The sequence below is a fragment of the Mobula hypostoma genome, unplaced genomic scaffold, assembly GCF_963921235.1.
Source record: "Mobula hypostoma unplaced genomic scaffold, sMobHyp1.1 scaffold_166, whole genome shotgun sequence".
Classification (NCBI taxonomy): Eukaryota; Metazoa; Chordata; class Chondrichthyes; order Myliobatiformes; family Myliobatidae; genus Mobula; species Mobula hypostoma.
In genome coordinates this window covers 1986-143715 of record NW_026948218.1, presented here as the reverse complement: position 1 = coordinate 143715, position 141730 = coordinate 1986, and the positions used below count along the sequence as shown (strand labels likewise).

General features: G+C 54.3%; 3 protein-coding genes across 3 annotated transcripts in view; 1 reads left to right on the top strand and 2 right to left on the bottom strand.

Annotated features, from left to right (window-relative positions):
* LOC134341914 (E3 ubiquitin-protein ligase BRE1A-like) overlaps positions 1 to 15346 on the top strand; it is a 23858-nt gene extending 8512 nt beyond the window's left edge. Inside the window, exons 3-5 of the mRNA XM_063039845.1 lie at positions 13177 to 13317; positions 14435 to 14536; positions 14679 to 15346. Coding sequence (XP_062895915.1) covers positions 13177 to 13317; positions 14435 to 14536; positions 14679 to 14855 — 420 coding nt within the window. The 3' untranslated portion in view covers positions 14856 to 15346. The remainder of the gene's footprint in view (positions 1 to 13176; positions 13318 to 14434; positions 14537 to 14678) is intronic.
* A 14089-nt stretch (positions 15347 to 29435) lies between these two features.
* mrpl18 (mitochondrial ribosomal protein L18) lies at positions 29436 to 41117 on the bottom strand. Its single transcript, XM_063039847.1, has 4 exons — positions 40963 to 41117; positions 37515 to 37695; positions 30759 to 30990; positions 29436 to 29760 (listed from the first exon to the last, which is right to left on the bottom strand). The coding sequence occupies exons 1-4, from the start codon at positions 41009 to 41011 to the stop codon at positions 29683 to 29685; spliced, it is 540 nt and encodes a 179-aa protein (XP_062895917.1). The 5' UTR covers positions 41012 to 41117; the 3' UTR covers positions 29436 to 29682.
* Positions 41118 to 51378: 10261 nt separating this feature from the next.
* Positions 51379 to 98559, bottom strand: ndufv1 (NADH:ubiquinone oxidoreductase core subunit V1). The gene is made up of 11 exons (XM_063039846.1): positions 98504 to 98559; positions 90643 to 90744; positions 72689 to 72771; positions 70141 to 70311; positions 68028 to 68211; positions 65409 to 65598; positions 65080 to 65292; positions 57014 to 57180; positions 53781 to 53862; positions 52573 to 52718; positions 51379 to 51693 (listed from the first exon to the last, which is right to left on the bottom strand). Exons 2-11 carry the CDS (start codon positions 90742 to 90744, stop codon positions 51610 to 51612), a joined length of 1422 nt encoding a protein of 473 aa, XP_062895916.1. The 5' UTR covers positions 98504 to 98559; the 3' UTR covers positions 51379 to 51609.
* Positions 98560 to 141730: the final 43171 nt, after the last annotated feature.

Here is a 141730-nt window from a genome sequence, read left to right as displayed (position 1 = left end):
CTCTAAACCTTCCCTATCCGTGTCCCTGTCCGAGTGTCGTCAATGTACCTGCCTCGGCCACTTCCCCTGGCAGCTCGTCCCACAGACGGACCACCCGTATCCCTCTGAACCTTCCCTATCCGTATCCCTGTCCCAGTGTCGTCAATGTACCTGCCCCGACTACTTCCCCTGGCAGCTCGTTCCATCGACAGACCACCCGTATCCCTCTGAACCTTCCCTATCCGTATCCCTGTCCCAGTGTTGTCAATGTACCTGCCCCGACTACTTCCTCTGGCAGCTCGTCCCATAGACAGACCACCCGTATCCCTCTAAACCTTCCCTATCCGTGTCCCTGTCCGAGTGTCGTCAATGTACCTGCCTCGGCCACTTCCCCTGGCAGCTCGTCCCACAGACAGACCACCCGTATCCCTCTAAACCTTCCCTATCCGTGTCCCTGTCCCAGTGTCGTTAATGTACCTGTCCCGACCACTTCCCCTGGCAGCTCGTCCCATAGACAGACCACCCGTATCCCTCTAAACCTTCCCTATCCGTGTCCCTGTCCGAGTGTCGTTAATGTACCTGCCCTGACCACTCCCTCTGGCAGCTCGTCCCACAGACAGACCACCCGTCTCCCTCTAAACCTTCCGTATCCGTGTCCCTGTCCCAGTGTCGTTAATGTACCTGCCCCGACCACTCCCTCTGGCAGCTCGTCCCGTAGACAGACCACCCGTATCCCTCTAAACCTTCCCTATCCGTGTCCCTGTCCCAGTGTCGTTAATGTACCTGCCCCGACCACTCCCTCTGGCAGCTCGTCCCACAGACAGACCACCCGTATCCCTCTAAACCTTCCCTATCCGTGTCCCTGTCCCAGTGTCGTCAATGTACCTGCCTCGGCCACTTCCCCTGGCAGCTCGTCCCACAGACAGACCACCCGTATCCCTCTAAACCTTCCCTATCCGTGTCCCTGTCCGAGTGTCGTTAATGTACCTGCCCCGACCACTTCCCCTGGCAGCTCATCCCGTAGACAGACCACCCGTATCCCTCTAAACCTTCCCTATCCGTGTCCCTGTCCCAGTGTCGTTAATGTACCTGCCCCGACCACTTCCCCTGGCAGCTCGTTCCACAGACAGACCACCCGTATCCCTCTAAACCTTCCCTATCCGTGTCCCTGTCCCAGTGTCGTTAATGTACCTGCCCCGCCCACTTCCCCTGGCAGCGCGTCCCGTAGACAGACCACCCGTATCCCTCTAAACCTTCCCTATCCGTGTCCCTGTCCCAGTGTCGTTAATGTACCTGCCCCGACCACTTCCCCTGGCAGCTCGTCCCACAGACAGTCCACCCGTATCCCTCTAAACCTTCCCTATCCGTGTCCCTGTCCCAGTGTCGTCAATGTACCTGCCTCGGCCACTTCCCCTGGCAGCTCGTCCCACAGACAGACCACCCGTATCCCTCTAAACCTTCCCTATCCGTGTCCCTGTCCGAGTGTCGTCAATGTACCTGCCTCGGCCACTTCCCCTGGCACCTCGTTCCATCGACAGACCACCCGTATCCCTCTAAACCTTCCCTATCCGTGTCCCTGTCCCAGTGTCGTCAATGTACCTGCCCCGACCACTTCCCCTGGCAGCTCGTCCCACAGACAGACCACCCGTATCCCTCTAAACCTTCCCTATCCGTGTCCCTGTCCCAGTGTCGTTAATGTACCTGCCCCGACCACTTCCCCTGGCAGCTCGTCCCACAGACAGACCACCCGTATCCCTCTAAACCCTCCCTATCCGTGTCCCTGTCCCAGTGTCGTTAATGTACCTGCCCCGACCACTTCCCCTGGCAGCTCGTTCCACAGACGGACCACCCGTATCCCTCTAAACCTTCCCTATCCGTGTCCCTGTCCGAGTGTCGTCAATGTACCTGCCCTGACCACTCCCTCTGGCAGCTCGTCCCACAGACGGACCACCCGTATCCCTCTAAACCTTCCCTATCCGTGTCCCTGTCCCAGTGTCGTCAATGTACCTGCCCCGACCACTTCCCCTGGCAGCTCGTCCCACAGACAGACCACCCGTATCCCTCTAAACCTTCCCTATCCGTGTTCCTGTCCCAGTGTCGTCAATGTACCTGCCCCGACCACTTCCTCTGGCAGCTCGTCCCACAGACAGACCACCCGTATCCCTCTAAACCTTCCCTATCCGTGTCCCTGTCCCAGTGTCGTTAATGTACCTGCCCCGGCCACTTCCCCTGGCATCTTGTCCCATAGACAGACCACCCGTATCCCTCTAAACCTTCCCTATCCGTGTCCCTGTCCCAGTGTCGTCAATGTACCTGCCCCGGCCACTTCCCCTGGCATCTTGTCCCATAGACAGACCACCCGTATCCCTCTAAACCTTCCCTATCCGTGTCCCTGTCCCAGTGTCGTTAATGTACCTGCCCCGACCACTTCCCCTGGCAGCTCGTCCCATAGACAGACCACCCGTATCCCTCTAAACCTTCCCTATCCGTGTCCCTGTCCCAGTGTCGTTAATGTACCTGCCCCGACCACTTCCCCTGGCAGCTCATCCCACAGACAGACCACCCGTATCCCTCTAAACCTTCCCTATCCGTGTCCCTGTCCCAGTGTCGTTAATGTACCTGCCTCGACCACTTCCCCTGGCAGCTCGGACCACAGACAGACCACCCGTATCCCTCTAAACCTTCCCTATCCGTGTCCCTGTCCCAGTGTCGTTAATGTACCTGCCCCGACCACTTCCCCTGGCAGCTCGTCCCATAGACAGACCACCCGTATCCCTCTAAACCTTCCCTATCCGTGTCCCTGTCCCAGTGTCGTTAATGTACCTGCCCTGACCACTTCCCCTGGCAGCTCGTCCCATAGACAGACCACCCGTATCCCTCTAAACCTTCCCTATCCGTGTCCCTGTCCCAGTGTCGTCAATGTACCTGCCCTGACCACTTCCCCTGGCAGCTCGTTCCACAGACAGACCACCCGTATCCCTCTAAACCTTCCCTATCCGTGACTGAGACTGACAGAGAGAGAGAGACTGACAGAGAGAGAGAGACTGACAGAGAGAGAGACTGACAGAGAGAGAGAGAGACTGACAGAGAGAGAGAGACTGACAGAGAGAGAGACTGACAGAGAGAGAGAGACTGACAGAGAGAGAGAGAGACTGACAGAGAGAGAGAGACTGACAGACAGAGAGAGACTGACAGAGAGAGACTGACAGAGAGAGAGAGAGACTGACAGAGAGAGAGACTGACAGAGAGAGACAGAAAGAGAGAGGGACTGACAGACAGAGAGAGAGACTGACAGAGAGAGAGAGACTGACAGAGAGAGAGAGAGACTGACAGAGAGAGGGACTGACAGAGAGAGAGACTGACAGAGAGAGAGAGAGAGACTGACAGAGAGAGAGACTGACAGAGAGAGAGAGAGACTGACTGAGAGAGAGACTGACAGAGAGAGAGAGAGACTGACAGAGAGAGAGAGAGACTGACTGAGAGAAGGGGGGAGACAGAGAGAGACTGACAGACAGAGAGAGAGAGACTGAGAGAGAGAGAGAGACTGACAGAGAGAGAGACTGACAGAGAGAGAGAGACTGACAGAGAGAGAGAGACTGACAGAGGGAGAGACTGACACAGAGAGAGAGACTGACAGAGAGAGAGACTGACAGAGAGAGAGAGAGACTGACAGAGAGAGAGAGACTGACAGAGAGACAGAGACTGACAGAGAGAGACTGACAGAGAGAGAGAGACTGACAGAGAGAGAGGGACTCCCTCTAAACCTTTCCTATCCATGTCCCTGTCCCAGTGTCGTTAATGTACCTGCCTCGGCCACTCCCTCTGGCAGCTCATCCCACAGACAGACCACCCGTATCCCTCTAAACCTTCCCTATCCGTGTCCCTGTCCCAGTGTCGTCAATGTACCTGCCTCGACCACTTCCCCTGGCAGCTCGTCCCACAGACAGACCACCCGTATCCCTCTAAACCTTCCCTATCCGTGTCCCTGTCCCAGTGTCGTTAATGTACCTGCCCCGACCACTTCCCCTGGCAACTCAGACCATAGACGGACCACCCGTATCCCTCTAAACCTTCCCTATCCGTGTCCCTGTCCCAGTGTCGTCAATGTACCTGCCCCGACCACTTCCCCTGGCAGCTCGTCCCACAGACAGACCACCCGTATCCCTCTAAACCTTCCCTATCCGTGTCCCTGTCCCAGTGTCGTTAATGTACCTGCCCCGACCACTTCCTCTGGCAGCTCGTCCCATAGACAGACCACCCGTCTCCCTCTAAACCTTCCCTATCCGTGTCCCTGTCCCAGTGTCGTTAATGTACCTGCCCCGACCACTTCCTCTGGCAGCTCGTCCCACAGACAGACCACCCGTATCCCTCTAAACCTTCCCTATCCGTGTCCCTGTCCCAGTGTCGTCAATGTACCTGCCCCGACCACTTCCCCTGGCAGCTCGTCCCATAGACAGACCACCCGTCTCCCTCTAAACCTTCCCTATCCGTGTCCCTGTCCCAGTGTCGTTAATGTACCTGCCCCGACCACTTCCTCTGGCAGCTCGTCCCATAGACAGACCACCCGTATCCCTCTAAACCTTCCCTATCCGTATCCCTGTCCGAGTGTCGTTAATGTACCTGCCCCGACCACTTCCCCTGGCAGCTCGTCCCACAGACAGACCACCCGTATCCCTCTAAACCTTCCCTATCCGTGTCCCTGTCCCAGTGTCGTCAATGTACCTGCCCCGACCACTTCCTCTGGCAGCTCGTTCCGCAGACAGACCACCCGTATCCCTCTAAACCTTCCCTATCCGTGTCCCTGTCCCAGTGTCGTCAATGTACCTGCCCTGACCACTTCCCCTGGCAGCTCGTCCCACAGACAGACCACCCGTATCCCTCTAAACCTTCCCTATCCGTGTCCCTGTCCCAGTGTCGTCAATGTACCTGCCCCGACCACTTCCTCTGGCAGCTCGTCCCATAGACAGACCACCCGTATCCCTCTAAACCTTCCCTATCCGTGTCCCTGTCCCAGTGTCGTCAATGTACCTGCCCCGACCACTTCCCCTGGCAGCTCGTCCCACAGACAGACCACCCGTATCCCTCTAAACCTTCCCTATCCGTGTCCCTGTCCCAGTGTCGTTAATGTACCTGCCCCGACCACTTCCCCTGGCAGCTCGTCCCATAGACAGACCACCCGTATCCCTCTAAACCTTCCCTATCCGTGTCCCTGTCCCAGTGTCGTCAATGTACCTGCCCCGACCACTTCCCCTGGCAGCTCGTCCCATAGACAGACCACCCGTATCCCTCTAAACCTTCCCTATCCGTGTCCCTGTCCCAGTGTCGTTAATGTACCTGTCCCGACCACTCCCTCTGGCAGCTCGTCCCACAGACAGACCACCCGTATCCCTCTAAACCTTCCCTATCCGTGTCCCTGTCCCAGTGTCGTTAATGTACCTGCCCCGACCACTTCCCCTGGCAGCTCGGACCACAGACAGACCACCCGTATCCCTCTAAACCTTCCCTATCCGTGTCCCTGTCCCAGTGTCGTCAATGTACCTGCCCTGACCACTTCCCCTGGCAGCTCGTCCCACAGACAGACCACCCGTATCCCTCTAAACCTTCCCTATCCGTATCCCTGTCCCAGTGTCGTTAATGTACCTGTCCCGACCACTTCCCCTGGCAGCTCGGACCATAGACGGACCACCCGTATCCCTCTAAACCTTCCCTATCCGTGTCCCTGTCCCAGTGTCGTTAATGTACCTGCCTCGACCACTTCCCCTGGCAGCTCGGACCACAGACAGACCACCCGTATCCCTCTAAACCTTCCCTATCCGTGTCCCTGTCCCAGTGTCGTTAATGTACCTGCCCCGACCACTTCCCCTGGCAGCTCGTCCCATAGACAGACCACCCGTATCCCTCTAAACCTTCCCTACCCGTGTCCCTGTCCCAGTGTCGTCAATGTACCTGCCCTGACCACTCCCTCTGGACCACCTTCTGGGTGAAAAAGTGTCCCCTATTAAATCTCTTTTCCCCCCTCTCACCCTAAACCTGTGCCCTCCGGTTCTCGATTCCCCGACCCTGGGGGAAAAAGTCTGTGCACGTTCACCCTATCTGTGCCCCCTGGTGGTTTAACACCCCCCCCGTAAGGTCACCGCGACGCTCCAGGGAATAAAGTCACAACCTGCCCGACCTCTCTCCGTAACTCAGTCCCGGCGACATCCTCCTAAATCCCCCTCGGCACTCTTCCCGGCTTGACGGCGTCTTTCCCACAGCAGGGCGACCAAGATCGAACACCGTACCCCAAGTGCGGCCTCACCGACGTCCCGTGCGACCGAGACGCGACCTCCCGCCTCCTGCTCTCGGTGCCCTGGCCGACCAAGGCCGGCCCGACACACCCTTCCTTCTCCCCCTGTCTACCTTTGTCGGGGAACCCTGTACCCCTGGGTCTCTGTTCTGGAACGGGGGCCCCCTGCTGTTCACTGCGAAATCCTGCCCTGGGTTAACTCCCCAGAGTCCGTCACTGCCCCGTCTCCCTGTGACTTGGCTTTCAGGGTCCCGCCTCCCTGCACCCCGAGGTCCCCCCTGCTCTACCACGCTCCCCCCCCCACCCCGCCCCACCCGGCCGTTCGCAGCAGTTCTCCCTCGCTCCGACTTCCCAAAACGCAACAGCTCGCCCCGATCCGAATTAAACTGCGTTTGCTGCACCTCGGCCCAGGCTGCGGTCGGCCCCCCTCCCCCCCCCCGGTCCCGTGCCCCAGGTGGGGCCGCGCTTCCCGAGGTCCGGTGAACGGCTGTCGACATGGGTCGCCGTGCATTGCTGCCCGACGGGAGAGAGGGGTGAGAGGGTGTTGCAGGGTGGGGTGGGGTGGGGGCCCTTCGAGGATACCGGCGGCGGGACGTGGAGGCAGAGTCAGATCGGGATGAGATTACGGAGTACCTGGAGACACATGACAGGATAGAACATAGAGTACAGCACAGCACAGTACAGGCCCTTCAGCCCACAACGTTGTGCTGACCCTCAAACCCTGCCTCCCATATAAGCCCCCACCTTAGATTCCTCCATATACCTGTCTAGTCGTCTCTTAAACTTCACCAGTGTATCTGACTCAGGCAGTGCATTCCACGCACCGACCACTCTCTGAGTAAAAAACCTTCCTCTAATATCCCCCTTGAACTTCCCACCCCTTACCTTAAAGCCATGTCCTCTTGTATTGAGCAGTGGTGCCCTGGGGAAGAGACGCTGGCTATCCACTCTATCTATTCCTCTTATTATCTTGTACACCTCTATCATGTCTCCTCTCATCCTCCTTCTCTCCAAAGTGTAAAGCCCTCGCTCCCTTAATCTCTGATCATAATGCATACTCTCTGAACCAGGCAGCATCCTGGTAAATCTCCTCTGTACCCTTTCCAATGCTTCCATATCCTTCCTATAGTGAGGAGACCAGAACTGGACACAGTACTCCAAGTGTGGCCTAACCAGAGTTTTACAGAGCTGCATCATTACATCGCGACTCTTAAATGCGTCCGGGCGGGACGCTTTCTGTAAAGACTGGTGAGGGTTGACGGGCTTGCTGGCCTTCATAACAAGGGGAATTGAGTATCAGAGCAAAGAGGTCCTTCTGCAGCTGTACAGGGCCCTGGTGAGACCACACCTGGAGTACTGTGCGCAGTTTTGGTCTCCAAATTCAAGGAAGGACATTCTTGCTATTGAGGGAGTGCAGCGTAGGTTCACCAGGTTAATTCCCGGGATGGCGGGACTGTCATATGTGGAAAGATTGGAGCGACTGGGCTTGTATACTCTGGAATTTAGAAGGATGAGAGGGGATCTTATTGAAACATTAAGGGATTGGACACGCTGGAGGCAGGAAACATGTTCCCGCTGATGGGTGAGTCCAGAACCAGAGGCCACAGTTTAAGAATAAGGGGTAGGCCATTTAGAAACAGAAAATAGGTGCAGGAGTAGGCCATTCGGCCCTTCGAGCCTGCCCCGCCATTCAGTATGATCCCGGCTGATCATCCAACTCAGAACCCCGCACCAGCCTTCCCTCCATACCCCCTGATCCCCGTAGCCACAAGGGCCGTATCTAACTCCCTCTTAAACAGAGCCAATGAACTGGCCTCAACTGTTTCCTGTGGCAGAGAATTCCACAGATTCACCACTCTCTGTGTGAAGAAGTTTTTCCTCATCTCGGTCCTAAAAGGCTTCCCCTTTATCCTCAAACTGTGACCCCTCGTTCTGGACTTCCCCAACATCGGGAACAATCTTCCTGCATCTAGCCTGTCCAATCCCTTTAGGATCTTATACGTTTCAATCAGACCCCCCCCTCAATCTTCTAAATTGCAGAGAGTAGAACGGAGTTGAGGGAAAACTTTTTCACCCAGAGAGTGGCGGAGATGTGGAATGCTCTGCCCCAGAAGGCAGTGGAGGCCAAGTCTCCGGATGCTTTCAAGAAAGAGATGGACACAGCTCTTAAAGATAGCGGAGTGAAGGGATAAGGGGATAAGGCAGGAACTGGATACTGATTGTGGATGATCGGCCATGATCATTGTGAATGGCGGTGCTGGCTCGAAGGGCTGAATGGCCCACTCCTGCTTCTATTGTCTATTGACAGGCCGGATTTCTTCAGCCCCCCCCCCCCCGAAGAGGCGCAGTGTCTCGGCCAGCGGTTTGGACCACTGCAGGCCTCCGTGAAAATGGGGAGAAACCCCTGGGGGAGGGGGGTGGTGTGAGGCTGTCTGCGACTCCGGTAATCGGACCAACCTCCGTCCGATCTCCCCCTCAGTCTCCGACGCGCCGCAGGAAACGACCGGAGTCTGCCCGAGCTCCCCGCCCTCTGCGATCCAGGCAGCGTCCTGGCGGACCCCCGTCGCCTTTGCAAAACCCGAGTCTGTCTCGGCTCTGTGCGCTGTCTGAGATCCCGGCAGACAGCGAGAGGCCAAAACACGGTGCATTCCGCGACAGCGGGAGAGATGGAGGGACTCCCAATAACTTTAACTTGCTTTTCTCGTCCTCCTCTGCTTCTCTCTCTCCGCCCGCCCCCTCTGGTTTCTCTACCCCTCCGTGTCTCTCCTCTCCCTTCCCCGTCTCTCTCTCCCTTCTCCATCTCCCTCTCCCTTCCCCGTCTCTCTCTCCCTTCCCCGTCTCTCTCTCCCCTCCCCGTCTCTCTCTCTCTCCATTCCTTCCCGTTTCTCTCTCCCCTCCCCGTCTCTCTCTCTCCCTTCCCCGTCTCTCTCTCCCTTCCACGTCTCTTTCTCTCCATTCCTTCCCGTCTCTCTCCCCTCCCCGTCTCTCTCTCTCTCTCCTCCCCGTCTCTCTCTCCCTTCCCGTCTCTCTCTCCCTTCCCTGTCTGTCTCTCCCTTCTCCGTCTCCCTCTCCCTTCCCCGTCTCTCTCTCTCCATTCCTTCCCGTCTCTCTCTCTCTCCCCTCCCCTCCTCTCTCTCTCCCCTCCCCGTCTCTCTCTCCCCTCCCCGTCTCTCTCTCCCTTCCCCGTCTCTCTCTCCCTTCCCTGTCTCTCTCTCCCTTCCCTGTCTCTCTCTCCCCTCCCCGTCTCTCTCTCCCCTCCCCGTCTCTCTCTCCCTTCCCCGTCTCTCTCTCCCCTCCCCGTCTCTCTCTCCCCTCCCTGTCTCTCTCTCCCCTCCCTGTCTCTCTCTCCCCTCCCTGTCTCTCTCTCCCTTCCCTGTCTCTCTCTCCCCTCCCCGTCTCTCTCTCCCCTCCCTGTCTCTCTCTCTCCCTTCCCCGTCTCTCTCTACTCCCCTCCCTGTCTCTCTCTCCCCTCCCCGTCTCTCTCTCCCCTCCCTGTCTCTCTCTCCCTTCCCCGTCTCTCTCTCCCTTCCCCGTCTCTCTCTCCCTTCCCCGTCTCTCTCTCCCTTCCCCGTCTCTCTCTCCCTTCCCTGTCTCTCTCTCCTCCCCGTCTCTCTCTCCCTTCCCTGTCTCTCTCTCCCCTCCCCGTCTCTCTCTCTCCCCTCCCCGTCTCTCTCTCTCTCTCCCTTCCCTGTCTCTCTCTCCCCTCCCCGTCTCTCTCTCCCCTCCCTGTCTCTCTCTCCCTTCCCCGTCTCTCTCTCCCCTCCCCGTCTCTCTCTCCCCTCCCTGTCTCTCTCTCCCCTCCCTGTCTCTCTCTCCCCTCCCTGTCTCTCTCTCCCTTCCCTGTCTCTCTCTCCCCTCCCCGTCTCTCTCTCCCCTCCCTGTCTCTCTCTCTCCCTTCCCCGTCTCTCTCTACTCCCCTCCCCGTCTCTCTCTCCCCTCCCCGTCTCTCTCTCCCCTCCCCGTCTCTCTCTCCCTTCCCCGTCTCTCTCTCCCTTCCCCGTCTCTCTCTCCCTTCCCCGTCTCTCTCTCCCTTCCCTGTCTCTCTCTCCTCCCCGTCTCTCTCTCCCTTCCCTGTCTCTCTCTCCCCTCCCCGTCTCTCTCTCTCCCCTCCCCGTCTCTCTCTCCCTTCTCCGTCTCTCTCTCCTCCCCGTCTCTCTCTCCTCCCCGTCTCCCTCTCCCTTCCCGTCTCTCTCTCCCTTCCCCGTCTCTCTCTCCCTTCCCCGTCTCTCTCTCCTCCCCGTCTCTCTCCCCTCCCCGTCTCTCTCTCCCTTCCCTGTCTCTCTCTCCCTTCCCGTCTCTCTCTCCCTTCCCTGTCTGTCTCTCCCTTCTCCGTCTCCCTCTCCCTTCCCCGTCTCTCTCTCTCCATTCCTTCCCGTCTCTCTCTCTCTCCCCTCCCCGCCTCTCTCTCTCCCCTCCCCGTCTCTCTCTCCCCTCCCCGTCTCTCTCTCCCTTCCCCGTCTCTCTCTCCCTTCCCTGTCTCTCTCTCCCTTCCCTGTCTCTCTCTCCCCTCCCCGTCTCTCTCTCCCCTCCCTGTCTCTCTCTCCCTTCCCCGTCTCTCTCTCCCCTCCCCGTCTCTCTCTCCCCTCCCTGTCTCTCTCTCCCCTCCCTGTCTCTCTCTCCCTTCCCTGTCTCTCTCTCCCCTCCCCGTCTCTCTCTCCCCTCCCTGTCTCTCTCTCTCCCTTCCCCGTCTCTCTCTACTCCCCTCCCTGTCTCTCTCTCCCCTCCCTGTCTCTCTCTCCCCTCCCCGTCTCTCTCTCCCCTCCCTGTCTCTCTCTCCCTTCCCGGTCTCTCTCTCCCTTCCCCGTCTCTCTCTCCCTTCCCCGTCTCTCTCTCCCTTCCCTGTCTCTCTCTCCTCCCCGTCTCTCTCTCTCCCCTCCCCGTCTCTCTCTCTCCCCTCCCCGTCTCTCTCTCTCCCCTCCCCGTCTCTCTCTCCCTTCCCCGTCTCTCTCTCCTCCCCGTCTCTCTCTCCTCCCCGTCTCCCTCTCCCTTCCCCGTCTCCCTCTCCCTTCCCCGTCTCCCTCTCCCTTCCCCGTCTCTCTCTCTCCATTCCTTCCCGTCTCTCTCTCCCTTCCCCGTCTCCCTCTCCCCTCCCCGTCTCTCTCTCTCCCTCCCCGTCTCTCTCTCCCCTCCCCGTCTCTCTCTCTCTCCCCTCCCCGTCTCTCTCTCTCCCTTCCCCGTCTCTCTCTCTCTCCCTCCCCGTCTCTCTCTCCCCTCCCCGTCTCTCTCTCTCCCCTCCCCGTCTCTCTCTCTCCCCTCCCCGTCTCTCTCTCTCCCCTCCCCGTCTCTCTCTCCCTTCCCCGTCTCTCTCTCCTCCCCGTCTCTCTCTCCTCCCCGTCTCCCTCTCCCTTCCCCGTCTCCCTCTCCCTTCCCCGTCTCTCTCTCTCCATTCCTTCCCGTCTCTCTCTCCCTTCCCCGTCTCCCTCTCCCCTCCCCGTCTCTCTCTCTCCCTCCCCGTCTCTCTCTCCCCTCCCCGTCTCTCTCTCTCTCCCCTCCCCGTCTCTCTCTCTCCACTCCCCGTCTCTCTCTCCCCTCCCCGTCTCTCTCTCTCTCTCCCCTCCCCGTCTCTCTCTCCCCTCCCCGTCTCTCTCTCTCCTCCCTGTCTCTCTCTCTCCCCTCCCCATCTCTCTCTCCCCTCCCCATCTCTCTCTGTCTCCCCTCCCTGTCTCTCTCTCTCTCCCCTCCCCGTCTCTCTCTCTCTCCCCTCCCTGTCTCTCTCTCCCCTCCCCGTCTCTCTCTCCCCTCCCCGTCTCTCTCTCCCCTCCCCGTCTCTCTCTCTCCCCTCCCCGTCTCTCTCTCTCTCCCTCCCCGTCTCTCTCTCTCCCTCCCCGTCTCTCTCTCTCTCCCCTCCCCGTCTCTCTCTCTCTCCCCTCCCCGTCTCTCTCTCTCCCCTCCCCGTCTCTCTCTCTCCTCCCCGTCTCTCTCTCTCCCTCCCCGTCTCTCTCTCCCCTCCCCGTCTCTCTCTCTCTCCCTCCCCGTCTCTCTCTCTCTCCCTCTCCCCGTCTCTCTCTCTCTCCCCTCCCCGTCTCTCTCTCCCCTCCCCGTCTCTCTCTCTCCCTCCCCGTCTCTCTCTCTCTCTCCCCTCCCCGTCTCTCTCTCCCCTCCCCGTCTCTCTCTCTCTCTCCCCTCCCCGTCTCTCTCTCTCTCCCCTCCCCGTCTCTCTCTCTCTCTCCCCTCCCCGTCTCTCTCTCCCCTCCCCGTCTCTCTCTCTCTCTCCCCTCCCCGTCTCTCTCTCTCTCCCCTCCCCGTCTCTCTCTCTCTCTCCCCTCCCCGTCTCTCTCTCCCCTCCCCGTCTCTCTCTCTCTCCCCTCCCCGTCTCTCTCTCTCTCCCCTCCCCATCTCTCTCTCCCCTCCCCGTCTCTCTCTCTCTCCCCTCCCCGTCTCTCTCTCCCTCTCCCCGTCTCTCTCTCTCTCCCCTCCCCGTCTCTCTCTCTCTCTCCCCTCCCCGTCTCTCTCTCTCTCCCCTCCCCGTCTCTCTCTCTCTCTCCCCTCCCCGTCTCTCTCTCCCCTCCCCGTCTCTCTCTCTCTCCCCTCCCCATCTCTCTCTCCCCTCCCCGTCTCTCTCTCTCTCCCCTCCCCGTCTCTCTCTCCCCTCCCCGTCTCTCTCTCTCTCCCCTCCCCGTCTCTCTCTCTCTCTCCCCTCCCCGTCTCTCTCTCTCTCTCCCCTCCCCGTCTCTCTCTCTCTCCCTCCCAGTCTCTCTCTCTCTCTCCCCTCCCCGTCTCTCTCTTTCTCTCCCCTCCCCGTCTCTCTCTCTCTCCCTCCCAGTCTCTCTCTCTCTCTCCCCTCCCCGTCTCTCTCTTTCTCTCCCCTCCCCGTCTCTCTCTCTCTCCCTCCCAGTCTCTCTCTCTCCCCTCCCGGTCTCTCTCTCTCCCCTCCCTCGCTCTCTCCCCACCCCCATGCTCTCTCTGTCCAGGCTGTGGAGGCGGCCCAGGTTGCAGAGGAACTGAAAGTTCAGCTGGAGGCCGTTCAGTCCCGGTTGGCTGACGTTCAGGATGAAATTATCGAAAGCAGCGTCGCCAGAGAGAAGGATGCCTTTAACTACAACAGAGCGCAGGTAGGCAGAGAGTGAATCTCCCTCCGCACCGCCCCATCACACACTCCCAGGGTCAGACACAGAGTGAATCTCCCCCCGCACCGTCCCATCACACACTCCCGGGGTCAGACACAGAGTGAATCTCCCTCCGCACCGTCCCATCACACACCCCCGGGGTCAGACACAGAGTGAATCTCCCTCCGCACCGTCCCATCACACACCCCCGGGGTCAGACACAGAGCGAATCTCCCTCCGCACCGTCCCATCACACACTCCCGGGGTCAGACAGAGTGAATCTCCCTCCGCACCGTCCCATCACACACTCCCGGGGTCGGACACAGAGTGAATCTCCCTCCGCACCGTCCCATCACACACTCCCGGGGTCAGACAGAGTGAATCTCCCTCCACACCGTCCCATCACACACTCCCAGGGTCAGACACAGAGCGAATCTCCCTCCGCACCGCCCCATCACACACTCCCGGGGTCAGACACGGAGTGAATCTCCCTCTGCACCGTCCCATCACACACTCCCGGGGTCAGACAGAGTGAATCTCCCTCCGCACCGTCCCATCACACTCTCCCGGGGTCAGACAGAGCGAATCTCCCTCCGCACCGCCCCATCACACACTCCCAGGGTCAGACACAGAGTGAATCTCCCTCCGCACCGTCCCATCACACACCCCCGGGGTCAGACACAGAGTGAATCTCCCTCCGCACCGTCCCATCACACACCCCCGGGGTCAGACACAGTGAATCTCCCTCCGCACCGTCCCATCACACACTCCCGGGGTCAGACACAGAGTGAATCTCCCTCCACACCGTCCCATCACATACTCCCGGGGTCAGGCACACAGAGTGAATCTCCCTCCGCACCGTCCCATCACACACTCCCGGGGTCAGACACAGAGTGAATCTCCCTCCGCACCGTCCCATCACACACTCCCGGGGTCAGACACAGAGTGAATCTCCCTCCACACCGTCCCATCACACACTCCCCGGGGGTCAGACACAGAGCGAATCTCCCTCCGCACCGTTCCATCACACACTCCCGGGGTCAGACACAGGCCGTAGCTCCCCTCAGCCCTCCGGGACGTGGTAGGCTTGACGGTCTGCGTGTGGGACTCTCCCGTGACACAGGAGGACATTTCGAAACTGCGTCGGAAAGTGGAGCGTCAGAAGAAGCCGGATTTGTACACCAACTGTGACGAGATCCTGATGGAGGAGATCAAAGATTACAAGGTGAGGGGTCTCCCCGCGGAGGAGGAGGAGGGTGGAGGGGAGCGGACGGGAGGCGCTGGGAGGGGAATTGGAGTACCGGGATGTAGGGGAAGGGATTTACAGTCAAACAATTGACAGTCTCCTCTCTCTCCCCCCTCTCCAGTCGAAGCTGACGTGCCCGTGCTGTAACGCGCGCAAGAAAGACGCCGTGCTGACCAAGTGTTTCCACGTCTTCTGCTCCGAGTGCGTGAAGACCCGTTACGACACCCGCCAACGCAAATGCCCGAAATGTAACGCGCCGTTCGGGGCCAACGACTTCCATCGAATCTACATCGGCTGAGAAGGAGGGAGAGATGGTGGTTCCTCATGGCGTACCCTCCCCGTCCCGCGCACCTGCCCGCGTTCTCCCTCCCCGTCCCGCGCACCTGCTCGCGTACCCTTCCCCGTCCCGCGCACCTGCTCGCGTACCCTCCCCCCGTCCCGCGCACCTGCCCGCGTTCTCCCTCCCCTGTCCCGCGCACCAGCTCGCGTTCTCCCTCCCCGTCCCGCGCACCTGCTCGCGTACCCTCCCCCGTCCCGCGCACCTGCTCGCGTACCCTCCCCCCGTCCCGCGCAACTGCCCGCGTTCTCCCTCCCCTGTCCCGCGCACCAGCTCGCGTTCTCCCTCCCTGTCATGTGCATGTGCTCACGTTCTCCCTCCCCGTCCCGTGCACCAGCTCGCTTACTTTCTCCCCGTCCCGCGCACCAGCCCGCGTTCTCCCTCCCCTGTCCCGCGCACCAGCTCGCGTTCTCCCTCCCCGTCCCGCGCACCTGCTCGCGTACCCTCCCCCGTCCCGCCGCGTACCCTCCCCCGTCCCACGCACCTGCTCGCGTACCCTCCCCCCGTCCCGCGCACCTGCTCGCGTACCCTCCCCCCGTCCCGCGCACCTGCCCGCGTTCTCCCTCCCCTGTCCCGCGCACCAGCTCGCGTTCTCCCTCCCTGTCATGTGCATGTGCTCACGTTCTCCCTCCCCGTCCCGCGCACCAGCTCGCTTACTTTCTCCCCGTCCCGCGCACCAGCTCGCGTTCTCCCTCCCCGTCCCACGCACCAGCTCGCGTTCTCCCTCCCCGTCCCACGCACCAGCCCGCGTTCTCCCTCCCCGTCCCGCGCACCAGCTCGCGTTCTCCCTCCCCGTCCCGCGCACCAGCTCGCGTTCTCCCTCCCCGTCCCGTGCACCAGCTCGCGTTCTCCCTCCCCATCCCGCGTTCTCCCTCCCTGTTCTGTACACAAACTAGCCCACACTCTCCCCTTTCTCCTCCTCCTGTCCCTCCCGTGGAGTTAGCCGTGTCCCAGTCCTGCTTCCGGTCTGCGGGACCTCTCTACCCCTACGCTTCCCCCGTCCTGGGATATTTCTGTCCAGTCTCTCTCTCTCTCTCTGTCAGCCCCAAGTCTCTCTCTGTCTCCGTCCCTCACTCCCTCCTGCGTCTCCCCGTCATCCCCCGTGTAACCACGTAGTCCAGGTCACAGAATAAAACTGTTCGTGCTTTCCTTTGCTGAGTTTCCCTCATCTTCTGGGATTTGGGAGGGTTTCTTTATCAGGGTTGACAGAGGAATTGTGCGGAGAGGAATTTCACACGGGCTTTAATTTGGCGAAGTGCGTTTTGGGACGTCAGATCGGGGGGTGGTTTCACAGGCCCCTGGAGTGTGTGTTGTCGATCGGAGGGACCTCGGGGCGCAGGGTCCCGGTTCTCTGAAAGTGGGGTCGCAGGTAGATGGGGCGGCGAACGAGGCGTTTGGCCCTCATTGGGGCAGGTCACCGAGTGCAGTCGGGACGTCCTGCCTGCGTTTTTGCGCGCGGCGGAGGTCTTTGCCGGGGCTGAGGGGGGGGGGATCTTGGTCAGCTGGGCGGGTGGGCCGAGGTGTGGCAGGCGCAGTTTAATTCCAGACGGGGGCGAGGAGTCGTGGTTCGGGAAGGACTCCCGCGGCGAACGGCAGGGCCCCGGGGGTGAGAGGGGGGTTGGCGTCGCAGAACAGAGGGTTCCGAAAAAGTGGGGAGCTCACGGGTAGACGGGCAGGGCACCGAGAGGTCACGCCGCGGTTGTACGAGATGTCGGCGAGGCCGCACTCGCGGGAGAGTGGGTGAGCCGCGCCACGTTCCTGGCCGCCCAGCGTCTGCGAGGACCCGACCCCGGGCCCGAGACGCAGATGCAATTCGAAGAGGGCTGCATTTCGTTCGAACGTGTGCGGTGGAGAGGATACCGACCGGCCGCATCACAGCCTGAGGAGGGAACGCCAACGTCCTCGAACGGAAAAACCCTACAAAAAGTCGTGGGTACAGCCCAGCCCGTCACGGGTAAAGCCCTCCCCACCATTGAGCACGTCTGCACGGTGCGTTGTCGCAGGAAAGCAGCATCCACCATCAGGGACCCCCACCACCCAGGACGTGCTCTCTTCTCACTGCTGCCGTCAGGAAGGAGGGACAGGAGCCTCAGGACCCACACCACCAGGTTCAGGGACAGTTATCACCCCTCAACCATCAGGAAGGAGGTACAGGAGCCTCAGGACCCACATCACCAGGTTCAGGGACAGTTATCACCCCTCAACCATCAGGAAGGAGGTACAGGAGCCTCAGGACCCACACCACCAGGTTCAGGGACAGTTATTACCCCTCAACCATCAGGAAGGAGGTACAGGAGCCTCAGGACCCACACCACCGGGTTCAGGGACAGTTATCACCCCTCAACCATCAGGAAGGAGGGACAGGAGCCTCAGGACCCACACCACCAGGTTCAGGGACAGTTATTACCCCTCAACCATCAGGAAGGAGGTACAGGAGCCTCAGGACCCACAGCATCAGGTTCAGGGACAGTTATTACCCCTCAACCATCAGGAAGGAGGTACAGGAGTCTCAGGACCCACACCACCAGGTTCAGGGACAGTTATCACCCCTCAACCATCAGGAAGGAGGGACAGGAGCCTCAGGACCCACACCACCAGGTTCAGGGACAGTTATTACCCCTCAACCATCAGGAAGGAGGTACAGGAGCCTCAGGACCCACAGCATCAGGTTCAGGGACAGTTATTACCCCTCAACCATCAGGAAGGAGGTACAGGAGCCTCAGGACCCACACCACCAGGTTCAGGGACAGTTATTACCCCTCAACCATCAGGAAGGAGGTACAGGAGCCTCAGGACCCACAGCATCAGGTTCAGGGACAGTTATCACCCCTCAACCATCAGGAAGGAGGTACAGGAGCCTCAGGACCCACACTACCGGGTTCACGGACAGTTATCACCCCTCGACCATCAGGAAGGAGGTACAGGAGCCTCAGGACCCACAGCATCAGGTTCAGGGACAGTTATCACCCCTCAACCATCAGGAAGGAGGTACAGGAGCCTCAGGACCCACACCACCAGGTTCACGGACAGTTATCACCCCTCAACCATCAGGAAGGAGGTACAGAAGCCTCAGGACCCACAGCATCAGGTTCAGGGACAGTTATCACCCCTCAACCATCAGGAAGGAGGTACAGGAGCCTCAGGACCCACACCACCAGGTTCAGGAACAGTTATTACCCCTCAACCATCAGGAAGGAGGTACAGGAGCCTCAGGACCCACACCACCAGGTTCAGGAACAGTTATTACCCCTCAACCATCAGGAAGGAGGTACAGGAGCCTCAGGACCCACACCACCAGGTTCAGGAACAGTTATTACCCCTCAACCATCAGGAAGGAGGTACAGGAGCCTCAGGACCCACACCACCAGGTTCAGGGACAGTTATCACCCCTCAACCATCAGGAAGGAGGTACAGGAGCCTCAGGACCCACACCACCAGGTTCAGGAACAGTTATTACCCCTCAACCATCAGGAAGGAGGTACAGGAGCCTCAGGACCCACACCACCAGGTTCAGGGACAGTTATTACCCCTCAACCATCAGGAAGGAGGTACAGGAGCCTCAGGACCCACACCACCAGGTTCAGGGACATTTATCACCCCTCAACCATCAGGAAGGAGGTACAGGAGCCTCAGGACCCACACCACCAGGTTCAGGAACAGTTATTACCCCTCAACCATCAGGAAGGAGGTACAGGAGCCTCAGGACCCACACCACCAGGTTCAGGGACAGTTATTACCCCTCAACCATCAGGAAGGAGGTACAGGAGCCTCAGGACCCACACCACCAGGTTCAGGAACAGTTATTACCCCTCAACCATCAGGAAGGAGGTACAGGAGCCTCAGGACCCACACCACCAGGTTCAGGGACAGTTATTACCCCTCAACCATCAGGAAGGAGGTACAGGAGCCTCAGGACCCACACCACCAGGTTCAGGGACAGTTATCACCCCTCAACCATCAGGAAGGAGGGACAGGAGCCTCAGGACCCACACCACCAGGTTCAGGGACAGTTATCACCCCTCAACCATCAGGAAGGAGGTACAGGAGCCTCAGGACCCACACCACCAGGTTCAGGGACAGTTATTACCCCTCAACCATCAGGAAGGAGGTACAGGAGCCTCAGGACCCACAGCATCAGGTTCAGGGACAGTTATCACCCCTCAACCATCAGGAAGGAGGTACAGGAGCCTCAGGACCCACACCACCAGGTTCAGGGACAGTTATCACCCCTCAACCATCAGGAAGGAGGTACAGGAGCCTCAGGACCCACACCACCAGGTTCAGGGACAGTTATCACCCCTCAACCATCAGGAAGGAGGTACAGGAGCCTCAGGACCCACACCACCAGGTTCAGGGACAGTTATCACCCCTCAACCATCAGGAAGGAGGTACAGGAGCCTCAGGACCCACACCACCAGGTTCAGGAACAGTTATTACCACTCAACCATCAGGAAGGAGGTACAGGAGCCTCAGGACCCACACCACCAGATTCAGGGACAGTTATTACCCCTTAAGCATCAGGAAGGAGGTACAGGAGCCTCAGGACCCACACCACCAGGTTCAGGGACAGTTATCACCCCTCAACCATCAGGCTCTTGAACCAGAGGGGATAACTTCACTCACCCCATCAGTGAAACGTTCCCACAACCTGTGGACTCACTTTCAAGGACTGTTCATCTCACGTTCTCAATATTTATTTATTCATTATTATTATTTCTTCCTTTTTGTGTTCGCGCAGTTTGCTGTCTTTTGCTCACTGCTTGAAAACCCGAGTTGGTGTGGTGTCTCATTGATTCTATAGAGGGTTTACTGGGTATGCCCGCAACAAAATGAATCCCAGGGTGGTATGGGGTGACGGATATGTACTTTGATAATAAATATACTTTTGTCTATAAGGAGACCTGGTAGAGTACAGTGCGAAAGTCTTACCACACATGTATGTGGGTAGGGTCATATCGTCTTAGAAGAACAGCAGAGAAACATGCCCTTCGGCCCATCTAGTCTGTGCTGGTGCCATTTAAACTGCCGGCTCCCGTCGACCCGCGCCGGGACCACAGCCCTCCCGTCCAGACTTCTCTTCGACGTCGGAATCGAGCTGGCGTTCACCACTCGGGCTGGCAGTCCTCGCCTCCCTCTGAGTGAAGAAGTTTCCCCTCCACGTTCCCCTCAAACCTCTCGCCTTTCACCCCTTAACCCCCTGACCTCCGGCTGTCGTCCCCACCCAACCTCGGTGGGGAAAGCCTGCTTGAGTTTACCCTGTCGATACCCCTCAGAATTTTGTACACCTCCATCAAATCTCCTCTGGATCTTCTGCATTCCCAGGTATAAAGTCCCAAACTGTTCAATCTTTCCTGATAACTCAGGCACGACAGCGCCTCTTTCACCTCAGATGGTTGAGGAAGTTTGGTATGGACCCGCAAATCCTAGGAACTTTCTACAGGGGCACAATTGAGAGCATCCTGACTGGCTGCATCAGTGCCTGGTATGGGAACTGTACTCCCCTCAATCGCAGGACTCTGCGGAGAGTGGTGTGGACAGCCCAGCATATCTGTAGATGTGATCTTCCCATGATTCAGGGCATTTACAAAAGGTAGGTGTGATTAGGAAAAGGGGAGGTGCGACGAGACCTGGGTGTCATTATACACCAGTCATTGAAAGTGGGCATGCAGGTACAGCAGGCGGTGAAAAAGGCGAACGGTATGCTGGCATTTATAGCGAGAGGATTCGAGTACAGGAGCAGGGAGGTACTACTGCAGTTGTACAAGGCCTTGGTGAGACCACACCTGGAGTATTGTGTGCAGTTTTGGTCCCCTAATCTGAGGAAAGACATCTTTGCCATAGAGGGAGTACAAAGAAGGTTCACCAGATTGATTCCTGGGATGGCAGGACTTTCATATGAAGAAAGACTGGATGAACTGGGCTTGTACTCGTTGGAATTTAGAAGATTGAGGGGGGATCTGATTGAAACGTATAAAATCCTAAAGGGATTGGACAGGCTAGATGCAGGAAGATTGTTCCCGATGTTGGGGAAGTCCAGAACGAGGGGTCACAGTTTGAGGATAAAGTGGAAGCCTTTTAGGACCGAGATGAGGAAGAACTTCTTCACACAGAGAGTGGTGAATCTGTGGAATTCTCTGCCACAGGAAACAGTTGAGGCCAGTTCATTGGCTATATTTAAGAGGGAGTTAGATATGGCCCTTGTGGCTACGGGGATCAGTGGGTATGGAGGGAAGGCTGGTGCAGGGTTCTGAGTTGGATGATCAGCCATGATCATACTGAATGGCGGTGCAGGCTCGAAGGGCCGAATGGCCTACTCCTGCACCTATTTTCTATGTTTCTATGTCCCTCTCAGTACACCCCTTCCCCATCCTCTGGTTCTCCCCCCCCACACCTTTTCCTTCTCCCTGGGCCTCCTGTCCCATGACCCTCTCGTATCCCTTTTGCCAATCACCTGTCCAGCTCTTGGCTCCATCCCTCCCCCTCCAGTCTTCTCCGATCATTTCGAATCTCCCCCTTGCCCTCCCACTCTCAAATCTCTCACTAACTCTTCCTTCAGTTAGTCCTGACGAAGGGTCTTGGCCTGAAACGTCGACTGTACCTCTTCCTAGAGATGCTGCCTGGCCTGCTGCGTTCACCAGCGACTTTGATGTGTGTTGCTTGAATTTCCAAGGGTTCACAATGTCTATTCAGAAATCGGACGGCAGAGGGGAAGAAGCTGTTCCTGAATCGCTGAGTGTCTGCCTTCAGGCTCCTGTACCTCTTCCCTGACGGTACCGATGAGAAGAGGGCACGTCCCGGGAGATGGGGGTCCTTCATGATGCTGTAAGATATCTCACCTTGTTGAGATATCATTTTTTTAAAGTACAAAGTAAATGGCAGGATACTTGGTAGTATGGAAGAGCAGAGGGATCTGGGGGTACATGTCCACAGATCCCTGAAAGTTGCCTCACAGGTGGATAGGGTAGTTAAGAAAGCTTATGGGGTGTTAGCTTTCAGAAGTCGAGGGATAGAGTTTAAGAGTCGCGATGTAATGATGCAGCTCTATAAAACTCTGGTTAGGCCACACTTGGAGTATTGTGTCCAGTTCTGGTCACCTCACTACAGGAAGGATGTGGAAGCATTGGAAAGGGTACAGAGGAGATTTACCAGGATGCTGCCTGGTTTAGAGAGTATGCATTATGATCAGAGATTAAGGGAGCTGGGGCTTTACTCTTTGGAGAGAAGGAGGATGAGAGGAGACATGATAGAGGTGTACAAGATAATAAGAGGAATAGATAGAGTGGATAGCCAGCGCCTCTTCCCCAGGGCTCCACTGCTCAATACAAGAGGACATGGCTTTAAGGTAAGGGGTGGGAAGTTCAAGGGGGATATTAGAGGAAGGTTTTTTACTCAGAGAGTGGTCGGTGCGTGGAATGCACTGCCTGAGTCAGATACACTGGTGAAGTTTAAGAGACTACTAGACAGGGATATGGAGCAATCTCAGGTGGGGGGTTATATGGGAGGCAGGGTTTGAGGGTCAGCACAACATTGTGGGCCGAAGGGCCTGTACTGTGCTGTACTATTCTACATTTTCTCTATATGTCCGTGATGGATCAGGCCGGGTTTGCAGCTCTCGCAGATCCCCATTGTCGCAAAAACAAAGGAGCTGGTTGTGGGCGACGGGAGGTGATGGAGATGGACTAACCCCTATTGACATCAATGGATCTGGGGTTGAGAGGGTGAACAGCTTTAAGCTCCTCGGCATAAACATCACTGAGGATCTCACAGGGTCTGTACATACCGGCTGTGTTGTGAAAAGAGCACAACAGTGACTCTTTCACCTCAGACAGTTGAAGAGGTTCAGGATGAGCCCCCAAATCCTAAGAACTTTCCTCAGGGACACAACTGAGAGCATCCTGACCGGCTGCATTACCGCCTGGTATGGGAACTGTACTTCCCTTAATCACAGGAACCTGCAGAGAGTGGTGCAGACAGCCCAGCGCATCTGTAGACGTGAACTTCCCACTATTCAGGACATTTACAGAGACAGGGGTGTAAAACGGGCCCGAAGGATCATTGGGGACCCGAGTCGCCCCAACCACAACCTGTTCCAGCTGCCGCCATCCGGGAAACGGTACCACAGCGTAAAAGCCAGGACCAACAGGCTCCGGGACAGCTTCTTCCACCAGGCTCCTCAGACGGATTAACTCGCGCTGGTATGATTATATCGACTGTCCCTCCCAACCTCCCCTCCTGTCCATCTCTCTCCTCGCCCCTTGTCTCTCTCCCTGTCAGAAGCACCCTCTCCACGTCCACTCTGACGAGGACCTTTGGTGCTTTCGGTGAGATCTTTCTCTCTCCCCCCCAACTCGTGTGGACCAGCCAGGAACCGAACACCCTCCGCTTTAAATAACCCGCTAATCACTTGCCCCTCCAGGGTTGTCTGTGGAGGGAGCATTACGAAGGGAGCGGGGCCGCGGCAAAGAGCTGGGTGGGTGGGGGGAGGTTTGCAGACTCGGCCCCCGGGACACCCTCAGAAAGGACCCGTGGGTTCAACCGGTATCAAGTAGTTTTACTGTTGAACTGCGGATTGCCCCGCACCGGGACCACATCTCACCACACCCCTCCCGTCCGTGTACCCGTCCAAACTTCCCTTCAATGTCGGAATCGAGCTGGCGTTCACCACTCGGGCTGGCAGCTCGTCCCGCACCCTCTCACCTCCCTCCGGGTGAAGAAGTTTCCCCTCCACGTCCCCGTTAAACCTCTCGCCTTTCACCCTTAACCCCCCCCCCGACCTCTGGCTGTCGTCCCACCCAACCTCAGTGGGAAAAGCTGCTTGCATTAACCCTATCTATACCCTCATAATTTTGTATACCTCCATCAAATCTCCCCTCAATCTCCTACATTCCCAACACACTTCTCGTCCCCCTTCCCTCCGGGAGAAGGCTCAGGAGTTTGAAGACTCGTACGGCCAGATTTGGGAACAGCTTCTTTCCACCTGTGATAAGACTGCTGAACGGATCCTGACCCGGATCTGGGCCGCGCCCTCCAAATATCCGGACCTGCCTCTCGGTTCTTTTTTTGCACTACCTTACTTCCCATTTTTCTATTTGTGATTTATAATTTAAATTTTTAATATTTACTATTTTTAATGTTTAATATTTGTAATCCAGGGAGCGGGAAGCGCAGAATCAAATATCGCTGTGATGATTGTACATTCCAGACCCGGTATCATCCTTGTAAATTTTCTCTGCCCTCTTTCGACCTCGTCGACGTCTTTCCTGCGGGTAGGTGACCGAACTTGCACGATTGGCCCTCAACAGCATCTGATACAACTTCAACATAACGTCCTGATGTCTCCTGTGCTCAGAATACTCTGATCTGTGAAGGCCGAAAGCTTTCTTTACGACCCGATCTCCCCGTGACACCACTTTCCACGAACCAGGGACCTGTGTTCCCTGACCCCTTTGCTCCTGCACAGCGCTGTAGTAATTTTACGTATTGCACTGTACTGCTGTTGCAAAAAGAAAACACAAACTTCAAGACGTGTGAGCGACGATAATCCTGATTCTGATGTGGACTGAGAGTGGGAAGGGGGGCAGGGAGAGGGGAGTCGTGGTTGGGAAAAGGGGAAGGGAGAGGGGAGGCGTCAGAGAGACGTTCGGTAATGACCAACGAACCAGTTGTTCGGAATCAATAGACAATAGGTGCAGGAGTAGGCCATTCGGCCCCTTCGAGCCAGCACCGCCATTCACTGATCACCCACAATCAGTATCCAGTTCCTGCCTTATCCCCATAACCTTTGATTCCACTATCTTTAAGAGCTCTGTCCATCTCTTTCTTGAAAGCATCCAGAGACTTGGCCTCCACTGCCTTCTGGGGCAGAGCATTCCACATCTCCGCCACTCTCTGGGTGAAAAAGTTTTCCCTCAGCTGTGTTCTACTCTCTGCAATTTAGAAGATTGAGGGGGGGGTCTGATTGAAACGTATAAGATCCTAAAGGGATTGGACAGGCTAGACGCAGGAAGATTGTTCCCGATGTTGGGGAAGTCCAGAACGAGGGGTCACAGTTTGAGGATAGAGGGGAAGCCTTTTAGGACCGAGATGAGGAAAAACTTCTTCACACAGAGAGTGGTGAATCTGTGTAATTCTCTGCCACAGGAAACTGTTGAGGCCAGGTCATTGGCTATATTTAAGAGGGAGTTAGATATGGCCCTTGTGGCTACGGGGATCAGGGGGTATGGAGGGAAGGCTGGTGCGGGGTTCTGAGTTGGATGATCAGCCATGATCATAATAAATGCCGGTGCAGGCTCGAAGGGCCGAATGGCCTACTCCTGCACCTATTTTCTATGTTTCTAAATGGCCGACCCCTTATTCTTAAACTGTGGCCTCTGGTTCTGGACTCACCCATCAGCGGGAACGTGCTTCCTGCCTCCAGCGTGTCCAATCCCTTAATGTTTCAATAAGATCCCCTCTCAGCCTTCTAAATTCCAGAGTATACAAGCCCAGTCGCTCCAATCTTTCGACATATGACAGTCCCGCCATCCCGGGAATTAACCTTGTGAACCTACGCTGCACTCCCTCAATAGCAAGAATGCCCTTCCTCAAATTTGGAGACCAAAACTGCACACAGTACTCCAGGTGTGGTCTCACCAGGGCCCTGTACAGCTGCAGAAGGACCTCTTTGCTCTTATACTCATTTCCCCTTGTTATGAAGGCCAGCACGCCATTAGCTTTCTTCACTGCCTGCTGTACCTGCATGCTTGCTTTCAGTAACTGATGTACAAGAACACCTGGATCTCGTTGTGCTTCCCCTTTTCCTAACTTGACTCCATTTAGATAATAATCTGCCTTCCCGTTCTTACCACCAAAGTGGATAACCTCACATTTATCGAGTGACCTTGCCTGGATGTGTCTGCACCCTCCCGTCCCATCCCAGGCGCCCCCCCTCTCTGCCACCCCGTCCCGCGGCGTTCCACCCTCACCATTCCCAACGTCCTCAGCTCCCGCCAGATTTTACAGACTGGCTCTCTGCCCCACGTTGACAAATACAGAGCTGTGCAAAAGTCTTAGGTACCCTAGCAATATCTATATATATCTATATCTCTATATATATATATATATATATGTGTGTGTGTGTGTGAGAGACCTTTGCACAGGCTTGTATACCGTGAAATAAAGTTGCGTGAAGTTATCCCCTCTAGTTCAAGAGCCTGACGGTTGAGGGGTAATAACTGTTCCTGAACCTGGTGGTGTGGGTCCTGAGGCTCCTGTACCTCCTTCCTGATGGTTGAGGGGTGATAACTGTCCCTGAACCTGGTGGAGTGGGTCCTGAGGCTCCTGTACCTCCTTCCTGATGGTTGAGGGGGTAATAACTGTCCCTGAACCTGGTGGTGTGGGTCCTGAGGCTCCTGTACCTCCTTCCTGATGGTTGAGGGGTGATAACTGTCCCTGAACCTGGTGGTGTGGGTCCTGAGGCTCCTGTATCTCCTTCCTGATGGTTGAGGGGTGATAACTGTCCCTGAACCTGGTGGTGTGGGTCCTGGGGCTCCTGTATCTCCTTCCTGATGGTTGAGGGGTGATAACTGTCCCTGAACCTGGTGGTGTGGGTCCTGAGGCTCCTGTACCTCCTTCCTGATGGTTGAGGGGGTAATAACTGTCCCTGAACCTGGTGGTGTGGGTCCTGAGGCTCCTGTACCTCCTTCCTGATGGTTGAGGGGTGATAACTGTCCCTGAACCTGGTGGTGTGGGTCCTGAGGCTCCTGTACCTCCTTCCTGATGGTTGAGGGGTGATAACTGTCCCTGAACCTGGTGGTGTGGGTCCTGAGGCTCCTGTACCTCCTTCCTGATGGTTGAGGGGTAATAACTGTTCCTGAACCTGGTGGTGTGGGTCCTGAGGCTCCTGTACCTCCTTCCTGATGGTTGAGGGGGTAATAACTGTCCCTGAACCTGGTGGTGTGGGTCCTGAGGCTCCTGTACCTCCTTCCTGATGGTTGAGGGGTGATAACTGTCCCTGAACCTGGTGGTGTGGGTCCTGAGGCTCCTGTACCTCCTTCCTGATGGTTGAGGGGGTAATAACTGTCCCTGAACCTGGTGGTGTGGGTCCTGAGGCTCCTGTACCTCCTTCCTGATGGTTGAGGGGTGATAACTGTCCCTGAACCTGGTGGTGTGGGTCCTGAGGCTCCTGTACCTCCTTCCTGATGGTTGAGGGGTAATAACTGTCCCTGAACCTGGTGGTGTGGGTCCTGAGGCTCCTGTACCTCCTTCCTGATGGTTGAGGGGTAATAACTGTCCCTGAACCTGGTGATGTGGGTCCTGAGGCTCCTGTACCTCCTTCCTGATGTTTGAGGGGTGATAACTGTCCCTGAACCTGGTGGTGTGGGTCCTGAGGCTCCTGTACCTCCTTCCTGATGGTTGAGGGGTGATAACTGTCCCTGAACCTGGTGGTGTTGGTCCTGAGGCTCCTGTACCTCCTTCCTGATGGTTGAGGGGTGATAACTGTCCCTGAACCTGGTGGTGTGGGTCCTGAGACTCCTGTACCTCCTTCCTGATGGTTGAGGGGTGATAACTGTCCCTGAACCTGGTGGTGTGGGTCCTGAGGCTCCTGTACCTCCTTCCTGATGGTTGAGGGGTAATAACTGTCCCTGAACCTGGTGGTGTGGGTCCTGAGGCTCCTGTACCTCCTTCCTGATGGTTGAGGGGTAATAACTGTCCCTGAACCTGGTGGTGTGGGTCCTGAGGCTCCCGTACCTCCTTCCTGATGGTTGAGGGGTAATAACTGTCCCTGAACCTGGTGGTGTGGGTCCTGAGGCTCCCGTACCTCCTTCCTGATGGTTGAGGGGTAATAACTGTCCCTGAACCTGGTGGTGTGGGTCCTGAGGCTCCCGTACATCCTTCCTGATGGTTGAGGGGTAATAACTGTCCCTGAACCTGGTGGTGTGGGTCCTGAGGCTCCTGTACCTCCTTCCTGATGGTTGAGGGGTGATAACTGTCCCTGAACCTGGTGGTGTGGGTCCTGAGGCTCCTGTATCTCCTTCCTGATGGTTGAGGGGTGATAACTGTCCCTGAACCTGGTGGTGTGGGTCCTGAGGCTCCTGTACATCCTTCCTGATGGTTGAGGGGTAATAACTGTCCCTGAACCTGGTGGTGTGGGTCCTGAGGCTCCTGTACCTCCTTCCTGATGGTTGAGGGGTAACAACTGTTCCTGAACCTGGTGGTGTGGGTCCTGAGGCTCCTGTACCTCCTTCCTGATGGTTGAGGGGTAACAACTGTCCCTGAAGGACACCCATCACCCGGGACTTAAGACCATAAGACAAAGGGGCAGAAGTCGGCCATTCGGCCCATCGAGTCTACTCCGCCATTTTATCATGAGCTGATCCAATCTCCCATTCAGTCCCACTCCCCCGCCTTCTCACCGTAACCTTTGATGCCCTGGCTACTCAGATACCTATCAATCTCTGCCTTAAATACACCCAATGACTTGGCCTCCACTGTTACCCGTGGCAACAAATTCCATAGATTCACCAACCTCTGACTAAAAAAATTTTTTCGCATTTCTGTTCTGAATGGGCGCCCTTCAATCCTTAAGTCATGCCCTCTCGTACTAGACTCCCCCACCATGGGAAACAACTTTGCCACATCCACTCTGTCCATGCCTTTCAACATTCGAAATGTTTCTATGAGGTCCCCCCTCATTCTTCTAAACTCCAAGGAATACAGTCCAAGAGCGGACAAACGTTCCTCATATGTTAACCCTCTCATTCCCGGAATCATGCTAGTGAATCTTCTCTGTACCCTCTCCAACGTCAGCACATCCTTTCTTAAATAAGGAGACCAAAACTGCCCACAGTACTCCAAGTGAGGTCTCACCAGCGCCTTATAGAGCCTCAACATCACATCCCTGCTCCTATACTCTATTCCTCTAGAAATGAATGCCAACATTGCATTCGCCTTCTTCACCACCGACTCAACCTGGAGGTTAACTTTAAGGGTATCCTGTACGCGGACTCCCAAGTCCCGTTGCATCTCAGAACTTTGAATTCTTTCCCCATTTAAACAATAGTCTGCTCGTTTATTTCTTCTGCCAAAGTGCATAACCATACACTTTCCAACATTGTATTTCATTTGGCACTTCTCTGCCCATTCTTCCAATCTATCCAAGTCTCTCTGCAGACTCCCCGTTTCCTCAACACAACAGTCCCCTCCACTTATTTTCGTATCGTCAGCAAACTTAGCCACAAAGCCATCTATTCCATAATCCAAATCGTAGATGTACAACATAAAAAGGGTTTCCTGTACAAGTCCCGTTGCATCTCCGAACTTTGAATTCTCTCCCCGTTTAAATAATAGAGAAGAGTTGCCCCCTTCTCACTGCTACCGTCAGGGAGGAGGTACAGGAGCCTGAAGGCACTCGCTCAACGATTCGGGAATAACTTCTTCCCCTACGCCGTCCGATTTCCGAACGGTGGGGGGGTGGGGGGGTGGATTCGCGCCTCGATCTCTCGTGCTCGGCGGGGGCCAGAGACCGTCTCCCCCCTGGACTTACGACGGGACTAGAGCGTTTCATGCCGAGTTTAATTCCACACGTACACACTCATTGTAAGTTACAGATTCATTTCCAGGTACGGCTGCCGCAAGTTCGACGGATTTCCCGCTGCGCGCGATTCAGTTGCCTACCCCCCCCAGCCCCGGCGGGGGGGGAGGGGAGATGCTGGGATCTTGCTGTGCACGTCCGGCACCAGACCCCTCCCGAGGTGAGTCTTCCCCGCGATCCGTCGGCCCGGTCTCTCTCTCCAACCCCCCCGCCGCCTCACTGCTTCCCGCGCACGCGGCGGGGTTCGCTCAGGATCACGCCGGCCTCCTTCATGGCCGCGCAGAACAGCTGCATCTGCCGGAGGAGGAGGGAGAGGTAGTGAGCGAGGGAGAGGGGTGAGGCGTGGCCCGCTAACCTCCCCGGGCTTGCCGTGACACCCCCGGACTGACGGGGGGAAGCCGCGGCCCACGGCGACCCGTGACACCCAATCCCCGGCGGTGGGGGGCGGCGGGGAGGGAGAATTCGGAGCAGGAGGCCTTAACTACAAGGTATCCCTCGCCATGGCAACTGACGCCCAATCACTGGAGGGTGGGGGGGAGTTCTTGCCATAGCAACCAAGGCCAGAAGGCCTTAACTACAAGGTATCCCTCGCCATGGCAACTGAGGCTCATGACGCCCAATCACTGGGGGGGGGGGAGTTCTTGCTATAGCAACCAAGGCCAGAAGGCCTTAACTACAAGGTGACTGTTGCCATGGCAACTGAGGCCCATGAGGCCCAATCACTGGGGGAGTAATTCTTGCCATGGCAACCAAGGCCAGAAGGCCTTAACTACAAGGTGACTGTTGCCATGGCAACTGAGGCCCATGATGCCCAATCACTGGGGGGGGGAATTCTTGCCATGGCAACTAAGGCTGGGAGACCTTAACTACAAGGTATCCCTCGCCATGGCAACTGAGGCTCATGACGCCCAATCACTGGGGGGGGGGGGGGAGTTCTTGCCATAGCAACCAAGGCCAGAAGGCCTTAACTACAAGGTGACTGTTGCCATGGCAACTGAGGCCCATGACGCCCAATCACTCGGGGAGTAATTCTTGCCATGGCAACCAAGGCCAAAAGGCCTTATCTACAAGGTGACTGTTGCCATGGCAACTGAGGCCCATGACGCCCAATCACTGGGGGGGAATTCTTGCCATGGCAACCAAGGCTGGGAAGCCTCAACTACAAGATATCCCTCGCCACGGCAACCGAGGCCTCGTCGCGCTGGCGACCAGGGAAACAGTTGCCGTGGCAATGCAGGCCAAGGGCGACCGTTGCTGCGGCAACCACCACCCTCCCCCGCAGCCCTCCTCACCGTCTCGTTGCGCATCTGGCCGGGGAGAGCGTGGAAGGAGAGGTAGCCCAGGCCGGCCCGCAGGCACCGCTGGCCCAGCACCCGGCCCACATTCCGGGCGGCCGCCCCACCCCGGGGGGAGGCCAGGTGCTGCTTCAGAGCCCACTCGCCGCTGGAGGCCGAGATCACCGTCCGCCCGTCGGGAGCGTCCACTCCGGCCGAGACGTAGTGCTGGCTCCGGCGGAACCACAGCCTGCGGGAGGGAGGGGACAACGTCTGAACGGCCACCATAACCCAGGCCCTCCACACTCGTACCCCGAGTCCCCCCGTCCCTCGACACTCCCCTCCGCTCAGTGTCCCACCCTCGTACCCCGAGTCCCCCCGTCCCTCGACACTCGTACCCCGAGTCCCCCCGTCCCTCGACACTCCCCTCCGCTCAGTGTCCCACCCTCGTACCCCAAGTCCCCCCGTCCCTCGACACTCGTACCCCGAGTCCCCCCGTCCCTCGACACTCCCCTCCGCTCAGTGTCCCACCCTCGTACCCCGAGTCCCCCCGTCCCTCGACACTCGTACCCCGAGTCCCCCCGTCCCTCGACACTCCCCTCCGCTCAGTGTCCCACCCTCGTACCCCAAGTCCCCCCGTCCCTCGACACTCGTACCCCGAGTCCCCCGTCCCTCGACACTCCCCTCCGCTCAGTGTCCCACCCTCGTACCCCGAGTCCCCCCGTCCCTCGACACTCGTACCCCGAGTCCCCCCGTCCCTCGACACTCGTACCCCGAGTCCCCCCGTCCCTCGACACTCCCCTCCGTTCAGTGTCCCACCCTCGTACCCCGAGTCCCCCGTCCCTCGACACTCCCCTCCGTTCAGTGTCCTACCCTCGTACCCCGAGTCCCCCGTCCCTCAACACTCCCCTCCGTTCAGTGTCCCACCCTCGTACCCCGAGTCCCCCCATCCCTCGACACTCTCCTCCGTTCAGTGTCCTACCCTCGTACCCCGAGTCCCCCGTCCCTCGACACTCCCCTCCATTCAGTGTCCTACCCTCGTACCCCGAGTCCCCCCATCCCTCGACACTCCCCTCAGTTCAGTGTCCCACCCTCGTACCCCGAGTCCCCCCGTCCCTCGAAACTCCCCTCCGTTCAGTGTCCCACCCTCGTACCCCGAGTCCCCCCGTCCCTCGACACTCCCCTCCGCTCAGTGTCCCACCCTCGTACTCCGAGTCCCCCCGTCCCTCGACACTCCCCTCCATTCAGTGTCCCACCCTCGTACCCTGAGTCCCCGTCCCTCGACACTCCCCTCCGTTCAGTGTCCTACCCTCGTACTCCGAGTCCCCCCGTCCCTCGACACTCCCCTCCATTCAGTGTCCCACCCTCGTACCCCGAGTCCCCCCGTCCCTCAACACTCCCCTCCGTTCAGTGTCCTACCCTTGTACCCCGAGTCCCCCGTCCCTCGACACTCCCCTCCGTTCAGTGTCCCACCCTCGTACCCCGAGTCCCCCCGTCCCTCAACACTCCCCTCCGTTCAGTGTCCTACCCTCGTACCCCGAGTCCCCCCGTCCCTCGACACTCCCCTCCGTTCAGTGTCCTACCCTCGTACCCCGAGTCCCCCCGTCCCTCGACACTCTCCTCCGTTCAGTGTCCTACCCTCGTACCCCGAGTCCCCCGTCCCTCGACACTCCCCTCCGTTCAGTGTCCTACCCTCGTACCCCGAGTCCCCCGTCCCTCGACACTCCCCACCGTTCAGTGTCCTACCCTCGTACCCCGAGTCCCCCGTCCCTCGACACTCCCCTCCATTCAGTGTCCTACCCTCGTACCCCGAGTCCCCCCATCCCTCGACACTCCCCTCAGTTCAGTGTCCCACCCTCGTACCCCGAGTCCCCCGTCCCTCGACACTCCCCACCGTTCAGTGTCCTACCCTCGTACCCCGAGTCCCCCGTCCCTCGACACTCCCCTCCGTTCAGTGTCCTACCCTCGTACCCCGAGTCCCCCTGTCCCTCAACACTCCCCGTTCAGTGTCCCACCCTCGTACCCCGAGTCCCCCCGTCCCTCGACACTCCCCTCCGCTCAGTGTCCCACCCTCGTACTCCGAGTCCCCCCGTCCCTCGACACTCCCCTCCATTCAGTGTCCCACCCTCGTACCCTGAGTCCCCGTCCCTCGACACTCCCCTCCGTTCAGTGTCCTACCCTCGTACCCCGAGTCCCCCTGTCCCTCGACACTCCCCTCCGTTCAGTGTCCTACCCTCGTACCCCGAGTCCCCCGTCCCTCGACACTCCCCTCCGTTCAGTGTCCTACCCTCGTACCCCGAGTCCCCCCGTCCCTCGACACTCCCCTCCGTTCAGTGTCCCACCCTCGTACCCCGAGTCCCCCCGTCCCTCAACACTCCCCTCCGTTCAGTGTCCCACCCTCGTACCCCGAGTCCCCCGTCCCTCGACACTCCCCACCGTTCAGTGTCCTACCCTCGTACCCCGAGTCCCCCGTCCCTCGACACTCCCCTCCGTTCAGTGTCCTACCCTCGTACCCCGAGTCCCCCCGTCCCTCGACACTCCCCTCCGTTCAGTGTCCCACCCTCGTACCCCGAGTCCCCCGTCCCTCGACACTCCCCACCGTTCAGTGTCCTACCCTCGTACCGCGAGTCCCCCTGTCCCTCGACACTCCCCTCCGCTCAGGTCCTACCCTCGTACCCCGAGGTCCCCTGTCCCTCGACAGTCCCCTCCATTCAGTGTCCTACCCTCGTACCCCGAGTCCCCCCATCCCTCGACACTCCCCTCCGTTCAGTGTCCCACCCTCGTACGCCGAGTCCCCCTGTCCCTCGACACTCCCCTCCGTTCAGTGTCCTACCCTCGTACCCCGAGTCCCCCCATCCCTCGACACTCCCCTCCGTTCAGTGTCCCACCCTCTCGCCTCCGTTCAGTGTCCCACCCTCGTACCCCGAGTCCCCCGTCCCTCGACACTCCCCACCGTTCAGTGTCCTACCCTCGTACCCCGAGGTCCCCTGTTCCTACCCTCGTACCCCGAGTCCCCCCGTCCCTCGACACTCCCCTCCATTCAGTGTCCTACCCTCGTACCCCGAGTCCCCCCATCCCTCGACACTCCCCTCCGTTCAGTGTCCCACCCTCGTACGCCGAGTCCCCCTGTCCCTCGACACTCCCCTCCGTTCAGTGTCCTACCCTCGTACCCCGAGTCCCCCCATCCCTCAACACTCCCCTCCGTTCAGTGTCCCACCCTCGTACCCCGAGTCCCCCGTCCCTCGACACTCGCCTCCGTTCAGTGTCCCACCCTCGTACCCCGAGTCCCCCGTCCCTCGACACTCCCCACCGTTCAGTGTCCTACCCTCGTACCCCGAGGTCCCCTGTCCCTCGACAGTCCCCTCCATTCAGTGTCCTACCCTCGTACCCCGAGTCCCCCATCCCTCGACACTCCCCTCCGTTCAGTGTCCTACCGTCGTACCCCGAGTCCCCCCATCCCTCGACACTCCCCTCCGTTCAGTGTCCTACCCTCGTACCTCGAGTCCCCCCGTCCCTCGACACTCCCCTCCGTTCAGTGTCCCACCCTCGTACCCCGAGGTCCCCCGTCCCTCAACACTCCCCTCCGTTCAGTGTCCTACCCTCGTACCCCGAGTCCCCCCGTCCCTCGACACTCCCCTCCGTTCAGTGTCCCACCCTCGTACCCCGAGTCCCCCGTCCCTCAACACTCCCCTCCGTTCAGTGTCCCACCCTCGTACCCCGAGTCCCCCTGTCCCTCGACACTCCCCTCCGTTCAGTGTCCTACCCTCGTACCCCGAGTACCCCCGTCCCTCGACACTCCCCACCGTTCAGTTTCCCACCCTCGTACCCCGAGTCCCCCTGTCCCTCGACACTCCCCTCCGTTCAGTGTCCTACCCTCGTACCCCGAGTTCCCCCGTCCCTCGACACTCCCCTCTGCTCAGTGTCCTACCCTCGTACCCCGAGATCCCCCCGTCCCTCCACACTCCCCTCCGTTCAGTGTCCTACCCTTGTACCCCGAGTCCCCCGTCCCTCGACACTCCCCTCCGTTCAGTGTCCTACCCTTGTACCCCGAGTCCCCCGTCCCTCGACACTCCCCTCCGCTCAGTGTCCTACCCTCGTACCCCGAGTCCCCCCGTCCCTCGACACTCCCCTCCGCTCAGTGTCCTACCCTCGTACCCCGAGTCCCCCCGACCCTCGACACTCCCCACCGTTCAGTGTCCTACCCTCGTACCCCGAGTCCCCCCGTCCCTCGACACTCCCCTCCGTTCAGTGTCCCACCCTCGTACCCCGAGTCCCCCCGTCCCTCGACACTCCCCACCGTTCAGTGTCCCACCCTCGTACCCCGAGTCCCGCGTCCCTCGACACTCCCCTCCGCTCAGTGTCCTACCCTCGTACCCCGAGTCCCCCCGTCCCTCGACACTCCCCTCCGCTCAGTGTCCTACCCTCGTACCCCGAGTCCCCCCGTCCCTCGACACTCCCCTCCGCTCAGTGTCCTACCCTCGTACCCCGAGTCCCCCCGTCCCTCGACACTCCCCTCCGTTCAGTGTCCTACCATCATACCCCGAGTCCCCCTGTCCCTCGACACTCCCCTCCGTTCAGTGTCCTACCATCATACCCCGAGTCCCCCGTCCCTCGACACTCCCCACCGTTCAGTGTCCTACACTCGTACGCGAGGTCCTCCCATCCCTCGACACTCCCCTCCGTTCAGTTTCCCACCCTCGTACCCCGAGTCCCCCGTCCCTCGACACTCCCCACCGTTCAGTGTCCTACCCTCGTACCCCGAGTCCCCCGTCCCTCGACACTCCCCTCCGTTCAGTGTCCCACCCTCGTACCCCGAGTCCCCCGACCCTCGACACTCCCCTCCGCTCAGTGTCCTACCCTCGTACCCCGAGTCCCCCATCTCTCGACACTCCCCACCGTTCAGTGTCCTAGCCTCGTACCCCGAGTCCCCGACCCTCGACACTCCCCTCCGTTCTGTGCCCTACCCTCGTACCCCGAGTCCCCGTCCCTCGACACTCCCCTCCGTTCAGTGTCCTACCCTCGTACCCCGAGTCCCCCGTCCCTCGACACTCCCCACCGTTCAATGTCCTACCCTCGTACCCCGAGTCCCCATCCCTCGACACTCCCCTCCGTTCAGTGTCCTACACTCGTACCCCGAGTCCCCCGTCCCTCGACACTCCCCTCCGTTCAGTGTCCTACCCTCGTACCCCGAGTCCCCCCGTCCCTCGACACTCCCCACCGTTCAGTGTCCCACCCTCGTACCCCAAGTCCCCCGTCCCTCGACACTCCCCACCGTTCAATGTCCTACCCTCGTACCCCGAGTCCCCCATCCCTCGACACTCCCCTCCGTTCAGTGTCCTACCCTCGTACCCCGAGTCCCCCGTCCCTCGACACTCCCCTCCGTTCAGTGTCCTACCCTCGTACCCCGAGTCCCCCCGTCCCTCGACACTCCCCACCGTTCAGTGTCCTACCCTCGTACCCCGAGTCCCCCGTCCCTCGACACCCCCCTCCGTTCAGTGTCCTACCCTCGTACCCCGAGTCCCCGGTCCCTCGACACTCCCCTCCGTTCAGTGTCCTACCCTCGTACCCCGAGTCCCCCGGTCCCTCGACACTCCCCACCGTTCAGTGTCCCACCCTCGTACCCCAAGTCCCCCGTCCCTCGACACTCCCCACCGTTCAATGTCCTACCCTCGTACCCCGAGTCCCCCATCCCTCGACACTCCCCTCCGTTCAGTGTCCTACCCTCGTACCCCGAGTCCCCCGTCCCTCGACACTCCCCTCCGTTCAGTGTCCTACCCTCGTACCCCGAGTCCCCCCGTCCCTCGACACTCCCCACCGTTCAGTGTCCTACCCTCGTACCCCGAGTCCCCCGTCCCTCGACACCCCCCACCGTTCAGTGTCCTACCCTCGTACCCCGAGTCCCCGTCCCTCGACACTCCCCTCTGTTCAGTGTCCTACCCTCGTACCCCGAGTCCCCCGTCCCTCGACACTCCCCACCGTTCAATGTCCTACCCTCGTACCCCGAGTCCCCCCGTCCCTCGACACTCCCCACCGTTCAGTGTCCTACCCTCGTACACTGAGTCCCCCCGTCCCTCAACACTCTCCTCCGTTCAGTGTCCTACCCTCGTACCCCGAGTCCCCCCGTCCCTCGACACTCCCCACCGTTCAGTGTCCTACCCTCGTACACTGAGTCCCCCCGTCCCTCGACACTCCCCACCGTTCAGTGTCCTACCCTCGTACCCCGAGTCCCCCGTCCCTCGACACTCCCCTCCGCTCAGTGTCCTACCCTCGTACCCCAAGTCCCCCCGTCCCTCGACACTCCCCACCGTTCAGTGTCCTACCCTCGTACCCCGAGTCCCCCCGTCCCTCGACACTCCCCTCCGTTCAGTGTCCTACCCTCGTACCCCGAGGTCCCCCCGTCCCTCGACACTCCCCACCGTTCAGTGTCCTACCCTCGTACCTCGAGTCCCCCGTCCCTCGACACTCCCCTCCGTTCAGTGTCCCACCCTCGTACCCCGAGATCCCCCTGTCCCTCCACACTCCCCACCGCTCAGTGTCCCACCCTCGTACCCCGAGTCCCCCTGTCCCTCGACACTCCCCACCATTCACGATGCGTGTCCCACCCTTGTACCCCGAGTCCCCCTGTCCCTCGACACTCCCCACCATTCACGATGCGTGTCCCACCCTCGTACCCCGAGTCCCCCCGTCCCTCGACACTCCCCACCGTTCACGGTGCGTGTCCCACCCTCGCCCAGGAGCCCCATTGCCCCGCGCCCACTCGGCCCGTCAAATTACCGGTGCCAGAAGTCCCTCCTGGGCCAGGTGGTCTGCCAGCCCCTGTCCTTCCGCGCCAGGGCGAGGCGTTCAAGGTTGCGTGGGTTACGGTTCAGGAAGCGAGGGCCCACGATCGCGTTGTCCTCGGTGTCGGCGCCCCGGGGCGGGCGGCTCGTCTGGACCAGGGTGCGGACGCCTGTCGCTGGGAGAGGGGAGAAGGTCAGGGTGGGTCGAGAAAGAAGCCAGAGATGGGGGATGAGGGATCGCATACAATCGATATCTCGGGCCCAGTGTGGAGATTCGACTGGTCAATGCACCAGTCAGAGCCAATTAGAAACATGGAAGACCCAGAGCACAGTACAGGCCCTTCGGCCCACAATGTTGTGCTGACCCTCAAACTCTGCCTCCCATATAACCCCCCCAGCTTAAATTCCTCCATATACCTGTCTAGTCGTCTCTTAAACTTCACTAGTGTATCTGACTCAGGCAGTGCATTCCACGCACCAATCACTCTCTGAGTAAAAAACCTTCCTCTAATATCCCCCTTGAACTTCCCACCCCTTACCTTAAAGCCATGTCCTCTTGTATTGAGCAGTGGTGCCCTGGGGAAGAGGCGCTGGCTGTCCACTCTATTCCTCTTATTATCTTGTACACCTCTATCATGTCTCCTCTCATCCTCCTTCTCTCCAAAGAGTAAAGCCCTCGCTCCCTTAATCTCTGATCATAATGCATACTCTCTAAACCAGGCAGTATCCTGGTAAATCTCCTCTGTACCCTTTCCAATGCTTCCACATCCTTCCTATAGTGAGGTGACCAGAACTGGACACAGTACACCAAGTGTGGCCTAACCAGAGTTTTATAGAGCTGCATCATTACATCGCGACTCTTAAACTCCAACACCTCCTCTCCCTTAATATCAACATGCTCCAGAACATCAACTTCACTCATATTGTCCTCACCATCATCAAGTTCCCTCTCATTGGTGAATAGCGAAGAGAAGTATTCATTGAGGACCTCGCTCACTTCCACAGCCTCCAGGCACATCTTCCCACCTTTATCTCTAATCGGTCCCACCTTCACTCCTGTAATCCTTTTTTCCCTCAGATAATCGAAGAATGCCTTGGGGTTTTCCTTAACCCTACTCGCCAAGGCCTTCTCATGCCCCCTTCTTGCTCTTCTCAGCCCCTTCTTAAGCTCCTTTCTTGCTTCCCTATATTCCTCAATAGACCCATCTGATCCTTGCTTCCTAAACCTCATGTACGCTGCCTTCTTCCACCTGACTAGATTTTCCATCTCACTTGTCACCCATGGTTCCTTCACCCGACCACTCTTTATCTTCCTCACCAGGACAAATTTATCCCTAACATCCCACAAGAGATCTCTAAACATCGACCACGTGTCCATAGTACATTTCCCTGCAAAAACATCATCCCAATTCACACCCGCAAGTTCTAGCCTCATAATTTGCCCTTCCCCAATTAAAAATTTTCCTGTCCTCTGATTCTATCCTTTTCCATGATAATGCTGAGGGCCAGGGAGCGGTGGTCACTGTCCCCCTGATGCTCACCCACTGAGAGATCGGTTCGTTACCTAGTACTAGATCTAGTATGGCATTCTCCCTAGTCGGCCTGTCCACGTACTGTGACAGGAATCCCTCCTGGACACACTTAACAAACTCTGCCCCATCTAAACCCCTGGAACTAATCAGGTGCCAATCAATATTAGGGAAGTTAAAGGCACCCATGATAACAACCCTGTTATTGTTGCATTTTTCCAAAATCTGCCTCTCAATCTGCTCCTCTGTATCTCTGCTGCTATCAGGGGGCCTATAGAATACCCCCAATAGAGTAACTGCTCCCTTCCTGTTCTCTCGCCTCGTGGAGCAGCCTGGGGAATATACCTTCAGGCCCCGGGGACTTATCTGTCCTAATGTATTTTAACAACTCCAACACCTCCTCTCCCTTAATATCAACATGCTCCAGAACATAAACTTCACTCATATTGTCCTCACCATCATCAAGTTCCCTGTCATTGGTGAATACCGAAGAGAAGTATTCATTGAGGACCTCACTCACTTCCACAGCCTCCAGGCACATCTTCCCACCTTTATCTCTAATCGGTCCTACCTTCACTCCTGTCATCCTTTTGTTCTTCACATAATTGAAGAATGCCTTGGGGTTTTCCTTTACCCTACTCGCCAAGGCCTTCTCATGCCCCCTTCTTGCTCTTCTCAGCCCCTTCTTAAGCTCCTTTCTTGCTTCCCTATATTCCTCAATAGACTCATCTGATCCTTGCTTCCTAAACCTCATGTATGCTGCCTTCTTCCTCCTGACTAGATTTTCCACCTCACTTGTCACCCATGGTTCCTTCACCCTACCATTCTTTATCTTCCTCACCGGGACAAATTTATCCCTTACATCCCACAAGAGATCTCTAAACATCGACCACGTGTCCATAGTACATTTCCCTGCAAAAACATCATTCCAATTCACACCCGCAAGTTCTGGCCTTATAGCCTCACAATTTGCCTTTCCCCAATTAAACACACTCCTGTCCTCGGCGACCTGACCCTCTGGTATTTGCCTCCATTGGAGTTATTTAGAGACTCAACTGGTCAACTGGCCAATCAGAGGCCAGCTTGGGTGCTCAACTGGTCAACCGGCCAATCAGAGGCCAGCTTGGGCGCTCAACTGGTCAACCGGCCAATCAGAGGCAGTCTGGAGACCTAATTAATCTACCAGCCAATCAATGGCCAGCTCGGAGGCTCAAACTGGTCAACCAACCAATCCCAGCCTACGCCGGAGACTCAATGGGTCAACTGGCCAATGGGATGCCGGTCTGCAACTCCAAATGGGCAACCGGCCAATTGGAGCCCCAGGTGAAGCTCCAACCGGTCAGTCAGCCACTCGGAGGCCTCGCCTCAGGAACTGGCGAATTGGAAGCCAGCGCAGAGACCCATCCGGTGGAAATGGCCAATGGGACACCTGAACTCTACTGCAGCCAACCAGAGGTGAGCCAACACCCTACCTGGTCAGCAACCAATCAGGAACAAGGGTGGACCCTCAGTAGGGGCAATTGACCAATCCGAGGGTACGCTGATGATCTAACCAGTCAGGTTCACCTTGATCAGCGACCAATCAACAAACACTTGCTCATCAAACAGCCAATCGGAGGCCACTGGCAGGATCAATCCCGCTCAATGAGCCAATCAGCGGCCGGGCTGAAGCCGCGCCGTGACCGCCCACCAATCAGGTTGCGGCGTGCTGTTCTCCCCGCAGATCAGCCAGCCAATCAGATTGAACCCCTAACCCTCCCCACGTGACCCTCACCCGGGTGCCTAACCAGCCATTCAGCGAACACTGCGGAGCTCGCCCCCCCCCCTCGGCCCTTTGTCCCTCAGCCAATCAGAAGCCAGGACCCCCGCCAGCCAGCAACGACCGACCCCCCCCCACCCCGCGCCCGCCGTTACCTGGGGCGCCCGCTCGCGCCGCCAGCCCGCCGCGCAGCGCCGCCGCCATTGTCCGCCTGACGTCACCGCGCACGAACCCCGCCCCGGCTCCTACTACGTGGTTGCGTCACTGGCTCCGCCCCAGAAGGTCCAAGGAGGCGGCGGCTCTTAAAGGGGCCACGACCCCCGATCTCAGGTGTGTGGGGGGGGGGGGTGGGGAGACAAAACTTCCAGGTAAGTTGGCAGCAAAGCATCAACAACCGTGCAACTGGTCATGTTGGGGCGGTAGGGGGTGATTAGTGTGGATGAGGGCAAGATGTAAAGGCTGGCAGTCACACAAAGTTGCAATGCAGGTTAACAGCCAGCTCAGAAAAATAGAAATACTCCTCAGTGCTAAAGCACTTTGCAAAATGCAAGCAGAAGGTCTTTTTATAACCCGTTGCAGGGGCCAAGTCCCTTTCTCTTTCCAACAGCACACATCACCTGACCCCAGCTCTGATCTGTCACACACAATTCTTGGGCCAGTGGGGGACTCCACACCTCGGACTTCAACCACTGCTCAGAGTCTTGTCATCTTCAGAAGTTTTCGGATGACTCTGCCATAGTTGGATGCATCAGCAAGGGAGATGAGGCTGAGTCCAGGGCTACGGTAGGAAACTTTGTCACATGGTGTGAGCAGAATTATCTGCAGCTTAATGTGAAAAAGACTAAGGAGCTGGTGGTAGACCTGAGGAGAGCTAAGGTACCGGTGACCCCTGTTTCCATCCAGGGGGTCAGTGTGGACATGGTGGAGGATTACAAATACCTGGGGATACGAATTGACAATAAACTGGACTGGTCAAAGAACACTGAGGCTGTCTACAAGAAGGGTCAGAGCCGTCTCTATTTTCTGAGGAGACTGAGGTCCTTCAACATCTGCCGGATGATGCTGAGGATGTTCTACGAGTCTGTGGTGGCCAGTGCGATCATGTTTGCTGTTGTGTGCTGGGGCAGCAGGCTGAGGGTATCAGACACCAACAGAATCAACAAACTCATTCGTAAGGCCAGTGATGTTGTGGGGATGGAACTGGACTCTCTGACGGTGGGGTCTGAAAAGAGGATGCTGTCCAAGTTACATGCCATCTTGGACAATGTCTCCCATCCACTACATAATGTACCGGTTGGGCACAGGAGTACATTCAGCCAGAGACTCATTCCACCGAGATGCAACACGGAGCGTCATAGGAAGCCATTCCTGCCTGTGGCCATCAAACTTTACAACTCCTTCCTTGGAGGGTCAGACACCCTGAGCCAATAGGCTGGTCCTGGACTTATTTCCTGGCATAATTTACATATTACTATTTATTTATGGTTTTATTACCATTAATGGTGCAACTGTAACGAAAACCAGTTTCCCCCAGGATCAATAAAGTATGACTATGAATAATGTACGTTCCCATGTTTATCTTTGGTGTCTGAATTTTAACGGTTTCCATCTGCACACAGTTCACGGAAAATGCGGGACCCAAACGTTTTCTCTCAAAAAGTAATAACGTGCATTACGAGGATATAGGTTGTGAAAGAACTCTGAAGCTCCTGGGGCAGACTGGGTGGTGCAGGCCAACAGGAGGGACGGAGAGGGAGAGAGGTGACAAGGAGGACTCGTAGAAAGAGAGGAGGGTGAGGTAATGAGAGAAAGAAAATAGAGACAGAAAGCGAGAAAAACAGACTGATAGAGATAGAGATGGAGAGGGAGGATTTATAGAACGAGGAGGGCGAGGAAGGGAGGAGAGACTGGGAGGGAGGGAAAGAGAAAGGGAGAAAAGCAGACAAAAAAAAAGATAGACGGGAGAGGGAGGATTTAAAGGGAGAGAGGAGGGCGAGGACATGAGAGAAAGGGAGAAGAGACTTGGAGAAAAAGAGATAGGGTGGAAGGGAGGGAGACAGATGGAATAGGAGGGAGAAAACCAGAGACGAAGAGACCATAAGACGCAGGAACGGAATCGGGCCATTCGGCCCATCGAGTCTGGGATGTCCGCCATTCCATCACGGCGGATCCATTTTGTTCTTCCTTGAAGAGATTTCACCGGCACGCCGTCTGGTTTGGAGGGCGTGTGCCTTCCTACGGGAGGCTGGATAAACTTGGGTCGCTTTCTCCAGAGAGCCGGAGGCCGAGGGGAGATCTGGGAGAGGTTCAGAAGATTATGAGAGGCACGGAAAGAGAGAGATAGACACAGATAGAGTGGATGTGGACAGGATGTTTCCTGTAGTGGGGGAGTCTGGGACCAGAGGACACAGATAGAGTGGATGTGGAGAGGATGTTTCCTGTAGTGGGGGAGTCTGGGACCAGAGGACACAGATAGAGTGGATGTGGAGAGGATGTTTCCTGTAGTGGGGGAGTCTAGGACCAGAGGACACAGATAGAGTGGATGTGGACAGGATGTTTCCTATCGTGGGGGAGTCTAGGACCAGAGGACACAGGTAGAGTGGATGTGGAGAGGATGTTTCCTGTCGTGGGGGAGTCTAGGACCAGAGGACACAGATAGAGTGGATGTGGAGAGGATGTTTCCTGTAGTGGGGGGAGTCTAGGACTGGAGGACACAGATAGAGTTGATGTGGAGAGGATGTTTCCTGTAGTGGGGGGAGTCTAGGACCAGAGGACACAGATAGAGTGGATGTGGAGAGGATGTTTCCTGTAGTGGGGGAGTCTAGGACTGGAGGACACAGATAGAGTGGATGTGGAGGGGATGTTTCCTGTAGAGGGGGAGTCTAGGACCAGAGGACACAGCCTCAGAAGAGAGTGGTGTCCATTTAGAACGCAGATGAGGAGGAATTTCTCTGGCCAGAGAGTGGTGAACCTGTGGCAAATTGCCTAATTCTGCTCCTATATGTTACAGCCTTACAGCCTAATCAGGGTCAGTTCAATCTCACTGGCATTTGCCGTGAAACCTGTTGTCTCGTGTCAAAATGTTTGCTGTGACGCGTCTGGTGTGGTCGTGCTGGTCACCGTCACTTTCAGCTCCCACCGCTGCCCCTCAGTCTCGAGAAAAGGAAGAGCTGAATGTACAAGTCTGCCCCTGCCAGCACACAGCCTCTCCGACAGCAAGCAAGCCCCCCGTCGCGGCTCCCCGCACGGAAACCGAACTTCCTCCGGACTCGGGCCGAACGACAGGGGACGGGGAGGAGGTCCGGCCCCCACACACAGGCCCACCGGTGTGTGGAGACGCCCCGGTGCTCGCGAACCAGATCCCCAGCTGTGGGTAACCAGCCTTATTGGCAGCCTCCGGAGAGACGGAGGCTACGGGAGTAAACCCAGACAGCAAATCTGGAGTGGATGAATTCACTGAACGTCCTTTTTGTCAGCTCCTGCTGCCAAACCTATTGCTTCATAAGCTTTCCTTTGGACTACGCCGGTGAGGCCGAGAGGGATTTCTTCCTAACTGGGCATCTCAGCATCTCCACACCTTCTGTCCGGGCTTGTGATGGGCTTCGAGACAGGCGGACGCCAACCAGGTCGCGTCCGCCTCTTCTGTATTCTGTGGCTATCTGGAGAAGACGGATCTCGGAGACGTGTCGGCACACTTCCTGTTGATTGTAAAAGGAATCTCTGAAGGGCTGGGGTTTTGGACTCGTTTCTTTTGTGCTGGACGCTAGATCGACGTCTCTTCCTGTTGCTTGCATGGTTGGGACGAGGGGCAACGCTTCTGCCACTGGCTGTGTGACGTTACTCTCGCTCATCGTTTCGCTCTCAACAACATCTCCAACAGCACAATTGCGCCTGGACGACAGACTGGAGTGGAGGGCCAACACACGGAGGCTGTGGACAAGAAGGGCCAGAGTGGCCTCTACTTCCTGAGGAGACCCAAGTCTTTTGGAGTGGGCAGACCTCTCCTTCACCCGTTCTACCAGTCTGTTTGTCGCCAGTTCATTGGCGTGCTGGGGCAACGGAATCAACACGGGCGATGCCAAACGGGGTCAATAACCATGTAATAATTACAGAACGGAAACAGGCCCTCCTAGTCCGTGCCGAACGCTTACTCTCACCTAGTCCCACCGACCCGCACTCAGCCCATAACCCTCCATTCCTTTCCTGTCCATATATCTATCCAATTTAACTTTAAACAACAACATCGAACCTGCCCCAACCACTTCTGCTGGAAGCTCGTTCCACACAGCCACCACTCTCTGAGTAAAGAAGTTCCCCCTAAACTTTTGCCCCTTAACTCTCAACTCATGTCCTCTTGCTTGAATCTCCCCCACTCTCAATGGAAAAAGCCTATCCACGTCAACTCTATCAACCCCCCTCATCATTTTAAACACCTCTATCAAGTCCCCCCTCAACCTTCTACGCTCCAAAGAATAAAGACCCAACTTGTTCAACCTTTCTCTGTAACTTTGGTGCTGAATCCCAGGCAACATTTTACTCAATCTCCTCCGTACTCTCTCAATTTTGTCGACATCTTTCCTATAATTCGGTGACCAGAACCGTACACAATACTCCAAATTTGGCCTCACCAATGCCTTGTCCAATTTCGACATCACATCCCAGCTCCTATACTCAAATAAACCGATCAGGAAGGCGGGCTCCGTTACAGGAGTCAACACTGGACACACTGGAGGCCGCGGCAGAACAAAGGAGCCTCCGGAAAATCCCGGCAAATTTTGGGCAATGTTTCCCACCCGCTGCTTGTCACTTGGCTTCTAGTACGAGACCAAGACAACCGCGCTGTTCCAAAGAGTGCTATGTGAGGTCATTCTTACCTTGGGCCATTAGGCTCTGTAATGAGTCAATCTATAGCCGGAGAAATGATTACCCCCTCCTCTTAGACTGTTTGTGGTAACTTATTCTTTCTTACTTCTCAGGGAAAGGGGAGGTGCGACGAGACCTGGGTGTCATTATACACCAGTCATTGAAAGTGGGCATGCAGGTACAGCAGGCGGTGAAAAAGGCGAACGGTATGCTGGCATTTATAGCGAGAGGATTGGAGTACAGGAGCAGGGAGGTACTACTGCAGTTGTACAAGGCCTTGGTGAGACCACACCTGGAGTATTGTGTGCAGTTTTGGTCCCCTAATCTGAGGAAAGACATCTTTGCCATAGAGGGAGTACAAAGAAGGTTCACCAGATTGATTCCTGGGATGGCAGGTCTTTCATATGAAGAAAGACTGGATCGACTAGGCTGGAATTTAGAAGATTGAGCGGGGATCTTATTGAAACATATGAAATCCTAAGGGGATTGGACAGGCTAGACGCAGGAAGATTGTTCCCGACGTTGGGGAAGTCCAGAACGAGGGGGTCACAGTTTGGGGATAAAGGGGAAGCCACCTAGGACCGAGATGAGGAAAAACTTCTTCACACAGAGAGTGGTGAATCTGTGGAATTCTCTGCCACAGGAAACAGTTGAGGCCAGTTCATTGGCGATATTTAAGAGGGAGTTAGATATGGCCCTTGTGGCTACGGGGGACACGGGGTATGGAGGGAAGGCTGGTACAGGGTTCTGAGTTTGATTCCTGAGGAGTTTTGCGAAGATTCGGCAAGACGTCTAAAACTTTGACAAACTTCTGGAGATGTGCGGTGGAGAGGATATCGACCGGCTGCATCACAGCCTCGGATGGGAACACCAACGCCCTTGAATGGAAAAATCCTACAAAAAGTAGTGGATACGGCCCAGCCCGTCACGGGTAAAGCCCTCCCCACCATTGAGCACGTCTGTACGGAGCGTTGTCGCAGGAAAGCAGCATCCACCATCAGGGACCCCCACCACCCAGGACGTGCTCTCTTCTCACTGCTGCCATCAGGAAGGAGGTACGGGAGCCTCAGGACCCAGACCCCCAGGTTCAGGGACAGTTATCACCCCTCAACCATCAGGAAGGAGGTACAGGAGTCTCAGGACCCACACCACCAGGTTCAGGGACAGTTATCACCCCTCAACCATCAGGAAGGAGGTACAGGAGCCTCAGGACCCACACCACCAGGTTCAGGGACAGTTATCACCCCCCGACCATCAGGAAGAAGGTACAGGAGCCTCAGGACCCACACCACCAGGTTCAGGGACAGTTATCACCCCTCAACCATCAGGCTCTTGAACCAGAGGGGATAACTTCCCTCGCCCCATCACTGAAATGTTCGCCCAACCTACGGACTCACTTTCACGGACTCTTCAGCCCGTGTTCTCGATATTTATTTTTCATTATTATTTTTCGTTTTGCATTTGTGCAGTCTGTTGTGTTTTGCAAACTGGTTGGTGCGGCCTTTCGTTGACTGAGTATGCCCGCAAGAAAATGAATCTCACGTTTGTATGGAGCGACGTACATCTACTTTGATAATAAAACTTATTTTGAACTCTGGCCTGTAGAAACTTATATTGGAGAGCACAAAAAAATCCTTTTGAAGTGAGGGACCCGAAAGGTGGATTTTTCGCCCAGAGGGTGGCCCGTCTAGGGAACGAGCTGCCAGGGGAAGTGGTCGGGGCAGGTACATTAACGACACTGGGACAGGGACACGGATAGGGAAGGTTTAGAGGGATACGGGTGGTCTGTCTGTGGGACGAGCTGCCAGGGGAAGTGATCGGGGCAGGTACATTAACGACACTGGGACAGGGACACGGATAGGAAAGGTTTAGAGGGATACGGGTGGCCCGTCTAGGGAACGAGCTGCCAGGGGAAGTGGTCGGGGCAGGTACATTAACGACACTGGGACAGGGACACGGATAGGAAAGGTTTAGAGGGATACGGGTGGCCCGTCTAGGGAACGAGCTGCCAGAGGGAGTGGTCGGGGCAGGTACATTAACGACACTGGGACAGGGACACGGATAGGAAAGGTTTAGAGGGATACGGGTGGCCCGTCTAGGGAACGAGCTGCCAGAGGGAGTGGTCGGGGCAGGTACATTAACGACACTGGGACAGGGACACGGATAGGAAAGGTTTAGAGGGATACGGGTGGCCCGTCTAGGGAACGAGCTGCCAGAGGGAGTGGTCGGGGCAGGTACATTAACGACACTGGGACAGGGACACGGATAGGAAAGGTTTAGAGGGATACGGGTGGCCCGTCTAGGGAACGAGCTGCCAGGGGAAGTGGTCGGGGCAGGTACATTAACGACACTGGGACAGGGACACGGATAGGAAAGGTTTGGAGGGAGACGGGTGGTCCGTCTATGGGACGAGCTGCCAGGGGAAGTGGTCGGGCAGGTACATTAACGACACTGGGACAGGGACACGGATAGGGAAGGTTTGGAGGGAGACGGGTGGTCCGTCTGTGGGACGAGCTGCCAGAGGGAGTGGTCGGGGCAGGTACATTAACGACACTGGGACAGGGACACGGATAGGGAAGGTTTAGAGGGATACGGGTGGTCTGTCTGTGGTCCGAGCTGCCAGGGGAAGTGGTCGAGGCAGGTACATTAACGACACTGGGACAGGGACACGGATAGGGAAGGTTTAGAGGGATACGGGTGGTCTGTCTGTGGGATGAGCTGCCAGGGGAAGTGGTCGGGGCAGGTACATTAACGACACTGGGACAGGGACACGGATAGGGAAGGTTTAGAGGGATACGGGTGGTCTGTCTGTAGGACGAGCTGCCAGGGGAAGTGGTCGGGGCAGGTACATTAACGACACTCGGACAGGGACACGGATAGGGAAGGTTTAGAGGGATACGGGTGGTCTGTCTGTGGGACGAGCTGCCAGGGGAAGTGGTCGAGGCAGGTACATTGACGACACTGGGACAGGGACACGGATAGGGAAGGTTTAGAGGGATACGGGTGGTCTGTCTGTGGGACGAGCTGCCAGAGGGAGTGGTCGGGGCAGGTACATTAACGACACTGGGACAGGGACACGGATAGGGAAGGTTTAGAGGGATACGGGTGGTCTGTCTACGGGACGAGCTGCCAGAGGGAGTGGTCGGGGCAGGTACATTAACGACACTGGGACAGGGACACGGATAGGGAAGGTTTAGAGGGATACGGGTGGTCTGTCTTTGGGACGAGCTGCCAGGGGAAGTGGTCGAGGCAGGTACATTAACGACACTGGGACAAGGACACGGATAGGGAAGGTTTAGAGGGATACGGGTGGTCTGTCTATGGGACAAGATGCCAGGGGAAGTGGCCGGGGCAGGTACATTAACGACACTGGGACAGGGATACGGATAGGGAAGGTTTAGAGGGATACGGGTGGTCTGTCTATGGGACGAGCTGCCAGGGGAAGTGGTCGGGGCAGGTACATTAACGACACTGGGACAGGGACACGGATAGGGAAGGTTTAGAGGGATACGGGTGGTCTGTCTGTGGGACGAGCTGCCAGGGGAAGTGATCGGGGCAGGTACATTAACGACACTGGGACAGGGACACGGATAGGGAAGGTTTAGAGGGAGACGGGTGGTCTGTCTGTGGGACGAGCTGCCAGGGGAAGTGATCGGGGCAGGTACATTAACGACACTGGGACGGGGACACGGATAGGGAAGGTTTAGAGGGATACGGGTGGTCTGTCTACGGGACGAGCTGCCAGGGGAAGTGGTCGAGGCAGGTACATTAACGACACTGGGACAGGGACACGGATAGGGAAGGTTTAGAGGGATACGGGTGGTCCGTCTATGGGACGAGCTGCCAGAGGAAGTGGTCGGGGCAGGTACATTAACGACACTGGGACAGGGACACGGATAGGGAAGGTTTAGAGGGATACGGGTGGTCTGTCTGTGGGACGAGCTGCCAGGGGAAGTGGTCGGGCAGGTACATTAACGACACTGGGACAGGGACACGGGTAGGGAAGGTTTAGAGGGATACGGGTGGCCTGTCTATGGGACGAGCTGCCAGGGGAAGTGATCGGGGCAGGTACATTAACGACACTCGGACAGGGACACGGATAGGGAAGGTTTAGAGGGATACGGGTGGTCTGTCTATGGGACGAGCTGCCAGGGGAAGTGGTCGGGGCAGGTACATTAACGACACTGGGACAGGGACACGGATAGGGAAGGTTTAGAGGGATACGGGTGGTCTGTCTGTGGTCCGAGCTGCCAGGGGAAGTGGTCGAGGCAGGTACATTAACGACACTGGGACAGGGACACGGATAGGGAAGGTTTAGAGGGATACGGGTGGTCTGTCTGTGGGATGAGCTGCCAGGGGAAGTGGTCGGGGCAGGTACATTAACGACACTGGGACAGGGACACGGATAGGGAAGGTTTAGAGGGATACGGGTGGTCTGTCTGTGGGACGAGCTGCCAGGGGAAGTGGTCGGGGCAGGTACATTAACGACACTCGGACAGGGACACGGATAGGGAAGGTTTAGAGGGATACGGGTGGTCTGTCTGTGGTCCGAGCTGCCAGGGGAAGTGGTCGGGACAGGTACATTAACGACTCTGGGACGGGGACACGGATAGGGAAGGTTTAGAGGGATACGGGTGGTCTGTCTGTGGGACGAGCTGCCGGGGGAAGTGGTCGGGGCAGGTACATTAACGACACTGGGACGGGGACACGGATAGGGAAGGTTTAGAGGGATACGGGTGGTCTGTCTACGGGACGAGCTGCCAGGGGAAGTGGTCGAGGCAGGTACATTAACGACACTGGGACAGGGACACGGATAGGGAAGGTTTAGAGGGATACGGGTGGTCCGTCTATGGGACGAGCTGCCAGAGGAAGTGGTCGGGGCAGGTACATTAACGACACTGGGACAGGGACACGGATAGGGAAGGTTTGGAGGGATACGGGTGGTCTGTCTATGGGACGAGCTGCCAGGGGAAGTGGTCGGGGCAGGTACATTAACGACACTGGGACAGGGACACGGATAGGGAAGGTTTAGAGGGATACGGGTGGTCTGTCTGTGGTCCGAGCTGCCAGGGGAAGTGGTCGAGGCAGGTACATTAACGACACTGGGACAGGGACACGGATAGGGAAGGTTTAGAGGGATACGGGTGGTCTGTCTGTGGGATGAGCTGCCAGGGGAAGTGGTCGGGGCAGGTACATTAACGACACTGGGACAGGGACACGGATAGGGAAGGTTTAGAGGGATACGGGTGGTCTGTCTGTGGGACGAGCTGCCAGGGGAAGTGGTCGGGGCAGGTACATTAACGACACTCGGACAGGGACACGGATAGGGAAGGTTTAGAGGGATACGGGTGGTCTGTCTGTGGGACGAGCTGCCGGGGGAAGTGGTCGGGGCAGGTACATTAACGACACTGGGACAGGGACACGGATAGGGAAGGTTTAGAGGGATACGGGTGGTCTGTCTACAGGACGAGCTGCCAGAGGAAGTGGTTGAGGCCACCCTCGATTCGAACGGGCCTCTCTCCCTTGAGCACCGTCCAGTGTGTGCGCCCTGACCGCCTGGGTCTGGCTTCCACGCACCACCGGACCGCGGTCCGCGCCCGGAAGACGTCGGCCGGCCGGCCCCATCGCTCCTCGCAAACCGCCCGCACCTCGAGACCGAGGCACGGACCCGCAACCCTCAGATTCCAGAAACCGCCGGCGAGACGACCTTCTCGCTCTGCGACATTTATTTCAGCTTACTTGATCAGCGATTTACAGAAAAGTCTTCCCCCCGCCCCCCCCCCCCCACCAGGCTCTGAGCCGGTCCCCCACCCCTCCCGGCTTCCCGTGAACGGCGGGGGAGCGGAGAGGGGGAGGCGGGGAGGTGGCAGTCGGACGCACAACACTAGCCGGGTTTCGGGGGCGGGGGGATGGAGCAGACGGCGGTCCGCCCCAGGCCGTCAGGCGGCAGCGCGCGAGGCGGCCGGCTCTTGGAAGGCTCGAATCCTGCTCTCCATCTCCGGGCGGAAGTGGCGGATGAGACCCTGCGGAGGGGGGGGGGGGGAGAAGAACAGTTAGGGAGACGGGAGAGAGACAGAGAGATTAAAGAGATGGAGCAAGAGAACGGGACGGAGAGATGGAGGGGAGCGAGACGGAACGAGGAGAGGCGTCGGACCAGGTGGCCGATTAGGAAAAGGGGAGGTGCGACGAGACCTGGGTGTCATTATACACCAGTCATTGAAAGTGGGCATGCAGGTACAGCAGGCGGTGAAAAAGGCGAACGGTATGCTGGCATTCATAGAGAGAGGATTGGAGTACAGGAGCAGGGAGGTACTACTGCAGTTGTACAAGGCCTTGGTGAGACCACACCTGGAGTATTGTGTGCAGTTTTGTTCCCCTAATCTGAGGAAAGACATCTTTGCCATAGAGGGAGTACAAAGAAGGTTCACCAGATTGATTCCTGGGATGGCAGGACTTTCATATGAAGAAAGACTGGATCGACGAGGCTTATACTCTCTGGAATTTAGAAGATTGAGGGGGGATCTGATTGAAACGTATAAAATCCTAAAGGGATTGGACAGGCTAGATGCAGGAAGATTGTTCCCGATGTTGGGGAAGTCCAGAACGAGGGGTCACAGTTTGAGGATAGAGGGGAAGCCTTTTAGGACCGAGATGAGGAAAAACTTCTTCACACAGAGAGTGGTGAATCTGTGGAATTCTCTGCCACAGGAAACTGTTGAGGCCAGTTCATTGGCTATATTTAAGAGGGAGTTAGATATGGCCCTTGTGGCTACGGGGATCAGGGGGTATGGAGGGAAGGCTGGTGCGGGGTTCTGAGTTGGATGATCAGCCATGATCATAATAAATGGCGGTGCAGGCTCGAAGGGCCGAATGGCCTCCTCCTGCACCTATTTTCTACGTACCTGCACGGGCCAGGCCGCGCCATCCCCGAGCGCACAGATGGTGTGCCCCTCCACCTGCTTGCTGACCTCCCACAGCATGTCGATCTCCGCCTCGCGTGCGTTCCCCTTCACGAAACGCCACATCATCTGGTTCATCCAGTCCACCCCTGAGGGAGGCAGCAAGAAGAGGGGTAGGGAATGTCGAAGGACAGGGGGACCTCGGCGTACCAGGGTGGGACACGCAGCGTGAACGGTGGGGAGTGTCGAGGGACGGGGGGACCTCGGCGTACGAGGGTGGGACACGCACCGTGAACGGTGGGGAGTGTCGAGGGACGGGGGGACTCGGGGTACGAGGGTGGGACAAGCACCGTGAACGGTGGGGAGTGTCGAGGGACAGGGGGACCTCGGCGTACCAGGGTCGGACACGCACCGTGAACGGTGGGGAGTGTCGAGGGACAGGGGACTCGGGGTACGAGGGTGGGACACACACCATGAACGGTGGGGAGTGTCGAGGGACGGGGGGACTCGGGGTACGAGGGTGGGACAAGCACCGTGAACGGTGGGGAGTGTCGAGGGACGGGGGGACTCGGGGTACGAGGGTGGGACACGCACCGTGAACGGTGGGGAGTGTCGAGGGACTGGGGGACTCGGTGTACACGGGTGGGACACGCACCGTGAACGGTGGGGAGTGTCGAGGGACAGGGGGGTCTCGGGGTACGAGGGTGGGACACACACCGTCAACGGTGGGGAGTGTCGAGGGACGGGGGGGACCTCGGCGTACGAGGGTGGGACACGCACCGTGATCGGTGGGGAGCGTCGAGGGACAGGGGGGACTCGGGGTACGAGGGTGGGACACGCACCGTGAACCGTGGGGAGTGTCGAGGGACAGGGGGGTCTCGGGGTACGAGGGTGGGACACGCACCGTCAACGGTGGGGAGTGTCGAGGGACGGGGGGGACCTCCGCGTACAAAGGTGGGACACGCACCGTGAACTGTGGGGAGCGTCGAGGAACGGGGGACCTCGGCGTACGAGGGTGAGACACTCACCGTGAACGGCGGGGAGAGTCGAGGGACGGGGGGGGGACCTTGGCGTACGAGGGTGGGACACGCACCGTGAACGGTGGGGAGTGTCGAGGGACAGGGGGACCTCGGCGTACGAGGGTGAGACACTCACCGTGAACGGTGAGGAGTGTCGAGGGACGGGGGGACTCTGCGTACGAGTTGCCTCACCTTCTCGACAGGGCGTGCACTGTCCACAACTTTCGTGTTTATAAAATTCCAGTAATCGGGCAATACAACAAATAACATCTGACTGGAGAGGGGAGATAGAAAAAGGAGACAGATTCAGAATATAATTCAGGTACAAGGTGAAACTCCCTCCTTGTCCCACCACACACTCCCTGGATCAGACACAGAGTGAAACTCCCTCCGCACCGACCCATCACACACTCCCCCGGGTCAGACACAGAGTGAATCTCCCTCCACACCGTCCCATCACACACTCCCGGGGTCAGACACAGAGTGAATCTCCCTCCACACCGTCCCATCACACACTCCCGGGGTCAGACACAGAGCGAATCTCCCTCCGCACCGTCCCATCACACACTCCCGGGATCAGACACAGAGTGAAACTCCCTCCGCACCGTCCCATCACACACTCCCCCGGGTCAGACACAGAGTGAATCTCCCTCCGCACCGTCCCATCACACACTCCCCCGGGTCAGACACAGAGTGAATCTCCCTCCGCACCATCCTGTCACACACTCCCCCGGGTCAGACACAGAGTGAATCTCCCTCCACACCGTCCCATCACACACTCCCCTGGGTCAGACACAGAGTGAATCTCCCTCCGCACCATCCCGTCACACACTCCCCCGGGTCAGACACAGAGTGAATCTCCCTCCACACCGTCCCATCACACACTCCCCCGGGTCAGACACAGAGTGAATCTCCCTCCGCACCGTCCCATCACACACTCCCGGAGTCAGACACAGAGTGAATCTCCCTCCGCACCGTCCCATCACACACTCCCCCGGGTCAGACACAGAGCGAATCTCCCTTCACACACTCCCGGAGTCAGACACAGAGTGAATCTCCCTCCGCACCGTCCCATCACACACTCCCGGGGTCAGACACGGGGTGAATCTCCCTCCGCACCATCCCATCACACACTCCCGGGGTCAGACACAGAGTGAATCTCCCTCCGCACCGTCTCATCACACACTCCCCCGGGTCAGACACGGGGTGAATCTCCCTCCGCACCATCCCATCACACACCCCGAGGTCAGACACAGAGTGAAACTCCCCCCACACCGTCCCATCACACACTCCCGGGGTCAGACACAGAGTGAATCTCCCTCCGCACCGTCCCATCACACACTCCCGGGGTCAGACACGGGGTGAATCTCCCTCCGCACCATCCCATCACACACTCCCGAGGTCAGACACAGAGTTAAACTCCCTCCACACCGTCCCATCACACACTCCCGGGGTCAGACACAGAGTGAATCTCCCTCCGCACCGTCCCATCACACACTCCCGGGGTCAGACACGGGGTGAATCTCCCTCCGCACCGTCCCATCACACACTCCCGGGGTCAGACACAGAGTGAATCTCCCTCCACACCGTCCCATCACACACTCCCGGGGTCAGACACAGAGTGAATCTCCCTCCACACCGTCCCATCACACACTCCCGGGGTCAGACACAGAGTGAATCTCCCTCCACACCGTCCCATCACACACTCCCGGGGTCAGACACAGAGTGAATCTCCCTCCACACCGTCCCATCACACACTCCCGGGGTCAGACACGGGGTGAATCTCCCTCCGCACCGTCCCATCACACACTCCCGGGGTCAGACACAGAGTGAATCTCCCTCCACACCGTCCCATCACACACTCCCGGGGTCAGACACAGAGTGAATCTCCCTCCGCACCGTCCCATCACACACTTCCGGGGTCAGACAGAGAGTGAATCTCCCTCCACACCGTCCCATAACACCCTCCCGGGGTCAGACACAGAGTGAATCTCCCTCCACACCGTCCCATCACACACTCCCGGGGTCAGACACAGAGTGAATCCCCCTCCACACTGTCCCATCACACACTCCCGGGGTCAGACACAGAGTGAATCTCCCTCCGCACCGTCCCATCACACAATATCGGGGTCAGACGCAGAGTGAATCTCCCTCCGCACCATCCCATCACACACTCCCGGGGTCAGATACAGAGCGAATCTCCCTCCACACCGTCCCTTCACACACTCCCGGGGTCAGACACGGGGTTAATCTCCCTCCACACCGTCCCATCACACCCTCCCGGTGTCAGACACAGAGTGAATCTCCCTCCGCACCGTCCCATCACACACTCCCGGGGTCAGACACAGAGTGAATCTCCCTCCGCACCGTCCCGTCACACACTCCCGGGGTCAGACACAGAGTGAATCTCCCTCCACACCGTCCCATCACACACTCTCGGGGTCAGACACAGAGTGAATCTCCCTCCGCACCGTCCCATCACACACTCCCGGGGTCAGACACAGAGTGAATCTCCCTCCGCACCGTCCCGTCACACACTCCCGGGGTCAGACACAGAGTGAATCTCCCTCCACACCGTCCCATCACACACTCTCGGGGTCAGACACAGAGTGAATCTCCCTCCGCACCGTCCCATCACACACTCCCGGGGTCAGACACAGAGTGAATCTCCCTCCACACCGTCCCATCACACACTCCCGGAGTCAGACACAGAGTAAATCTCCCTCCGCACCGTCCCATCACACACTCCCAGGGTCAGACACAGAGTGAATCTCCTTCCGCACCGTCCCATCACACACTCCCGGGGTGAGACACAGAGTGAATCTCCCTCCACACCATCCCATCACACACTCCCGGGGTCAGACACAGAGTGAAACTCCCTCCACACCGTCCCATCACACACTCCCGGGGTCAGACACCGACTGAATCTCCCTCCGCACCGTCCCATCACACACTCCCCCGGGGTCAGACACAGAGAGTGAATCTCCCTCCACACCGTCCCATCACACACTGCCGGGGTCGGACACAGAGTGAATCTCCCTCCGCACCGTCCCATCACACACTCTCGGGGTCAGACACAGAGTGAATCTCCCTCCGCACCGTCCCATCACACACTCCCGGGGTCAGACACGGAGTGAATCTCCCTCCGCACCGTCCCATCACACACTCCCGGGGTCAGACACGGGGTGAATCTCCTTGCGCACCGTCCCATCACACACTCCCGGGGTCAGACACAGAGTGAATCTCCCTCCATACCGTCCCATCACAGACTCCCAGGGTCAGACGCAGAGTGAATCCCCCTCCGCACCGTCCCATCACACACTCCCGGGGTCAGACACGGGGTGAATCTCCCTCCGCACCGTCCCATCACACACTCCCGGGGTCAGACACGGGGTGAATCTCCCTCGCGCCCCGTCTGCACTCACCGATTTGTCCATGACGATCACAGCGGCCGTCCCCAGGCCGGTCTGCGCCTGGATCAGGGCGTCGAAGTCCATCATGACGTCTTCGCAGACGGATTTCGGGATGAGCGGGGTGGAGGAGCCGCCGGGAATGACGGCCAGCAGGTTGTCCCAGCCCCCGGTCACCCCGCCTGCGGGCCGAGGGAGAGAGCCGGCGGTGAAAAATCCCTCTGCGGCGGTCAACCCACTCCCCGAGACCCTCCCACCGCGACCCACTCTGAACTGGGCACGAAGGTGAAGATCCCTACGCACGTCCACCGCCAAACGAGACGACGTAGAACTCAATTGTGTAACACACAGAGGAAGCCCTCTCACCGGAAATATGTTTCGGGAGAAGTTTTGGGCCCTGTATCTGAGAAAGGATCGGCTGACGATGGAGGGGTTGACAGGAATGATTGCGGGATTGAAAGGGGTCGTCGTACGAGGAGCGTTTGATGGCTCCGTGCCTGAACTCGCTGGAGATTGGAAGAATGAGGAGAGGGATCTCATTTAAACCAATCAAACGATAAAAGGCCTCGAAAGAGTGGATGTGGAGAGGATGTTTCTTTTGTGGGGGAGTCTAGGACCAGAGGACACAGATAGAGTGGATGTGGAGAGGATGTTTCCCATAATGAGGGAGTCTAGGACCAGAGGACACAGATAGAGTGGATGTGGACAGGATGTTTCCTGTAGTGGGGGAGTCTAGGACCAGAGGACACAGATAGAGTGGATGTGGAGAGGATGTTTCCTGTAGTGGGGGAGTCTAGGACCAGAGGACACAGATAGAGTGGATGTGGAGAGGATGTTTCCTATAGTGGGGGAGTCTAGGACCAGAGGACACAGATAGAGTGGATGTGGAGAGGATGTTTCCTATAGTGGGGGAGTCTGGGACCAGAGGACACAGATAGAGTGGATGTGGAGAGGATGTTTCCTATAGTGGGGGAGTCTAGGACCAGAGGACACAGATAGAGTGGATGTGGAGAGGATGTTTCCTATAATGAGGGGAGTCTAGGACCAGAGGACACAGATGGAGTGGATGTGGAGAGGATGTTTCCTGTAGTGGGGGAGTCTAGGACCAGAGGACACAGATAGAGTGGATGTGGAGAGGATGTTTCCTGTAGTGAGGGAGTCTAGGACCAGAGGGCACAGATGGAGTGGATGTGGAGAGGATGTTTCCTGTAGTGGGGGAGTCTAGGACCAGAGGACACAGATAGAGTGGATGTGGAGAGGATGTTTCCTGTAGTGGCGGAGTCTAGGACCAGAGGACACAGATAGAGTGGATGTGGAGAGGATGTTTTCTGCAGTGGGGGAGTCTGGGACCAGAGGACACAAATAGAGTGGATGTGGAGAGGATGTTTCCTGTAGTGAGGGAGTCTAGGACCAGAGGGCACAGATAGAGTGGATGTGGAGAGGATGTTTCCTGTAGTGGGGGAGTCTAGGACCAGAGGACACAGATAGAGTGGATGTGGAGAGGATTTTTCCTATAGTGGGGAAGTCTAGGACCAGAGGACACAGATAGAGTGGATGTGGAGAGGATGTTTCCTGTAGTGAGGGAGTCTAGGACCAGAGGACACAGATAGAGTGGATGTGGAGAGGATGTTTCCTGTAGTCGGGGAGTCTGGGACCGGAAGACACAGATAGAGTGGATGTGGAGAGGATGTTTCCTGTAGTGGGGAAGTCTAGGACCAGAGGACACAGATAGAGTGGATGTGGAGAGGATGTTTCCTGTAGTGGAGAAGTCTAGGACCAGAGGACACAGATAGAGGGGATGTGGAGAGGATGTTTCCTGTAGTGGGGGAGTCTAGGACCAGAGGACACAGATAGAGTGGATGTGGAGAGGATGTTTCCTGTAGTGCGGGAGTCTATGACCAGAGGACACAGATAGAGTGGATGTGGAGAGGATGTTTCCTATAGTGAGGGAGGGAGTCTAGGACCAGAGGACACAGATAGAGTGGACGTGGAGAGGATGTTTCCTGTCGTGCGGGAGTCTGGGACCAGAGGACACAGATAGAGTGGATGTGGAGAGGATGTTTCCTGTAGTGGGACGAGTCTAGGACCAGAGGACACAGACAGAGTGGATGTGGAGAGGATGTTTCCTTAGTGGGGGAGTCTAGGACCAGAGGACACAGATAGAGTGGATGTGGAGAGGATGTTTCCTGTAGTGGGGCGAGTCTAGGACCAGAGGACACAAATAGAGTGGATGTGGAGAGGATGTTTCCTGTAGTGGGGGAGTCTAGGACCAGAGGACACAGATAGAGTGCATGTGGAGAGGATGTTTCCTATGGTGGGGGAGTCTCGGACCAGAGGACACAGATAGAATTGATGTGGAGAGGATGTTTCCTGTATTGGGGGAGTCTAGGACCAGAGGACATAGATAGAGTGCATGTGGAGAGGATGTTTCCTATGGTGGTGGAGTCTATGACCAGAGGACACAGATAGAGTGGATGTGGAGAGGATGTTTCCTGTAGTGGGCGAGTCTGGGACCAGAGGACACAGATAGAGTGGATGTGGAGAGGATGTTTCCTGCAGTGGGGGAGTCTCGGACCAGAGGACACAGATACAGTAGATGTGGAGTGGATGTTTCCTATAGTGGGGGAGTCTGGGACCAGAGGACACAGATAGAGTGGATGTGGAGAGGATGTTTCCTGCAGTGGGGGAGTCTCGGACCAGAGGACACAGATAGAGTGGATGTGGAGAGGATGTTTCCTGTAGTGGGGGAGTCTCGGACCAGAGGACACAGATAGAGTGGACGTGGAGAGGATGTTTCCTGTAGTGGGGGAGTCTAGGACCAGAGGACACAGATAGAGTGGATGTGGAGTGGATGTTTCCTATAGTGGGGGAGTCTAGGACCAGAGGACACAGATAGAGTGGATGTGGAGAGGATGTTTCCTGTCGTGCGGGAGTCTATGACCAGAGGACACAGATAGAGTGGATGTGGAGAGGATGTTTCCTATAGTGGGGGAGTCTAGGACCAGAGGACACAGATAGAGTGGATGTGTAGAGGATGTTTCCTGCAGTGGGGGGGGAGTCCAGGACCAGAGGGCACAGATAGAGTGGATATGGAGAGATGTTTCCTGTAGTGTGGGAGTCTAGGACCAGAGGGCACAGATGGAGTGGATGTGGAGAGGATGTTTCCTATCGTGGGGGAGTCTAGGACCAGAGGACACAGATAGAGTGGATGTGGAGAGGATGTTTCCTATATTGGGGGAGTCTGGGACCAGAGGACACAGATAGAGTGGATGTGGAGAGGATGTTTCCTGTAGTGAGGGAGTCTAGGACCAGAGGACACAGATAGAGTGGATGTGGAGAGGATGTTTCCTGTTGTGGGGAAGTGTAGGACCAGAGGACACAGATAGTGTGGATGTGGAGAGGATGTTTCCTGTAGTGAGGGAGTCTAGGACCAGAGGACACAGATAGAGTGGATGTGGAGAGGATGTTTCCTGTAGTCGGGGAGTCTGGGACCGGAGGACACAGATAGAGTGGATGTGGAGAGGATGTTTCCTGTAGTGGAGAAGTCTAGGACCAGAGGACACAGATAGAGTGGATGTGGAGAGGATGTTTCCTGTAGTGGGGGAGTCTAGGACCAGAGGACACAGATAGAGTGGATGTGGAGAGGATGTTTCCTACGTGGAATTCGTTGCCACAGGCAGCTTTGGAGGCAAAATCATTAGGTATATTTAAGGCAGAGGCTGACAGATTTTTGATCGGTCGGGGCATGAAGGGATACGGGGGAGAAGACGGGAGATTGAGGGCCGAGGGGGACAATGGATCAGTCGTGATGAAATGGCGGAGGAAATGTCGATGGGCTGAGTGGTCTAACTCTGCTCCTGTATCTTATAGTCTTACCCTAGCCTCATTGCGGGACAGTTTCCATAGACCGATTAACCCACTGACTGGTCTGTCGCTGGACTGTCGGCGGAGAGTGGAGATGCCGGAGGGGGCCGACTCTGTCCTGGGGGGCGGGGAGAGAGAGAAGCGGATAGACTTCTCCTGGGATGGGGTCAGATGTAGGGGGAACGGACGCCTCCCTCCCCTCAACCTCCTCAGGAGAGGGAGCTGTCGCCTCTGGGCCCCCCTGAGCAAAGAGGCGCAGCCTGCGCCCGGCTTTTCCCCGACCGTGGGCTCGGCAGGGAGATTCCGCACCCCTGGCCCAACCCAGCTCCCCGCGTTCGACTCGCATCCCGATCAGTATCCGTGTCCCCGTCCGAGTGTCGTTAATGTACCTGCCTCTGGCAGCTCGCTCCACAGACGGAGCGCCCGTATCCCTCTAAACCTTCCCGATCTCCGTCCCTGTGCGAGGGTCGTTAATGTACCTGCCTCGGCCACTTCCCCTGGCAGCTCGTTCCCCGTCTCTCACTCTCGCCCCAGTCTCTCTCTCTCCCCCAGTCTCCCACTCTCTGTCCCCAGTCTCTCACTCTGTCCCCGTCTCTCACACTCCCAGTCTCTCTCTCTCTCACCCCCAGTCTCTCTCTCTCTCCCCCAGTCTCTCACTCTCCCCCAGTCTCTCTTTCTCTCCCCCCAGTCTCCCACTCTCTGTCCCCAGTCTCTCTCACTCTCCCCCCAGTCTCTCTCTCACCCCCAGTCTTTCTCTCTCTCTGTCCCCGTCTCTCTCTCTCACCCCAGTCTCTCTCTCTCACACTCCCCCAGTCTCTCTGTCTTCACCCCCAGTCTCTCTCTCTCACCCCCAGTCTCTCTCTCTGTCCCCGTCTCTCACACTCCCAGTCTCTCTCTCTCACCCCCAGTCTCTCTCTCACCCCCAGTCTCTCTCTCACCCCCAGTCTCTCTCTCTCTGTCCCCAGTCTCTCTCTCTCTCACCCCCAGTCTGTCTCTCTCTCCCCAGTCTCTCTCTCTCTCACCCCCAGTCTCTCTCTCTCTGTCCCCAGTCTCTCTCTCTCTCACCCCCAGTCTGTCTCTCTCCCCCCAGTCTCTCTCTCCCCAGTCTCTCTCACTCTCCCCCCAGTCTCCCACTCTGTCCCCAGTCTCTCTTTCTCCCCAGTCTCTCTCTCTCCCCCAGTCTCTCTCTCTGTCCCCGTCTCTCACACTCCCAGTCTCTCTCTCTCTCCCCCAGTCTCTCTCACCCCCAGTCTCTCTCTCTCTGTCCCCAGTCTCTCTCTCTGTCCCCACTCTCTCTCTCTTCACCCCCACTCTATCTCTCTTCACCCCCAGTCTCTCTCTCTCTTCACCCCCAGTCTCTCTCTCACCCCCAGTCTCTCTCTCCCCAGTCTCTCTCACTCTCCCCCCAGTCTCCCACTCTGTCCCCAGTCTCTCTCACTCTCCCCCCAGTCTTCCACTCTCTGTCCCCCAGTCTCTCTCTCTCTCCCCCCAGTCTCCCACTCTCTGACCCCAGTCTCTCTCTCTCTCCCCCCAGTCTCTCTCTCCCCCCAGTCTCTCTCTCTCTCACCCCCAGTCTCTCTCTCTCACCCCCAGTCTCTCTCTCTCTCCCCCCAGTCTCTCTCTCCCCCCAGTCTCTCTCTCTCTCCCCCCAGTCTCTCTCTCTCTCACCCCCAGTCTCTCTCTCTCACCCCCAGTCTCTCTCTCTCTCTCACCCCCAGTCTCTCTCTCTCTCTCTGTCCCCAGTCTCTCTCTCTCACACCCCCAGTCTCTCTCTCTCTCCCCCAGTCTCTCTCTCCCCCAGTCTCTCTCTCCCCCAGTCTCTCTCTCCCCCCCAGTCTCTCTCTCTCTCACCCCCAGTCTCTCTCTCTCTCTCTCCCCGTCTCTCTCTCCCTCCGTCTCTCTCACACCCCCAGTCTCTCTCTCTCTCTCCCCCCGTCTCTCTCTCTCTGTCCCCAGTCTCTCTCTCTGACCCCCAGTCTCTCTCTCTCTGTCCCCCAGTCTCTCTCTCTCTCTGTCCCCCAGTCTCTCTCTCTCTGTCCCCAGTCTCTCTCTCTCTCACCCCCAGTCTCTCTCTCTCTCACCCCCAGTCTCTCTCTCTCTCCCCCCAGTCTCTCTCTCTCCCCCCCCAGTCTCTCTCTCTCCCCCCAGTCTCTCTCTCTCCCCCCCCAGTCTCTCTCTCACCCCCAGTCTCTCTCTCTCTCTGTCCCCAGTCTCTCTCTCTCTCCCCCCAGTCTCTCTCTCTCTCACCCCCAGTCTCTCTCTCTCTCCCCCCAGTCTCTCTCTCCCCCCCCCAGTCTCTCTCTCACCCCCAGTCTCTCTCTCTCTCCCCCCAGTCTCTCTCTCTCCCCCCCCCAGTCTCTCTCTCACCCTCAGTCTCTCTCTCTCTCTGTCCCCAGTCTCTCTCTCTCTCACCCCCAGTCTCTCTCTCTCTCACCCCCAGTCTCTCTCTCTCTCCCCCCAGTCTCTCTCTCTCCCCCCCCCAGTCTCTCTCTCACCCCCAGTCTCTCTCTCTCCCCCCGTCTCTCTCTCTCTCCCCCCAGTCTCTCTCTCTCTCTCTCTCTCTCACCCCCAGTCTCTCTCTCTCTCCCCCCCAGTCTCTCTCTCTCCCCCCCAGTCTCTCTCTCTCTCACCCCCAGTCTCTCTCTCTCCCCCCCAGTCTCTCTCTCCCCCCCAGTCTCTCTCTCTTCACCTCAGTCTCTCTCTCTCTCACCCCCAGTCTCTCTCTCTCACCCCCAGTCTCTCTCTCTCTCACCCCCAGTCTCTCTCTCTCTCACCCCCAGTCTCTCTCTCCCCCCCAGTCTCTCTCTCTCCCCCCCAGTCTCTCTCTCTCTCACCCCCAGTCTCTCTCTCCCCCCCAGTCTCTCTCTCTCCCCCCCAGTCTCTCTCTCTCTCCCCCCCAGTCTCTCTCTCCCCCCCAGTCTCTCTCTCTTCACCTCAGTCTCTCTCTCTCTCTCTCTCTCACCCCCAGTCTCTCTCTCTCTCTGTCCCCAGCCAGTCTCTCTCTCTGACCCCCCAGTCTCTCTCTCTCTCACCCCCAGTCTCTCTCTCTCTCCCCCGTCTCTCTCTCTTCACCCCCAGTCTCTCTCTCTCTCACCCCCAGTCTCTCTCTCTCTTCACCCCCAGTCTCTCTCTTCACCCCCAGTCTCTCTCTCTCTCCCCCGTCTCTCTCTCTTCACCCCCAGTCTCTCTCTCTCTCACCCCCAGTCTCTCTCTCTCTCCCCCGTCTCTCTCTCTTCACCCCCAGTCTCTCTCTCTCTCCCCCGTCTCTCTCTCTTCACCCCCAGTCTCTCTCTCTTCACCCCCAGTCTCTCTCTCTCTCACCCCCAGTCTCTCTCTCTCACCCCCAGTCTCTCTCTCTTCACCCCCAGTCTCTCTCTCTCTCACCCCCAGTCTCTCTCTCTCTCACCCCCAGTCTCTCTCTCTCTTCACCCCCAGTCTCTCTCTCTCACCCCCAGTCTCTCTCTCTCTTCACCCCCAGTCTCTCTCTCTCACCCCCAGTCTCTCTCTCTCTGTCCCCAGTCTCTCTCTCTGTCCCCAGTCTCTCTCTCTCTCTCACCCCCAGTCTCTCTCTCTCTCCCCCCCAGTCTCTCTCTCTCTCACCCCCAGTCTCTCTCTGTCTCCCCCCCAGTCTCTCTCTCTCACACCCCCAGTCTCTCTCTCTCACACCCCCAGTCTCTCTCTCTCACCCCCAGTCTCTCTCTCACACCCCCAGTCTCTCTCTCTGTCCCCAGTCTCTCTCTCTCTCTCACCCCCAGTCTCTCTCTCTCCCCCCCAGTCTCTCTCTCTCTCACCCCCAGTCTCTCTCTCTCTCTCACCCCCAGTCTCTCTCTCTCCCCCCCAGTCTCTCTCTCTCACACTCCCCCAGTCTCTCTCTCTCACCCCCAGTCTCTCTCTCTCACCCCCAGTCTCTCTCTCTCTGACCCCAGTCTCTCTCTCTCTGTCCCCAGTCTCTCTCTCTCTCACCCCCAGTCTCTCTCTCTGTCCCGGTCTCTCTCTCCCCCATCTCTCTTCACCCCAGGTCTCTCTCTCTTTCTGCCCCCAGTCTCTCGCTCTCCCCCCCAGTCTCTCTCTCTTCACCTCAGTCTCTCTCTCTCTCACCCCCAGTCTCTCTCTCTCTCTCTGTCCCCAGCCAGTCTCTCTCTCTGACCCCCAGTCTCTCTGAATCTCTCTCCCCCGCCACCCCCCGTCACCCCGCGGGGCTGCCGACAGCCGCTCACCAGCGTGCCTCTCGATCAGCTCCCGCAGGGGGACGGACATCTCCTCCTCCACGGTGCAGGGGTTGTTGACGTGGCCCGAGATGTTGAAGAGCTTGGTGCCCGAGTTCCTCTCGCGCCCGAGGCCGTGGAACCAGGCGCCGCCCCGCCGGCAGATGCTCGGGGACACCGCCACCGTCTCCACGTTGGCCACCGTGGTGGGACAGCCGAACACCCCTGGGGGAGAGAGAGGTGAGAGCGTGAGGGGGGTGGCGGTGAGGGGATCGTCCGCGATAATTAACCCAGCACCGCCTCCGCTGCTGCCCCTCCCTCCCTCACCCCCCAGGCCTTACCCACGTCGGCAGGGAAGGGGGGCTTCAGCCTGGGCTTGCCCTGCTTGCCCTCCATGGACTCGATCAGGGCCGTCTCCTCGCCACAGATGTAGGCCCCCGCCCCGCGGAAGACGAAGACGTCGAAGTCGTAGCCGGAGCCGCAGGCGTCCCGGCCGATCAGGCCGGCCTTGTAGGCCTCTCCGATGGCCACCTGTCCGCAGGGGGAGGGGAGGGGAGGGGGTCAGACTCCCGGCGAGACTCTCAGATCCTCACCCCCCCCTCCCCCACCTCCGCCAGCCTGCCGAGGCTGGGCGGGACGACGATCCCGGGGGGGGGGGTCACGGGTCGGAGGGTGGAAGGTCAGAGGTTCGAAGGCGGGAGGGTGAAGGGAAAGTTCTTCACTCAGAGGGAAGGGAGGGTGTTAGGCCCTCTGGTCCTAGACTCCCCCACTACAGGAAACATCCTCTCCACATCCACTCTATCTGTGTCCTCTGGTCCTAGACTCCCCCACTACAGGAAACATCCTCTCCACATCCACTCTATCTGTGTCCTCTGGTCACAGACTCCCCCACTACAGGAAACATCCTCTCTACATTCACTCTATCTGTGTCCTCTGGTCCTAGACTCCCCCACTATAGGAAACATCCTCTCCACATCCACTCTATCTGTGTCCTCTGGTCCTAGACTCCCCCACTATAGGAAACATCCTCTCCACATCCACTCTATCTGTGTCCTCTGGTCCTAGACTCCCCCACTACAGGAAACATCCTCTCCACATCCACTCTATCTGTGTCCTCTGGTCCGAGACTCCCCCACTACAGGAAATATCCTCTCCACATCCACTCTATCTGTGTCCTCTGGTCCTAGACTCCCCCACTACAGGAAATATCCTCTCCACATCCACTCTATCTGTGTCCTCTGGTCCGAGACTCCCCCACTATAGGAAACATCCTCTCCACATCCACTCTATCTGTGTCCTCTGGTCCTAGACTCCCCCACTACAGGAAATATCCTCTGCACATCCACTCGATCTGTGTCCTCTGGTCCGAGACTCCCCCACTATAGGAAACATCCTCTCCACATCCACTCTATCTGTGTCCTCTGGTTCTAGACTCCCCCACTACAGGAAACATCCTCTCCACATCCACTCTATCTGTGTCCTCTGGTCCTAGAATCTCCCACGACAGGAAACATCCTCTCCACATCCACTCTATCTGTGTCCTCTGGTCCGAGACTCCCCCACTATAGGAAACATCCTCTCCACATCCACTCTATCCGTGTTCTCCGTTCCTAGACTCCCCCACTATAGGAAACATCCTCTCCACATCCATTCCATCTGTGTCCTCTGGTCCCAGACTCCCCCACTGCAGGAAACATCCTCTCCACATCCACTCTATCTGTGTCCTCTGGTCCTAGACTCCCCCACTATAGGAAACATCCTCTCCACATCCACTCTATCTGTGTCCTCTGGTCCTAGACTCCCCCACTACAGGAAATATCCTCTCCACATCCACTCTATCTGTGTCCTCTGGTCCGAGACTCCCCCACTATAGGAAACATCCTCTCCACATCCACTCTATCTGTGTCCTCTGGTTCTAGACTCCCCCACTACAGGAAACATCCTCTCCACATCCACTCTATCTGTGTCCTCTGGTCCTAGAATCTCCCACGACAGGAAACATCCTCTCCACATCCACTCTATCTGTGTCCTCTGGTCCGAGACTCCCCCACTACAGGAAACATCCTCTCCACATCCACTCTATGAGTCCTCTGGTCCTCGACTGTGTCCTCCCTCCCGAGCACACCAAACTCCCCTCTCACCCCCCTCTCCATCCTATCTCGCCGCACTATTTCTCCCTCAGCTGTCCCGCTCACTCCCTCTCGCACCACATACTGTCCCGGTCTCCCTCCCAACTCGTCCCTTCGGCACTGCCCTGTCCGAGAGACTTCATTGGGGACCCTGAGGGGCAGGTTTTTCACCCAGAGGGTGGTCCGTCTATGGAACGAGCTGCCGGAGAAGTGGTCGAGGCAGGTCAGGTCACGACACTCGGACTGGGACACGGATAGGGAAGGTTTCGAGGGATACGGCTGGTCTGTCCATGGGGCTAACAGAGAAGGGGCAAGGGGTTGAGGAGGGAGGTGACGGAGACGGGGAGGGGTGTAGGGGAGGGAGGGGGTGACGGAGACGGGGAGGGGTGTAGGGGAGGGAGGGGGTGACGGAGACGGGGAGGGGTGTAGGGGAGGGAGGGGGTGACGGAGACGGGGAGGTGTGTAGGGGAGGGAGGGGTTGACGGAGACGGGGAGGGGTGTAGGGGAGGGAGCGGGTGACGGAGACGGGGAGGGGTGTAGGGGAGGGAGGGGGTGACGGAGACGGGGAGGGGTGTAGGGGAGGGAGAGGGTGACGGAGACGGGGAGGGGTGTAGGGGAGGGAGGGGTTGACGGAGACGGGGAGGGGTGTAGGGGAGGGAGGGGGTGACGGAGACGGGGAGGGGTGTAGGGGAGGGAGGGGGTGACGGAGACGGGGAGGGGTGTAGGGGAGGGAGGGGGTGACGGAGACGGGGAGGTGTGTAGGGGAGGGAGGGGGTGACGGAGACATGATGGCTGGAGATGATGCGGGGAACCCTGGACCGACAGACTCGCCTGAAGGTTTGAAGCCTCGTTGTAGAACTCCCCACGGATGTAGATATAGGCTGCTCGGGCGCCCATAGACCGCCCCGCAACGAGGCAACCCTCGATCAACTTGTGGGGGTCGTGCCTGATAATCTCACGGTCCTTGCAGGTGCCCGGCTCTCCCTCGTCTGCATTCACCACCAGGTACTTGGGTCTGCGGCAGGAAACGACGGGAGTCAGACACAGAGAGTGAATCTCCCTCCACACCATCCCATCACACACTCCCGGGGTCGGACACAGAGTGAATCTCCCTCCACACCGTCCCGTCACACACTCCCGGGGTCAGACACACAGAGTGAATCTCCCTCCGCACCGTCCCATCACACACTCCCGGGGTCGGACACAGAGTGAATCTCCCTCCACACTGTCCCATCACACACTCCCGGGGTCAGACACAGAGTGAATCTCCCTCCACACCGTCCCATCACACTCTCCCGGAGTCAGACACACAGAGTGAATCTCCCTCCACACCGTCCCATCACACACTCCCGGGGTCAGACACAGAGTGAATCTCCCTCCACACCGTCCCATCACACACTCCCGGGGTCAGACACAGAGTGAATCTCCCTCCACACCGTCCCATCACACACTCCCGGGGTCAGACACAGAGTGAATCTCCCTCCATACCATCCCATCACACACTTGCGGGTTCAGACAGAGAGTGAATCTCCCTCCGCACCGTCCCATCACATACTCCCGGGGTCAGAGACAGAGTGAATCTCCCTCCCCACCGTCCCGTCACACACCCCCGGGGTCAGACACAGAGTGAATCTCCCTCCGCACCGTCCCATCACACACTCCCGGGGTCAGACACAGAGTGAAGCTCCCTCCACACCGTCCCATCACACACTCCCGGGGTCAGACACAGAGTGAATCTCTTTCCACACCGTCCTATCACACACCCCCGGGGTCAGACACAGAGTGAATCTCCCTCCACACCGTCCCATCACACACTCCCGGGGTCAGAGACAGAGTGAATCTCTTTCCACACCGTCCCATCACACACTCCCGGGGTCAGACACAGAGTGAATCTCCCTCCACACCGTCCCATCACACACTCCCGGGGTCAGACACAGAGTGAATCTCCCTCCGCACCGTCCCGTCACACACTCCCGGGGTCAGACACAGAGTGAATCTCCCTTCACACCGTCCCATCACACACTCCCGGGGTCAGACACAGAGTGAATCTCCCTCCGCACCGTCCCCTCTCACACTCCCGGGGTCAGACACAGAGTGAATCTCCCTCCACACCGTCCTATCACACACTCCTGGGGTCAGACACATGGTGAATCTCCCTCCGCACCGTCCCATCACACACTCCCGGGGTCAGACACAGAGTGAATCTCCCTCCGCACCATCCCATCACACACTCCCGGGGTCAGACACAGAGTGAATCTCCCTCCACACTGTCCCATCACACACTCCTGGGGTCAGACACAGAGTGAATCTCCCTCCACACCGTCCCATCACACACTCCCGGGGTCAGACACAGAGTGAATCTCCCTCCGCACCGTCCCATCACACACCCCCGGGGTCAGACACAGAGTGAATCTCCCTCCACACCGTCCTATCACACACTCCTGGGGTCAGACACATGGTGAATCTCCCTCCGCACCGTCCCATCACACACTCCCGGGGTCAGACACAGAGTGAATCTCCCTCCGCACCATCCCATCACACACTCCCGGGGTCAGACACAGAGTGAATCTCCCTCCACACTGTCCCATCACACACTCCTGGGGTCAGACACAGAGTGAATCTCCCTCCACACCGTCCCATCACACACTCCCGGGGTCGGACACAGAGTGAATCTCCCTCCACACCGTCCCATCACACACTCACGGGGTCAGACACAGAGTGAATCTCCCTCCGCACCGTCCCATCACACTCTCCCGGAGTCAGACACAGAGTGAATCTCCCTCCGCACCGTCCCATCACACACTCCCGGGGTCAGACACAGAGTGAATCTCCCTCCACACCGTCCCATCACACACTCCCGGGGTCAGACACAAAGTGAATCTCCCTCCACACCGTCCCATCACACACTCCCGGGGTCAGACACAGGGTGAAGCTGTCTCCTCACCTGCCGTCTGAAGGCTTGTTCATGAAGCCCCACTTCATGCCGGTGGGAAATCCGGCCCCTCCCCGACCCCTCAGGCCGGACGTCTTCACCTCGCCGAGGATCCAGTCCGCCCCCTTTAGAAGGATCTCCTTCGTCTTGTACCAGTCTCCCCGCTTTAGCGCCCCCTTCAGCCTGGGAGGACGAGAGCGGAGGAGAGTGTGAAGAGAGAGAGACGGGGAGAGGGGAAAGAGTTACGCACTGTCATAGCCCCACAGCGAGGGAGTGCCCCCCATTCCGCTGTGAGTAAGGGAGCATCTGAGTTTTCCCTCACAGGGAGTGCTTTATGTTCACCTCCTGCAATTCATAACCCTTCGCCCTGGGGGCCTTGAACAAGACACCCCTTCCCGTGAAGTAAGGGAGCATCACAAGTCCCCCCAGCCCTGAAAAAGTGAACACCTAGGATCCATCACTCAAAACAGGGGACGTCCACAAATACCCCAACCCCTGAGTGAGGGAGCGTCCACAAATACCCCAACCCCTGAGTGAGGGAGCGTCCACAAATACCCCAACCCCTGAGTGAGGGAGCATCCACAAACTACCCAAATGTTCTATTAGGGAACACCTACAAATTCTCCAGCCCCTGAATGAGGGAACAGTCCAGGAATTCGCCAATGCCTCACTCAGGGGACGTCCACAAATACCCCAACCCCTGAGTGAGGGAACGTCCACAAATTACCCAAATGCTTTATTAGGGAACGTCCACAAGTTCCCCAACTGCTCTCTGAGGGAACGCCCACAAAATACCCCAACCCCTGAATTAGGGAATGTCCGCAAATTGCCCAAATGATCTATTAGGAAACGTCCACAAATTCTCCAGCCCCTGAATGAGGGAACAGTCCAGGAATTCGCCAATGCCTCACTCAGGGGACGTCCACAAATACCCCAACCCCTGAGTGAGGGAACGTCCACAAATTACCCAAATGCTTTATTAGGGAACGTCCACAAGTTCCCCAACTGCTCTCTGAGGGAACGCCCACAAAATACCCCAACCCCTGAATTAGGGAATGTCCGCAAATTGCCCAAATGATCTATTAGGAAACGTCCACAAATTCTCCAGCCCCTGAATGAGGGAACAGTCCAGGAATTCGCCAATGCCTCACTCAGGGGACGTCCACAAATACCCCAACCCCTGAGTGAGGGAACGTCCACAAATTACCCAAATGCTTTATTAGGGAACGTCCACAAGTTCCCCAACTGCTCTCTGAGGGAACGCCCACAAAATACCCCAACCCCTGAATTAGGGAATGTCCGCAAATTGCCCAAATGATCTATTAGGAAACGTCCACAAATTCTCCAGCCCCTGAATGAGGGAACGTCAACAAATAACCTAATGCATGAACTATGGAACGTCCACAAATTGCCTAACTCTTTTAGGGAACGTCCACAAATACCCCAACCTCTGAGTGAGGGAACATCCACAAAAACCCCAACCCTTGAATTAGGGTATGTCCACAAATTTCCCAAATGCCCTATTAGGGAGCATCCACAAATTCACCAACCCCTCTCTGAGGGAACGTCCACAAATACCCTAACTCATGAATTAGGGAATGCCAACAAATAACCTGATGGATGAATTAGGTTACATCCACAAATTCTCCATCCCTTCTCTGAGGGAATATCCACAAATTCCCAAAACCCTGAATTAGGGAAGATCCACAAATTCCCGTACATCGAATTAGGGAACTTTCACAAATTCCCCTACTTCTCTATTAGGAGACGTCCACAAATACCCTAACCCATTAATTAGGGAGCATCCACAAATTCACCAACCCCTCTCTGAGGGAACGTCCACAAATTCCCCTACTCTATTAGGGGACGTCCACAAATACCCTAACCCAGGAATTAGGGAATGCCAACAAATAACCTGACGCATGAATTAGGTTACGTCCACAAATTCTCCATCCCTTCTGTGAGGGAACATCCACAAATTCCCAAAACCCTGAATTAGGGAACGTCCGCGAACTTACGAACTCCTCTATTAGTGGACGTCCACAAATACCTCAGCCCCTGAATTAGGGAACATCTACAAATTCCCGTACATTGAATTAGGGAACATCACAAATTCACCCTCCTTTCTCTGAGGGAACGTCCACAAATTCCCCTACTTCTCTATTAGAGGACGTCCACAAATACCTCAACCCCTGAATTAAGGAACGTCAACAAATAACCCAACACCGGGTTTAGAGAACGTCCACAAATTCGCCATCCCTTCTCTGAGGGAACGTCTACAAGTGCCCCAACTCTATCAGGGGGCGTCCACAAATACCCCAACCCCTAAATTAGGTAATGTCTACAAATACCCCAACACCAAATTAGGGAATGTCCACAAATTCCCTCCCCCCGCAGTGGAGTGCCTGCCATTTTCCCTTCCACTGTTTGGAAGCATCACTGTGATGTTATCCACGTTAGAGAGCGTCCCCCATTTTCCTCCTCTCGCAGTGAGAGAACATCTCCCTCCCTGAGCATGTGACCATCTCCCCTCTCGCCTCAGTCAGGGAGCGTCTCTCACCTCCAGTCGTGCCTGCCATACAGGTTGGTGAAGATACGGTCCTCGTCCGCAAGCGGGCCGTATTTGGTCTTGGCGGGAGCCTCCTGTGACGGGAAGGGAGGGGCACAGTCGTCAGTGAGATCCCACGCAGACTCCGACAACCCATAGGGAGGGAGAGAACAGTGAATGGCGGGGCGGGGGGGGAGTGTCGAGGGAGAGAGGGATCTTGGTGTATGAGGGTAGGACACGCACCATGAACAGAGGGGAGTGTCGAGGGACGGGGGGGACCTCGGCGTACGAGGGTGGGACAGGCACACTGAACGGTGGGGAGGGTCGAGGGACGGGGGGACCTCGGCGTATGAGGGTGGGACACACACCGTGAACGGTGGGGAGTGTCGAGGGACGGGGGAACTCGGGGTACGAGAGTGGGACACGCACACTGAACGGTGGGGAGTGTCGAGGGACAGGGGGACCTCGGCGTACGAGGGTAGGACACGCACCGTGAACGGTGGGGAGTGTCGAGGGACAGGGGGACCTCGGGGTACGAGGGTGGGACACGCACCGTGATCGGTGGGGAGTGTTGAGGGACGGGGGAACTCGGGGTACGAGGGTGGGACACGCACCGTGAACGGTGGGGAGAGTCGAGGGTCAGGGGGACTAGGGGTACGAGGGTGGGACACACACCGTGAACGGTGGGGAGTGTCGAGGGACGGGGGAACTCGGGGTACGAGGGTGGGACACGCACCGTGAATGGTGGGGAGTGTCGAGGGACAGGGGGGACCTCGGGGTATGAGAGTGGGACACGCACCGTGAACAGTGGGGAGTGTCGAGGAACAGGGGGACCTCGGCGTACGAGGGTAGGACACGCACCGTGAACGGTGGGGAGTGTCGAGGGACAGGGGGACCTCGGCGTACGAGGGTGGGACACGCACCGTGAATGGCGGGGAGTGTCGAGGGACGGGGAAAGTCCCCGAACTGAGGTGAATCGGTGGGCGGGGTCCTGGAGGACTGGCGAGCGGGCGAACACTGATTCACCGGTGAAAAAGGGGACCCGGATCACTCTGGGGACGAGAGAGTGGCGACTCTCCCGCCGGCAGTCCGGAAGTTACCGGAGAGAATTCTCAGCGTCAGGACTGAGGGGCATTTGGAAAACCACTGGCCTAATCAGGGGCAGCCAGCTCGGCCCTGTGCGGAGCCAGTCGGGAACTCGATTCCGGGATTGTGACGAATCGCAAAAGGGTGCCTTGCAGGCTATCGAGAAGGGAGACGGGACGTTGGCCTTCATTGCCAGAGGGATTGAATTCAAGAACAGGGAGGTCATGCTGTCACTATACAGGATACTGGTGAGGCCAGGTCTGGTCTCCATACTTGAGGAAGGATATACTAACTTTGGAGGTGATGCAGAGGAGGTTCACCAGGTTGATTCCAGAGATGAGGGGGTTAAGCTGTGAGGAGAGATTCAGTCGCCTGGGACTGGACTCGCTGGAATTCAGAATGGGGGGCGGGGGGGTGAGATCTCATTGAAATCTATCGAATGATGAAAGGCCTCGATAGAGTGGATGTGGAGAGGATGTTTCCTATAGTGGGGAAGTCTCGGACCAGAGGACACAGATAGAGTGGATGTGGAGAGGATGTTTCCTGTAGTGGGGGAGTCTAGGACCAGAGGACACAGATAGAGTGGATGTGGAGAGAATGTTTCCTATAGTGGGGAAGTCTCGGACCAGAGGACACAGATAGAGTGGATGTGGAGAGGATGTTTCCTGTAGTGGGGGAGTCTAGGACCAGAGGACACAGATAGAGTGGATGTGGAGAGGATGTTTCCTATAGTGGGGGAGTCTGGGACCACAGGACACAGATAGAGTGGATGTGGAGAGGATGTTTCCTGTAGTGGGGGGAGTCTAGGACCAGAGGACACAGATAGAGTGGATGTGGAGAGGATGTTTCCTATAGTGGGGGAGTCTGTGACCAGAGGACACAGATAGAGTGGATGTGGAGAGGATGTTTCCTGTAGTGGGGGAGTCTCGGACCAGAGGACACAGATAGAGTGGATGTGGAGAGGATGTTTCCTGTGGTGGGGGAGTCTCGGACCAGAGGACACAGATAGAGTGGATGTGGAGAGGATGTTTCCTGTAGTGGGGGAGTCTAGGACCAGAGGACACAGATAGAGTGGATGTGGAGAGGATGTTTCCTATAGTGGGGGAGTCTGGGACCACAGGACACAGATAGAGTGGATGTGGAGAGGATGTTTCCTGTAGTGGGGGGAGTCTAGGACCAGAGGACACAGATAGAGTGGATGTGGAGAGGATGTTTCCTATAGTGGGGAAGTCTCGGACCAGAGGACACAGATAGAGTGGATGTGGAGAGGATGTTTCCTGTAGTGGGGGAGTCTAGGACCAGAGGACACAGATAGAGTGGATGTGGAGAGGATGTTTCCTATAGTGGGGAAGTCTCGGACCAGAGGACACAGATAGAGTGGATGTGGAGAGGATGTTTCCTGTAGTGGGGGAGTCTAGGACCAGAGGACACAGATAGAGTGGATGTGGAGAGGATGTTTCCTATAGTGGGGGAGTCTGGGACCACAGGACACAGATAGAGTGGATGTGGAGAGGATGTTTCCTGTAGCGGGGGGAGTCTAGGACCAGAGGACACAGATAGAGTGGATGTGGAGAGGATGTTTCCTATAGTGGGGGAGTCTGTGACCAGAGGACACAGATAGAGTGGATGTGGAGAGGATGTTTCCTATAGTGGGGGAGTCTAGGACCAGAGGACACAGATAGAGTGGATGTGGAGAGATGTTTCCTGTAGTGGGGGAGTCTAGGACCAGGGGACACAGATAGAGTGGATGTGGAGAGGATGTTTCCTGTGGTGGGGGAGTCTCGGACCAGAGGACACAGATAGAGTGGATGTGGAGAGGATGTTTCCTGTAGTGGGGGAGTCTAGGACCAGAGGACACAGATAGAGTGGATGTGGAGAGGATGTTTCCTATAGTGGGGGAGTCTGGGACCACAGGACACAGATAGAGTGGATGTGGAGAGGATGTTTCCTGTAGTGGGGGGAGTCTAGGACCAGAGGACACAGATAGAGTGGATGTGGAGAGGATGTTTCCTATAGTGGGGGAGTCTGTGACCAGAGGACACAGATAGAGTGGACGTGGAGAGGATGTTTCCTGTAGTGGGGGAGTCTAGGACCAGGGGACACAGATAGAGTGGATGTGGAGAGGATGTTTCCTGTAGTGGGGGAGTCTAGGACCAGAGGACACAGATAGAGTGGATGTGGAGAGATGTTTCCTGTAGTGGGGGAGTCTAGGACCAGAGGACACAGATAGAGTGGATGTGGAGAGGATGTTTCCTGTAGTGGGGGAGTCTAGGACCAGAGGACACAGATAGAGTGGATGTGGAGAGATGTTTCCTGTAGTGCGGGAGTCTCGGACCAGAGGACACAGATAGAGTGGATGTGGAGAGGATGTTTCCAGTAGTGGGGGAGTCTAGGACCAGAGGACACAGATAGAGTGGATGTGGAGAGGATGTTTCCTGTAGTGGGGGAGTCTAGGACCAGAGGACACAGATAGAGTGGATGTGGAGAGGATGTTTCCTATAGTGGGGAAGTCTCGGACCAGAGGACACAGATAGAGTGGATGTGGAGAGGATGTTTCCTGTAGTGGGGGAGTCTAGGACCAGAGGACACAAATAGAGTGGATGTGGAGAGGATGTTTCCTATAGTGGGGAAGTCTCGGACCAGAGGACACAGATAGAGTGGATGTGGAGAGGATGTTTCCTGTAGTGGGGGAGTCTAGGACCAGAGGACACAGATAGAGTGGATGTGGAGAGGATGTTTCCTATAGTGGGGAAGTCTCGGACCAGAGGACACAGATAGAGTGGATGTGGAGAGGATGTTTCCTGTAGTGGGGGAGTCTAGGACCAGAGGACACAGATAGAGTGGATGTGGAGAGGATGTTTCCTATAGTGGGGGAGTCTGGGACCACAGGACACAGATAGAGTGGATGTGGAGAGGATGTTTCCTGTAGCGGGGGGAGTCTAGGACCAGAGGACACAAAAAGAGTGGATGTGGAGAGGATGTTTCCTATAGTGGGGGAGTCTAGGACCAGAGGACACAGATAGAGTGGATGTGGAGAGATGTTTCCTGTAGTGGGGGAGTCTAGGACCAGGGGACACAGATAGAGTGGATGTGGAGAGGATGTTTCCTGTAGTGGGGGAGTCTCGGACCAGAGGACACATATAGAGTGGATGTGGAGAGGATGTTTCCTGTGGTGGGGGAGTCTCGGACCAGAGGACACAGATAGAGTGGATGTGGAGAGGATGTTTCCTGTAGTGGGGGAGTCTAGGACCAGAGGACACAGATAGAGTGGATGTGGAGAGGATGTTTCCTATAGTGGGGGAGTCTGGGACCACAGGACACAGATAGAGTGGATGTGGAGAGGATGTTTCCTGTAGTGGGGGGAGTCTAGGACCAGAGGACACAGATAGAGTGGATGTGGAGAGAATGTTTCCTATAGTGGGGTTGTCTGTGACCAGAGGACACAGATAGAGTGGACGTGGCGAGGATGTTTCCTGTAGTGGGGGAGTCTAGGACCAGGGGACACAGATAGAGTAGATGTGGAGAGGATGTTTCCTGTAGTGGGGGAGTCTAGGACCAGAGGACACAGATAGAGTGGATGTGGAGAGATGTTTCCTGTAGTGGGGGAGTCTAGGACCAGGGGACACAGATAGAGTGGATGTGGAGAGGATGTTTCCTGTAGTGGGGGAGTCTAGGACCAGAGGACACAGATAAGAGTGGATGTGGAGAGGATGTTTCCTGTAGTGGGGGAGTCTAGGACCAGAGGACACAGATAAGAGTGGATGTGGAGAGGATGTTTCCTATAGTGGGGAAGTCTCGGACCAGAGGACACAGATAGAGTGGATGTGGAGAGGATGTTTCCTGTAGTGGGGGAGTCTAGGACCAGAGGACACAGATAGAGTGGATGTGGAGAGGATGTTTCCTATAGTGGGGAAGTCTCGGACCAGAGGACACAGATAGAGTGGATGTGGAGAGGATGTTTCCTGTAGTGGGGGAGTCTAGGACCAGAGGACACAGATAGAGTGGATGTGGAGAGGATGTTTCCTATAGTGGGGAAGTCTCGGACCAGAGGACACAGATAGAGTGGATGTGGAGAGGATGTTTCCTGTAGTGGGGGAGTCTAGGACCAGAGGACACAGATAGAGTGGATGTGGAGAGGATGTTTCCTATAGTGGGGAAGTCTCGGACCAGAGGACACAGATAGAGTGGATGTGGAGAGGATGTTTCCTGTAGTGGGGGAGTCTAGGACCAGAGGACACAGATAGAGTGGATGTGGAGAGGATGTTTCCTATAGTGGGGGAGTCTGGGACCACAGGACACAGATAGAGTGGATGTGGAGAGGATGTTTCCTGTAGCGGGGGGAGTCTAGGACCAGAGGACACAAAAAGAGTGGATGTGGAGAGGATGTTTCCTATAGTGGGGGAGTCTGTGACCAGAGGACACAGATAGAGTGGATGTGGAGAGGATGTTTCCTATAGTGGGGGAGTCTAGGACCAGAGGACACAGATAGAGTGGATGTGGAGAGATGTTTCCTGTAGTGGGGGAGTCTAGGACCAGGGGACACAGATAGAGTGGATGTGGAGAGGATGTTTCCTGTAGTGGGGGAGTCTCGGACCAGAGGACACATATAGAGTGGATGTGGAGAGGATGTTTCCTGTGGTGGGGGAGTCTCGGACCAGAGGACACAGATAGAGTGGATGTGGAGAGGATGTTTCCTGTAGTGGGGGAGTCTAGGACCAGAGGACACAGATAGAGTGGATGTGGAGAGGATGTTTCCTATAGTGGGGGAGTCTGGGACCACAGGACACAGATAGAGTGGATGTGGAGAGGATGTTTCCTGTAGTGGGGGGAGTCTAGGACCAGAGGACACAGATAGAGTGGATGTGGAGAGAATGTTTCCTATAGTGGGGTTGTCTGTGACCAGAGGACACAGATAGAGTGGACGTGGCGAGGATGTTTCCTGTAGTGGGGGAGTCTAGGACCAGGGGACACAGATAGAGTAGATGTGGAGAGGATGTTTCCTGTAGTGGGGGAGTCTAGGACCAGAGGACACAGATAGAGTGGATGTGGAGAGATGTTTCCTGTAGTGGGGGAGTCTAGGACCAGGGGACACAGATAGAGTGGATGTGGAGAGGATGTTTCCTGTAGTGGGGGAGTCTAGGACCAGAGGACACAGATAGAGTGGATGTGGAGAGGATGTTTCCTGTAGTGGGGGAGTCTAGGACCAGAGGACACAGATAAGAGTGGATGTGGAGAGGATGTTTCCTATAGTGGGGAAGTCTCGGACCAGAGGACACAGATAGAGTGGATGTGGAGAGGATGTTTCCTGTAGTGGGGGAGTCTAGGACCAGAGGACACAGATAGAGTGGATGTGGAGAGGATGTTTCCTATAGTGGGGAAGTCTCCGACCAGAGGACACAGATAGAGTGGATGTGGAGAGGATGTTTCCTGTAGTGGGGGAGTCTAGGACCAGAGGACACAGATAGAGTGGATGTGGAGAGGATGTTTCCTGTAGTGGGGGAGTCTAGGACCAGAGGACACAGATAGAGTGGATGTGGAGAGGATGTTTCCTATAGTGGGGAAGTCTCGGACCAGAGGACACAGATAGAGTGGATGTGGAGAGGATGTTTCCTATAGTGGGGGAATCTAGGACCAGAGGACACAGATAGAGTGGATGTGGAGAGGATGTTTCCTATAGTGGGGAAGTCTCGGACCAGAGGACACAGATAGAGTGGATGTGGAGAGGATGTTTCCTGTAGTGGGGGAGTCTAGGACCAGAGGACACAGATAGAGTGGATGTGGAGAGGATGTTTCCTATAGTGGGGAAGTCTCGGACCAGAGGACACAGATAGAGTGGATGTGGAGAGGATGTTTCCTGTAGTGGGGGAGTCTAGGACCAGAGGACACAGATAGAGTGGATGTGGAGAGGATGTTTCCTATAGTGGGGAAGTCTCGGACCAGAGGACACAGATAGAGTGGATGTGGAGAGGATGTTTCCTGTAGTGGGGGAGTCTAGGACCAGAGGACACAGATAGAGTGGATGTGGAGAGGATGTTTCCTATAGTGGGGAAGTCTCGGACCAGAGGACACAGATAGAGTGGATGTGGAGAGGATGTTTCCTGTAGTGGGGGAGTCTAGGACCAGAGGACACAGATAGAGTGGATGTGGAGAGGATGTTTCCTATAGTGGGGGAGTCTGTGACCAGAGGACACAGATAGAGTGGATGTGGAGAGGATGTTTCCTATAGTGGGGGAGTCTAGGACCAGAGGACACAGATAGAGTGGATGTGGAGAGATGTTTCCTGTAGTGGGGGAGTCTAGGACCAGGGGACACAGATAGAGTGGATGTGGAGAGGATGTTTCCTGTAGTGGGGGAGTCTCGGACCAGAGGACACATATAGAGTGGATGTGGAGAGGATGTTTCCTGTGGTGGGGGAGTCTCGGACCAGAGGACACAGATAGAGTGGATGTGGAGAGGATGTTTCCTGTAGTGGGGGAGTCTAGGACCAGAGGACACAGATAGAGTGGATGTGGAGAGGATGTTTCCTATAGTGGGGGAGTCTGGGACCACAGGACACAGATAGAGTGGATGTGGAGAGGATGTTTCCTGTAGTGGGGGGAGTCTAGGACCAGAGGACACAGATAGAGTGGATGTGGAGAGAATGTTTCCTATAGTGGGGTTGTCTGTGACCAGAGGACACAGATAGAGTGGACGTGGCGAGGATGTTTCCTGTAGTGGGGGAGTCTAGGACCAGGGGACACAGATAGAGTAGATGTGGAGAGGATGTTTCCTGTAGTGGGGGAGTCTAGGACCAGAGGACACAGATAGAGTGGATGTGGAGAGATGTTTCCTGTAGTGGGGGAGTCTAGGACCAGGGGACACAGATAGAGTGGATGTGGAGAGGATGTTTCCTGTAGTGGGGGAGTCTAGGACCAGAGGACACAGATAAGAGTGGATGTGGAGAGGATGTTTCCTGTAGTGGGGGAGTCTAGGACCAGAGGACACAGATAAGAGTGGATGTGGAGAGGATGTTTCCTATAGTGGGGAAGTCTCGGACCAGAGGACACAGATAGAGTGGATGTGGAGAGGATGTTTCCTGTAGTGGGGGAGTCTAGGACCAGAGGACACAGATAGAGTGGATGTGGAGAGGATGTTTCCTATAGTGGGGAAGTCTCGGACCAGAGGACACAGATAGAGTGGATGTGGAGAGGATGTTTCCTGTAGTGGGGGAGTCTAGGACCAGAGGACACAGATAGAGTGGATGTGGAGAGGATGTTTCCTATAGTGGGGAAGTCTCGGACCAGAGGACACAGATAGAGTGGATGTGGAGAGGATGTTTCCTGTAGTGGGGGAGTCTAGGACCAGAGGACACAGATAGAGTGGATGTGGAGAGGATGTTTCCTATAGTGGGGAAGTCTCGGACCAGAGGACACAGATAGAGTGGATGTGGAGAGGATGTTTCCTGTAGTGGGGGAGTCTAGGACCAGAGGACACAGATAGAGTGGATGTGGAGAGGATGTTTCCTATAGTGGGGGAGTCTGGGACCACAGGACACAGATAGAGTGGATGTGGAGAGGATGTTTCCTGTAGCGGGGGGAGTCTAGGACCAGAGGACACAAAAAGAGTGGATGTGGAGAGGATGTTTCCTATAGTGGGGGAGTCTGTGACCAGAGGACACAGATAGAGTGGATGTGGAGAGGATGTTTCCTATAGTGGGGGAGTCTAGGACCAGAGGACACAGATAGAGTGGATGTGGAGAGATGTTTCCTGTAGTGGGGGAGTCTAGGACCAGGGGACACAGATAGAGTGGATGTGGAGAGGATGTTTCCTGTAGTGGGGGAGTCTCGGACCAGAGGACACATATAGAGTGGATGTGGAGAGGATGTTTCCTGTGGTGGGGGAGTCTAGGACCAGAGGACACAGATAGAGTGGATGTGGAGAGGATGTTTCCTATAGTGGGGGAGTCTGGGACCACAGGACACAGATAGAGTGGATGTGGAGAGGATGTTTCCTGTAGTGGGGGGAGTCTAGGACCAGAGGACACAGATAGAGTGGATGTGGAGAGAATGTTTCCTATAGTGGGGTTGTCTGTGACCAGAGGACACAGATAGAGTGGATGTGGAGAGGATGTTTCCTGTAGTGGGGGAGTCTGGGACCAGAGGACACAGATAGAGTGGATGTGGAGAGGATGTTTCCTGTAGTGGGGGAGTCTAGGACCAGAGGACACAGATAGAGTGGATGTGGAGAGGATGTTTCCTATAGTGGGGGAGTCTGGGACCACAGGACACAGATAGAGTGGATGTGGAGAGAATGTTTCCTATAGTGGGGTTGTCTGTGACCAGAGGACACAGATAGAGTGGACGTGGCGAGGATGTTTCCTGTAGTGGGGGAGTCTAGGACCAGGGGACACAGATAGAGTAGATGTGGAGAGGATGTTTCCTGTAGTGGGGGAGTCTAGGACCAGAGGACACAGATAGAGTGGATGTGGAGAGATGTTTCCTGTAGTGGGGGAGTCTAGGACCAGAGGACACAGATAGAGTGGATGTGGAGAGGATGTTTCCTGTAGTGGGGGAGTCTAGGACCAGAGGACACAGATAGAGTGGATGTGGAGAGGATGTTTCCTGTAGTGGGGGAGTCTAGGACCAGAGGACACAGATAAGAGTGGATGTGGAGAGGATGTTTCCTATAGTGGGGAAGTCTCGGACCAGAGGACACAGATAGAGTGGATGTGGAGAGGATGTTTCCTGTAGTGGGGGAGTCTAGGACCAGAGGACACAGATAGAGTGGATGTGGAGAGGATGTTTCCTATAGTGGGGAAGTCTCGGACCAGAGGACACAGATAGAGTGGATGTGGAGAGGATGTTTCCTGTAGTGGGGGAGTCTAGGACCAGAGGACACAGATAGAGTGGATGTGGAGAGGATGTTTCCTATAGTGGGGGAGTCTGTGACCAGAGGACACAGATAGAGTGGATGTGGAGAGGATGTTTCCTATAGTGGGGGAGTCTAGGACCAGAGGACACAGATAGAGTGGATGTGGAGAGGATGTTTCCTGTAGTGGGGGAGTCTCGGACCAGAGGACACAGATAGAGTGGATGTGGAGAGGATGTTTCCTGTGGTGGGGTGTCTCCGACCAGAGGACACAGATAGAGTGGATGTGGAGAGGATGTTTCCTGTAGTGGGGGAGTCTAGGACCAGAGGACACAGATAGAGTGGATGTGGAGAGGATGTTTCCTCTAGTGGGGGAATCTGGGACCAGAGGACACAGATAGAGTGGATGTGGAGAGGATGTTTCCTGTAGTGGGGGAGTCTAGGACCAGAGGACACAGATAGAGTGGATGTGGAGAGGATGTTTCCTATAGTGGGGAAGTCTCGGACCAGAGGACACAGATAGAGTGGATGTGGAGAGGATGTTTCCTGTAGTGGGGGAGTCTAGGACCAGAGGACACAGATAGAGTGGATGTGGAGAGGATGTTTCCTATAGTGGGGGAGTCTGGGACCACAGGACACAGATAGAGTGGATGTGGAGAGGATGTTTCCTGTAGCGGGGGGAGTCTAGGACCAGAGGACACAGATAGAGTGGATGTGGAGAGGATGTTTCCTATAGTGGGGGAGTCTGTGACCAGAGGACACAGATAGAGTGGATGTGGAGAGGATGTTTCCTATAGTGGGGGAGTCTAGGACCAGAGGACACAGATAGAGTGGATGTGGAGAGATGTTTCCTGTAGTGGGGGAGTCTAGGACCAGAGGACACAGATAGAGTGGATGTGGAGAGGATGTTTCCTGTAGTGGGGGAGTCTCGGACCAGAGGACACAGATAGAGTGGATGTGGAGAGGATGTTTCCTGTGGTGGGGGAGTCTCGGACCAGAGGACACAGATAGAGTGGATGTGGAGAGGATGTTTCCTGTAGTGGGGGAGTCTAGGACCAGAGGACACAGATAGAGTGGATGTGGAGAGGATGTTTCCTATAGTGGGGGAGTCTGGGACCACAGGACACAGATAGAGTGGATGTGGAGAGGATGTTTCCTGTAGTGGGGGGAGTCTAGGACCAGAGGACACAGATAGAGTGGATGTGGAGAGGATGTTTCCTATAGTGGGGGAGTCTGTGACCAGAGGACACAGATAGAGTGGACGTGGAGAGGATGTTTCCTGTAGTGGGGGAGTCTAGGACCAGGGGACACAGATAGAGTGGATGTGGAGAGGATGTTTCCTGTAGTGGGGGAGTCTAGGACCAGAGGACACAGATAAGAGTGGATGTGGAGAGATGTTTCCTGTAGTGGGGGAGTCTCGGACCAGAGGACACAGATAGAGTGGATGTGGAGAGGATGTTTCCTGTAGTGGGGGAGTCTAGGACCAGAGGACACAGATAGAGTGGATGTGGAGAGGATGTTTCCTGTAGTGGGGGAGTCTAGGACCAGAGGACACAGATAGAGTGGATGTGGAGAGGATGTTTCCTATAGTGGGGAAGTCTCGGACCAGAGGACACAGATAGAGTGGATGTGGAGAGGATGTTTCCTGTAGTGGGGGAGTCTAGGACCAGAGGACACAGATAGAGTGGATGTGGAGAGGATGTTTCCTATAGTGGGGAAGTCTCGGACCAGAGGACACAGATAGAGTGGATGTGGAGAGGATGTTTCCTGTAGTGGGGGAGTCTAGGACCAGAGGACACAGATAGAGTGGATGTGGAGAGGATGTTTCCTATAGTGGGGAAGTCTCGGACCAGAGGACACAGATAGAGTGGATGTGGAGAGGATGTTTCCTATAGTGGGGGAGTCTGGGACCACAGGACACAGATAGAGTGGATGTGGAGAGGATGTTTCCTGTAGCGGGGGGAGTCTAGGACCAGAGGACACAGATAGAGTGGATGTGGAGAGGATGTTTCCTATAGTGGGGGAGTCTGTGACCAGAGGACACAGATAGAGTGGATGTGGAGAGGATGTTTCCTATAGTGGGGGAGTCTAGGACCAGAGGACACAGATAGAGTGGATGTGGAGAGATGTTTCCTGTAGTGGGGGAGTCTAGGACCAGGGGACACAGAGAGAGTGGATGTGGAGAGGATGTTTCCTGTAGTGGGGGAGTCTCGGACCAGAGGACACAGATAGAGTGGATGTGGAGAGATGTTTCCTGTAGTGGGGGAGTCTAGGACCAGGGGACACAGAGAGAGTGGATGTGGAGAGGATGTTTCCTGTAGTGGGGGAGTCTCGGACCAGAGGACACAGATAGAGTGGATGTGGAGAGGATGTTTCCTGTGGTGGGGGAGTCTCGGACCAGAGGACACAGATAGAGTGGATGTGGAGAGGATGTTTCCTGTAGTGGGGGAGTCTAGGACCAGAGGACACAGATAGAGTGGATGTGGAGAGGATGTTTCCTATAGTGGGGGAGTCTGGGACCACAGGACACAGATAGAGTGGATGTGGAGAGGATGTTTCCTGTAGTGGGGGGAGTCTAGGACCAGAGGACACAGATAGAGTGGATGTGGAGAGGATGTTTCCTGTAGCGGGGGGAGTCTAGGACCAGAGGACACAGATAGAGTGGATGTGGAGAGGATGTTTCCTATAGTGGGGGAGTCTGTGACCAGAGGACACAGATAGAGTGGACGTGGAGAGGATGTTTCCTGTAGTGGGGGAGTCTAGGACCAGGGGACACAGATAGAGTGGATGTGGAGAGGATGTTTCCTGTAGTGGGGGAGTCTAGGACCAGAGGACACAGATAAGAGTGGATGTGGAGAGATGTTTCCTGTAGTGGGGGAGTCTCGGACCAGAGGACACAGATAGAGTGGATGTGGAGAGGATGTTTCCTGTAGTGGGGGAGTCTAGGACCAGAGGACACAGATAGAGTGGATGTGGAGAGGATGTTTCCTGTAGTGGGGGAGTCTAGGACCAGAGGACACAGATAGAGTGGATGTGGAGAGGATGTTTCCTATAGTGGGGAAGTCTCGGACCAGAGGACACAGATAGAGTGGATGTGGAGAGGATGTTTCCTGTAGTGGGGGAGTCTAGGACCAGAGGACACAGATAGAGTGGATGTGGAGAGGATGTTTCCTATAGTGGGGAAGTCTCGGACCAGAGGACACAGATAGAGTGGATGTGGAGAGGATGTTTCCTGTAGTGGGGGAGTCTAGGACCAGAGGACACAGATAGAGTGGATGTGGAGAGGATGTTTCCTATAGTGGGGAAGTCTCGGACCAGAGGACACAGATAGAGTGGATGTGGAGAGGATGTTTCCTATAGTGGGGGAGTCTGGGACCACAGGACACAGATAGAGTGGATGTGGAGAGGATGTTTCCTGTAGCGGGGGGAGTCTAGGACCAGAGGACACAGATAGAGTGGATGTGGAGAGGATGTTTCCTATAGTGGGGGAGTCTGTGACCAGAGGACACAGATAGAGTGGATGTGGAGAGGATGTTTCCTATAGTGGGGGAGTCTGGGACCACAGGACACAGATAGAGTGGATGTGGAGAGGATGTTTCCTGTAGTGGGGGGAGTCTAGGACCAGAGGACACAGATAGAGTGGATGTGGAGAGGATGTTTCCTGTAGCGGGGGGAGTCTAGGACCAGAGGACACAGATAGAGTGGATGTGGAGAGGATGTTTCCTATAGTGGGGGAGTCTGTGACCAGAGGACACAGATAGAGTGGATGTGGAGAGGATGTTTCCTATAGTGGGGGAGTCTGTGACCAGAGGACACAGATAGAGTGGACGTGGAGAGGATGTTTCCTGTAGTGGGGGAGTCTAGGACCAGGGGACACAGATAGAGTGGATGTGGAGAGGATGTTTCCTGTAGTGGGGGAGTCTAGGACCAGAGGACACAGATAGAGTGGATGTGGAGAGATGTTTCCTGTAGTGGGGGAGTCTAGGACCAGAGGACACAGATAGAGTGGATGTGGAGAGGATGTTTCCTGTAGTGGGGGAGTCTAGGACCAGAGGACACAGATAGAGTGGATGTGGAGAGGATGTTTCCTGTAGTGGGGGAGTCTAGGACCAGAGGACACAGATAAGAGTGGATGTGGAGAGATGTTTCCTGTAGTGGGGGAGTCTCGGACCAGAGGACACAGATAGAGTGGATGTGGAGAGGATGTTTCCTGTAGTGGGGGAGTCTAGGACCAGAGGACACAGATAGAGTGGATGTGGAGAGGATGTTTCCTGTAGTGGGGGAGTCTAGGACCAGAGGACACAGATAGAGTGGATGTGGAGAGGATGTTTCCTATAGTGGGGGGAGTCTAGGACCAGAGGACACAGATAGAGTGGATGTGGAGAGGATGTTTCCTGTAGTGGGGGGAGTCTAGGACCAGAGGACACAGCCTCAGAATACACCCTCCAGAAGGGGCTAAGACGAGGGAACACTCACCAATCCTCACCGGGGGATCAGAAGTGGAGGGAGCGAGCAATCGCAAGCGCCTGGGTGTCAACATCTCCGAGGACCTAACCTGGGCCCGACATGTCGATGTGGTTTCAAAGGAGGTTGTATCTCATTAGGAGCTCGAGGAGATTCGCCTTGTCAGCCAAAGCACTTGGAAACCTCTCCAGATGTCTGAGAAGAGCATTCTGACAGGCTGCATTACTGTCTGCTATAGGGTGGGTGGCTACTGCACAGGACCGAAAGATACTGCAGAAAAGTTGTGAACTTAGTTAACTCTGCCATGGGCAGCAGCCTCGCCCAGCACAGTCCCGCTTCTCAGTGCTACTGTTACCCACCTCAAGGTGGTCTTGTGTCTTTCTTGTGAGAATGATGTAACGGTCTTTTGGAGGTCACCTGATGTGACTTCCCCGCCCATGTGAGGTCACGTGATGACACGCTCCCCACGGGTATAAAAGGGAAGACCCCCGGTGACGCAGTTCTTTCCCCCCCCCACCCCCCACCCACAGCTAGAACGTTCGTCCGCGTCGCTTAACTTCCGGTTAAGGTCTCCGTTTGTGTTTTGTCGGAGGTGTTGGAGAAGGCGGTTCTCCAGGATCCGCGCATCACGCTGAAGGGGCCAGGACCTCCAGGCAGTCGGCAACTTCACCCACCTGGGCAGCGTACTCTCTCGCGCAGTGAACATGGACGCTGAGGTCAGCAGCAGGATTGCCAAAGCCAGCCTTTGGGAGAGTCCGGGAGAACGCCTGGGAGCGGAGAGGGCTCAGCCTTACCGCCAAGCTGAAGGTCTGCTGTGCAGTGGTCCGTACCACCCTCCGTTACGCCAGCCAGACCTGGACTGTCTACAGCGGACACGCCAAACAGCTCAACCACTTTCACCTGAGCTGTCTCCGCAGACTCCTCCACATCAGGTGGCAGGACAAAGTCCCCGACACGGAAATCCTGGAACGAGCCGGGCTCTGCAGCGTCTACACCCTCCTGCTGAAAGCCCCAGCCAGGCGGGCTGGACGTGTGGTCAGAATTGCAGACAGCCGATTGCCTGAGCAGCTGCTGTACGGAGAACTGCGTCAGGGCAAGCGCTCAGACGGGGTGGCAGAAGAAACGTTACAAAGACTGCCTCAAAGCGTCCCTCAAAGGCCTGGGTGTCGACACCAACACGTGGGAGACGCTTGCCCTCGACCGTCCAGCTTGGCGGGGCAAGATCACCACAGGAGCCCGTGCAGCTGAGGTCAGGCGCAACGAAAGCGTGCTGCGCGCAAGGCCCGAGCAGCGCCCACCCACTTGTGTCCCACACGTCAGGGCCAGGAGACCTCCGGACCCACGGCCACCAGTCTCCCGTTCGCCTTTGAAGCCGCGGTCACCTTCGACTACGAAGGACAAACAACGGCAACATCCGTGTTCAATAAAGGTTTGGTTGTTTTTTACATAACCTGACTTGATTGCGGCCGGTTACGTAACACCACCGTCAGGGAGGAGGGACAGGAGCCTGGAGGCACACACTCCACGGTTCAGGGACAGCTTCCTCCCCTCCGCCGTCCGATCACTGCACACGTGAACACTCCCCCACCACTCTTTCATTTCTTGCTTTTGCAATACTTACTTAACAGACACACAAAGTATTCACCCCACCCCTTCGGAAGTTGCCACGTCTTGTTGTTTAACAACACTGAATCACCGCGGATTTAATTTGGCTGCTTCGACACCGATCAACGGAAAAAGACGTCAAGGTGAAAAAGCAGATCTCCGCGAGGTGATTTGTCGTCTATATCAATGATCTGGATGATAATGTGGTAAATTGGGTCAGCAGGTTTGCTGATGATACAAAGATTGGAGGTGTAGTGGACAGTGAGGAAGGTTTTCAGAGCCTGCAGCGGGACTTGGACCAGCTGGAAAAATGGGCTGAAAAATGGCAGATGGAGTTTAATACAGACAAGTGTGAGGTATTGCATGTTGGAAGGACGAACCAAGGTAGAACATACAGGGTTAATGGTAAGGCACTGAGGAGTGCATTGGAACAGAGGGATCTGGGAATACAGATACACAATTCCCTAAAAGTGGCGTCACAGGTAGATAGGGTCGTAAAGAGAGCTTTCGGTACATGGTCCTTTATTAATCAAAGTATTGAGTATAAGAGCTGGATTGTTATGATGAGGTTGTATAAGGCGTTGGTGAGGCCGAATCTGGAGTTTTGTGTTCAGTTTTGGTCACCAAATTACAGGAAGGATATAAATAAGGTTGAAAGAGTGCAGAGAAGGTTTACAAGAATGTTGCCGGGACTTGAGAAACTCAGTTACAGAGAAAGGTTGAATAGGTTAGGACTTTATTCCCTGGAGCGTAGAAGAATGAGGGGAGATTTGATAGAGGTATATGAAATTATGATGGGTATAGATAGAGGGAATGCAAGCAGGCTTTTTCCACTGAGGCAAGGGGAGAAAAAAACCAGAGGACATGGGTTAAGGGTGAGGGGGGAAAAGTTTAAAGGGAACATTAGTGGGGCTTCTTCACACAGAGAGTGGTGGGAGTATGGAATGAGCTGCCAGACGAGGTGGTAACTGCGGGTTCTTTTTTAACATTTAAGAATATATTGGACAAACACATGGATGGGATGTTTATGGAGTGATATGGTCCGTGTGCAGGTCAGTGGGACTAGGCAGACAATGGTTCGGCACAGCCAAGAAGGGCCAAAAAGCTTGTTTCTGTGCTGTAGTTTCTATGAATTAATAACAAATATAAAGCACAAAATAATTGATAGAAGTATTCACCACCGCCCCCCCCCCCCACCATAACACGACACACCAAATCAGCACTGTTGCAGCCAATTGGTTTTAGAAGTCAGATAATTAGTGAAACGGAGATGGCCGGGTGCAGTCAAGGTATCTCAATTGATCTGGAGTGCAAAATAGACCTGTATCGGGAAGGTCCAACTGCTGGTTGAGTCAGTACCCCGGCGAAAACTACGCCGTGAAGGCAAACGAGCGCTCCAAGCAACTCCGCGAGAAGGTTATTGAAAGGCGCAAGTCAGGAGATGGACAAAAGAACATTTCCAAGTCTCTGAGCGTCCCTTGGCATACAGTGAAGTCAACCATCAGGAAATGGGAAGACTAAGGCACAGCTGTAAATCTGCTCAGAGCAGGCCGTCCGAACGCTTACTCTGACCCTGCTGATGCACAACATCAGCTTTCGATCTCCGGCCTCCCTGGGACGAGACGTTTCGAACGGGACACGCCTCTCGCAATCCTGTAAACCTCTCTCGGATCTCCCCTCGCTCCGGAGGTAGCAACCCGGGCTTGTCCAGCCTCTGGCGAGAGCGCGCGCGCCCTCCGGACCGGGCGCCCCCCCCCGGCGAACCTCTTCTGCCCCCTCTCCGAAGCCTCGACGTCCTTCCTGTAGCGGGGGCCACCGGAACTGGACGCAGTACCCCTGGTACGGGGCCCGACCGGAGTTTGATAAAGCTGAGGCCGGACACTCCCGAACTCTGAGAAGAGTGGTGGGGGGGGGAGGGGGGCGCTCGGGGTTGGAAAGGGACAGGGGGGGGGCCGAAGACTGACCTGCTGGGGGGCCGAGGTGAGGTGGCGCACCGCGCGGGAGGCGGGCGACGGGGAGACGAGGGGAGGGCGGAAACAGCCCCACAGCCGAGTCACCGACAGCATCTGGAGGGGGGAGAGAGAGAGAGGGAGAGGAGGCCATTTGCCTCTTAAGTCGAAAATGGAAACAACCCAGCCCCTCCACCCGTATCGAGCCCTTGACGTGATTCGAGCCCCTTGTGCTTCCATAACCCCCCCAGTGTCCTAGGGAAACCCTCCCCCTGTGCTTAGAACATAGAAAAGTACAGCACAGTACAGGCCCTTCGGCCCACAACGTTGCGCTGACCCTCAAACCCTGCCTCCCATATAACCCCCCCACCTTAGATTCCTCCATATACCTGTCTAGTAGTCTCTTAAACTTCACTAGTGTATCTGCCTCCACCACTGACTCAGGCAGTGCCTTCCACGCACCAACCACTCTCTGAGTAAAAAACCTTCCTCTAATATCCCCCTTGAACATCCCACCCCTTACCTTAAAGCCATGTCCTCTTGTATTGAGCAGTGGTGCCCTGGGGAAGAAGCGCTGGCTGTCCACTCTATCTATTCCTCTTATTATCTTGTACACCTCTATCATGTCTCCTCTCATCCTCCTTCTCTCCAAAGAGTAAAGCCCTAGCTCCCTTAATCTCTGATCATAATCCACACCCTCACTCCTTCCCCCTCTCCCTCACTCACTCCCCCTCCCTCCCTCACATTCCCTCCTCTCCCTCTCCCTCCCCCTCTCCCTCCCTCCCCCTCTCCCTCCCTCCCCCTCTCCCTCCCTCACTCCCCCTCCCTGACTCCCTCTCCCTCCCCCTCTCCCTCCCTGACTCCCTCTCCCTCCCTGACTCCCTCTCCCTCTCTCACTCTCTCTCTCTCCCTCACTCTCTCCCTCCCCCTCACTCACTCTCTCCCTCTCCCTCACTCCCTCCCTCTCTCTCCCTCACTCCCCCTCCCTGACTCCCTCTCCCTCCCCCTCTCCCTCCCTGACTCCCTCTCCCTCTCTCACTCCCTCCCCTCTCCCTCACTCTCTCCCTCCCCCTCACTCACTCTCTCTCCCTCCCTCACTCTCTCCCTCCCCCTCACTCACTCTCTCCCTCTCCCTCACTCCCTCCCTCTCTCCCTCACTCCCCCTCCCTGACTCCCTCTCCCTCCCCCTCTCCCTCCCTGACTCCCTCTCCCTCACTCACTCTCTCCCTCCCCCTCACTCACTCTCTCCCTCTCCCTCACTCCCTCCCTCTCCCTCACTCACTCTCTCCCTCTCCCTCCCTCACTCCCTCCCCTCTCCCTCCCTCACTCTCTCCCTCTCCCTCACTCCCTCCCTCTCCCTCACTCACTCCCTCCCTCTCCCTCCCCTCTCCCTCCCCCTCTCCCTCCCTCACTCTCTCCCTCTCCCTCCCCCTCTCCCTCCCTCACTCCCTCTCCCTCCCTCACTCCCTCCCTCTCTCCCTCTCCCTCACTCCCTCCCTCTCCCTCACTCCCTCTCCCTCTCCCTCCCTCACTCCCTCTCCCTCACTCACTCTCTCCCTCTCCCTCCCTCACTCCCTCTCCCTCACTCACTCTCTCCCTCTCCCTCCCTCACTCCCTCTCCCTCACTCACTCTCTCCCTCCCCTCTCCCTGACTCCCTCTCCCTCACTCACTCTCTCCCTCTCCCTCACTCCCTCCCTCTCCCTCACTCACTCCCTCCCTCTCCCTCCCCTCTCCCTCCCCCTCTCCCTCCCTCACTCTCTCCCTCTCCCTCCCCCTCTCCCTCCCTCACTCCCTCTCCCTCCCTCACTCCCTCCCTCTCTCCCTCTCCCTCACTCCCTCCCTCTCCCTCACTCCCTCTCCCTCCCCCTCTCCCTCCCTCACTCCCTCTCCCTCACTCACTCTCTCCCTCTCCCTCCCTCACTCCCTCTCCCTCACTCACTCTCTCCCTCTCCCTCCCTCACTCACTCTCTCCCTCCCCTCTCCCTGACTCCCTCTCCCTCCCTCACTCCCTCCCCCTCTCCCTCCCTCACTCCCTCCCCTCTCCCTGACTCCCTCTCCCTCCCTCACTCCCTCTCCCTCCCCCTCCCTCACTCCCTCCCTCTCCCTCACTCCCTCTCCCTCCCCCTCTCCCTCCCTCACTCACTCCCTCTCCCTCACTCCCTCTCCCTCCCCCTCTCCCTCCCTCACTCCCTCTCCCTCACTCACTCTCTCCCTCTCCCTCCCTCACTCCCTCCCCTCTCCCTCACTCTCTCCCTCTCCCTCCCCTCTCCCTCCCTCACTCCCTCTCCCTCCCTCACTCCCTCTCCCTCCCCTCTCCCTGACTCCCTCTCCCTCCCCCTCTCCCTCCCTCACTCACTCTCTCCCTCTCCCTCCCCCTCTCCCTCCCTCACTCCCTCTCCCTCCCTCACTCCCTCCCCTCTCCCTCACTCTCTCCCTCTCCCTCCCCTCTCCCTCCCTCACTCCCTCTCCCTCCCTCACTCCCTCTCCCTCCCCTCTCCCTGACTCCCTCTCCCTCCCCCTCTCCCTCCCTCACTCACTCTCTCCCTCTCCCTCCCCCTCTCCCTCCCTCACTCCCTCTCCCTCACTCACTCTCTCCCTCTCCCTCCCTCACTCCCTCTCCCTCACTCACTCCCTCTCCCTCACTCACTCTCTCCCTCTCCCTCCCTCACTCCCTCTCCCTCACTCACTCTCTCCCTCTCCCTCCCTCACTCCCTCTCCCTCACTCACCCTCCCCCTCTCCCTCCCTCACTCCCTCTCCCTCACTCACTCTCCCTCTCCCTCCCTCACTCCCTCTCCCTCACTCACTCCCTCTCCCTCACTCACTCTCTCCCTCCCTCACTCCCTCTCCCTCACTCACTCCCTCTCCCTCACTCACTCTCTCCCTCTCCCTCCCTCACTCCCTCTCCCTCACTCACTCTCTCCCTCTCCCTCCCTCACTCCCTCTCCCTCACTCACCCTCCCCCTCTCCCTCCCTCACTCCCTCTCCCTCACTCACTCTCTCCCTCTCCCTCCCTCACTCCCTCTCCCTCACTCACTCCCTCTCCCTCACTCACTCTCTCCCTCTCCCTCCCTCACTCCCTCTCCCTCACTCACTCTCTCCCTCTCCCTCCCTCACTCCCTCTCCCTCACTCACTCCCTCTCCCTCACTCACTCTCTCCCTCTCCCTCCCTCACTCCCTCCCCTCTCCCTGACTCACTCTCCCTCCCTCACTCCCTCTCCCTCACTCACTCCCTCTCCCTCACTCACTCTCTCCCTCTCCCTCCCTCACTCCCTCCCCTCTCCCTGACTCCCTCTCCCTCCCCCTCTCCCTCCCTCACTCACTCTCTCCCTCTCCCTCCCTCACTCACTCTCTCCCTCTCCCTCCCTCACCCTCCCTCACTCCCTCTCCCTCACTCCCTCTCCCTCCCCCTCTCCCTCCCTCACTCACTCTCTCCCTCTCCCTCCCTCACTCACTCTCTCCCTCTCCCTCCCTCACTCCCTCTCCCTCCCTCACTCCCTCTCCCTCACTCCCTCTCCCTCCCTCACTCCCTCTCCCTCACTCACTCCCTCTCCCTCACTCACTCTCCCTCCCCCTCTCCCTCCCTCACTCACTCTCCCTCCCTCACTCCCTCTCCCTCCCTCACTCCCTCTCCCTCACTCACTCTCCCTCCCCCTCTCCCTCCCTCACTCACTCTCTCCCTCTCCCTGACTCCCTCTCCCTCACTCACTCCCTCCCCTCTCCCTCACTCACTCCCTCCCCTCTCCCTGACTCCCTCTCCCTCTCCCTCCCTCACTCCCTCCCCTCTCCCTCACTCACTCCCTCCCCTCTCCCTGACTCCCTCTCCCTCTCCCTCCCTCACTCCCTCCCCTCTCCCTCACTCACTCCCTCCCCTCTCCCTGACTCCCTCTCCCTCCCCCTCCCTCACTCCCTCTCCCTCTCTCACTCCCTCCCCTCTCCCTCACTCACTCTCTCCCTCTCCCTCCCTCACTCCCTCCCCTCTCCCTCACTCACTCTCTCCCTCTCCCTCCCCTCTCCCTCCCTCACTCCCTCTCCCTCCCTCACTCCCTCTCCCTCCCTCACTCCCTCTCCCTCACTCACTCTCTCCCTCTCCCTCCCCTCTCCCTCCCTCACTCCCTCTCCCTCCCTCACTCCCTCTCCCTCCCTCACTCCCTCCCCTCTCCCTCACTCACTCTCTCCCTCTCCCTCCCCTCTCCCTCCCTCACTCCCTCTCCCTCCCTCACTCCCTCTCCCTCCCTCACTCCCTCTCCCTCCCTCACTCCCTCCCCTCTCCCTGACTCCCTCTCCCTCCCCCTCTCCCTCCCTCACTCACTCTCTCCCTCTCCCTCCCCCTCTCCCTCCCTCTCTCACTCCCTCCCCTCTCCCTCCCTCACTCCCTCTCCCTCCCTCACTCCCTCCCCTCTCCCTGACTCCCTCTCCCTCCCCCTCTCCCTCCCTCACTCACTCTCTCCCTCTCCCTCCCCCTCTCCCTCCCTCTCTCACTCCCTCCCCTCTCCCTCACTCACTCTCTCCCTCTCCCTCCCCTCTCCCTCCCTCACTCCCTCTCCCTCCCTCACTCCCTCTCCCTCCCTCACTCCCTCCCCTCTCCCTGACTCCCTCTCCCTCCCCCTCTCCCTCCCTCACTCACTCTCTCCCTCTCCCTCCCCCTCTCCCTCCCTCACTCCCTCCCCTCTCCCTCACTCACTCTCTCCCTCTCCCTCCCCTCTCCCTCCCTCACTCCCTCTCCCTCCCTCACTCCCTCCCCTCTCCCTGACTCCCTCTCCCTCTCCCTCCCCCTCCCTCACTCACTCTCTCCCTCTCCCTCCCCCTCTCCCTCCCTCACTCCCTCCCCCTCTCCCTCCCTCACTCCCTCTCCCTCCCTCACTCCCTCTCCCTCCCTCACTCCCTCTCCCTCCCTCACTCCCTCCCCTCTCCCTGACTCCCTCTCCCTCCCCCTCTCCCTCCCTCACTCACTCTCTCCCTCTCCCTCCCCCTCTCCCTCCCTCACTCACTCTCTCCCTCTCCCTCCCTCACTCCCTCCCCCTCTCCCTCCCTCACTCCCTCTCCCTCACTCACTCTCTCCCTCTCCCTCCCTCACTCCCTCCCCTCTCCCTCACTCACTCCCCTCACTCCCTCTCCCTCACTCACTCTCTCCCTCTCCCTCACTCCCTCTCCCTCCCTCTCTCCCTCTCCCTCACTCACTGTCCCTCTCCCTCCCTCACTCTCTCCCTCTCCCTCCCTCCCTCACTCACTCTCCCTCTCCCTCCCTCACTCACTCTCCCTCTCCCTCCCTCACTCACTGTCCCTCTCCCTCCCTCACTCTCTCCCTCTCCCTCCATCTCCCTCCCTCACTCTCTCCCTCTCCCTCCCTCACTCACTGTCCCTCCCTCCCTCTCCCTCCCTCACTCACTCTCTCCCTCCCTCCCTCCCTCTCCCTCCCTCACTCACTGTCCCTCTCTCCCTCTCCCTCCCTCACTCTCTCCCTCTCCCTCCCTCACTCACTCTCTCCCTCTCCCTCCCTCACTCACTGTCCCTCTCCCTCCCTCACTCTCTCCCTCCCTCACTCTCTCCCTCTCCCTCCCTCACTCACTCTCTCCCTCTCCCTCCCTCACTCACTGTCCCTCTCCCTCCCTCACTCTCTCCCTCTCCCTCCCTCACTCCCTCTCCCTCCCTCACTCACTCTCTCCCTCTCCCTCCCTCACTCACTGTCCCTCTCCCTCACTCACTCTCTCCCTCTCCCTCCCTCACTCACTGTCCCTCTCCCTCCCTCACTCTCTCCCTCTCCCTCCCTCACTCACTGTCCCTCTCTCCCTCTCCCTCCCTCACTCACTGTCCCACTCTCTCCCTCCCTCCCTCCCTCTCCCTCCCTCACTCACTGTCCCTCTCTCCCTCTCCCTCCCTCACTCTCTCCCTCTCCCTCCCTCACTCACTCTCTCCCTCTCCCTCCCTCACTCACTGTCCCTCTCCCTCCCTCACTCTCTCCCTCTCCCTCCCTCACTCACTCTCTCCCTCTCCCTCCCTCACTCACTGTCCCTCTCCCTCCCTCACTCTCTCCCTCTCCCTCCCTCACTCACTGTCCCTCTCTCCCTCTCCCTCCCTCACTCACTGTCCCTCTCCCTCCCTCACTCTCTCCCTCTCCCTCCCTCACTCACTGTCCCTCTCTCCCTCTCCCTCCCTCACTCACTGTCCCTCTCTCCCTCTCCCTCCCTCACTCTCTCCCTCTCCCTCCCTCACTCTCTCCCTCTCCCTCCCTCACTCACTCTCTCCCTCTCCCTCCCTCACTCACTCTCTCCCTCTCCCTCCCTCACTCACTGTCCCTCTCTCCCTCTCCCTCCCTCACTCACTCTCTCCCTCCCTCCCTCCCTCTCCCTCCCTCACTCACTGTCCCTCTCCCTCCCTCACTCTCTCCCTCTCCCTCCCTCACTCACTCTCTCCCTCCCTCCCTCCCTCTCCCTCACTCACTGTCCCTCTCCCTCCCTCACTCTCTGCCTCTCCCTCCCTCACTCCCTCCCCTCTCCCTCCCTCCCTCTCCCTCACTCACTGTCCCTCTCCCTCCCTCACTCACTGTCCCTCTCTCCCTCTCCCTCCCTCACTCACTCTCTCCCTCCCTCCCTCCCTCTCCCTCCCTCACTCACTGTCCCTCTCCCTCCCTCACTCTCTCCCTCTCCCTCCCTCCCTCCCTCCCCTCTCCCTCCCTCCCTCTCCCTCACTCACTGTCCCTCTCCCTCCCTCACTCACTGTCCCTCTCTCCCTCTCCCTCACTCACTCTCTCCCTCCCTCCCTCCCTCTCCCTCCCCTCTCCCTCCCTCCCTCCCCTCTCCCTCCCTCCCTCCCTCCCCTCTCCCTCCCTCCCTCCCTCCCTCCCCTCTCCCTCCCTCCCTCCCTCCCTCCCCTCTCCCTCCCTCCCTCCCTCCCCTCTCCCTCCCTCCCTCCCTCCCCTCTCCCTCCCTCACTCACTGTCCCTCTCCCTCCCTCAGTCTCTCCCCCTCCCTCCCCTCTCCCTCCCTCCCTCCCCTCTCCCTCCCTCCCCTCTCCCTCCCTCCCTCCCTCCCCTCTCCCTCCCTCCCTCCCCTCTCCCTCCCTCCCTCCCTCCCCTCTCCCTCCCTCCCTCCCTCCCCCCTCCCTCCCTCCCTCCCCCCTCCCTCCTCCCTCCCTCCCTCCCTCCCTCCCCTCTCCCTCCCTCCCTCCCTCCCTCCCCTCTCCCTCCCTCCCTCCCTCCCCTCTCCCTCACTCCCTCTCCCTCCCCCTCTCCCTCCCTCACTCACCCTCCCCCTCTCCCTCCCCCTCTCCCTCCCTCCCTCCGTCTCACTCACTGTCCCTCACTCCCTCTCCCTCCCTCACTCACTCTCTCCCTCCCTCCCCCTCTCCCTCCCTCACTCACCCTCCCCCTCTCCCTCCCCCTCTCCCTCCCTCCCTCCCTCTCACTCACTGTCCCTCACTCCCTCTCCCTCCCTCCCTCACTCACTCCCTCCCTCCCCCCCCTCTCACTCACCCTCCCCCTCTCCCTCCCTCCCTCCCTCCCTCCCTCACTCACTCCCTCCCTCCCTCCCTCCCTCCCTCACTCACTCCCTCCCTCCCCCCTCTCACTCACCCTCCCCCACTCCCTCCCCCTCTCCCTCCCTCCCTCCCTCCCTCCCTCTCACTCACTGTCCCTCACTCCCTCTCCCTCCCTCCCTCACTCACTCCCTCCCTCCCCCCCCCTCTCACTCACCCTCCCCCTCTCCCTCCCTCCCTCCCTCCCTCCCTCACTCACTCTCTCCCTCCCTCCCTCACTCACTCTCTCCCTCCCTCCCCCTCTCCCTCCCTCACTCACCCTCCCCCTCTCCCTCCCTCCCTCCCTCCCCTCTCCCTCACTCCCTCTCCCTCACTCCCTCTCCCTCCCCCCCCCTCTCACTCACCTTCACCTCTTCGATCGCTCGCTCTCTCAGCCCGGAAGCGGAAACGCAACAGGGTCACGTGCACCGCCCCGGCGCCACCTTTGTTCGGGGAACCCGCCTCTCCGTAATACTGCGGCGTACCTCCGCCATCTTGGAGAGGGGCAAGCGCCCGCGCATACGTCCCGCCCCCCCCTCTCTGACTGGCTGGGGCACGCTCCCTCCGTCGCTCGGGTCCGGCGGCGCTCACCCTCCGATTCGCCAGTGTTCCTATCACTCTGCCTCCCGTGGCCCGCCTTCTCCAACAGGACCTCTCCGATTGGACCGGAGAGACATCACTCTCCCGCTCATGGGTCGGGACACCAGCCCTCTCCTTTTCATTGGTCGTGTATCCATCCCTCTCTCTTTCATTGGCCGGGACTCCAGCCCTCTCGCTCTCATTGGCCGGGACTCCATTCCTCTCCCTCTCATTGGCCAATCGTCACGTTCTCACCTGTCGCTGCCATTCCCCCCCCCACATTTTCTCTTCTATTGGCCGCGCGGAAATCCCGCCCCCATCTCCCATTGGCCGAATGATCCCAACCCCCCTCCGCCCATTGGTGGGGCGCTTACACTCCACCTCTGATTGGCCGGAGACAGGGGAGCGGCGTTGCGGGAAGTTTGCGGGGGGTTAGCCCGGGACATGCAGTGAAAAATTGTCTTTGCAAATCAAAGAAACAAGATAAAAGCATCTGTTTCTGGAACTGAGATAAACGGAGAGGAAATTCATCTAATTTGTCATTACATTAAAAAAAATTTCAGTCCACCAACCTGGGAAAAGACAAAAGAAGAAATACAATTCCATATAGAAATAGGATTACGTAAAAATTGTTTAATCCAATTAATTTTAAAACAAGAGCATAACTTATAAGAATAAATATTTGCTTTATAAAGGTTGGTTTGCTGATAATATTCTGTTAGTTAAACAGTTATTTAATTCAAGCAGTACTTGAGTTTCCATCCACCTTTGAATTTCCTGTGACTCCAAAAGAATTTGCTGTTGTTGTGGATGCAATTCCGTCTCGTGTAATTATGTTGTTTAGAAATACGTCATATTCCGTAGTTGAATTACCCAGTTTGGACCCATCCAGTACAGCTATAACCATATAACAATTACAGCACGGAAACAGGCCATCTCGGCCCTTCTAGTCCGTGCCGAACTCTTACTCTCGCCCAGTCCCACCGACCCGCACTCAGCCCATAACCCTCCATTCCTTTCCTGTCCGTATATCTGTCCAATTTAACTTTAAACGACAACATCGAACCTGACTGAACCACTTCTCGTCCCACACAGCCTCCGCTCTCTGAGTAAAGAAGTTCCCCCTCGTGTTACCCCTAAACTTTTGCCCTTTAACTCTCAACCCATGTCCTCTTCTTTGAATCTCTCCCACTCTCAATGGAAAGAGCCTATCCACGTCAACTCTATCTATCCCCCTCATCATTTTAAAAACCTCTATCAAGGCCCCCCTTCAACCTTCTACGCTCCAAAGACTAAAGACCCAACTTGTTCAACCTTTCTCTGTAACTTAGGAGATGAAACCCAGGCAACATTTTAGTAAATCTCCTCTGTACTCTCTCAATTTTATTGACATCTTTCCTATAATTCGGTGACCAGAACTGTACACAATACTCCAAATTTGGCCTTACCAATGACTTATACAATTTCAACATTACATCCCAACTCCTATACTCAATGCTCTGATTTATAAAGGCCAGCATACCAAAAGCTTTCTTCACCACCCTATCCACATGAGATTCCACCTTCAGGGAACTATGCACCATTATTCCTAGATCCCCCTGTTCTACTGCATTCTTCAATGCCCTACCATTTACCATGTATGTCCTATTTTGATTAGTCCTACCAAAATGTAGCACCTCACATTTATCAGCATTAAACTCCATCTGCCATCTTTCAGCCCACTCTTCTAACTGGCCAAAAATCTCTCTGCAAGCTTTGAAAACCTACTTCATTATCCACAACTCCACCTATCTTAGTATCATCTGCATACTTACTCATCCAATTTACCACCCCATCAACCAGATCATTAATGTATATGACAAACAACAGTAGGAAAGATCATTTTTCCTCTGTCTTTTAAAAAAAAATAATAGAGGTATCAGAAGTTTGTTTCAAAAAGACATTACTTCTAATCTTATGGCTGGAATAGTCGCTTGGAGAATCTGAGGCTTATTTAATTTATTTATTTAATGCATTTTTATTGAGGAATAAAATTAAAGAAACTTCTTTTAAAATTATATATAGATATTATCCAAGGAATGTTTATTTGGCAAGCTTTAATTCTGTTTTGAAACTAACTTTTTTTTTGTGGTTTATATCCAGAGGATTTATTTCATCTGTTTTGGGATTGTGATTACGTTAAAACCTATTGGGTCGATGTTTGTCAATTTATAGATCAATATATTAACGTGGACTTTACTTTCTGTTTTGAAAACGTTTTGTTTGGGTTTACTAATAACACCAAATCTCACAGGGATCGTTTCTTTATCGTAAATCTTTTGTTAATTTACAGCAAATTTTATCTTCGTAAATTCAAATATAGCAATAAGAAACCTTCATTTATATTTTTTACATCAGACTTCAAACTATGCATTAATACTCTGAAAACTTCCCATAAGCAGAAATTTGTCAACGTTCCGGGTTATTTCTATGAATGCTTTTGTTTCGTGACTTCTCTCAGATATAGTTCCTCCTGTCCAGCAATAATTAGATTATGAAGACACGCAGTCCTCTTTTATCGTCACTTAGTAATGCGTGCATTAAGAAATGATACAATATTTCCTCCGGTGTGATATCACAAAACACAGGACAGACCAAGACTGAAAAAACTGACAAAACCACATAGTTATAACATATAGTTACAACAGTGTAACAATACCATAACTTGATGAAGAAGTCCATGAGCACAGTAAAAAGTTCAAAGTCTCTCAAACGTCCCACATCTCACGCAGACGGGAGAAGGAAGAAGAACTCTCCCTGCCATGCCCGACCACAGTCCCGACTCCGAGTCGTCCGAAAACTTCGAGCTCTGATCAGCCCTCCGACACCGAGTACCGAGCGCCATCTCTGTCTGAACGACGTGACCTCAATCTCGGTCACCAACAGCAGGCAAGGCCGGGGATTTTGAGGCCTACCCTCTGGAAGGTTCCAGGCCGCGCGGCAACGACAGCGGCGGACGAGCGTTTCAGTAATCTCCCCAGATGTTCCTCTGTGCTTTCACGTCCATTCTCCATCAAATCAGAATTGTCCACGGTCCCTACTTAACGGATACGGTATCATTTTTACACCGGAGGGACTGCACACGCGTGCAGTGCGCTGCTCTCTCTCCTCCCACCCATTTAGAGCGGATTTTCTGTTTTGGTTGTATATTTAGAAACATAGAAACATAGAAAATAGGTGCAGGAGTAGGCCATTCAGCCCTTTGAGCCTGCACCGCCATTTATTATGATCATGGCTGATCATCCAACTCAGAACCCCGTCCCAGCCTTCCCTCCATACCCCCTGACCCCCGTAGCCACAAGGGCCATATCTAACTCCCTCTTAAATATAGCCAATGAACTGGCCTCAACTGTTTCCTGTGGCAGAGAATTCCACAGATTCACCGCTCTCTGTGTGAAGAAGTTTTTCCTAATCTCGGTCCTAAAAGGCTTCCCCTCTATCCTCAAACTGTGACCCCTCGTTCTGGACTTCCCCAACATCGGGAACAATCTTCCTGCATCTAGCCTGTCCAATCCCTTTAGGATCTTATACGTTTCAATCAGATTCCCCCTCAATCTTCTAAATTCCAACGAGTACTAGCCCAGTTCATCCAGTCTTTCTTTATATGAAAGTCCTGCCATCCCAGGAATCAATCTGGTGAACCTTCTTTGTACTCCCTCTATGGCAAAGATGTCTTTCCTCAGATTAGGGGACCAAAACTGCACACAATACTCCAGATGTGGTCTCACCAAGGCCTTGTACAACTGCAGTAGTACCTCCCTGCTCCTGTACTCGAATCCTCTCACTATAAATGCCAGCATACCATTCGCCTTTTTCACCGCCTGCTGTACCTGCATGCCCACTTTCAATGACTGGTGTATAATGACACCCAGGTCTCGTTGCACCTCCCCTTTTCCTACTCGGCCACCATTCAGATAATAATCTGTTTTCCTGTTTTTGCCACCAAAGTGGATAACTTCACATTTATTCACATTAAATTGCATCTGCCATGAGTTTGCCCACTCACCCAACCTATCCAAGTCACCCTGCATCCTCTTAGCATCCTCCTCACTGTTAACACTGCCACCCAGCTTCGTGTCATCCGCAAACTTGGAGATGCTGCATTTAATTCCCTCATCCAAGTCATTAATATATATTGTAAACAACTGGGGTCCCAGCACTGAGCCTTGCGGTACCCCACTAGTCACCACCTGCCATTCTGAAAAGGTCCCGTTTATTCCCACTCTTTGCTTCCTGTCTGCTAACCAATTCTCCACCCACACCAATACCTTACCCCCAATACCGTGTGCTTTAAGTTTGCACACTAATCTCCTGTGTGGGACCTTGTCAAAAGCCTTTTGAAAATCCAAATATACCACATCCACTGGTTCTCCCCTATCCACTCTACTAGTTACATCCTCAAAAAATTCTATGAGATTCGTCAGACATGATTTTCCTTTCACAAATCCATGCTGACTTTGTCCGATCATTTCACCGCTTTCCAAATCTGCTGTTATCACATCCTTGATAACTGACTCCAGCAGTTTCCCCACCACCGACGTTAGGCTAACCGGTCTATAATTCCCCAGTTTCTCTCTCCCTCCTTTTTTAAAAAGTGGGGTTACATTAGCCACCCTCCAATCCTCAGGAACTAGTCCAGAATCTAACGAGTTTTGAAAAATTATCACTAATTTAAAGTTAATAGTTGTATATCTGTTGCTGCTCATGTCTGATTCCCTGGCTTGGTTAGCATATGTTCAGTACTTTTGTTTTTGTTTGTGTTCAATAAAAATTAAAATAAAAAAAAAACAGCAACCCGGGACTACAGAATAGCACCCGGCCCGGAATTCCCCCTCCCTGACCACTTGCTTTGGACGCTTGCCCCCATCTGCACCCACCCCGACAGACACGGGCAGTCGGGAGGTCGGTCCAGACTCCAGGCAGCTGTAGACGAACCGTCCCACTCCGCTCCTCCATAGAGATCGTCCAGAGCACCAAATTTCTCGGTGCTCACCTGGCGGAGAGTCTCACCCGGTCCTTCAACACTGGCTCCAGAGCCATTAAAGGCCAGCAGCGTCTGGACTTCCCGCGAAGGCCGAGAAAAGTCCATCTCCCACGACCCCCCACCCCCATCCTCACCGCGTTCTGCAGAGGTTGTTATCGAGAGCGTCCTGAGCAGCTGCATCACGGGCCCGGTTCGGGATTTGCGCCGTCTCGGATCGCAAGACCCTGCAGCGGTTTGCAAGGTCAGCTGAGAAGGTCATCGGGGTCTCTCTCTTCCCGCCAACACAGACGTCTACACCACACGCTGCACCCGCAAAGCAAACAGCGTTATGAAGGGCCCCACGCACCCCTCATACGAAATCTTCTCCTCCCGCCATCTGGAAACAGGCACCGAAGCATTTGGATTCTCATGACCAGACGGTGTAACAGTTTCCTCCCCCAAGCCATCAGACTCCTCAATGCCCAGAGTCTCGACTGACATCTGCATCATTTATTATTTTATTGTAATTTCTCCCCTACTGTGCCTATTGTCTTGTTTAATATTTATTGTACTGCATGGCACTGTTTTGTGCAATTTATATAGTCCCATGTCGGGCTGAAGTCTAGTGTAGTTTTGTGATGTTTCTGGTAGTCTGGTGTAGTTTTGTGTTGTTTCAGGTAGTCTAGTGTAGTTTTGTATTGTTTCAGGTAGTCTGGTGTAGTTTTGTGTTGTTTCAGGTAGTCTAGTGTAGTTTTGTATTGTTTCAGGTAGTCTGGTGTAGTTTTGTGTTGTTTCAGGTAGTCTAGTGTAGTTTTGTGTTGTTTCATGTAGTCTGGTGTAGTTCTGTGTTGTTTCAGGTAGTCTAGTGTAGTTTTGTGTTGTTTCAGGTAGTCTAGTGCTGTTTTGGTTTGTTTCATTAAGTCTAGTGTAGTTTTGTATTGTTTCAGGTAGTCTAGTGTAGTTTTGTGTTGTTTCATGTAGTCTGGTGTAGTTCTGTGTTGTTTCAGGTAGTCTAGTGTAGTTTTGTGTTGTTTCAGGTAGTCTAGTGTAGTTTTGTGTTGTTTCATGTAGTCTAGTGTAGTTTTGTGTTGTTTCAGGTAGACTAGTGTAGTTTTGTGTTGTTTCATGTAGTCTAGTGTAGTTTCGTGTTGTTTCAGGTAGTCTATTGCAGCTTTGTGTTGTTTCATGTAGTCTAGTGTAGTTTTGTGTTGTTTCGGGTAGTCTAGTGTAGTTTTGTGTTGTTTCGGGTAGTCTAGTGTAGTTTTGTGTTGTTTCATGTAGTCTAGTGTAGTTTTGTGTTGTTTCTTGTAGTCTAGTGTAGTTTTGTGTTGTTTCAGGTAGTCTAGTGTAGTTTTGTGTTGTTTCATGTAGTCTAGTGTAGTTTTGTGTTGTTTCATGTAGTCTAGTGTAGTTTTGTGTTGTTTCAGGTAGTCTAGTGTAGTTTTGTGTTGTTTCAGGTAGTCTAGTGTAGTTTTGTGTTGTTTCATGTAGTCTAGTGTAGTTTTGTGTTGTTTCAGGTAGTCTAGTGTAGTTTTGTTTTGTTTCAGGTAGTCTAGTGTATTTATGTGTTGTTTCAGTTAGTCTAGTGTAGTTTTGTGTTGTTTCAGGTAGTCTAGTGTATTTTTGTGTTGTTTCAGTTAGTCTAGTGTAGTTTTGTGTTGTTTCAGGTAGTCTAGTGTAGTTTTGTTTTGTTTCAGGTAGTCTAGTGTATTTCTGTGTTGTTTCAGTTAGTCTAGTGTAGTTTTGTGTTGTTTCAGGTAGTCTAGTGTAGTTTTGTGTTGTTTCAGGTAGTCTAGTGTATTTCTGTGTTGTTTCAGTTAGTCTAGTGTAGTTTTGTGTTGTTTCATGTAGTCTAGTTTAGTTTTGTGTTGTTTCGGGTAGTCTAGTGTAGTTTTGTATTGTTTCAGGTAGTCTAGTGTAGTTTTGTGTTGTTTCATGTAGTCTAGTGTAGTTTTGTGTTGTTTCAGGTAGTCTAGTGTAGTTTTGTGTTGTTTCAGGTAGTCTGGTGTAGTTTTGTGTTGTTTCAGGTAGTCTAGTGTAGTTTTGTGTTGTTTCATGTAGTCTAGTGTAGTTTTGTGTTGTTTCATGTAGTCTAGTGTAGTTTTGTGTTGTTTCAGGTAGTCTAGTGTAGTTTTGTGTTGTTTCATGTAATCTAGTGTACTTTTGTGTTGTTTCATGTAGTCTAGTGTAGTTTTGTGTTGTTTCAGGTAGTCAAGAGTAGCTTTCTGTTGGTGCAGGTAGGCTGGTGTGGTTCTGTGTTGTTTCAGCTAGTCTGTTGGAGTTTTCTGTGGTTTTATGTAGTTTTGTGCAGTTTTGTGTTGTTTCATGTAGTCTAATTGAGATTTGTGATGTTTCAGGTAGGCTTATCTTGTTTGTTTTGTTTAAGGTTGTCTGGTGGAGTTTTGTGTTTTTCAGGTAGTCTTGCATAGTTTCGTGTTGTTTCAGGTAGTCTATTGCAGCTTTGTGTTGTTTCAGGTAGTCTAGTGTATTTCTGTGTTGTTTCAGTTAGTCTAGTGTAGTTTTGTGTTGTTTCAGGTAGTCTAGTGTAGTTTTGTTTTGTTTCAGGTAGTCTAGTGTATTTCTGTGTTGTTTCAGTTAGTCTAGTGTAGTTTTGTGTTGTTTCAGGTAGTCTAGTGTAGTTTTGTTTTGTTTCAGGTAGTCTAGTGTATTTCTGTGTTGTTTCAGTTAGTCTAGTGTAGTTTTGTGTTGTTTCAGGTAGTCTAGTGTATTTCTGTGTTGTTTCAGTTAGTCTAGTGTAGTTTTGTGTTGTTTCAGGTAGTCTAGTGTAGTTTTGTGTTGTTTCAGGTAGTCTAGTGCTATTAAGTCTAGTGTAGTTTTGTATTGTTTCAGGTAGTCTAGTGTAGTTTTGTGTTGTTTCATGTAGTCTAGTGTAGTTTTGTATTGTTTCAGGTAGTCTAGTGTAGTTTTGTGTTGTTTCAGGTAGTCTGGTGTAGTTCTGTGTTGTTTCAGGTAGTCTAGTGTAGTTTTGTGTTGTTTCAGGTAGTCTGGTGTAGTTTTGTGTTGTTTCAGGTAGTCTGGTGTAGTTTTGTGTTGTTTCCTGGAGTCTAGTGTAGTTTTGTGTTGTTTCATGTAGTCTAGTGTAGTTTTGTGTTGTTTCAGGTAGTCTAGTGTAGTTTTGTGTTGTTTCATGTAGTCTAGTGTAGTTTTGTGTTGTTTAAGGTAATCTAGTGTAGTTTTGTGTTGTTTCAGGTAGTCTGGTGTAGTTTTGTGTTGTTTCAGGTAGTCTGGTGTAGTTTTGTGTTGTTTCCTGGAGTCTAGTGTAGTTTTGTGTTGTTTCAGGTAGTCTAGTGTAGTTTTGTGTTGTTTCAGGTAGTCTAGTGTAGTTTTGTGTTGTTTCAGTCAGTCTAGTGTAGTTTTGTGTTGTTTCAGGTAGTCTAGTGTAGTTTTGTGTTGTTTCAGGTAGTCTAGTGTAGTTTTGTGTTGTTTCATGTAGTCTAGTGTAGTTTTGTGTTGTTTCAGGTAGTCTAGTGTAGTTTTGTGTTGTTTCATGTAGTCTAGTGTAGTTTTGTGTTGTTTCATGTAGTCTAGTGTAGTTTTGTGTTGTTTCCGGAAGTCTAGTGTAGTTTGTGTTGATTCCTGTAGTCTAGTGTAGTTTCGTGTTGTTTCAGGTAGTCTAGTGTAGTTTTGTGTTGATTCCTGTAGTCTAGTGCATTTTTGTGTTGTTTCAGATAGACTAGTGTAGTTTTGTGTTGTTTCATGTAGTTTAGTGTAGTTTTGTGTTGTTTCAGGTAGTCTGGTGTAGTTTTGTGTTGTTTCCTGGAGTCTAGTGTAGTTTTGTGTTGTTTCAGGTAGTCTAGTGTAGTTTTGTGTTGTTTCAGGTAGTCTAGTGTAGTTTTGTGTTGTTTCAGTCAGTCTAGTGTAGTTTTGTGTTGTTTCAGGTAGTCTAGTGTAGTTTTGTGTTGTTTCAGATAGACTAGTGTAGTTTTGTGTTGTTTCATGTAGTTTAGTGTAGTTTTGTGTTGTTTCAGGTAGTCTAGTGTAGTTTTGTGTTGTTTCAGGTAGTCTGGTGTAGTTTTGTGTTGTTTCAGGTAGTCTAGTGTAGTTTTGTGTTGTTTCAGGTAGTCTAGTGTAGTTTTGTGTTGTTTCAGTCAGTCTAGTGTAGTTTTGTGTTGTTTCAGGTAGTCTAGTGTAGTTTTGTGTTGTTTCAGTCAGTCTAGTGTAGTTTTGTGTTGTTTCAGGTAGTCTAGTGTAGTTTTATGTTGTTTCAGGTAGACTAGTGTAGTTTTGTGTTGTTTCGGGTAGTCTAGTGTAGTTTTGTGTTGTTTCATGTAGTCTAGTGTAGTTTTGTGTTGTTTCGGGTAGTCTAGTGTAGTTTTGTGTTGTTTCAGGTAGTCTAGTGTAGTTTTGTGTTGTTTCATGTAGTCTAGTGTAGTTTTGTGTTGTTTCAGGTAGTCTAGTGTAGTTTTGTGTTGTTTCATGTAGTCTAGTGTAGTTTTGTGTTGTTTCAGGTAGTCTAGTGTAGTTTTGTGTTGATTACTGTAGTCTAGTGTAGTTTTGTGTTGTTTCAGGTAGTCTAGTGTAGTTTTGGGTTGTTTCAGGTAGTCTGGTGTAGTTTTGTGTTGTTTCTGGTAGTCTAGTGTAGTTTTGTGTTGTTTCAGGTAGTCTAGTGTAGTTTTGTGTTGTTTCAGGTAGTCTAGTGTAGTTTTGTGTTGTTTCATGTAGTCTAGTGTAGTTTTGTGTTGTTTCGGGTAGTCTAGTGTAGTTTTGGGTTGTTTCAGGTAGTCTGGTGTAGTTTTGTGTTGTTTCTGGTAGTCTAGTGTAGTTTTGTGTTGTTTCAGGTAGTCTAGTGTAGTTTTGTGTTGTTTCAGGTAGTCTAGTGTAGTTTTGTGTTGTTTCATGTAGTCTAGTGTAGTTTTGTGTTGTTTCGGGTAGTCTAGTGTAGTTTTGTGTTGTTTCAGGTAGTCTAGTGTAGTTTTGTGTTGTTTCAGGTAGTCTAGTGTAGTTTTGTGTTGTTTCATGTAGTCTAGTGTAGTTTTGTGTTGTTTCAGGTAGTCTAGTGTAGTTTTGTGTTGTTTGAGGTAGTCTAGTGTAGTTTTGTGTTGTTTCAGGTAGTCTAGTGTAGTTTTGTGTTGTTTCAGGTAGTCTAGTGTAGTTTTGTGTTGTTTCAGGTAGTCTAGTGTAGTTTTGTGTTGTTTCATGTAGTCTAGTGTAGTTTTGTGTTGTTTCAGGTAGTCTAGTGTAGTTTTGTGTTGATTCCTGTAGTCTAGTGTAGTTTTGTGTTGTTTCAGGTAGTCTAGTGTAGTTTTGGGTTGTTTCAGGTAGTCTGGTGTAGTTTTGTGTTGTTTCTGGTAGTCTAGTGTAGTTTTGTGTTGTTTCAGGTAGTCTAGTGTAGTTTTGTGTTGTTTCAGGTAGTCTGGTGTAGTTTTGTGTTGTTTCAGGTAGTCTAGTGTAGTTTTGTGTTGTTTCAGGTAGTCTAGTGTAGTTTTGTGTTGTTTCAGGTAGTCTAGTGTAGTTTTGTGTCTTTTCCTGTAGCACCATGGTCCTGGGAGAACATCGTTTCGTTTTTCCCGTGCACTGTACCAGCAGTTTGTGGTCGAAATGAGAATAAAAAGTGACTTGATTTGAATTGAGAGCGACCGGGAGGAACAGAAGGCTTTCCCTCCCATCCATCGGGAACATTTATCTGCTGAGTATTATTGAGGATCCCATATACCCATCCAGCATCCTCTTTGACTTTCCATCATCAGGCAGGAGAGTCCGATGCAGAAAGACAAGACTGATCAGGATTGGGAACAGCCTCTTCCCCAGGCCATTAGTCTCCTGAATCCCCGGCCGTATCGTGTTCAATGTGTCACTGGTTAATGTCTTCTGGATCTGACAATATTTAATTACTGCTCTTTAGCTTTTTATTTATGTGTGTTTCATCTGTAGTTTTTATCCTTTCCCTCAGAAGTTATCGCATGTTAATGTAGCAAAACACGTTGATGAAGGTAGAGCAGTAGATGTAGTGTACATAGTTTTCAGCAAGGCACTTAATAAGGTTCCCCATGCAAGGCTTATTGAGAAAGTAAGGAGGCATGGGATCCAAGGGGGCATTGCTTTGTGGATCCAGAACTGGCTTGCCCACAGAAGGGGAAGAGTGGTTGTAGTTGGGTCATTTTCTGCTCGGAGGTCGGTCACCAGTGGTGTGCCTCAGGGATCTGTTCTGGGATCCTTACCCTTTGTGATTTTAATAAATGACCTGGATGAGGAAGTGGGAGGTTGGATTAGTAAATTTGCTGATGTCACAAAAGTGGGTGGTGTCGTGGATAGTGTGGAGGGCTGTCAGAGGTTACAGCGGGACATTGATAGGATGCAAAACTGGGCTGAGAAGTGGCAGATGGAGTTCAACCCAGATAAGTGTGAGGTGGTTCATTTTGGTAGATCAAATCTGATGGCAGAATATAGCATTAATGATAAGACTCTTGACAGCGTAGAGGATCAGAGGGATCTTGGGGTCCGAGTCCATAGGACGCTCAAAGCAGCTGCGCAGGTTGACTCTGTGGTTAAGGAGGCATACGGTGCAATGGTTTCATCAATCATAGGATTGAGTTTAAGAGCCGAGAGGTAACGTTACAGCTATATAGGGCCCTGGTCAGACCCCTCTTGGAGTACCGTGCTCAGTTCCGGTCACTTCACTGCAGGGTGTGGAAACCATAGAGAGAGTGCAGAGGAGATTTACAAGGATGTTGCCTGGATAGGAGAGTGTGCCTTATTAGACTCTCTGTCCACTCTATCTATGCTTTCTGTAAACCCCAATTAGACCTCCCCTCAGCCCCCCAGTGCTCCAGATAAAGCAACCAATGTTTATTCAGCCCCTCTCGAAAGCCTCCACACCCTTTCGTAGTTCAAGGAGCTATGAACTTGGACGGCAAGATCGCTCTGCTCAGCAATACTGTTAAGGATCTTGCCCCCAGCGGTGTACTATCTCCTTGCATTTGCCCTCACGAGGGGCAACACCTCACATTTACCTGGGTTAAACGCCACCTGCCGCTTCTCAGCCCAGTCTTGCATCCATATATCGCGCGCTATTCTTTGCCAGTCTTCCGCACCATCCACAACTCCACCAACCCTGGTGTCAACCCGCAAGTTTTACTCACCCACCCGACCTACACTACCACAAGCAAGAGAAAGTCTGCAGATGCTGCAGATCCAAGCAACGCGCACAAAGTGCCGGAGGACCTCAGAAGCGCAGGCAGTCTCTATGTAAAAGAGTCCACGGACGACGTTTCGGGCCGAGACCCATCATCAGGACTGGAGGGAAAACAGACGGGGAGACAGAATTAAAAGGTGGTGGGCGGGGTTGAGAAACACAAGGTGATTTGGTGAAACGGGAGGGGGAGACGGTGAAGTAAAGAGCTGGGATGCTGGTTGGCGAAAGGGGTACAGGACCGGAGAAGGGGTGAGTCTGATAGGACAGGTGAGAAGACCATGGAAGAAAGAAAAGAGGGAGGCGATGGCTGGGTAAGGTGATAAGCTGAGAGAGGGACAAGGGGATGGGAAAGCTGAGGAGGCTGGGACATTACCGGAAGTTTGAGAAATCAAGGTCCATCAAGTTGGAGGCTACCCAGATGGAATATAAGTGTAATGGTTTCTTCTTTTATGTTACTGCTAAGGTGAATAAAATGGCTTCTCTGTCCTGTTAGCTGCTGAGACAGCAATTTCCTGTAGCTGCATGTTTGGGTTATAATTAGTGATAGCGGGACTTGGGTCCATTTGCTGATTCCTGGGATGTCCGGACTGTCTTACGCAGAGAGGTTAGAGAGACTGGGCTTGTACACGCTGGAATTAAGGAGATTGAGGGGGGATCTGATTGAGACATATAAGATTATTAAAGGATTGGACAAGATAGAGGCAGGAAATATGTTCCAGTTGCTGGGAGAGTCCAGTACCAGAGGGCATGGTTTAAGAATAAGGGGTAGGTCATTTAGGACAGAGTTGAGGAGGAACTTCTTCTCCCAGAGAGTTCTGGAGGTGTGGAACGCGTTACCGCAGAAGGCAGTGGAGGCCAATTCTCTGGATGCTTTCAACAAGGAGCTAGATAGGTATCTTATGGATAGTGGAATCAAGGGTTATGGGGACAAGGCAGGGACCGGGTATTGATAGTAGATGATCAGCCATGATCTCAGAATGGCGGTGCGGGCTCGAAGGGCCGAATGGCCTACTTCTGCACCTATTGTCTATTGATTGGGATAGTTGTTACTTCTTTCTGTCTGCGTGAAAGCTGCTAGTCTGCGCGGGCTTCGGACGGAGAAGGGGCGCGGAAGATGAAGCGAGGAAACGTGGCTTGAGGAGATGGTTGCCGGAGCCGCTGGGCCCGGGCTCGGGGGGCGGGAGCCCCGGGGTCGACGACGAGCAGAGGGGGAACAGCGAAAGGGAATCCGTGAGCTCCAACGTTTGTGCACTGGACATGTTTGTTTTCCTTTTGTTTCTCTCCATACTTAAGTATAAAATCTTATTTGCTTTATAAAGGTTGGTTTGCTGATAATATTCTGTTAGTTAAACAGTTATTTAATTCAAGCAGTACTTGAGTTTCCATCCACCTTTGAATTTCCTGTGACTCCAAAAGAATTTGCTGTTGTTGTGGATGCAATTCCGTCTCGTGTAATTATGTTGTTTAGAAATACGTCATATTCCGTAGTTGAATTACCCAGTTTGGACCCATCCAGTACAGCTATAACCATATAACAATTACAGCACGGAAACAGGCCATCTCGGCCCTTCTAGTCCGTGCCGAACTCTTACTCTCACCTAGTCCCACCGACCTGCACTCAGCCCATAACCCTCCATTCCTTTCCTGTCCATATAGCTGTCCAATTTAACTTTAAACGACAACATTGAACCTGTCTCAACCACTTCTCGTTCCACACAGCCTCCGCTCTCTGAGTAAAGAAGTTCCCCCTCGTGTTACCCCTAAACTTTTGTCTTTCAAATCTCAACTCATGTCATCTTGTTTTACTCTTTCCTACTCTCAATGAAAAAAGCCTATCCACGTCAACTCTATCAACCCCCCTCATCATTTTAAACACCTCTATCAAGTCCCCCCTCAACCCTCTAAGCTCCAAAAAATAAAGACCCAACTTGTTCAACCTTTCTCTGTAACTTAGGAGATGAAACTCAGGCAACATTTTAGGAAACCTCCTCTGTACTCTCTCAATTTTGTTGACATCTTTCCTATAATTCAGTGAACAGAACTGTACACAGTACTCCAAATTTGGCCTCACCAATGCCTTGTACAATTTCAACATTACATCCCAACTCCTATATTCAATACTCTGATTAATAAAGGCCAGCATACCAAAAGCTTTCTTCACCACCCTATCCACATGAGATTCCACCTTCAGGGAACTATGCACCATTATTCCTAGATCCCTCTGGTCTTCTGCATTCTTCAATGCCCTACCATTTACCATGTATGTCCCATTTTGATTAGTCCTACCAAAATCTGGCACCTCACATTTTTCAGCATTAAAATGAATGCATCTGTTTGAACTTCTTCCACCTGGCAGACGTTATAAGATTTTCTATGCCCGCACATCCAGACTGAAAAATAGCTTTCCCCCCAGACCTATTGGAGCACTCACAACACGCTGGAGGAACTCAGCAGGTCAGGCAGCATCCGTGGAAACCATCAGCCAACGTTTTGGGCCGGAACACTTCGTCAGGACTGTAGAGGGAGGGGGCAGAGGCCCTATAAGGAAGGTGGCGGGAGGGCGGGAAGGAGAAGGCTGGTAGGTTCCAGGTGAAAAACCAGTAAGGGGAAAGATAAAGGGGTGGGGGAGGAGAGGCAGGGAGGGGACAGGCAGGAAAGGTGAAGAAGGAATAGGGGAAAACACAAAGGGTAGTAAAAGGAGGCGGAACCATGAGGGAGGTGATAGGCAGCTGGGGGAGGGGGCAGAGTGAAATAGGGATAGGGGAAGGGAGGGGGAGGGAATTACCGGAAGTTGGAGAATTCTATGTTCACACCAAGGGGCTGGAGACTACCTAGACAGTATATGAGGTGTTAGAGACATAGAAACATGGAAAATAGGTGCAGGAGTAGGCCATTCAGTATGATCATGGCTGATCATCCAACTCAGAACGCTGCACCAGCCTTCCCTCCAATCCCCCTGATCCCTTTAGCCACAAGAGCCATATCTAACTCCCTCTTAAACATAGCCAATGAACTGGCCTCAACAGTTTCCTGTGGCAGAGAATTCCACAGATTCACCACTCTCTGTGTGAAGAAGATTTTCCTCATCTCGGTCCTAAAAGGCTTCCCCTTTATCCTCAAACTGTGACCCCTCGTTCTGGACTTCCCCAACGTCGGGAACAATCTTCCTGCATCTAGCCTGTCCAATCCCTTTAGGATTTTATACGTTTCAATCAGATCCCCCCTCAATCTTCTAAATTCCAACGAGTACAAGCCCAGTTCATCCAGTCTTTCATCATATGAAAGTCCTGCCATCCCAGGAATCAATCTGGTGAACCTTCTTTGTACTCCCTCTATGGCAAGGATGTCTTTCCTCAGATTAGGGGACCAAAACTGCACACAATACTCCAGGTGTGGTCTCACCAAGGCCTTGTACAACTGCAGTAGTACCTCCCTGCTCCTGTACTCGAATCCTCTCGCTATAAATGCCAGCATACCATTCGCCTTTTTCACCGCCTGCTGTACCTGCATGCCCACTTTCAATGACTGGTGTCTAATGACACCCAGGTCTCGTTGCACCTCCCCGTTCCCTAATCGGACACCAACCTGAGTTTAGCCTCATCTTGGCAGTAGAGGAGGCCATGGATGGACATACCCGAATGGGAGTGGGAAGCAGAGTTATAGCCGCCAGATTTATAATAGCTCTGAACCAATCGATCAAGCATCATCCATAAATCTGTTAAATTGCTACTTTAATACTGGTTTCACGGCCGTGGTGCATCTGAGTTGTGCTTTTGTACTTGAAGCGCCTTCAATTACTCCAGAAGACTGAGGTTTGGTAAAATACTGAACGGCTTTTATTCGCTGTACAATACCACCTCCACAGTGAGTGTCTGCCCCCGGACTGAGGGGGGAGGGCAAGGCGAACACCTTTATACAGGACTCTGTGGGAGGAGCCACAGGGGCAGTCAGCAGAGGGGTGTGTCCAGACAGGTAACCCAGTTACAACATATATACATGGTTTACCATAATACTGCTTTTATTTTATCTGTTGTTTCGTGAGTACGAGAGTTGCAAACTCATTTTCGCTGCGTCGGAAAAATTGCACTATGCAATGACAATAGAGATATTTCATCCTTTCATCCTTAAAGTTTGGCCGGGTGGGGGGAGAGGGGGCCAAGCGAGTCTTACGTAAGGTGTCCTTCCCCCAACCTGATCGCGGCCTCACCCGTGACGGTGGAGGGGGCTGCGGGCGGACGTATCGGAAATGGGACTGGGAAGTGGAGTCAAAACGAGCGGCCGCTGGGACACCCCGCTTGCTCTCGGGGGCTCAGCGAAGCAGTCTCCCGATCTGCGTCGGGCCTCACCGAGGAGCAGGAGGCCGCACACCGGGGGGGGGGGGAGCACACAGTAGATCGCCCCACCCCCACAGACATTTAAGAGCGGGTCCGGCTGGCACAGCACTGTGGGCCGAAGGGCCTGTATTGTGCTGCGGGGTCTCTGCGTTGCAGGCCCACGGCTGACGAGGGTCAGGCGTGGGGAGGTACGGGGAGCACGTGTTCCGTTTGCAGGGTTCAGTGCCGGGAGGGACGGACGGACAAGGGAGTCGCGCAGGGAGAGATTCCCCGCAGCCACCCATTCATTCCTCCGTGCTATCCCCCCCCCCCAACCATTCCCACCAGCAACCGGACCCTGGATCGGGAGATCAGAACCTTGGAGGTCCTTCTCTTCAGCCCCTTTCCTAACTCGATAAGGTTCGGACCTCTTCCCCATTTCTGCCGGTATTCCCCACGACCTCTGGCTCTTGAGGTCCCCCCTCCCGCTTTGAGGAGATCCTGCGGCCACTCCGAGGCGTCACCGGGAGGCAACACACCTCCTTCCTGTTCCCCCCCTCACCGTCGGGTCCCCGGCAACGAACGCCCTGCCGGACTTTACCCTTCCCGCCCGAGGCTCACAGCCGGCCCGCAGCGGCTGCCGCGGTTTATAAAACGTGTGCTTTCTTTAAAATTATTCAGGGCTACGGTAGGGAACTTTGTCACACGGTGTGAGCAGAATTATCTGCAGCTTAATGTGAAAAAGACTAAGGAGCTGGTGGTGGACCTGAGGAGAGCTAAGGTACCGGTGACCCCTGTTTCCATCCAGGGGGTCAGTGTGGACATGGTGGAGGATTTCAAATACCTGGGGATACGAATTGACAATAAACTGGACTGGTCAAAGAGCACTGAGGCTGTCTACAAGAAGGGTCAGAGCCGTCTCTATTTCCTGAGGAGACTGAGGTCCTTTAACATCTGCCGGACGATGCTGAGGATGTTCTACGAGTCTGTGGTGGCCAGTGCGATCATGTTTGCTGTTGTGTGCTGGGGCAGCAGGCTGAGGGTAGCAGACACCAACAGAATCAACAAACTCATTCGTAAGGCCAGTGATGTTGTGGGGATGGAACTGGACTCTCTGACGGTGGTGTCTGAAAAGAGGATGCTGTCTAAGTTGCACGCCATCTTGGACAATGTCTCCCATCCACTACATAATGTACTGGGTGGTCACAGGAGTACATTCAGCCAGAGACTCATTCCACCGAGATGCAGCACGGAGCGTCATAGGAAGTCATTCCTGCCTGTGGCCATCAAACTTTACAACTCCTCCCTTGGAGGGTCAGACACCCTGTGCCAATAGGCTGGTCCTGGACTTATCTCATAATTTACTGACATAATTTACGTATTACTATTGAACTATTTATGGTTCTACTACTATTTATTATTTATGGGGCAACTGTAACGAAAACCAATTTCCCCCGGGATCAATAAAGTATGATTATGACTATTTACGGCTAAACCGACATTTATTTCCCATCCCTAATTGCCCTTGAGAAGGTGGTGATGATCTGCCTTCTTGACCCGTCGCAGTCCCTGAGGTGTAGGCACACCCACAGTGCTGTTAGGGCGGGAGATTCCAGGATTTATCTATCTATTTATTTGTTTTTGCCAGCGTCTGCTTGTTTTTTATTGATTCGTCGTCGTGGCTATCCCTCGAGGGTCGAGGATGATGGTTTTAGTTCTGTTGATCTGCTCACGGGCTCCCAAGTGGCTCATGAGTCCAATCTAGGCTTTGAAAGTTCTTCCGCGTCCAGGACAGGTAGCTCCAGATGGCAGATCGGGCTTTGGTTTGTTGCTTGCATTTTCCTCTCCTTCCTTCTAATTCTGCACATCTGTTGGCTTGGAAAGTTGCTGTTCCTACTCGGATGACGGCTTGCCAGAGCTTCCTGGCCTTGGCATTGGTTCCCCAATTGTTGGTGTCGATGTTACATTTCCTCATGTTGGCTTTCCAGCCGCCTTTGAATCTCTCCTGCTGTCCGCCTCTTTTACGTTTGCCTTCTTTAAGCTGGGGGGTAGAAGATTTGTTTCGGCAGACGTTCATCTTTCATCCGAACAACATGACCGCTCCATCTTAGTTGGTTCTCGACGACGTAGGCTTCAATGTCTGTTGTCTTTGCTTCATTTAGCACGCTGACGTTGGTTCTTCAATCTCCCCAGCTGATATTTAAGATGTTTCGAAGACAGCGTTGATGGAACTCTTCAAGTGCCTTCAGATAGCCTCCGCCTATCCACACGATCATCTTACAGACCCCTATCAGGTCACCTCTCATCCTCCGTCGCTCCAAGGAGAAAAGGCCGAGTTCACTCAACCTATTCTCATAAGGCACGCTCCCCAATCCAGGCAACATCCTTGTAAATCTCCTCTGCACCCTCTCTATGGTTTCCACGTCCTTCCTGTAGTGAGCCGACCAGAACTGAGCAGAGTGCTCCAAGTGGGGTCTGACCAGGGTCCGATATAGCTGCAACATTACCTCTCGGCTCCTAATCTCAATCCCACGGTTGATGAAGGCCAATGCACCATCTGCCTTCTTAACCATAGATTTTGTACTTTTATTGATTGTACTCATCTCAAAATGAGCCGCAGTAGTGTGCATTTATTAAGAAATATTTTTATTAAATTTTCATTTATTTATTACAAACAAAACAAAACCCAGCACATCCACAAAAGCCACAACCATAACAAAATCAGATTAAATACTGAGCAGCAAAATGGATAAAAATATGAAGACGAAAGTAAACATACACAGCAGAGGTGCAGTGCACCAAAAAAACCTCAGTCCTCACCCCGTGAGGAAGTCCAATTCAGGGCCCCATATCCTTTCACAGATGTCCCCTCAGTCATTACATAGTCCCCGTCTCTCCAAGTGTAAAGTATTTGCCAGTTCTCTCAGCCACAGATCGTGCATAGGCACAGAGTCCATTTCCCACATTTGCAGGATTAACTTCTCTGCAATCACCATTCCAAACAATACAGCCTTTTTTTTTTTCATACACTTTGGCTGAAGAGAGACAGTGAGAAATACTTTTACCGGTCTGCATAAAGCTTACAACACGACCAGAATGCACATGACAAGTTACTGTTCACAGATTTACATCAGTTACAACCTGGTGAAACATGAGGGTTAGAAACTGTGCAACTTTTCTTCGGAACAATGGAGATCTATGCATTGCTTTAAACTGTATAAGTCTGCGCCTGGCGTTAATTCCAGGATATTTACCCGGCGGCGGTGAAGGAACGGTGATATGTTTCCAAGTCAGGATGGTGAGTGACTTGGAGGGGGGTTTCCGAGTGGTGGTGTTCCCAGGTATCTGCTGTTCTCGTTGTACCAGATGGACGTTGCCGTGGGTCTGGAACTCTGGCGTGTAGTTATAGACAATAGGTGCAGGAGTAGGCCATTTGGCCCCTCGAGCCAGCACCACCATTCACTACGATCATGGCCGATCATCCACTATCAGTATCCAGTTCCTGCCCTATCCCCATAACCTTTGATTCCGCTATCTTTAAGAGCTCTATCCATCTCCTTTTTTTTTTAAAGCATCCAGAGAATTGGCCTCCACTGCCTTCTGGGGCAGAGCATTCCATACATCCACCACTCTCTGGGTGAAAAAGTTTTTCCTCAACTCCGTTCTAAATGGCCTACCCCTTGTTCTTAAACTGTGGCCTCTGGTTCTGGACTCACACATCAGCGGGAACATGCTTCTTGCCTGCAGCATGTCCAATCCCTTAATAATCTTATATGTTTCAGTCAGATCCCCTCTCAGCCTTCTAAAGCCCAGTCGCTCCAATCTTTCGACATATGACAGTCCCGCTATCCCGGGAATTAACCTTGTGAACCTACTCTGCACTCCCTCAATAGCAAGAATGTCCTTCCTCAAATTTGGAGACCAAAACTGCACACAGTACTCCAGGTGTGGTCTCACCAGGGCCCTGTACAGCTGCAGAAGGACCTCTTTGCTCTTATACTCAACTCCCCTTGTTATGAAGGCCAGCACGCCATTAGCTTTCTTCACTGCCTGCTGTACCTGCATGCTTGCTTTCAGTAACTGATGTACAAGAACACCTAGATCTCATTGTGCTTCCCCTTTTCCTAACTTGACTCCATTTAGATAATAATCTGCCTTCCCGTTCTTATTACCAAAGTGGATAACCTCACATTTATCCACATTAAACTGCATCCCGCCCACTCACCCAGCCTGTCCAAGTCACCCTGCATTCTCATAACATCCTCCTCACATTTCACACTGCCACCCAGCTTTGTGTCATCGGCAAATTTGCTAATGTTACTTTTAATTCCCTCACCTAAATCATAAATATATATTGTAAACAGCTGCAGTCCCAGCACTGAACCCTGCGGTACCCCACTGGTCACCGCCTGCCATTCCGAAAGGGACCCGTTAATCGCTACTCTTTGTTTTCTGTCAGCCAGCTAATTTTCAATCCATGTCAGTACTCTGCTCCCAATACCATGTGCCCTACTTTTACCCTCTAATCTCCTATGTGGGACTTTATCAAAGGCTTTCTGAAAGTCCGGGTACACTGCATCCACTGGCTCTCCCTTGTCCATTTTCATACTTACATCCTCAAAAAATTCTAGAAGATTAGTCAAGCACGATTTCCCCTTTGTAAATCTACGCTGACTCGGACCAATCCTGTTACTACTATCCAGATGTGATGTAATTTCATCTTCTAACATTGACTCCACCATCTTTCCCACCACCGAAGTCAGGCTAACCGGTCTATAATTCCCTGTTTTCTCTCTTCCTCCCTTCTTGAAGAGAGGGTCAACATTAGCCACCCTCCAATCCACAGGAACTGATCCTGAATCTATAGAACATTGGAAAATGATTACCAATGCGTCCACGATTTCTAAAGCCACCTCCTTAAGTACCCTGGAATGCAGACCATCAGTTCCCGGGGAATTATCAGCCTTCAGACCCAACAGTCTATCCAACACGATTTCCTGCCTAATATGATTTTCCTTCAATTCATCCATTATCCTAGGTCCTTTGGCCACTATTACATCTGGGAGATTGTTTGTGTCTTCCCTAGTGAAGACAGATCCAAAGTACCTGTTCAACTCATCTGCCATTTCCTTGTTCCTCAGAATAAATTCACCCGCTTTCTGTCTTCAAGGGCCCAATTTTGGTCTTAACTACTTTTTTTTTTCCCTTTTCACATACCGAAAGAAGCTTTGACTATCCTCCTTTATATTCTTGGCTAGATTTCCTTCGTACCTCATATTTTTCTCCGCGTATTGCCTTTTTAGTTACCTTCTGTTGCTCTTTAAAAGTTGCAGTGCATCTCGTAGATAGTACACACTGCTGCAACTGTTTGTCGATGGTGGAGAGATCGGATGCTTGTGGAAGGGGTCCCAGTCAAGTGGGCTGCCTTGTACTGGGTGATGTTGAACTTCCTGAGTGTCGATGGACCTGCACTCACCCAGGCGAGCGGCGAGTATTCCATTACGCTCCTGACCTGAGCCTTGTAGATGGTGGACAGGCTTTGGGGAGTCAGGAGGGTGAGTTAAACTCCACAGGATTCCTAGCCTTTGACCTGCCTAGTAGCCGTGGCGTTCATAATAGAAACATAGAAACATAGAAACATAGAAACATAGAAAATAGGTGCAGGAGTAGGCCATTCGGCCCTTCGAGCCTGCACCGCCATTTATTATGATCATGGCTGATCATCCAACTCAGAACCCCGCCCCAGCCTTCCCTCCATACCCCCTGACCCCTGTAGCCACAAGGGCCATATCTAACTCCCTCTTAAACATAGCCAATGAACTGGCCTCAACAGTTTCCTGTGGCAGAGAATTCCACAGATTCACCACTCTCTGTGTGAAGAAGTTTTTCCTAATCTCGGTCCTAAAAGGCTTCCCCTCTATCCTCAAACTGTGACCCCCTCGTTCTGGACTTCCCCAACATCGGGAACAATCTTCCTGCATCTAGCCTGTTCAATCCCTTTAGGATCTTATACGTTTCAATCAGATCCCCCCTCAATCTTCTAAATTCCAACGAGTACTAGCCCAGTTCATCCAGTCTTTCTTCATATGAAAGTCCTGCCATCCCAGGAATCAATCTGGTGAACCTTCTTTGTACTCCCTCTATGGCAAAGATGTCTTTCCTCAGATTAGGGGACCAAAACTGCACACAATACTCCAGGTGTGGTCTCACCAAGGCCTTGTACAACTGCAGTAGTACCTCCCTGCTCCTGTACTCGAATCCTCTCGCTATAAATGCCAGCATACCATTCGCCTTTTTCACCGCCTGCTGTACCTGCATGCCCACTTTCAATGACTGGTGTATAATGACACCCAGGTCTCGTTGCACCTCCCCTTTTCCTAATCGGCCACCATTCAGATAATAGTCTGTTTTCCTATTTTTTTTTTTTAAATAATGGCTAGACCAGTTCAGTTTCCCATCAATGGTAACCCCCAGGATGTTGATAGTAGGGGGATTCAGTGATGGTGATGCCACTGAATGTAAAGGGGACGATGGTTAGAGCCTCTCTTGTTGGAGGTGGTCATTGCCTGGCTCGAATATTACTTGCCACTTGTCAATCCAAGCCTGGATATTCTCCAGGTCCTGCTACACTTCTTCATTAGGACATTGCGCGATCATCTGCCAACATTCCCGCTTCTGACCTTATGACGGAAGGAAGGTGAAGCACCTGATACTGTATACTTTATTGTGGCCAAACTATCGATACTAGAGCGTGCAATCATCACAGCGATATTTGATTCCGCGCTTCGTGCTCCCTGGAGTACAAATCGATAGAAAATATTTTAAAAAATAAATTATAAATCATAAATAGAAAATAGAAAAATGGGAAGTAAGGTAGTGCAAAAAAAGAACCGAGAGGCAGGTCCGGATATTTGGAGGGTACGTCCCAGATCCGGGTCAGGATCCGTTCAGCAGTCTTATCACAGTTGGAAAGAAGCCGTTCCCAAATCTGGCCGTTACGAGTCTTCAAGCTCCTGAGCCTTCTCCCGGAGGGGAGAGGGACGGAAAGTGTGTTGGCTGGGTGGCTCGTGTCCTTGATTATCCCGGCAGCACTGCTCCGACAGCGTGCGGTGTAAAGTGAGTCCACGGACGGAAGATTGGTTTGTGTGATGTGCCGGGCCGTGTTCACGATCTTCTGCAGCTTCTTCCGGTCTTGGACAGGACAACTTCCATACCAGGTTGCGATGCACCCCAGGAGAATGCTTTCTATGGTGCATCTATAAAAATTAGTGAGGGTTTTAGAGGACAGGCCAAATTTCTTTAGTTTTCTCAGGAAGTAAAGGCGCTGGTGGGCCTTCTTGGCAGTGAACTCTGCTTGGTTGGACCAAGTCAGGTCATTTGTGATATTGACCCCGAGGAACTTAAAGCTTTTGACCTGTTCCACTTGCACACCACCGATGTAAATTGGGTTGTGCGGTCCGCTACTCCTTCTGAAGTCAACAACCAATTCCCTCGTCTTGCTGACGTTGAGGGATAGGTTATTGTCTTCGCACCATGTCACCAGGTTCTTAATTTCCACTCTGTACTCAAACTCATCATTATCCGAGATACGGCCTACGACTGTTGTGTCATTATCAAACTTATATATTGTTACACAAACATGGTACAGTGAGTACAGCAGGGGTCTGAGTACACAGCCTCGTGGGGCACCGGTGCTCAGAGTGATTGCAGAGGAGAGCTTGTCCCCTATTTTTACAGCCTGGGCCCTGTCTGTGAGGAAATTGAAGATACAGCTGTAGATCTTTGTGCTAAGACCCAGGTTCCAGAGATGCCTTCCCTACCCTCCCCGCACTCCCCAGGGTTACCGTATGAGAACGTCTGGCAGCTCTTGGGCTGTATTCCCTGGAGTTCAGGAGAATGAGAGGGGATCTCATAGAAACATTCCGAAGGCCAAAACAGATTAGATATAGCAACGTTATTTCCCATGGTAGGGGAGTCTAGGACAAGAGGGCCCGACTTCAGGTTTGAAGGGCTATCTTTTTGGAACTGAGATGCATGACCGGAAGGATTGGATCAGCCCACGATTGAATGGTGGAGCAGACCCGACGGGCCGAATGGCCTACTTCTGTTCCTATATCTTATGGCAGGATCCAAAGAAGCCAAGGGAAAGTACGACCGAGAACGAGAGCAGCAATGAGTCGTGACTGAAAGGAAGTAACAGCTGGGAGCTGAACCTCCAGGGATACACATTGTATCGTACATACATGCGGGCGGGCAGACAGGTCAGGAGGCTCTATTGGTTAAAAAAAAAATGAAAACCAATAATTCGAAACGAAAGGACAGAGGATCGGAAGATTTAGAATCGATGTAGGACAGGCTACGAAATAGTGAAGGTTAAAAGATGGGGGCGATTTACAGACCTCCAAACATGAGCAAATTGTGGTTTACAAATTACCATAAGATATAGGAGCCCTTTGAGTCTGCTCCGCCATTTAATCATGGCTGATCCTTTTTTTTTCCTCTCTCTCCTCCTCAATCCCAGTTCCCGGCCTTTCCCTTTATATCCTTTGATGCCACGTCCAATCAGGAACCTATCAATCTCTGCCTTAAATGCACCCAATGACCTGACCTCCACAGCTACATGTGGCAACAAATTCCACAAATTCACCACCCTCTGGCTAAAGAAATTCCTCCACATCTCTGTTTCGAAAGGGCGTCCCTCTATCCCTGAACTCCTCCATCCTGATCAGAAATGCACAACAGCGCCTTTATTTCCTGCGGAGCATCAAGAGAGCTCACCTCTGTCCCAGGATACTGACGGACTTTTACCACTCTACCATTGAGCGCATACTCACCAACTGCATCTCAGTGTGGTACGGCAATTGTCCCGTATCGGACCGCAAAGCACTCCAGTGTGTGGTGAAAACTGCCCAGCAGATTGTTGGCACCCAATTGCCAACCATTGAGAACATCTACCATAAACGCTGCCTGGGCAGGGGGAAAAGCATTATCAGGGATGCATCTCACCCTAACCATGGACTTTTTACTCTCCTCCCATCCGGTAGGTGCTACAGGAGCCTCCGCTCCCGCACCAGCAGGCACAGGAAGAGCTTCTTCCCTGAGGCTGTGACCCTGCTGAACCTCTCATCACAGCGCTAAGCAGTATTGCACCCGTATTGTACTGTCTCAGTACTTTTATATTTGTGTGCTGTAGCACTTTTTAAAAATTCGCAGTTATTTTATAAATAACGCTATTCTTTGCATTTCTGGCCAGATGCTAACTGCATTTCGTTGGCTTTGTATCTGTACTCGGCCCAATGACAATAAAGTTGGATCTCATCTAACCTATCCTGAGGCTGTGCCCCCTTGTCCTAGACTCCCCCACCATGGGAAACATCCTTTCCACGTCTACTCTGTGCAGTCCTTTCAACATTCGGAAGGTGTCAATTCCCCCCTCATCCTTCCGAGTTCCAGCGAGTACAGACCCAGAACCATCAAACGTTCCCCGTGTGATGACCATTTCATTTCTGGAACCTCCTCTGGGCCCGCTCCAAAGACAATTACAACGGGAGATGGAAAGCGGATGTCGAAAGGGTAATGATACGATAGTCATGGGGAGGCGTTGGTTTCAATATGCGGTAGATTGGGGAAGAGGGGGATTTTGTTGAGTTCCAATGAGATGGGTTTCTAGAGCATGGATTGGGAGTTGCACAATGAACCGGAATTGGGCAGAGGGCTTAGTGGCTCTGCTGGTAAAGAATGGGATCAAGTCAGTAGAAAGATGTGACATTGGATCGGAAGATGTTGAATCCTTGTGGGTTGAGTTAAGAAACTGCAGGGGTAAAAGAATGCTGATGGCAGTTATGTACAGGCCTTGCAGCAGTTGCTGGGATGTGGGCCAAAGATTACAATGGGGAAATATAAAAAGGCGTGTCAAACAGGCAATGTTATGGCAGTCATGGGAGATTTTAACATGCTGGTGACTTGGGAAAATCAGGTTGGTAATGGATCTCAAGACAGTGAGTTTGTTGAATGCCTACAAGATGGTTTTTAAAAGCAGTTTGTTGTCGATCCTACTAGGGGATCAGCTATATCGGGTTGGGTGTTATGAAATGAACCGGGGGTGCTTAACTTGAAGTAAATTGGATCAGCAAATTTGCGGATGATACAAAGATTGGAGGTGTAGCTGACAGTGAGGAAGGTTTTCAGAGCCTGCAGAGGGACTTGGACCACCTGGAAAAATGGGCTGAAAAATGGCAGATGGAGATTAATACAGACAAGTGTGAGGTATTGCACATTGGAAGGACAAACCAAGGTAGAACATACAGGGTTAATGGTAAGGCACTGAGGAGTGCATTGGAACAGAGGGATCTGGGAATACAGATACAAAATTCCCTAAAAGTGGCGTCACAGGTAGATAGGGTCGTAAAGAGAGCTTTTGGTACATTGGCCTTTATTAATCAAAGTATTGAGTATAAGAGCTGGAATGTTATGATGAGGTTGTATAAGGCATTGGTGAGGCCGAATCTGGAGTATTGTGTTCAGTTTTGGTCACCAAATTACAGGAAGGATATAAATAAGGTTGAAAGAGTGCAGAGAAGGTTTACAAGGATGTTGCCAGGACTTGAGAAACTCAGTTACAGAGAAAGGTTGAATAGGTTAGGACTTTATTCCCTGGAGCGTAGAAGAATGAGGGGAGATTTGATAGAGGTATATAAAATTATGATGGGTATAGATAGAGTGAATGCAAGCAGGCTTTTTCCACTGAGGCAAGGGGAGAAAAAAACCGAGAGGACATGGGTTAAGGGTGAGGGGGGAAAAGTTTAAAGGGAACATTGGGGGGGCTTCTTCACACAGAGAGTGGTGGGAGTATGGAATGAGCTGCCAGACGAGGTGGTAAATGCGGGTTCTTTTTTAACATTTAAGAATAAATTGGACAGATACATGGATGGGAGGTGTATGGAGGGATATGGTCCGTGTGCAGGTCAGTGGGACTAGGCAGAAAATGGTTCGGCACAGCCAAGAAGGGCCGAAGGGCCTGTTTCTGTGCTGTAGTTTTCTATGCTTCTATGGTTTTAGAAGAACCCATGGGAGACGGTGAACCCTTCTGTTCCTTCTCCAAATAACCTTTGATGCCGAATGATAAAATTTTAAGGGAATTGGGGAGTCTCAGATTCCTGTGACTAATGGTTAAAGTTGAGTCTGTGCATTCTGGTTTGAGAATGACTGCAGTTTGAGCACCTGTTGTCTCCTGACTTTCCACACCTCTTGATTGCGTGCGCAGCTCCCCGGTGAAAAATGATGTCGTATCTGTTAAATGGGGGCCGTGGACATTTCTGATTTGATGGAGAACGGACGTGAAAGCACAGAGGAACATCTGGAGAAATTTCTGAAACGCCCGTCCGCCGCTGTCGTTACTGAGTGGTCGGGAATCTTCCACAGGGTAGGCCTCAAAATCCCCGGCCTTGCCTGCTCTCGGCGACCGAGAAGGTTCGCTCGAACAGAGATGGCGCTCAGTACTCGGTGTCGGAGAGCTGATCGGACGCTCGAAGTTTTCGGATGACTCAGAGTCGGATTGTGGTCGGCATGGCAGGGAGAGTTTTTTCTTCCTTCTCCCGTCAGCGTGAGATGTGGGACATTTGAGAGACTTTGAACTTTACTGTGCCTCACGGACTTCTTCATCAAGTTATGGTATTGTTACACTGTTTGTAACTATATGTTATAATTATGTGCTTTTGTCAATTTCTTCAGTCTTGGTTTGTCCTGTGTTTTGTGATATCACACCGGAGGAATATTGTATCATTTCTTAATGCACGCATTACTAAATGACAATAAAAGGGGACTACACGTCTTCATAATCTAAATTTCAACTTTGGGTTAAGTACCGACTATGTCTGTAACTGCAGTATGTTTGAATAATGTCTCACAGCTGCTTCTTTGAGTGAAAATAAGGACTATAAACTTACGAAACACACAGGAGGACTCCAAGTGAGGACCCTCGAGGGCCTTGAGACAAAACAGCGGGGTGGGGTGGCTGTTTTGGTGAGGAATGATATTCAGTCCCTTGCGAGGGGGGACATAGAATCAGGAGACGTAGAGTCAGTATGGATAGAACTGAGAAATCCTAAGGGTAGAAAGACCCTAATGGGAGTTATCTACAGGCCCCCAAACAGTAGTCTGGATGAAGGGTGTAAGTTGAATCAAGAGTTAAAGTTGACATGTCGCAAAGGTAATGCTACAGTTGTTATGGGGGACTTCAACATGCAGGTAGACTGGAGGAATCAGGTTGGTGCTGGACCCCAAGAAAGGGAGTTTGTGGAGTCCCTCCGAGATGGATTCTTAGAACAGCTTGTACTGGAGCCTACCAGAGAGAACGCAATTCTAGATTTAGTGTTGTGCAATGAACCGGATTTGATCAGGGACCTAGAGGTTAAGGAGCCATTAGGAGGTAGTGACCATAATATGATAAGTTTTAATCTACAATTTGAGAGGGAGAAGGGAAACTCGGAAGTGTCAGTATTACAGTTGAACAAAGGGAACTATGGTGCTATGAGGGAGGAGCTGGCCAAAGTTCAATGGAACAATACCCTAGCAGGGATGACAGTGGAACAGCAATGGCAAGTGTTTCTGGGAATAATGTGGAAGGTGCAGGATCAGTTCGTTCCAAAGAGGAAGAAAGATCCTAAGGGGAGTAAGGGGAGGCCGTGGTTGACAAGGGAAGTAATGGGCAGTATAAAAATAAAAGAGAAGAAGTACAACATAGCAAAGACGAGCGGGAAGCCGGAGGTTTGGGAAACTTTTAAAGAGCAACAGAAGATAACTAAAAAGGCAATACGTGGAGAAAAAATGAGGTACAAAGGTAAACTAGCCAAGAATATAAAGGAGGATAGTAAAAGCTTCTTTAGGTATGTGAGAAGGAAAAAAAAATAGTTAAGACCAAAATTGGGCCCTTGAAGACAGAAACGGGTGAATTTATTGTGGGGACCAAGGAAATGGCAGACGAGTTGAACAGGTACTTTGGATCTGTCTTCACTAGGGAAGACAGAAACAATCTCCCAGATATAATAGTGGCCAAATGACCTAGGGTAATGGATGAACTGAAGGAAATTTATATTAGGCAGGAAATGGTGTTGTCATAAGGCGGTGGCTGGGAACGGACCCTAGTGCAAGGCACAGACACTGAGGTACTAGGGACAGGACTAGGATACAGGGTGATGGCAAGGACATGGACAGGAAAACCATGAACCTGGAACAGGACTGAACAAGGGAGCTAGGAGCCCGGGCTTGGACAACGGGCCAGAGACTGGACAAGGACACAGTACCTGGGTCTTGCCTCTGGCTCGGACCACAGAAACAGGCAAGGACGAGGCCTGGTAGGCAGGCGGGACGAGACATGAGACTTGAGACTTGAGACTTGAGACGAGGCGAGGCTGGAGACTGGAGGCAGTGGACTTGAGAATTCAAACTTGAGACTGGAGGCAGGGGATTTGAGGTGAGGTGAGGCTGGAGACGGGAGGCAGGAGACCTGAGACGTCAGAATAGAGACTGGAGGCAGGGGACTTGAGACGAGGAGAGGCTGGAGACCGGAGTAAGGGGACTTGAGGTGAGGCGAGGCTGGAGACTGCAGGCAGGGGACTTGAGACGACGAGTGGGTAGAGATTGGAGGCAGGGGTCTAGAGATGAAGCGAGGCTGGAGACTGGTGGCAGGGTACATGAGACTTGAGACTGGAGGAAGGGGACTTGAGACAAGGCGAGGCTGGAGACTGGAGACAGGGAACTTGAGACTTGAGACTTGAGACGAGGCGAGGCTGGAGACTGGAGTCAGGGGACTTGAGAGGACGCGAGGCTGGAGACTGGAGGCAGGGGATTTGAGACTACAGACTTGAGACTGGAGGCAGGGGACTGAGGCGAGGCGAGGCTGGAGACAGGAGGCAGGGGCCTGAGGCGAGGCGAGGCTGGAGACAGGAGGCAGGGGCCTGAGGCGAGGCGAGGCTGGAGACTGGAGGCAGGAGACTTGAGACGAGGCGAGGCTGGAGACTGGAGGCAGGGGACGAGGCGAGGCTGGAGACTGGAGGCAGGGGACTTGAGACTACTGAATTGAGACTGGAGGCAGGGGCCTGAGGCGAGGCGAGGCTGGAGACGGGAGGCAGGGGACTTGAGCTGAGGCGAGGCTGGAGACTGGAGTCAGGGGACTTGTGAGGAGACGAGGCTGGAGACTGGAGGCAGGGGACTTGAGACTTCAGACTTGAGACGGGAGGCAGGGGACTTGAGATGAGGCGAGGCTGATGACTGGAGGCAGGTCACTTAAGATGACGCGAGGCTGGAGACTGCAGGCAGGGGACTTGGGACAAGGCGAGGCTGGAGATTGGAGGCAGGGGACTTGACACAAGGCGAGGCTGGAGACTGGAGGCAGGGGATTTGACACGAGGCGAGGCTGGAGACATATGCAGGCGACTTGAGACGAGGTGAGGCTGGAGACTTTGGGCATGGGACTTGAGACATGAGACTGGAAGCAGGGAACTTGAGATGAGGCGAGGCTGGAGACTGTGGGCAGGGGACTTGAGACATGAGACCGGAAGCAGGGGACTTGAGACGAGGCGAGGCTGGAGACTGGAGTCAGGGGACTTGTGAGGAGACGAGGCTGGAGACTGAAGGCAGGGGACTTGAGACTTCAGACTTGAGACGGGAGGCAGGGGACTTGAGACAAGGCGAGGCTGATGACTGGAGGCAGGTCACTTAAGACGACGCGAGGCTGGAGACTGCAGGCAGGGGACTTGACACGAGGCGAGGCTGGAGATTGGAGGCAGGGGTCTAGAGAGGAAGCGAGGCTGGAGACTGTGGGTAGGGGACTTGAGACATGAGACTGAAGGCAGGGGACTAGAGGCGAGGCGAGGCTGGAGACGGGAGGCAGGGGATTTGAGGTGAGGCGAGGCTGGAGCTGGAGGCAGGGGACAGGAGTCGAGGCGAGTCTGGAGACTAGAGGCAGGGAACTTGAGACGAGGCGAGGCTGGAGACTGGAGTCAGGGGACTTGAGAAGAAGCGAGGCTGGAGACGGGAGGCAGGGGACTTGAGACGAGGCGAGGCTGGAGACTGAAGGCAGGGGCCCTGAGGCGAGGCAAGGATGGAGACTGGGGGCAGGGGACTTGACACGAGGCGAGGCTGGAGACATATGCAGGCGACTTGAGACGAGGCGAGGCTGGAGACAGGATGCAGGGGACGCTTGACGATGAGAGGCTAGAGCTTGGAGGGAGGGATCTTGAGACGAGGCGAGGCTGGAGAATGGAGGTAGGGATCTAGAGACGACACGAGGCTGAGACTGGAGGCAGGGGACTTGAGAGTTGAGACCTGAGACTGGAGGCAGGGGACAAGGCGAGGTTGGAGACGGGAGGCAGGGGACTTGAGGTGAGGCGAGGCTGGAGATTGGAGGCAGGTACCTTGAGACGAGGCCAGGCTGAAGACTGGAGGCAGGGGACATGAGACTTCAGACTTGAGACTGGAGGCAGGGGACTTGGGACGAGGCGAGGCTGGAGACTGGAGGCAGGGGACCTGAGACGAGGCGACGCTGGGGACTGGAGGCCAGGGAATTCAGACGAGGCGAGGCTGGAGTTTGGAGTGTTACGAGAATACACATAAAATTAAGATGTTTGCTGGCCTGGGCTAGCATCAGTGGCATCAGCAGTTGGTCTGCCACCTGCCCTCAGGGGAAGGAGAGATAAGGAACAATGGAGCAGCGTCTGGAGATGTGTAATGAAGGGATGTGGGAGGAAGAGCTGTCTGGAGCGGCTCCCCCCTTTGAACCCTGAACTGTTTGAAGTGATGGACAGGCGATACCCCAGCAGGAGGATAAAAAGGGACAGGTTCGCTAAGACGGGACACACGCCACCCGAGGTAACGAGACCCTGGAAGCGGTACGCTTCTCACGAGTGGGTGAGAAGTACCAGACAACGACAAGGGTGGAAAGGTACGATCAGCGGGAACCCGGTGTGTGTCCGCCCTTGCCTGGGTGCCGGGTTCACTGCAGAGGATCGACCGCATCTGGAGGAGGGGTCACAGTCGGTGACCTCAGGTGACATCACCAAGGACCCGCCCAAATGCTGTTTGTGAGCAATCTCGCCAGTCTGTGAGTGAAGCAGTGTCTGAATGATGAGTTGTTCCTATTCTATGTCTCTCTTCCCCACCTTGTCCATCGCCATGGCAACGATTACTGCGAACTGAACTACAAACTGGACTGAACTTTGAGTCATTTTGAAATTGGTCATTTACCCCTAGACAACGATAGAGCTTGATTGATGCTGTTATCTTAATTCTGTGCACGTGTGTGGTTATCATTGTTGAATTGTTGCATTTATTATCCTTTCGATTACTGTGTTGCTTGTTTCTTTAATAAAACTTTCTTAGTTCTAGTACTCCAGACTCCAACTGAGTGATCCATTTCTGCTGGTTTGGCAACCCAGTTACGGGGTACGTAACATAAGTGGGGTTCTCGTCCGCGATTTTGAACGCTAAATTTGGGACGGAGTAAATTGATTGGGTTAAAATTCCCGAAAGAAAGAAAAGACAAACAGCAGAAATGGAGGTTGAGGAATTTATAAAGGTGCCGACCTTGGAGGCATTAGAGGATGCCAGGAAATCGGAATTGATAGCTGTGGCCAAACGGGTGAATCTTGCTAAGGTGAAGTCGACAATGAGGAGAGAGGAGATACACAGAGCTATTGTAGAGCACTATGTATCTAAAGGTGTGTTTCCCCAAGGTGAGCTGGGGGAGGTGTCTATTGAAAAACCTGCTGGAGACGCGGTACAGGTACAGCTTGAAAAACTGAGACTCGAGCACGAGTTCCGGGTATGGCAGTTAGAAAGGCAGGAGAAAGAGAGAGAGTTAGAAAGGCAGGAGAAAGAGAGAGAGTTAGAAAGGCAGGAGAAAGAGAGAGAGTTAGAAAGGCGGGAGAGAGAGAAAGAGGTAGAAAGGCAAGAGAGAGAAAGACAGTTGGAGAGAGAAGAGAGAGAGAGGGACAGACAGTTGGAGAGAGAGGAGAAACAGAGGGAAAGGGAATTTGAGCTGGAGAAGTTAAAGATAAGGGCCGAGCAGGGGCTCGTGCCGAACCAAGGTGGAGGGTTCCGGGCGACCCAGGAGGTTAGGCTGGTTCCCCCATTTGACGATACCGATGTGGATCGGTACTTTCTCCATTTCGAAAAAGTGGCCATAAGTCAGGAATGGCCGAGGGATAAGTGGGTTGTCTTACTTCAGAGTGTACTGAAAGGGAAGGCCCAACAAGCTTACTCCGCTTTATCCGCGGAAGATGCCCAGAAGTATGAGGTGGTGAAGGAGGCCATCCTCAGGATTTATGAGTTGGTCCCGGAGGCATACCGTCAGAGGTTCCGGAATGCGAGGAAGCGGTGGGACCGCACGTATTTGGAGTTTGCTCGTGAGATGCAGACATATTGTGAGCGTTGGTGCGCCTCGAAAGGGGTAGAGGGGGATTATGACAGACTGCTGCAACTGGTTCTGATTGAGCAGTTTAAAGGTTGTGTCCCTGAGGGTATGAGACCCTACCTCGATGAGAAAGAGGCAGCCACGTTAGCCGCAACTGCTAAGTTAGCGGATGAGTATGCGTTGACGCATAAAATGAAGGTTGCCCCGAGTAAAGGCTACCAGAAGGGTAGTCAGGACGGCGGGGAGAGTCCGCCGGAAAAGTCAGAAAGTAAGCCGGGGACTAGTGAAAAGGATAAGGTAGACCGGGAGCAGTCTGGTAGGAAGTCTCCTGGGGTCGTCTGTTATAATTGTGGGAAAGTCGGACACTTTGCGTCCAGGTGCTTTGCCCCAAGAAAGGAGACGGGGAAAGGAAAAGCGGAAATTTTGAATGGCTGTATTGAGCTGTTAAGCGAACCGCTAGGGAAGGACAGGTCTGAAAAAGTCCAGGAAGGGCGCGAGAGGTTTATCTCGGCCGGACTGGTGTCAGTGAAGGAGAGGTTAAAACCAGTTCCAGTGCGGATCTGGAGAGACACGGGAGCGTGTCAGTCACTAATACTGAAGAGTGTATCAGAGTTTAGCTCAGAGACCCAGACTGGGGAGGTAGAGGTCAAAGGTGTTGGGGAAGGGACAGAGTCGGTCCCTTTGCACCAGATACATTTACAGAGCAACCTGGTCTCTGGACTAGTCACGATCGGGGTGAGGTCCGAATTACCGATGAAAGACGTGGAAGTCTTGCTCGGTAATAACATCGCCGGAGGAATCGTGTTCCCAGTCGTGAGATTGACGGGTCAGCCTGCCAGCATGGAGGCCCCGCCCGCGATGGTGAATTTGGCTGAAACATTTCTGCCAACCTTGTATGAGACAGGGTGTAGTGAGATAAGAGGTAGTGAGGGAGCTGGGACGGACGTAGCAGTAGCCAGGAAAGAATTTGTGCAGACGCAGGAGCGAGACGAGGGGCTGATGGTTTTTGCCGAGACCGCTCTCTCTGACACAGCCTTGACAAGCTATTGTGCGGATGAGGAAGTGCTAAGGAAGAAAGGGAAATCAAGTACAGCATCCGCAGATGAGGAGTGGGGGGTGGTGCAAAAGAGTTACGGGGATGAGGTTTTTAACATGGCCCACGAGGTACCCCCCGGTGGACATTTTGCGGTGCTGGAGGAAACAGTTGGTGGAATCATGAAAGAGATTTACCGGCTGCCCAGGGGGAAAAATGTTATTGATCATGACCGACGCGAACTGAGACGGTCACCGGCTTTTGATATGCTAACAAACCTAGTCGGTGTTAGCGTGGAAATCAATGAAGCTAGGGGCCCCTTGTTAAGAGAAAAAAACCATTTTGAAAAGATTAGGATGGGATCGGTCAGATGGGAGAAGGCTATTGTTTTGGCCAGGTCTACTGATAAGGTCTCTCCCTTAATCCCCGAAGGAGTAATTAAACGACTCGCACCCATGTGTTTGATTGTCCCGAGGAAATGCAAAGAACTGGGACGTTGGGTTATGTCTGTTACAATAGGGTAGCCAAGTAAACAACACCCATATTTTTCGAGTAATTCAGTGACTAAAGGGCTGATGAACACAGAGGTGTGTATTGGCAATTTAACACGGCTGTCTGAAGCCAGTTTGATAGTGAACCTTGAAAAAAATGAATTCGGCCACACGAGAGTCACTTACCTGGGAATTGTGGTGACACAGGGGCAGCTGGCAGTGATGCAAGCTACAGTGCAGGCTATCGCTGACCTCCCAACCCCGACAGACAAGAGGGCCCTCAGAAGGCTTTTGGAGATGGTGGGGTACTGCAGGAAGTTTTGCAATAACTCTGCGGTCAATACCCGTCCCCCTCCTACTAAGCCCTTGCGAGAGAAAATTGAGTCGGAATGGGACGACCCTTGTTGTTGTGGTCCGGGACAAAAAACCAAATGAGAGGTTACATTGGTCGCAATTCATCAGTGTTTTTGGCCACTATGAAGTTTGCTGAGTTGGAGCCTGGTCTAAGGGATTATTAATAACACGTGTAAAAGGAACAGAAAATGTGATGACTGTCTGTCAAGGTGTTGACAGCTTCAAATTCTCTGTATTAGCTAAATAACTGTTAAAGATGTATATTGTGTATGTATCAGATAATGTAGTCATGTTTGTAATTTTTACCTCCCGGTAAAAATCCTTAAAGGGGGGAAGTGTGACGAGAATACACATAAAATTAAGATGTTTGCTGGCCTGGGCTAGCATCAGTGGCATCAGCAGTTGGTCTGCCACCTGCCCTCAGGGGAAGGAGAGATAAGGAACAATGGAGCAGCGTCTGGAGATGTGTAATGAAGGGATGTGGGAGGAAGAGCTGTCTGGAGCGGCTCCCCCCTTTGAACCCTGAACTGTTTGAAGTGATGGACAGGCGATACCCCAGCAGGGGGATAAAAAGGGACAGGTTCGCTAAGACAGACACACACGCCACCCGAGGTAACGAGACCCTGGAAGCGGTACGCCTCTCACGAGTGGGTGAGAAGTACCGGACAACGCACAGGGTGGAAAGGTACGATCAGCGGGAACCCGGTGTGTGTCCGCCCTTGCCTGGGTGCCGGGTTCACTGCAGAGGATCGACCGCATCTGGAGGAGGGGTCACAGTCGGTGACCTCAGGTGACATCACCAAGGACCCGCCCAAAAAGCTGTTTGTGAGCCATCTCGCTGGTCTGTGAGTGAAGCAGTTCTGAATGATCAGTTGTTCCTGTTCTCTCTGTCTCTCTTCCCCCACCTTGTCCATCGCCATGGCAACGATTACTGCGAACTGAACTACTAACTGGACTGAACTTTGAGTCATTTTGAAATTGGTCATTTACCCCTAGACAACGATAGAGCTTGATTGATGCTGTTATCTTAATTCTGTGCACATGTGCGTTTATCATCGCTGAACTGTTGCATTTATTATCCTTTCGATTAATGTGTTGCTTGTTTCTTTAATAAAACTTTCTTAGTTCTAGTACTCCAGACTCCAACTGAGTGATCCATTTCTGCTGGTTTGGCAACCCAGTTACGGGGTACGTAACAGGAGGCAGGGGACTTGAGACGAGGCGAGGCTGAGGACAGGAGGCAGGGGACTTGAGACTTCAGTCTTGAGACGGGAGGCAATGGACGAGGCGGGGCGAGGCCGGAGACTTAAGGCAGGGGACTTGTGACGATGCGAGGCTGGAGATGTGGAGGCAGGGATCTTCAGACTAGGCGAGGCTGGAGACTGGAGGCAGGGGACTCGAGACGACTCGAGGCTGGAGATTGGAGGCAGGGGACTTCAGACGAGTCGAGGCTGGAGACCTGAAGTAGGGGATTTGAGACTGGAGGCAGGGGACTTGAGACGAGGCGAGGCTGGAGGTTGGAGGCAGGTACCTTGAGACGAGGTGAGGCTGGAGACGGGAGGCAGGGGACTTGAGACGAGGCGAGGCTGGAGACTGGAGGCAGGGGATTTGTGATGAGGCGAGGCTGGAGATTGGAGGCAGGTACCTTGAGGCGAGGTGAGGAGGGAGACTGGAGGCAGGGGCTTGAGACTTCAGATTTGAGACTGGAGGCAGGGGACAAGGTGAGGCGAGGCTGGAGACTTAAGGCAGGGGACTTGTGACGATGCGAGGCTGGAGATGTGGAGGCAGGGATCTTGAGACTAGGCGAGGCTGGAGACTGGAGGCAGGGGACTTGAGACGACGCGAGGCTGGAGACTGGAGGCAGGGGACTTGAGACTTCAGAGTTGAGACTGGAGGCAGGTACCTTGAGAAGAGGCGAGGCTGAGATTGGAGGCAGGGGACTTGAGACGAGGCGAGGCTGGAGACCTGAAGTAGGGGACTTCAGACTGGAGGCAGGGGACTTGAGACGAGGCGAGGCTGGAGATTGAAGGCAGGTACCTTGAGACGAGGTGAGGCTGGAGACTGGAGGCAGGGGACTTGTGTTGTGGCGAGGCTGGTGGCTGGAGGCAGGGGCTTGAGACGACGCGAGGCTAGAGTCTGGAGGGAGGGGGCGAGGCTGGAGACTGGAGACCTGAGGCGAGGCGAGGCTGGAGACCTGAGGCATGTCGTGGCTGGAGGCTGGATGCCTCTAGCCTGTCGACTCAAGTCTCCTGTCTCCAGCCTCCAGCCTCGCCTCGCCTTAAGTCTCCTACCTGCATCCTCCCCTCGCCTCGTCTCAGGTCTCCTGCCTGCAGCCTCGCATTGCCTCGCCTCGTCTTGTCAGTAGTCTCAAGTCTCAGGTCTCAAGTCTCGTCCCGCCTGTCTGCCAAGTCTCGTCCTTGCCTGGTTCTGGGGTCCGAGCCAGAGGCAAGACCCAGGTACTGGGTCCTTGTGCAGTCTCTGGCTCGGAGACCAAGCCCGGGCTCCTGGCTCCCTTGTTCAGTCCTTTTCCAGGTTCCTGGTTTTCCTGTCCATGTCCTTGCCATCACCCTGTATCCTAGTCCTGTCCCTAGTATCTCAGTGTCTGTGTCTTGCACTTGGGTCCGTTCCCAGCCACCGCCCTTATGACACATATGTCGAAAGATTGGACCGACTGGGCTTGTATACACTGGAATTTAGAAGGCTGAGAGGGGACCTTATTGAAACAGACAAGATTATTAAGGGATTGGACACGCTGGAGGGAGGAAACATGTTCCCGCTGATGGGTGAGTCCAGAACTAGAGGCCACAGTTTAAGAATAGGGGGTAGGCCATTTAGAACGGAGTTTCACCCAGAGAGTGGTGGATATGTGGAATGCTCTGCCCCAGAAGGCAGTGGAGGTCAAGTCTTTGGATGCTTTCAAGAAAGAGATGGGCAGAGCTCTTAAAGATAGCGGAATCAAAGGTTATGGGGATAAGGCAGGAACTGGATACTGATTGTGGATGATCAGCCGTGATCACAGTGAATGGCGGTGCTGGCTCGAAGGGCCGAATGGCCTACGCCTGCACCTATTGTCCCCATGTCCCTTCGCTCTGCTATCATCAGGGAGAGTTTTTCTTCCGTCTGCCATCTGCGTGAGATGATGCACCTATTGTCGATTGTCTGTTGTCTAAGACACCTCCGAGTTTTCACACATTTTGGTTTCGACAGAAGGTGGAGATAAGGCCGGGCACGCCTTGCAATCCTTTCCCAATTTCGGTAAAGTCTCTGCTCTAAATTATTAAGTTCTGTTTAGCCGGAATGTCTGTTCATTTGTATTGAGATGTTAAAGGATCAATCTGTCCTGCTAACATGCTAATGCTGAGTGTCCAGACGAGGACATGCGGGATGTGAGAATTAGTCATACTCTGTCCTCTGTTTCCCTCTGCCTGATGTGATTCAAGCATTCTTTGTCAAGTAAGTTTACCTCTGTTTTAGGTGATTAAGTGGCCTTTGTCTCGGACTATCACAGTTGCTCTGCTTTCGTGACAAGGATGATATAAAAGAACTGTATCGCTGTGTTTCGACAGAGAGACTTCAAGTGGCTGACCTTGTTGTGAGACAAAAGACAATAGTCAACATGGGTGCAGGAGTAGGCCATTCGGCCCTTCGAGCCAGCACCGCCATTCACTGTGATCACGGCCGATCATCCACAATCAGTACCCCGTTCCTGCCTTCTCCCCATATCCCTTAAGAGCTCTAGTTAACGCTTTCTTGAAAGCATCCAGAGAGTTGGCCTCCACTGCCTTCTGGGGCCAGAGCATTCCACAGATCCACCACTCTCTGGGTGAAAAAGTATTTCCTCAACTCCGTTCTAAATGGCCTACCCCTTATTCTTAAACGGCGGCCTCTGGTTCTGGACTCCCCCAACATCGGGGACGTGTTTCCTGCCTCCAGCGTGTCCAATCCCTTCATATAAGACCATAAGACAAAGGAGCAGAAGTCGGATATTCGGCCCATCGAGTCTGCTCCGCCATTTTATCATGAGCTGATCCATTCTCCCATTTAGTCCCACTCCCCCACCTTTGATGCCCTGGCTACTCAGATACCTATCAATCTCTGCCTTAAATACACCCAATGACTTGGCCTCCACTGCTGCCCATGGCAACAAATTCCACAGATTCACCACCCTCTGGCCAAAAAAATTTCTTCGCATTTCTGTTCTGAATGGGCGCCCTTCAAATCTTAAGTCATGCCCTCTCGGACTAGACTCCCCCATCATGGGAAACAACTTTGCCACATCCACTCTGTCCATGCCTTTCAACATTCGAAATGTTTCTATGAGGTCCCCCCTCATTCTTCTAAACTCCGAGGAATGCAGTCCAAGAGCGGACAAACGTTCCTCATATGTTAACCCTCTCATTCCCAAAATCATTCTAGTGAATCTTCTCTCTACTCAGTCCAACGTCAGCACATCCTTTCTTAAATAACGAGACCAAACCTACCCACAGTACTCTAAGTGATGTCTCACCAGCGCCTTATAGAGCCTCAACATCACATCCCTGCTCCTATACTCTATTCCTCTGGAAATGAAAATAATCTTCTATGTTTCAATCAGATCCCTTCTCATCCGTCTAAATGCCAGTGTACACAAGCCCAGTCGCTCCGATCTTTCAATACATGACAGTCCAGCCATCCCGGGAATTAACCTCGTGAACCTCCGCTGTACTCCCTCAATAGCAAGAACGACCTTCTTCAAATTTGCAATAGAATATTCTCTCTCGTAGCTTGTTACGAATAAAGGTGGAAAAAGAATCAACTGTACTCCTTGCTTCATTACATCGGGTTGATCACCGCTGACGCCGTGTTCAATCAATAATCTATCAATCTCTGTCTTAGATACACCCAACGGCTTGGACTCCACTGCTGCCTGTGGTAATAAAATTCCACGAATTCACCACCCTCTGGCTAAAGAAATTTCACCGCATCTCTGTTTTAAATGGACGCCCCTGTATTCTGTTTCCCACCATGGGAAACATCCCTTTTTCACGTCGACTCGTTTACACTTCAATTCCCAGAATCATCCTTGTGAACCACCTCTGAAATCCCTCTGAAGCCAGCACATCTCTTCTTACACGGGGAGCCCAAAACTGATCACAATACTCGAGGTGAGGCCTTTCCAGTCCCTTATAAAGCCTCAGCATCACATCCCTGCTCTGATAGTCTAGACCTCTTGAAATGACTAACATGGTATATGTCTTCCTCGCCACTGACTCAGCCTGCAAGTTAACCTTTCTGCACAAGGACTCCCATGTCTCTTTGCATGTCAGATTTTAGGATTTTTTTTCCTCTCCATTTACAAAACAGTTTGCACATTTATTTCTATCACCAAAGTGCACGACCGTGCATTTTCCAACGCTCTATTTCATTTGCCACTTTCTTGCCCGTTCTCCAAATCTGTCTAAGTCCTTCTGCAGCCTACCTGTTTCCTCAACACTACCTGCCCCTCCATCAATCTTCATATTGTTACGAGAATACACATAAAATTAAGATGTTTGCTGGCCTGGGCTAGCATCAGTGGCATCAGCAGTTGGTCTGCCACCTGCCCTCAGGGGAAGGAGAGATAAGGAACAATGGAGCAGCGTCTGGAGATGTGTAATGAAGGGACGGGGGAGAGAGAGCTGTCTGGAGCGGCTCCCCCTTTGAACCCTGAACTGTTTGAAGTGATGGACAGGCGATACCCCAGCAGGGGGATAAAAAGGGACAGGTTCGCTAAGACAGACAGACATGCCACCCGAGGTAACGAGACCCTGGAAGCGGTACGCCTCTCACGAGTGGGTGAGAAGTACCAGACAACGCCCGGGGTGGAAAGGTACGATCAGCGGGAACCCGGTGTGTGTCCGCCCTTGCCTGGGTGCCGGGTTCACTGCAGAGGATCGACCGCATCTGGAGGAGGGGTCACAGTCGGTGACCTCAGGTGACATCACCAAGGACCCGCCCAAAAGTTGCTCGTGAGCAATCTCGCCAGTCTGTGAGTGAAGCAGTGTCTGAATGATCAGTTGTTCCTGTTCTATCTCTCTCTTCCCCCCACGTTGTCCATCGCCATGGCAACGATTACTGCGAACTGAACTACTAACTGGACTGAACTTTGAGTCATTTTGAAATTGGTCATTTACCCCTAGACAACGATAGAGCTTGATTGATGCTGTTATCTTAATTCTGTGCACATGTGTGTTTATCATCGCTGAACTGTTGCATTTATTATCCTTTTGATTACTGTGTTGCTTGTTTCTTTAATAAAACTTTCTTAGTTCTAGTACTCCAGACTCCAACTGAGTGATCCATTTCTGCTGGTTTGGCAACCCAGTTATGGGGTACGTAACAATATCAACTGCAAACTTGGCAACAAAGCCATCTATTCCATCATCTAGGACATTTATAAACAGCATAAAAAGAAGGGGTCCCAACACTGACCCACCACTAGTCACTGGCAGCCAAGCAGAAAAGGATCCTTTTATTCCCACTCACTGCCTCCTACCAATCAGCCAATTCTCTAATCATGTTAGTAACTTTCCTGTAATACCATGGGCTCTTAACTTGGCAAGCAGCCTCATGTGTCGCACCTTGTCAAGGGCCTACAATACCCACTGCACGTCTTTATCTATTCTACTTGTAATCTCCTCAAAGAAGTCCAACAGGCTGGTCAGGCAAAATTTTCCCTGAAGGAAACCATGTTGACTTTGTACTATCTTGTCCTGTGTCACCAAGTACTCCATCACCTCATCCTTAACAATTGTCTCCAACATCTTCCCAACCACTGAGGTCGGGCTAACTGGTCCATCATTTCCTTTCTGCTGCCTTCCTCCTTTCTTAAGAAGTGAAGGAAAATTTGCACTTTTCCAGGCCTTTGTGTCAGAGTCCAATGGTTTTTGAAAGATCATTTCTAATGCCACCACAATCTCTAACACTACCTCATTCAGAACTCTAGGGTGCAGTTCATCTGGGCCAGGTGACCTATGTACCTTTAGGTCTTTCAGCTTTTTGAGTCCCTTCTACCTTGTAATAGTAACACCACCCACTTCTCTTCCTTCACACACTACAACATCAGGCACACTGCTAGTGTCTTCCACAGTGAAGACTGATGCAAAATACTCATTTAGTTCATCAGCCATCTCCTTGTCACCCCTTATTATCTCCCTGGCCTCATTTTCTAGCGGTCCTATATCCACTCTCATTTTTCTTTTATTTTTAATATACCTGAAGAACATTTTCTATCCACTT

What these genes read in the sequence shown, in the direction of transcription:
- ndufv1 (XM_063039846.1), bottom strand. Translation starts at nt 90,744, where the DNA reads ATGCTGTCGGTGACTCGGCTGTGGGGCTGTTTCCGCCCTCCCCTCGTC. An exon ending in TCACCTCGGCCCCCCAGCAG is followed by an intron (nt 72,772 to 90,642) that starts GTCAGTCTTCGG and finishes TTCCCGTCACAG; the next exon opens with GAGGCTCCCGCCAAGACCAA. An exon ending in GTGCACGCCCTGTCGAGAAG is followed by an intron (nt 52,719 to 53,780) that starts GTGAGGCAACTC and finishes TGCCTCCCTCAG; the next exon opens with GGGTGGACTGGATGAACCAG.
- mrpl18 (XM_063039847.1), bottom strand. Translation starts at nt 41,011, where the DNA reads ATGGCGGCGGCGCTGCGCGGCGGGCTGGCGGCGCGAGCGGGCGCCCCA. An exon ending in GGCGCGAGCGGGCGCCCCAG is followed by an intron (nt 37,696 to 40,962) that starts GTAACGGCGGGC and finishes CCCCTCTCCCAG; the next exon opens with CGACAGGCGTCCGCACCCTG. An exon ending in GCCAGATGCGCAACGAGACG is followed by an intron (nt 29,761 to 30,758) that starts GTGAGGAGGGCT and finishes CTCCTCCGGCAG; the next exon opens with ATGCAGCTGTTCTGCGCGGC.